We start from the raw sequence: 144,179 nt of genomic DNA, 5'->3' as shown, positions 1-144,179 counted from the left end.
ATAGACGTCCATTATAAGTTATATATTCAAGTTCTTTTAAATTAAAGCTTTAACGGTACAAACTAGGCCCTTTTTTCTAACTGGAGGGGTGCGTGTGATGTTTACTATTGTTTTGGTTTGTTGGTTGAATAGATAATCCGTCAAAGTTTGCATGGCTTGTAGCACAGATCTAGAGAGGCACTCGAGTCGGCGCTCGTGAAGCACTTAAGAGGCAATTATCCATCAATGTGCCCCGGTCCCCATCCGAGCCTGCTGCTCATCCTTTATTAATGCTGTTGAATGGAGCACGCGTTCTCCGTCGCAGCAGGGGGCTTCTGGGCAAGTCACGGAAGCCCTGACTTAGAGCGGTAAGGCTGTGCTCCCATGTCACACGCCACTCGCACGCACGCAACCACACACATACATAGACTCTCTTGCTCCAGTTCTGCTATAGCCTTATTTCACCGGCCCGATCTACTTTGGAGGACACACACAAATATAAACAGTTGGTTAGATCTATAGCCAATGTCCTGGAATGTTTTTGAATATTATTGTTCTTTGGAATTTAAGGCAAGATGAATTTAAAAATGACCGATTTTTGGCCCATCAAACACGGCACGGTCAGAAAAATGGTTTAAAATTGTACCCTTTCCGTCGCTGGGGTGGTACCTTTAAAGAGATACTTCCCCCAAATATGTATAAACAATTAAATAAACAGACTGAGTGAAATAAACTTGAAGTCTTTCAGTTGAGTTTACTCTAATGATTTACTAAACTAACACTTAAAAATAGATGTAAATTTCAACGTAAAGTAAATGAGTTTACAATACTCATATTTATTAGTTTTAATAATGGTTTAAGGCAATCGGTTGCCTCAAACGGTTTGAGTTACCGTAACTTGTCGGGTTTTACTGTGTTTTGGATTTTTTTACCATGGTAATACCATGCTTTTGGGTAATACTTTAGTAATGCGATGCTTTTTATGTAACATTTCATACCATGGAATATGACTATAAACAGTACATACTGTACTGTATATGTCGAAATGGTTTGTGTAAAAAATGCTGGGTTATTTGGTTGGGTCAAAAAAGGGATAAACCCAACCGTTGGGTTGAATTAACCCAGAAAATGTTCATATTTGACCCAATTATAGGTTGAAACAGCCCATTGGCCCGAAACAACCAGCACTAGTTCATTAATAACCCAACGGTTGGGTTCGTCTCTTTTGACCCCACCATGGGTTGAAAATAACCCAGCATTTTCTTGCTACCTACCATAAGACCGCAATGCTATATGAATCCATATGAAGTCAGGATTGCTTTTACGTCTCTGTGTTCCACAAAAAGCGAACCGTAGATATTTTTCATATCTTTCTCATGATTAGGTGCTGACTATGATATAATGATGAGGACGTACATCTTCCATGGAGCACACACACGTTCATCTTCCACAGCTTCTTCGGCTCCGCTGGGATTTGGCAGAACCCGCTGGGATTTTCTATACTCTCAGCACGCCTATTTGTGCTGCACCTTGTTAGAACAAGGCTAGAAGTGCAAGAAAAATGTACGGGGTTGAAAAAGGCACAGGAAGGTGTAAACTATAAAAAGAATGCTCGACTACTCCGTTCTGGCTGAGCTCAGGAATAGCTCTCAAGCTCTATTAGCAAACAACCTATTGGTTAAGGTTCAGGTCACTGGACTACTCGAGCGTCAGGCACGGAAATAACTCAAAACTAAATCATTCACTAATACGGCTCGTATCCAAAATTATCCATGAAGAAGAACGTGCAGATATATCAATGACAACACGGAACCAAACCACTGGTTGTTACTGCTATATGGTGTCAATGTCTTTTAGATGCTGACGGCTCGACTGAGATGCAGTTCTCAAAAATCATGCGAAAATGGAGGTATGTGTCATTCACACATTCATGCTGTCTGTCTCTCTCACCAGTCCTGTGGTTAAGCAGCAACCCATATGTTCAGGTCCATAGAGAGTCTAAAAGCATAAACAAATATGGCGTCTCGGTCCATGATGGTTTGCTAAAAATCTCTAGTTACTTTTCATTTTATGCATGCCTATACTTATACCCATAACATTACATTTACACACAGACATTGCTAGGCATTGCAAGTTTGTAACTGAATACAAAATATTTGTGCAGTGTGTACAAGGCCAAGTATACACTCAAAAAAATGAACTGTCGCTGTTGTTAGTTTTACTAAACCCATCCTTGTTCACAGTACATAAAGAATGCAAGTAACTACATTAACGTAAGTTAATTATGGTATTGTACTGTCGGCTTTACTTAACAAGTGTTTGACTGGTCAACTTAACATTGTTGAGTAAAAAGCAAAACCCTATAATATTGGACCTATTGTTGAGTTTACTTAATATAAACAAGTTAATTCAACACGACTGGTTGACACGACGCGACATGTTCTGTGCATACACATAAAGTTTTTTACTATTACTATATTTTTAAAACCAAAAATATGAAAGTAAACTTTCAGTCTACTTTTATGTGCTTCTTAGAAATTACAATTAAGTATACTTGATTTCCTGACGGAAAAGTCTTAAGTGTATGTGGCCCAAGTATTCTTGTATGTTTTGCTTGCAGTTGTGTTCACCCTTTTGATTGAGAAGCCCATTAGTGTTACACAGTGTCTAACAAACTTACATGTTCACGTTTATATAGTAACAAGTCTAATAAGCTTTGCTTATTGCATATCGTCACTGCCTTCTGAAACCAGCTCATATGTCCAAATTTGCTGTTTTTCAGGAAATGGAAAAAACTTTTTTTAATGATAGCATGCTGTGTTGTCAAAGCCAAGCACACTTTAATACATTTTATTGGTTACATATTGGTAAAACCCAATGACAAACATGAAGGGTGACTAATAATAATGAAAATCACAAAATATGGAGATTCAGAAGGACATGCGATATGCAAAATACTTATACGTGGTTTACAAACTACAAAACTAGTAGTATTGAACTAATGAACTATCAGGACACCTTCACTTGTAAAGTTGCATACAAATGAAAAACAGGTAGTTGTATACTCTACTTTTACTACTGTTACACTTAAGTATACTTACATACACTTGAAAGAGGGCCAATAGTCTCAAGTAGTTTTGAAATAGTACACTTACAAGTATACTAGTACATTGATTTCAGTATACTTATTTCATAAAGTAAATATACGTTAACTCTGTGGGGCGGTTTCTCGGACAGGGATTATCTTAAAACAGGACTAGGTCGTAGTTAAATTAGGATATTTAAGTCGTTTTTAAAAACAAACTTGACAAAAAATAACATTACTGGCGTGCATCTCGAGACATAACAATCACACTGATATATTTTAAGATATATCAGTGCAAGTTGTTTTCAATCAAGACACCTCTAACATTTAAATTAGTCTGGGACTAGTCTCAAGCCCTGTCCGGGAAACCGCCCCTATATTTAAAACATTTGCTCGAAGTATACAAAATTTTTGTGAGGGATAGCATGAATGTCTCAAAAACTGTAACCAAGCCACTTTTCTATTCTCAAAAAGGCTGTACATATATCGTTTTTGTTTCATTTTTAACTTTGCACAGCATGTGGGTCGCCTCCGGACCACAGAATTGATGAGCATCTCCATTTTTCCATCTTTGTCAGTTATCGGAGCCTCTCATGAATAAACACAACACATCCATGGTGCATGTGCAGTGGGAGCGCCTATCACATCATATAACCTGACAGGACTCCACTGTGGTTGCGTTCACACTGTACTGCTTTAGTAAAAATAGGTTTTTCTCTGCATACAGTATGTATTCGGCATATGTACAGTATATGCATACAGTATATATTCAGTTTGATGTCATTTGACTTCAACCCATGTAAAGACATGTAAAGTAACCTGCAATTTTCTATGTTTCAGACAGAGATGGCAATAGAGAGACAAAAGGTAAGGTTTGCTAGCTTTAATAATTAAACTGTGACTGTAACTGGACTGACAGCCGTATTCTGTTGCTGTAAGAATGTAGTGTGTGTTGTTGCTGTCGATTCAGTATTTAACATGTTTCCTTCATTTTTCTTCCCAGCAGAGACATCCTGATCATTTTTTATGGGACAACAATACATGGGACATCCTAACTTTAGAGAGCTGTTTCATACATAAAGTTACTAACAGGACAAGAGGGCTGTCAGGTTTAATTAAAAGCAAGATATCTCTACTCACACCCACTGTAACCCTGTGGCTTCCCTGGATAAGATGGCAAAGCATTATCAGATGAAATAAAGAGAGCTAGGTAGGCAAAAAAAATCTTGTGGAACTCTCCTTTAAGTGTTCATATAGTCACACAGTGCTGTCACGAACTGGCAGAAGAACCCAAGCACAGGCAGGCAGTGAAGGGGTTAACAGATAATAGTTATTATTATAAACACAAAACAAAAACACCCACAATGGGGAAAACGAAACTGAGATAAAAAACTGAAACAAAACACTTCCCACGGGGGGGCAAAAAACAAACTAACAAAACAAGGCACGATAAAACTAAAGCAAAAACACAAAACTCACAGCTCTCAAACAAGGCAGGACACAGGAACACGGGCGACAGCATGAACACATACACAACGTAGTACACGCAATACAAGAGCACAGGACAAAGAAACAAGAGGGTATAAATAGGGAAGACAAACGAGGGATAACGACATGGGGCAGGTGAGGGACATTAAACACTCAGGGAAAGATAACGAGGAAACGAGAGGAATGGGGTCAATGACAAGACACTGGAGAGAACGTATATTATTGTCAAACGGACAATAATATGTTTCTCTCCACACATAACCAAAGACTTTGCCATGGCTCTGCTACAGGACCAAGAAAAACATGACTAAGGAAGCAGAGCCATGACAGAAGCCCCCCCTTTAATGAGCACCTCCAGGTGCTCACCAAGGGGTAGACGGACAAGACAAGGCAGACCGAGACAAAGACAAAAACCAGACAAACATGGTGAACATGACAAGGGGTAGACAGGACAACAAGACTACAGGATGGGGTGGGATAACAAGAACAACAAACATGGGAGGGGGGGTGGGGCAAAACAAGAGTTCACGGGGGGAAAACCAAAAGGGTTGGGAACAGTCCCAGTCCCCGGCTGCGCTCGAGGGCGCTGAGTCCTGGGGGACTTAGGAGGAGTCCGGGGGAACAGTCTTTGCCCTGGGAGTCTCCCAGGGACCGGCTGGACAGGGCTTGACGCCGGCTGGAAGGCCGGCTGGACAGGGCTTGACGCCGGCTGGAAGGCCGGCTGGACAGGGCTTGACCCGGCTGGAAGGCGCGCTGGACAGGGCTTGACGCCGGCTGGAGCCGGCTGGACAGCGGATCTGGGGACGCCGGCTGGATCACCGGACTGGACGCCGGCTGGATCACCGGAATGGACGCCGGCTGGATCACCGGACCGGACGCCGGCTGGATCACCGGACCGGACGCCGGCTGGATCACCGGACTGGACGCCGGCTGCACCGGACGGACGCCGGCTGCACCGGACTGGACGCCGGCCGCACCTGACTGGACGCTCCTCCGCTGCGCCTCTCCCTCCTTCTGCGCACCACCGGATCCATAGCCGACCTTGGCGAATCCGTGGGGACCGGAGTGAGTTCCGCAGTGGAGGAATCAGCCGAAGTCATCCCCGGATCCCTCCCTCCAGCTCGCTACCGGCGCCACCAGAGTGAACGGGGACCGTGGAGCTCAAGCCGGAGGGTACCGAGTCCCCCCGGGCAGCGGCAGTCAGGTCGAGGCCCTCCGGCGTGATCGACCGCGAGGTGGAAGTCCCACGTGGAACCCCACCCCCAGGATCGTCCCGGTTGGCCACGAACCTGACCATTGCCGCGAACCCTAGGGGACCCAGCAGCCTCTTCTCAGACGGGGTGAGGCGCTGAGTGAGGCAGCAGTTGAAGATCGTCTTCAACTCTGCCTCGTTGAACTCGCCCTCTCAGCCACCGCTGAGAATGCCCCGGCGAACTCCCGATTCCCGTAGTTCCCCTGGCAGAAACCTAGCAGCAAGCGGGCTTGAGCGGACCGTGAGGACGACGCCGTGCCGTCCATCTTGCTGCCCGCTGGGTTCTGAATTTGGGCTCTTGTATTCTGTCACGAACTGGCAGAAGAACCCAAGCACAGGCAGGCAGTGAAGGGGTTAACAGATAATATTTATTATTATAAACACAAAACAAAAACACCCACAATGGGGAAAACGAAACTGAGATAAAAAACTGAAACAAAACACTTCCCACGGGGGGGCAAAAAACAAACTAACAAAACAAGGCACGATAAAACTAAAGCAAAACCACAAAACTCACAGCTCTCAAACAAGGCAGGACACAGGAACACGGGCGACAGCATGAACACATACACAATACACAACGTAGTACACGCAATACAAGAGCACAGGACAAAGAAACAAGAGGGTATAAATAGGGAAGACAAACGAGGGATAACGACATGGGGCAGGTGAGGGACATTAAACACTCAGGGAAAGATAACGAGGAAACGAGAGGAATGGGGTCAATGACAAGACACTGGAGAGAACGTATATTATTGTCAAACGGACAATAATATGTTTCTCTCCACACATAACCAAAGACTTTGTCATGGCTCTGCTACAGGACCAAGAAAAACATGACTAAGGAAGCAGAGCCATGACAAGTGCATTCAATTGCATTGAATTTGCTTTTTCTGTTTATCTGATATTAACAAATATTATTTATATGTAAAATATATAAAAATATTGTATTTAATTAAAATAATTTAATTAATTACATTTAATTCAATGTAAACTTATTTTAATTTAAAATAATATATTCAATAATATATTTGTTAATAATAATATAAAATATATACAGTATATATAATATAAATAATAATATTTAAAACAATATGTAAAAATATATATTAATAAAATATTTGATTTTCACTATAATCTGTCATGTTTTTACTTTTTAACCTTTATTGCAATGTCAGTTCACGCTTTTAAAAGTAATCAAAATATGGCTGGTATTGAAAAATACAATTTCAGACTTCACTTTGAAGTTTCATTTTGTAAACAAAGTTATGTACAGGAATGCAGGAATTACCTGTATAATTATGTAGCTATTCTAAAATATGTCTGTACACCAGTAAATGTTAATCACATTAATTGTGTAGCAATATTTTATTGAGAATTAAGTAGGTTTTAATTTTTTTAAGTACATCATCCTTGCTTCATATTATCCAACATTCAGAGGTGATGTGGTGCTTCAGCCATAACAAGATACTGAATTGTAGAACGATGATAAAAACGTATTTCATCTGCCATGTTGTGCTTGTAATAGAGTCCCACAATTATCATTTAGACTTTTAATTACAGTTCAGACATGATAATAAAATCTCACCAGCTTCCATTCACCCATCTGTCAGATGAGTAAGTTATGCATCCGAGCGTGACTCTCTCTCCACAGCAGACAGTCAGAGCGCAGGCTGAGCTCACAGTGCAGAGACATCTTAATGTTCCTGAGAGCTCCCCTCTCTCTCCCCCCGCCACTCAATCCACAGTTAAGATATCTTGTTAGTAGATAACAAGCGGCCTCTGTGGGGATTTCGATAGGCGCACTTTTATTCCACCAGTGGATGTCTTTCCAAGCCGCGAGAAGCAGGGAAGGAAAGAAAGGCAGTAAAAAATAAAAAGACCCTGCTGTCAATTATCTTCCCCGCGCTCGCTCCGGGAGGACACGAGCGGGTGATGTTGGGTCCTATGCTGCGGGCTGTCCATCACGGGCCTCCTCGCGCCCGGCCTGAACAATGGACGAGAGCTGAGGCGAGCAAAAGCTGTTGTGACTCACAGAGAAGTCGAGAGAAAAAAACAAGTCTGTTTTCTGACCGGCGGTAAAGTTCAGGTAAGACCACACTGGACTCAGTGAACGTTTGCGGCTCTCATTAGTGCTTCAGATTCGCTTTGATTTGCTTGGATGATGTTATGAACATCACATACCTTTAAAACCACCGTCTCACATTGTTTGTGCCACGAGTATATGAGATCAAATCAGACTGCTTTTTGGGGAGAGAGGCGTGCTTTTATTTTGGATTCAATATGCACCTTTAGTGCAAGTTTTTGCATTAAATTTGTCATCTGTTTAATTTAAATGAACATAAAAAATATCCCAAAAATGAGAGAGAGAGCAATGAATTGTGGGGAGGTGTCTTTGTCATATATTAACCTCACACGTGAGTGAGTCTTTAAAAAAAATTCTTTAAACACTTGAAGATGATCTGTTGTAGAAACGTTATAGGTAGTTTTACTACGAAAAGCAATTTCCATAAAAACAAACTTCAAAAGATGCTGGATTTTCTCCCTTCCATCGCCTCCGAGCGTTTCCTGGCCAATTATTATTCTGAAACAAATCCAGCAGTCCATCAGGTGCCAAATGACCGAAATCTGAACTCGATTCATTACTGATACTGCATCTGAAATTAAGCACATGCTTATAGGCTTTATAATACGAGATACTATGAACGTTTGCTTTGTGCATATGGGCTCCCGTGAGTCCCGCAGTATCAATGCTGTACAAACCAATTAATTCATACAGAATCTCTGCTAGAGTTTATGGATGACTTCATCATTGCTGATAATTACTTTCATAGCCTTTGGGTTACATCTAAATGGGCTCAAACCAGAGAAAATAAAGTACAGTGTGTCAGACCAAGACATGAAAGATGTACTGTCTAGTCTCCTTGGCTAGCTTTAAAGGTGCTGATGCAAAAATACATTTTCAGTAATGACTGGTTACTGATTTTCTCCACCTATACAGATAGCCGATTATTCAGAGTAATATCTGCTGGTGTCAATACCGATTCTAAAGATTAAATGAATATTTCTTAACTTTCTGTATGTTATTAGTTCATATAATGACTATTAATATATTGCACATCGAACTGGTGATGTTTGCATTTTCATGTCCTCTTTTGATTGAAGGGATTATCGGCCCTGATCATCGGCTGTTTTTAAACTATCAACCGATATGCGATAGTGTACAAATTGCTTTTATCGACCAATACCGATTATTGGCCGATATATCGGTGCATCTCTACTGGCTCCCTAACTAAGGAAGGTCTATTTAATTAAACTGTTTTAGGTTCCACTGACCCCGATCAGATAAACAGGAAGACTGACAATTTTGTAAATGCATGCAATTGAAAATGTATATATACAGTATTGATGAGTGAGTAGTATTTTCGTTAACCTTCACAGTTTTTAATGTTTTCCAGGTTGAAGATGTAACAAAAACTATCTATGGCTTTTATCATGTCAAAGACTTGTGCAAGTCTTTAAAAAACAAAGGGTTAAAAACAGATAATATGCATTTCGTTTTCCTAACTATACGCACATTTATAAAGTTACATTTTATTGGTTATATTTATTCCAAAATAAATGTTTGCGTTGTTATAATTAATGTGTGTGTGAGACGTGTATATTTATATGTATATTGTATGTATATAAGAAAGATTTATTTTTAAATTATACCTAAATATAAATTTATACGTATATTTATGTAAATACTATACAAGTACACTCTTTAAAAAAAGTTACTTCAAAAGGTTCTTTGATGCCACATAGAAGAACCTTTTGGTTCCATAAAGAACCTTTAACATCTGAAGAACCTTTTAAGCACCTTTATTTTTAAGAGTGTATTTGTGGGCATTTATGTATATAAATATGTTTACACACATATACATTCTTAAAAATAAAGGTGCTAAAAAGGTTCTTCACAGCGATGCCATAGAAGAGCCATTTTTGTTCCACAAAGAACCATCTCTTTCTTACGGTGGATTGCTTTATTATCTAAAGAACCTGTTTTCGCCACAAAGAACCTTTTGTGAAACAGAAAGGTTCTTGAGATGTTAAAGGTTCTTCCATGGCATCGAATATATTGTGTATAAACACAAACATTTATTATGCAATCGAATAATTGCGATTTGACAGCAATAGTTGAGACCCATCAGATGAAAACCCTGGATGTGAGAGCTGTGCCTCAAAACCAAACCACATGTAATGTTTTAGTCAAGTTTTGTGCGCTTTATACTGTATTTAATGTTTAGTTGATCTTGTCGGTTGTGTTAAAGCAAACCCGGCATATATCAGCACGTATGCATGTGTTTTCCCACCCCAGGGTCACTTCTCAAGATTCTCAGTCCGCTGGAAGAAAAGATTTCATTTAAAGATCTGCCTTTTAATTCATGTAGTGGAAAAAAGCTTTGCCCTCAAGACAACAAATAACACGGAATAAAACAAATGCCATGTCATCGACCTTAAAACACCGTCCTCTCTGACAAAATCACAAACTTTTGGCTTCTGGCTATAAAAAGATAATACAAACAAGCCTCTGTGTGGATCCATTGAGGTTGACACGAAACCTTTCTGTACTTCCCTCAAGGTTCAGACGACACATCGACAGGGAAAGCGAGCTCGTGGGTTAATGATTTCATCCAGCAGATGTTAAACCTTCGCGTTTTGGGTTTTACATCATTCTTTTTTATCTCACAAATCCCCGTAGTGTAATTACAGAGGTAAAGCCATTTACTCATTAGCATAGTTATGCAGTTTGAACTAATGAACTGTTGAGAATGGCGTTGAAAGTGAGAGTCGCACTTGAAATAATCTTGTGGGGCGTCACATGCCTCTAGGTTTGTGAGACATCACAGGCGATCACGTACCGGTGCAGAAGAAGACTGCAGAGTCATTAGCAGGTTATTCTCACCTTAAAGGAAGAGTTCATCCGCAAATAAATAATCTGTCATTATTTACACTTCACCTCAACAACAGTTCATCTGTCAAGTGCCAGAAAGGACTAAAAAGGAGATTAGCAATGAATAATGACTCGCACGACTCATTTATAGCTCCGAAGTTGAATCGGCTACTTTAATAGTGTTGATGGGGTGTTGTTTCACTTGCCTTTTTAGAACTCGAAAATGGTCACAATGAACCTCGGCCTGTATGAGATTCTGGAGAAATTCTTCTGCGCTTCACAGAGAAATTGACAGCACACCGATTTGGAAGGCCAAGGGTGAGTAATATTTCTTAATAATTTTATATCATAATATTTTTTATATGACTATATACATTTATGTTATAACACATTTCCAGAGTAATGTTATTTTTATTAGTATTTTTACCGTATACATTTTCACAATAATATTGTTGTAAACACTATAATTAATAATATCATCTTTTTATTCTTATCATTACCATGATTTAATATACAATTTATGTTCTAATAAATAATATACGATTTAAATATATTTTCATATTATTTAAAAAAAGTATGTAATATATTTATAATACATGCTTAACCTATAACCTGTAACATTTACAATATAGTCATTTATAATATTTACAATAATATTTAAGTTATTATGTACAATTATGTACATTTTAGATATATCATAGATAATAACGTCTAAAACACTCCAGAATAACAGATTTTTGAGTGACCTAAATTCAACGTTGAAATAGTTTTCTGTTTGAGAGATGAAAGGAAGAAAATATATGCTGAGATCTTTCAGGCATCCACACAGAAATTCCTGAAAGGTCGGTGGATTTCCTATGAATAGTTATCACGTGAAGAACATTTGCATGCGTGAATATGATGAGGTCACGTTTGTTTTAACTTCCTGTGCTCGTTTACTGACATCCGTCTGCCGTCTCAGCTCCTATGGAATCATCAAACAAACCCCAGAGGATTTTACACCATGAATATCCCCCGTCAGCTCGGAGCAAAACCACACGTCCATCACCGAACGCCTCTCTGGACCAGTCGATAGAGGCATAGAGAAATGCAGTGGCCTGTCATTGTCGTGTTGTGCTTCTGACAGTCCTAACCACTCACATGAACCCCGTCCACAATAAAGACCCGTGGCACACAGCACTGGTGTATCGCTGTCTGCCGCAGAGATCTGCTGGGTGTGGGGTCTCGTCAGGGATCTGACATAAGGGCACGTTTGCATAGAAGCTAACACTATCAATGAGATGCCTGAAGCCTGCAGCACACTCACGAAAACCGTCTTTCTACAACTTGTGTCCTGTGTTTAGGCTTCGCAATGAATTGTTTTTTGTCATTAATAACATCAATTAAGTAAATGCACGGGAGAGTTTGAGCTAAGCTGCTTGATAGTTCTGTAAAGCAGAATTTACTGTAACATCTAAAAAATACAGGAACTTGTACAAGGAGCATAGGTTTTTACAACACGGGTGTATTTTATTTTGAAAACTCACAGCGACTTCAAAAATATCCAAACTGAGGTGCATTGACTGCAAAAACGATGAAACAAAAACAAGATCAGCTTGAGCCAAATCAATGTTCACAGTATTTGTCTTCCGTGATCTTCTCTGAACCCAACTAAGCGTTAGAAAAATAAACAGAGAAGAACAAAATACAAAGTACGTCAATTATAAATCATCTAAAAATGTCAAAAAACTAAAAAGTTCCTTAATCCCAGCTGAAGATGTGCAAAACCTTTAATGCAACAAACATACTGTACAAAAAATATAAAAGATGTATATATAATATATCTAAAGATGTGTCATATAATACATGTTGTGTATTTTGTTTGGAATTCATTTTGTATTTTGATGAATATATTTGTTACCATACACTGAAGTGCCATTTGAGTCATTGAGTAAAGAACGAGAGAGAAAATATAGGGCGGGACTTGATTTCCCATGCCGGGAACTGATTGGATCGTTGATTGCTAACAAAATGTAGGCAGATTTGAATGCAACCCTGCGTCCCAAACCGCATACTATCTGTCCTAATAGTATTCGAAAGTAGAATTAGTACGTCCCAAATCGTAGTATGTTGAAAATAGTATTCCAAAGATTCCCGGATGGTACTACTTCCGGTAGAAATTCGAAGTGCAGAATGATGCACACTCTGACGGCTGATATTACCCACAACTCACCACGAGTAGGCGGAGTCTAGTGACGCTCCACTGCATGGCTGCGTCCGAAATCGCATACTGTGACAGTACGTACTGAATTTGAATAAGTACCTACCTATCGGCCGTTAAAACAGTACGTTCTGTATAGTATGAGTTCAATTCAATTCAATTCAATTTTATTTATATAGCGCTTTTCACAATGTGCATTGTTCCAAAGCAGCTTTACAGGAGCAAATAAGAAAAACACAGAAAGGTAAAACACAGCACAGTGCATGGTGTTTATAGACCAAGCAAGATCATTATAATAAATAATATCTAATAAATAAATGAATAAATAAATAAATGAGTGGGAGTAGTATGAATACATTTCGGACATACTGCGTCCGCCATGTTTTATGGTCATGTGACCCGTATGCTCTTTGACCTATGACGTATTAACAACAACCTACACGTGAGAGTTGATAAAAACATAAGTTAGTCACGAGAAATTCATTTATTGGCACTCACATTGAAAACGGACGTCCGCCTTAAAGTTTTCCGCTATATTTATTTGATTTACTTTGGAAATTTGACCGTTGCTCAGCTCCCGTGGCATCATGGGATAGAGAAGTGTCCATCCGATCCACACTCACAAATCTTGGCGGAAGTAGTAGACCATCCGAGTATCTCGCCTACTGTTTTTTGCACACTGAGGTTTCGGATGGTCATTTTCGCCTACTATATAGTATGGAAGTTGACGATTTCGGATGCAGCCCATGAATAAGTTATATAACTGATGCGTCACTAAATGAACAAATTAAGTATAACGTAAACATTACATACGAAATAATGAATGAATAAATACCTTAATGGAAAGAAGAGCTGTATTTTGATGTGTGTAACAGTCATTGGCCACAACGTTGTCTAGGCAACAACGGCCACTTCCGCTTCCTGTTAGTATGTCCCAGTTTGTGCAATCTATTTTTCCATGCACTCAAAAGTACCTACTATTCCAACACAAAAACAGTACCTACTATTAGGGCTAGTATAAGTAGGTGCATTGTAACCCAAGGCAAGTTTGCAGTCAATCGCGGAGCATGATTCCCCTCCGGACTCACAATCGGCACCAAGCTCCGCCCTCGTGACAGGAAGTGATGCGGAAGTCGTTTCGAGGGGAGAGGAGGTCAACGTTTTTGATTAAAGATTATGAGTGCGCATGAATAAAAAAAATAACGAAGTGAACTTATAAAAAACACTACAATATTCCATAAAAAAAAAGTTTTTTTTTCATTTTGATTTCATGCCGTAATGATGCTGAGCAGGCATTTTCAACGACAGTCTTGCACATTTCACAATGCAAAAACATACGACATGCAGCTTGTATACACATAATCAAGTTCACATACATAACGTTTGATGACATCACATTTCATTTCAGAGCTAGAGCAATTTTAAACATCGTAATGAAAAACAAACACATAACAACAAATCACACACAAAAAGAGCAGAATATGTTTGTTTGGAAAGTAAATAAGATCTGTTTTTATCTCTGTACATTGACTGTAAAGGTGTTTTGGTTAATTGTTAACAAAGTTGCATCTCAAACTCTTATTGCATCTATTCACAGCCTGTTTGTGCAGTCTCTAAGGTTTTGTGTTTATTCTCTTACAGTAGCCAAAGCTGCATGAGTCCTGTCTTCTGAAGCGCTGGAAACACAGATAAGCTTCTCTAAAACGGAGCGAGAGATCATCAGAGCAGTTCGCTGCTGTGAAAGATTAGGAAACACCTATCTTGGAGCCGAGCTTTCGTTTCTCCAGTGCCTCCCGACCAGAGCCCCTTCATCCCACTCGCAATTTCAACATTGAATTGAAGTTTGAACATTGAAGTTTGAATATATAGCTGCCCGTGGTCGCCCGTACCGCTTTGTTTTTGTAGCGTGGTATACGGCGGAGGAAAGGTCCAAATAATTTCAACATGGCTGTTTTAATTTCGCCGGAGCGTTTGGCAGAGGCACAGTCGAGAATTCATAACAGGCCCTGGTCTTTGCCTTTTCACAATTTGGAGGAAACCATTCCGAGAACCAACAAGCATTCCCATTTAATAGTTTTTCGGCACGCCCCGTCGGGAGCAGCGTATTTACAAGCGATTGGAATTCATTGTAGTGGCACGCCGTTTTAACCCCAAAACACACGGAGCTAAACTATGAATCATCTCAAGTTGTGTGCTTTTCAACCTCCAAAAATGTGACCCGCATAATCACGAGATGATGATTTTAACGTTCACACCTGCTACTCCACAATTACTCAACATGAATGCTGCGTCTAAGCTTCATTCGCCCCAACAGACCATAATCGAATGTTTCGTCTCCAACACCAACTTATGGGCCAGCAACAGCTGGTGAGATCACCTTGCCCCATCTGCCACATGATGCTGGCTACTGCTCTCCTGCCCACAAGACCTTGGCCTTTATTTCGTCTTCCTCCATTTATTTACATAATGGTATTTATGTGTACTTGGCCTTGTCGCAAATCAACAATTCTGTGCCTGCCTCCCAACCAAAACTCATTTAGCGAAGATGTTTGCGAGCTACTAACCTTCTTTAATATAAAAGTGCCTTCTGATATTTACAGGTGACCTTATTTTAGTCCTCATTTATTCATATGTTTTTCAAAAACTGCATATCACGCTGAAACACATGAAGATATTTTGAGAAATGTGTTCATACGATGGAAGTCAATGAAGGCGCATGTTGTTTGGTTACCAACGTTCTTCAGAATATTTTCTTTTGTGTTCTATACAGAAGAAAAAGTCATACAGGTTTGAAATGACTTGAGGGTGAATAAATAATGAAAGAAATTACATTTTTGGAGCTTTTCCTTTATACAACCAAATATTTTCATATACAATATACGTTATTATTAGTATTTGTATAACAGACTTAAGTAGTTTGCACTTGGGCTTTAAAATCTAAAATATTGCATTCGATTTATGTAAATATATTTATATTATAATTTACAGTGAATTATATTTTTAAGTTAAAAATAATTTACATTAGTTTATATAGGTTTCAGCGGCAACAACACAATCAAAGTTATGTGGCCCAAACGTCCGGTAAACATCTGCAAATAATCAAAACTGTTGAGTAGTTTTAATTTAATTTAACACACTTAATTAACATACAATAAAATATGAATATGAATTAATATGAATATAAATTAAATCTAGAATAAATGATTATATTATAGAAGATTTCAATTCAACAACATCAACAAACCTTACTGCGCGTGCATGCTTTTGTGGTCCAAACTTAAATTCCGGTACACAATCGCAAAGAATAGAGTCCCTGTAGATTATTTCTGACAACAAGCAAAAGAAATAAAGAGTGAATGACATTAGCTAGCAAGTTCAAAGTATGTCTAGCCAGTATTATTTTGGGTTACCAGTTGAAGAACCGTTACTCGGCTAAACTTAAATACGATAAAGTTACACGACCCATTCAACCAATTGTTTATTTAAAAAAATGAACATACAATAAAATTAAACAAATTGTTTAATTAATACAATTATTAAACAATAAAATATTAATGTAAATGACTATTTAAAAAAATGAACAAAATATAAATAGTTATATTATTTGCCACTCGCCAGACTGATCAACAAGCACAGAGCGAAAGTTAACTATGGGCCAGGCATGTGCGTCTGATGAAACCATCTGTAATATACTACGGTATGGGCTGTTTTTGTACATAAAATATACAATATTTTTGCATCTGTGCATTTGGCAGATGCGTTTATTCAAAGTGACTTACAGTGCATTCAATCCATACTTTTTTTTTTAATCCGTATGTGTTGAATCAAACCCATGACCTTTGCGTTGCTAACCCAATGCTTTTCCAGATCAGAAAGACACGCAGGACATGTACTATTACAAGTTTTAAATGTTTTCTTGCGTGACTTGCGATATGTTGTTTCTGTCAGGACTATCCTCATGGGGGTGCCTCAGGTTTCATGTCTTGAAACCCCTTCCGGGGTTTGAACCTTCATTATTTAACCACTAGCTAGGCCGCAACGGTACAAGACGTCCTTTAAAACTGAACATTTCAACAAGCCCAGCTGAGCGTAATGAATGATAACCACGACAATTCCAGTAATTAGAGAATGGTGGCACATCAAAGAATCGCTTCAAAGGCTTTCGTGAGAGATTTGGAGGATGGCGCTCTGGGCGCTCGAGATGGATATCACACGGATGAGTCTCACATCTGTCTCTGCAGCGCCAGCTGACGCAAGCCGTGTTTCTCAGAATAATCCTGACAGCTCGGCTCCATCCTGATATCGACGTGCCGCCGAGGACGAGAAAATGCGGAAACAGTGTTTCTGAACAAACAAATTGTTTTGGGCCCGCGTGAGTTGAGAAGTTTGAACTTGAAACGTCTATTATGTTGTCAAAAGCTTTGATTTAAAGATGTCACAAAATATTATGCTTCAGCGTTAACCTGTATTCATTTTCAGCCTGCCTTTAGCCAGGTCGTGCTCCGTCAGGCCTGTCATATGAAAGACTCCTCAAAGATTCCCACATCGAAAGGTTGTCTTATCGGTACAGAGGCTATCACACAGTTCATGGGGCGTTTGACACCGTGTCTAAGGTTCTCATTTCCCTTTCGCTTAAACACGGCAACAGTGATGTCCCAGGTGGGACTGGTCAGAGGAACGCTGTCTGCTCAGAGGGCAGGGTCGACCGGTCCTCCACACCACAGCTGCCAGAAGACAATAAAGAAATGGCAACCCAGACGCGTGCCCGACTGAATACACAATGAAGAGAACTCTGAGAAAGACACGTCGGGTGTTACATGACGTGTCAAAAACAAGATGCTGATGCGAGCAACAGTTTAATCAATGGTGACGGATCGGAAGTGACAGATTTACGTTTAAGTCATTTGAGTTGAGGGACTGACACGAAGGCTTGTTCCAGACATGATTGAAAAGTGCAGCTCTTAAGAGAGAAAGCATGAAATATGTCAGAAGTTAAGGAGATGAAAGTGGTTCTTTTAAAGTTCTTGACCCAAACAAAGACAAAGGGCCCTATTGTACACCCGGCGCAATGCGGCGCAGGGTGTTTTTGTTAGTTTCCGCCCGATGCAGTTCTCATTTTCCCGTCCTGCGCCGCGTTGTTTAAATAGCAAGTGCATTTGCGCTCATTTGTGCACCCATGGGCGTGCTGGTCTAAAAAAGAGGTGTGCTCAGGCGCATTGTTGGCGCGTTGCTATTTTGAGGAACTGAAAATAGATTGTGCCATAGACCAACTCAAACCTGGTCTAAAGTCTAAAGTAATTGGCGCAATATTTTAGTATTTTATTTTAGTTTAAATAAATTAAAAGCGCATTAGTAAAAAATTCCGCCGTGTAATGACAAACTCACACTACGTGACTTTTGGCTGGATTTTGCTGTCGCGGACAGATTTCCAAGGTCTGGGACAAAACCTCCGGATCGCGACCAAATCGGTGCTCGTTTCGGTCGCCGAAGCTCGTTAAGTATAAGCAGGTGTCCAACGTGATCTGGACCTGTCTCGAGCTATCCCAGACGCTACGATATTTTCAAACCTGTTTGATATTATCGCCTAGTGATCTCGTTGTGTGCGCGATTGAACGACCACGAGGAACTAATCCAGCCAATCACAGTGCAGATGATATAAACGGAGGAAGGAAGATGAAATTAAACATATTTTCGCTGATGGTCGGGACCGCCTCTTCACGGAATGTTTTGTGGTGTGTGCACCTCGTCAGCGGTGTGTTGTGTAGTATGCGCGCAGCTATAACAAGACGACGACAGATGAGAAGGAACTTTGTTGCGTAGTGTAAGCGCCATAGCAATTCAAGTTGTCTCACAGTCCCGTAGTGTCAGCTCAGCTTTAGCAAGCGACACACAGCGACAAGTCTCTGGCTGTTATTGTGAATTATATGATGATTTTTGTGTAACATTGGGCTCTGTTATACACCCCAGTTATAAGAAGTATTCATAGGAATGATAATACCATAGATTAATAATCTATGAATCACACTAAACCAAAGATGAGTGTATACAAGTGAATATATGATGATGATTTAATGATATAATCAATATACTTAAGCAATGATTGATTGTTGATTGATCACATAAATATATTTTTAATCATTTTTAACAAGTATAGAATACATTTGAGCAATACAAAAATCCAGTGATGTTTTTGAGGCCTGACCTAGATAAAGTTCACTTTGAGACCTGGGTTTTCCATTGGAAAGTAACTGGTACGAACAGGATCTAGCAATATTTCTAGCAAAATTGAATGTCAAACTTATTTTTAAAACCAAGTAAAAGTCAACATTCCTCCATTAGATACAAAATGTGTCAAAATCTTCTAAATATCCAAGATAAGTGAACATGGAACACTAACAAGTCCTTAACTTTACTGAAAAACACATAAAATAATCATATTTTAAAATTTACTCTCCTAATGCAGTCTGACGCAAAGCATGCTGGGAATTGGAAATCCTTCTCGACCAGTTGAATTAACGTCTTTAAATTACAGTTTTTCTCAGTCGCTTTGGAGCATTTCTCAGATCAGAAATGAAATTCTCAAAACTAGTTCTTCAACCTTCACATCATCTTGTCACTTGTGCACATCAGAAAAGTAGTTTCTTATTATTTTGAACAAGTTGCAATTGCTTGAATACATTCATGCAATTGATTATGTACAATTGTCTGTTGTTTCCTACATTATCAGGTGATACTGTCATGTTGCTCAAAATGTATCATAAAGGTCTCTGTGCAATTGTCTTACCCCTCTAAACATCTAGTCATTTGTTCATCGTCTTAGTCATTCAATGCAAAATGGTTAGACCAGTTGTCATAATCTGTCAGGCATATTCAGTTTTCTTACACTTACAGGGTTATTGATCCAAACTGTGACTAGATCTACTGCTCACTTCATTCATGCAGCACGCACACGCACACACACACACACACACACACACACACACACACACACACACACACACACACACACACACACACACACACACACACACACACACACACACACACTGTACAGAGATTTTCCACAAGGATCTCGTCTCTGATGAGGAGAGGGCTCTGTTTCAAGATGATTTACAAAAGCATGTGGTCATTTCGGATATCGTTGCATTTGACTGCTGCGTTGCAAGAGTAAGACATCCCAAAGCCAAAGGGGAGTAGAAAATATGTAGTTTGATTCCTCAAACAGCACTGCATACAGTTCTGCCTGAGGGGTCTCTCCTAGGTTGATCTTTTTTTTGCAATTTTTCCCATTGTGCTGTAAAATAATGTTGCATTTTCTTCATCACAGTTACTTTTTTCCAGCTTGATGTGTAATTTGTTGACGGACCAACAGAACAAGTGTAAAGTGAATCCTGTTCAATCTTTTGCTATCAGTGTCGCACATACAGTTACGTATAACTTTGTACTATTGAAAGTGAAATAAGTCAGTCTTGTGCATTATCAATGAGTGTCATTACGAACTGAAGCCATAATTTACATCCGAAAATGCTAAAAAAAAGAATAAATAAAGCACCCGTTATATTGACAACATGGCTAAACATTTTGACTGTCTTGTTCACGAACAATGACACAAGGACTTGCCATTTTCATGGGACTGACATGTTCACTGATGTAAAAATGTCATTTTGAGAGATGATCTAAGGATTTTGAACAAGTTACGCGTTTGCAGGAAATCCATGATGTTGTGCAGTTTGTACAAATTGTTCTGAGAAATGCACATATTATTTAGCTAATTTTAAGAATGATTCGAGAAATGCTAAAGCGACTGAGAAAAACTTGTAAGTAAATTGAACAAGGATTTATTTATTTTTAATTTTTCAAAACACTTCAAGTTAATTGAAATTGTTAAAAATAATCATTATACATTACTCAAAGTAAAAATGTGTTTCAGGAACTTGAAATATTGAAGTGGTAAGTAGAACTTTTTCCTATAAAATTAAGTTTAAATTACTTGATCTGTTTGATTATTTGGAGCATTTTGGGTTTGTGAGACATACAGGTATTTTTAGCCAAGTTTTATTTTGTAGATACGTATATAGTATATGTATACATAATTATCAGCCAGTCCAACCTTGTAGTTTCTTATCTTTACCAATGTAAAATTTTGGATGTTTGAGAGCTATTCATAAGTATTCATATTGCAAACAGAAATTATTTTTCTGTAAGACTATCTAAACATCCTTCAAGCGAAGTAAATATACTTCAGAACTGTGTAAGATTAAGACTGTCTCAATTGACGTTTTTTTTTCAGTTCTTCCCATTGGCAAATAGTTTTTTAATGTAAAATAAGCTTTTAAAACAAGACAATTGCCAAAGAAGTTAAAGAGAAGTCTCTTTATGCCATGTGTTTGCAGCTGAATGATCCTCCCAGTTTTTTTGTGTGAGATGGAACTCAATCAATGAAGGTGATGCTGAAAACATTTTGCCGCTGGTTGCCATGGCACCGTGCCTTCTGTCTTAAGCTGACATGAAAATCAATGAAAAAAGTTGCTTCTCTCGCTCTCTTGTACCTGACAGCGCATCATATTATGGCCTCTATAAATAGTTGTTTTCATTTACTGCCGGCGAGATGAAGAAATGAATCAAAAAAGTATGCCGCCAACTCTTCAATCCAGTACTGCGGTCGGCATTCTCCAGCATTTATCACAGCAGATGCCAATATGAAGAGATTTCAACGAATCCCTCTTTGTCACGCGTCCCATAATGCTGAATTATACCTGACATATGTTACGTCCTTGCATCTACATCCCGGAATCCCCTTTTATTCAACAGCTCGGCCAGTTTTTTGCATCAATTTCCCCACCCTCCTTTTATATATATTTCCCCATCTTTCCCCCGCGTTAATAGCCTTTAACATAGTACAGTGCTGCCCTGGTAACAAAGAGAGGCTTCCTTAGCCATTAATCACGATGACAAGTTCTTTGTTGTCATTTAGCAGCTGTGCGCAGAGGAACATTAGTCTTCTATTCTGGCCCGCGGTGCCGAGTCGGTCCTCGCCGGTCTGCGCTGCTCCCCTTTTCATGAGAAATCGGAAACTGGAGGGTCCAACCCCTGCTCGCTTATCAGCTGCTAATTGAACTCCCAGCTGTTAAGAAAATGGTCCCTGTGTGTATTTTCAGCCATGTTTTGGCAGATATTGCAGCCCGGAGTGAACTTGGGAATGTCTGCCAGAGCTGTAGTTTCTAAAGGTTAATCATTTGTTTTTGATGAAGGATGATGGCAAACTTTACGTCACGTGAAACCGTATTCTCAGGTGGGATTTTAAATGACCGGCCCTCTGGGAATTCCCTGCGTGTCAATGTCTTGCTTCAAGCGGAATGTGAACTTCATTTTTTTGCTCTGGGATTGTTTCGGCCTGCTTGCGTAAACCTCTCTGCAGTGTTAACTATAACTATAACTGTAGGCAATGTGAAATTATGACTAGCCTAATGCAAGTAAACACTGCTTTTGACCTACCGGATAGTATATTACATTGGAAGAATTCCTAATCAGTGTTTTATTTTTGTCTTATTTCATAGATAGATAGATATACAGATAGATAGACTGACTGACAGATAGACAATATTTACAAGGACAGACAGACAGTTCCATTTCGAAGGGCTCATCCCTATGCCCTAAGGCCTTGAAGAGTTAAAGGGTGTAGGGGACCAAACAACTGTTTCTTGAAATGCCCTTCTGCGTCATCATCCCGTGCCCATAAGGAGGCGGCATCACCATGCAAAGAATCTGCGCAAAGAATCATGGGAGCCATCAGTTGTACCCTTCGAAATCCTTCATTCTGAAGGGCCCTTTAAAATGGCCAGTTATGAGCACTTCGGTTTGGAACGACCCTTCAGTATGGCGGCCATGATTGTTGTCACTCTGAAATGCTAGATAGATATATGGAGAGAGCGAGAGAGAGAGAGAGAGAGAGAGAGAGAAGAGAGAGAGAGAGAGAGAGAGAGAAGAGAGCGAGAGAGAGAAGAGAGAGAGAGAGAGAGAGAGAGAAGAGAGAGAGAGAGAGAGAGAGAGAGAGAGAGAGAGAGAGAGAGACAGAGAGAGACAGAGAGAGACAGAGAGAGAGCGATAGGTAGACAGAAAATAAATAGACAGGCAAGATAGATAGACAAGACAGATAGACAATATTGATAGGCAGACAGACATACAAGATAAGACATACAGATCATTTAATTCCCAGGAAGACGGGTATTTTGCCAGATTTGCACCTCCCATCGTCATGTGTAGCAATAAGTTCACTTTGAATCTTAGCTGTAGGCGACTTGTGTTTTAAAAAGCAAGTTTCTAGCGAGTTTAGCTGAACTCTGATTGACCGCCAACTATCTCAACACCCAAAAGAGCCGCGCTCTAATTGGCTGTGAAAAGACGCTTAGCTCTCCAGATTTTCTCCCGGCCCACCACAAACCCAAACACGAAATGAAATAGCCCGTAACAGGCATGAAGAAACAGAAGCGCTTCAGCGATGTATAAACATGACTCATTTCAGAGCTGTTGTTGTTGTCGTGTAGAATAGGGCCGGTGCGGTATTAGCATCACTGCTTGTCGTCGTGCCAAACGCCCGGAGTCGATGGGTTTCTCTGGAGCTCAGCGCCTCCAGTTGAACTCTAGCTCACCTCACCTCGCCTCCCTCAACCACTGCGACTGCCCCCGGCTCGCTTACAGGCCTGCTCTGAAAGTGACAAAAAGCCTCGACTGTGTAGTGACGGGCCTGGTTCTGTCTCGCTCCTCGTCCACCCCCGTTCGCTACCCACTGTTTCCCTCGCAAGAGCGGGAGGCATAAATGTGTGCGTGTTTGAAGATGGCGAGAGAATGAGAAAGTCAGAGTGTCTCTGTCAAGCTCAGCAGAAATCCCTCCCTAATGAAGTCTTTCCTGTCACCTATAGAGTCTGTTTACTTTGTACTCCCTTTATTTTGCATAATATATGTGCATATGGGCTTGTTTGAGCGTGAATTGGCTCCAGCCATATGTGACTGAGATAACAAGATCCACAAATTAATGAATCCGGTATAAACATATACTGTAGCAGACACCAGAAAATGTAATACAGCACATTAGTGAACATGACTTTCAATTCTAATCAATAAATAAATGTATGATCCTAAATATTATTACGGGCAGATTCAGTCCTGGCTGTTTTTATTCCCTCATTAGTGTTGTTTGCTTATATTTGTGGTTAGGGAGTTGAACAAAGAACAAAACCGTAAGTATTAGTGAAACCTGCCTCACGTTGTTTGTGTCCATAAATGACACCTCAATTCATTTTTAATGTCATTGGCTTGTTTACCAAATGCAAGAAGCAACTTCTTTTTAATAAGAATAAACAAAACTCACACACACAGATAGGTAAAGTAACCTGCAGTTTTATGTTTCAAACAGAGATGGTGATAGAGAGCCAAAACTTACAGCTTTAGAAAAATGTACAAATCTTAAGATCTAAAAAGTTGTGTCTGTTTTGTGTGACGGAGTCATTTCTCTCAGACAACAGAAACATGACTTCTCATCTGTTTAATTATCGTGAGTCATCACAGAAGAGTTGTCTTATTTTATTTCCTCTCATTTTCTTTTAAAAGACACAATCAATAAAGAATCACCACAGATAACCTTGCATGCCTGAATGTTGAACTTGCTGCTATACAGTGTTCTGAACGTCCAAACCTGAATACACACCAGCTTATGGGGACTCATGTCACTGTGGGGACCAAAATTGAGGTCCCCGTGTGCAAAAAAGCGTTAAAATCGTATAGAACGATATTTTTTGAAAACGTAAAAAAGTTTTCTATGATCTTTAGGTTTAGGGGTAAGGGATAAAATATACATTTTGTACAGTATAATATCATTACGCCTATATGGACTGTCCCCACAGAGATAATAAACCAGACATGTGTGTGTGTTTACCTGTGTTATTTGTGTGTTTAACTTTTGACTTTAACTGTGGGTGTGCGTTTACCTGTATTTGTGTGTGTGTTTGTATGTGTTTACCTAGCCTATACTGTATGTGTGTTTGTGTTTTTAGCTGGGTTTGTGTGTGTACGTGTGCGTGTGTGCAACAATATTTTGGGGACAAATTCGTAACAAAACATGATGAAAACCTGAAAAACCTTTTGGGTACAACTTAATTTGTAAAAACACAACAAAAATATATTTGAAAAAAAAGGTTTTTAATTGTAATTAATGTTCAAATCGATATAACCAAAGTCTATGAGCAGTCCTAACAGTGATCCTTGCCTTACCAAAACCATGTATTCTCCAATGAGTGTGACACATGGTGATAAAGCCATTAAAGAAGGTAAAAAAATGTGCAGAAAAATAATTAGCTCGGTCTTCTTTAACCTCGATGAATGAATAGAAAGCCTAAGTGTCGCCTCAATGTCATTAATCATAATTAGAAAGGAGTTTAGTGCTCATAATTCAAAGCAAAACGTCACTTTCAGCGCTGATGAAGTGATAATTAACCTCTAATGATAAACTCTCTCTCCAGGTGTATAACCTTTATGATGACAAACAGAAGGGATATGCTGGACGTCTAGGCACTAAATTAGTGGTACTGTGAAATGATCTTTGCCACACAACACCAATTTACACTTGATCTGAAAACATTTACCAGCCATAAAACTGCATTATCTTTTTATGAAAGCATCAAATGTGTGTTGGCTGTGAAACAGGTCTCATTTTGTTGCTCATATTTTTCTTGTGGTGGCAATGCCAGCGATGATCCACACGGAGCTGCGGAGGAAAAACTGTCGCATCAGAAGTCACATCATCTGAGGTCAGACTGTAGTATCTACAAATTAATATAAATCCGGTTTTATCTTGCACTTATGAAGTTATCTGGCAACCGGCGAGTTTTACTGACTCGTCTTATCCAATGTTTTCTCGAGTTTGGCCCGTTGTGGGTGTTAATTTGGACCCTGTCTGAAAGTCTGCAAATTCTTTTTTAAATTCCCACGTTGATCAGCTAAATCCATCAGGGAGGAGGTGTTAACACACCAATGGCCGTGCCGTATTTACAGTTTGTAAAAATCCCCCCCAGCGCTGTGTCACGTTCAATAGAGCCGGCAGCTAATTTTCACAGTCTATGAGGAAGAAGACCACATTAATCACTACTTTGAATTTTGAGTCCTGGCACTTTCACGCAAGGCGGCTTCCCGTGCCTTTGAGGGAGATAAGGCAATCTTTCAGCATCGCTAGTAGAATGAAAATAGAGATAGGATGAAGACGACTGAAAATGAAGGTGAGGGTGAGGGTGGGCGAGGAGTTTGTCCACCCTTGATTTGATCCAATCGAGCTAGTGGACCATTAATTTACCGACTAGTTAACACAGCACTCGCAAACGCAAACTTAAGGGCTTACAAAATAGACTCGCATGGGTTTGGTTTTTAGTCATGGAGATGCAAAACAATGAGATAAGAGTGAAATAAATAAAGGCTTTAAAAAAGATGAACTGGACCGTGAGGTTCATTCGTTGTGACGCGTCTTCACATTTCAACAATCTCTCTTTTAAAACTGTAATGAAGCACCTAAGCGCACGTTAATGTGGATCAAAGAGAAAACTTAATAAAGCCACTGAATTCAGTTTCTTTTATAGACTGCTACGAACTGACCGGATTAAGATTAAAGCAACACGTATTAAAAGAATGTTCCAGGTTCAATACAAGTTAAGCTCTATTGACAATATTTGTGGCATAATGTCGATCAACACAGAAACTAATTTGGACATGTCTCATTTATTTATTTTAGGCAATAATTATTGTCACCTACAGTAAAACACATACTCTAAAAGTCAACAGAGTCAGTGTTTCAGAAGTATGTAAAGCATTAATGTTATGCGTGCAATTTATTTCAACATTTTCAATGTAAATAATTTAAAAAATAATAATAATAATAATTGAATGGCTCTTATCATGTCATGGTTAGTTTCAAGTGTATAAATGTTGCCCGACATGTTGTACCGTGAAAATTACAGGTATACTTGCAGTATACAAACTACACTAATAGTTTACTGAGAGTATAAAAGTGTACTTTTAAAAACTAATAAAAGTATTTAACTATCAGCATATATCTATAAATTTACCTGTAGTATAGTTGCAGTATAAATGAAAAAAGTAGTTGTAAACCAGTTGTGTACTATGGTTATGTTTACTACACTACTAAAACGTGAGCCAATTTAGTCTCAAGTACAGTAGTATTGACATAATACTTAACACAAGTATACTAGTAGCCTACATTGATATTAATATACTAACATTACATAAAGTACACTTAAAAATAACTTGAACTTGAGTTTACTTAAGTAAAATGAACCTGAAAGATACTTATTTTTTGAAGTGTAATTTTTTTGTTTTAGTGCAGTCACAGATATCCTGAAAAAATTTGACATATCATCATCATCAGTACATTAGAGCTGTGCAACACTTCAATAACCTTTTTTCACCACAATCACTTCGTCTGGCTTACTTCTCTTCATGTATAGAAAATAATCTAATATCGACCAAATACTGAATACTTTTTGAATCTTGTTGTTCATCTTGTTATTGAATAAGACCAGACCAGACCAGACGTTTTGTCGTATCCCTGTATCAAAGCGACTGAAAGGTCATTCAAGGTATACATTTATCAGTCTGTACATATCCTGGATGGTGATGGTTAACCTTGGTGTCATTCACACTAGATACAGCGTATAATAATAAAACAGTCTCAGTACAGTGATCTAAAAAGCATTAGACAGGCGACACACACACAAATGAATGAATGTCTTATTATTATTTGAAAAACCAACCCAATGGCACTTATTTGAAAGAAATGTTTCACAAGGACACTAAAGTCAAGTTTAACACTTGTATGAACTTCAGTGTGACATCATACATCAATGTAACGACGACCTGGTTAAACTCACTACATTTTTAGCTGATGGACTATTTAGACATTTTAAATATAGAAATATACATTGTATTATTATATAGTTACGGTTTTATATAGTATATTGTAAATCTTAAATCACTGATTTTCTTCTTAATATCTTAACGTATTTGCTTTGCTTTTTATATCATTTTACTATTTATATTAATATTTTTATTATTTAAAATGTATATTGCTTAACATCATACTTATTTATAGATTATTTAGATGATAAGTTATATTGTTACAACATTTAACTCGATCAAAAAAAAGCCAAGTAATATTTAATTATACTTAAACAAAATGAGTACAATTATAGTGCAAATTTCCCTAGACTTTTCTGTCAGTTTTAAGTCAAGTGTACTTATGTGTAAAAGTGTCTGAAAAGCACATAAATAGAAGACTGAAAGTATACTTAATGCTTAAAGAAGTATACTAATAGCACACTTGAATAAACCTGTTTGTTGGCCTCAGAAATACTTCACATTTCATACTTTGATTTGCACAGGCCATTGATGAAGTTCTCTCGCTGTCATTTAAGAGTTGAGGAACCCGTAATAAGATCACCTGATGGTGAGTGTCATGGCGATCTAGAGTTCACTTCTGACCTGTAATGTGAGATTCTGATGATTGATTTTAGCGCAGGGCTTAACTTTGAATGTCACATTGATCACGGTCGCCAATTCAACTGTCGAGACTGGAATTAATGCAGGATTTGGATCTTCTCCGACTGTCATCTGTGATAAGAGCAGCACACGAGATGTGACTTATGATGTGTATTAAGCACATTTAAATCTGCATTTTTATTTTTAAAAGGGTGTATCGGCTGTCATATTAGCAATTTACCTCCTGTCCTTGATTGATAATTATGAGTTATGAGAAGCAGAAAATGAGTCTTCACAGAGATGGCAGATTAAAATCATTTTGGTGAAAACATGTTTGTGATGCGTGTGAAACATGTCCAGTTGACTCGAAGAGGTCTATAAGAGCTGGAGAGGAGCCATATGTTAGCATTCCTATTCACCTGAACGTCAATTCTTAAAGCAACACCAGAATGCTGCAGTTCTAAATTCAATTTTTGAGCCAATCAGCATATACCGTAAATGTCATGTGACTCTGCATGTGCAGGAAGTGATGTTCTGGACAGTGTTGGGTGTAACTAGTTACTAAGTAATTAGTTACTGTAATTTAATTACTTTTCCCTTGAAAAAGTAAAGTAAGGGATTACTCTTATTTTTTCTGTAATTTAATTAGTTACTTTTGATGTAATTAAACTAAAATACTTTGTGTAATGTGTGTGCAATAGTGGAATTGACATCAAAATTCAAAGTCTAACTTTAAAATCTGTGCTTTAATGTATAATTCTCACATTTGTAATACTTTGGTCAGTTAATAAGATTACTTTATGTAGTTTAATATTATGTATTTAAATGAATTAAAAGAGCCCTTTCATATCCTTGAATCACTTAACTCATCAAGGTTGATGTAGGATATAGAAAGTAATTAGTAATAAGTAACTAAATACTTTTTGGAGAGAGACATTTGTACAGTAATCTAATTACACTATTGAATATGTAATTAGTAACTAGTAATTAATTATTTTTTGAGAGTAACTTACCCAACGCTGGTTCTGGAAGCGCTGATGATCTCACGATCTCCTTGTAAAATAACTTTGCACATGCAGGTAAAATATTGACTTTAATATAATGAAATATTTGTGATTTGTAAGGTTTGTTAAATTGTTATTTACGTACAGAATACACATTTACTTTTAAATAGCCATTAATGAAAAAAGATTCTAGTTCACCCAAAAATAAAAATTCCGTCATTATTTATACGTCCTCATTTCATTCAAAAACTGTATGTGACTCTTTCTTGTGGAACCCAAAAGAGGATATTTTGAGAAATGTCTCTGGTTTTGTGTCCATGCAATGGAAGTCAATGGGGTGGTTTGGTTGCCAACATTCTTCAAAACATCTTTTTTTGTGTTCTACAGAAGAAATAAAGTCATACAGGTTTGGAATGACATGAGGTTGAATAAATAATGAAAGAATTAGCTTATTTATATCTCTGTTAATGCCATTTGTGTTTCCCCCCAATAACTCATGTTAAGCTCTGTCTTGTTTTCTCTGAATTCTGGTGATTTTGTATCTTCGTCATGGTTAGCAGAGCTGCAGGGCTTCCCAATGTGATTAGCTTAAATTGGCATCGAATCCCGCCATGGAGAAAGTGATTTGCTGGTGCGTTTGAAGTTGGCGGTAATTTCGGGAAGCCTTTGAGTGCCTGTTTGAACTCTATTTGACCTGGCCATTTTCATCCTTCCAGTGTTTGGTCTGCTCTACGGACAGCGTTTGATTAAAACTTCACATTAGCCTTTGATGAGAACAGTCTTCTCCCGTGTAGCGGACGCTCCATCTGGACGACCGGCCACCATAAGGTTGGTATCTTCATTGTGACATGTTCCATGCCCTCTTGCCGCTGTTAACATTTCTAAACACCTGGAGGAAGTTTAAAGCTGAAGTACGCGAGGGACAGCCTACAGTGTGCGTGACGCAAATTTCGCATTCATAATAGTATGCGCGTACTGTACGCGCACCGCCGGAATTTTGGCTGCGTCCAAATACCCCCACTTGCGGTCTTTGCACTTGACCACTTGACTACTTTTTTATGATGTATTTCCTGTTTTTGGCCCAAGTGTTCTAGTGGGCGTGAAGATCTCAAGTGCTTTTTATCAAAGCAGCTGTACACAAAAAAAAACAAAAGAAAAACACGTGTTAGCCAAACATAGCATAAATAAAAATAGCCTAACCTTAAAAAGAAGTTGTATAACTTCGCTGGAAAGAGCAAAAAGTCTCACGATTTATATCCAGAACGTGATGCATGATGGGATACACTTAGCCCCGAATACCATTCAGAAGTGGTATTCAAGATAGCGTGGGTTTAGTATGCGTTAAGTGCACTGCACTTTGGCATCTTTAAGACATTGGACAGACATGCACTCTAACTTCCTGTCGCGTGCACGCGCTCTTAAGTGGCCGACCGCAAGTGGGGGTATTTGGACGCAGCCTTTGTTATCGCACATGCGCATTCTATTACTTGGAGTAAATATTTAGGTGGCAACCGTGTCATGGGAGCATCGATTCAAGGTAGCAGAAGAAAACCTGACCCCTGTAGGCCCGGAGAGGTATTGCAATATGTCGCAATGCGCATGCGTCAATACCCGTGTGTACGCTAATGCTACGAGTCGAAAGCAGTATGCTTTGCTCGCTCGTGTACACGTACAAAAAGAAGCCTCTCTTGTTTAAGTGTTTCTTAAAGGGATAGTTCACCCAAAAAAGAAATTTCTGTTATCATTTACTCCCTCAAGTTGTTCTTGTTAAACTGTGTAAAATTCTTTGTTCTGTTGAACACAAAGGAAAATATTTAGAAGAATGTGGGAAACTAAACAGTTCTGGGGCACCATTAACTACCATAGTAATTTTTTCCCTACTATGAAAGTCTATAGTGCCCCAGAACTGTATGGATACAAACATTCTTCTAAATATCCTTTTTGTGTCCAGCGGAACAACACATTTTAGACCAACTAGAGGTTGAGTTAATGATCACACAATTTTCTTTTTTGGGTGAACTCTGCCTTTAAAGGGATGAAAATAATAATGTTGTGTGTGGCTCTTTTAATGGAAATGAATGGAAACTGGTTCTTAAAAGCTCCAAAGACGAACCAAAGGCACTATAAAAGTAATGAAATTAGTCTACATTTGTTCCTTTATATAGGCTTCATAAGTTTCTATGTACCATTTGTACATGTACCATAGTCTATATATAAGGTTAGGAACATGATGACAGAATTTTCATTTTTGGTTGAACTGTTCCTTTAAATAAAATTAAGTTGCACATGGCGATGATGTAATGGCAACAAAAGAACAACACGTCCTGCCAGAAATTCCTGACATGATGCAATCATGCAAAAAAAATGCTTTGTTAAAATAAAATTCACAAAAAACAATTTATTGTATTCTAGTAATAATGTGAATCATTAAAACATTTACAAGGTTACTTGACAAATCCATTAAACTACACGAGCGTGTCACTGCTAGTTTATATATAGAAGTCACTCGGCGTCCGAGACCCGAGTAGTGACCCGGACCATCTGCTGCCCAGTGCCACAAAATGGCAGGCCGTGGGGTAGCCGGGCAGGTAATTCAGGATTGCCTCGTGCCGTCCGCCGTGCCCGAGTGCCCGTCAAGCACACGTGCACATCAGGTCACCAATAATGCTCCATTGTGCTGGAGTTTATTAAACACCTGGAGGAAGACGCACGCCTGACTGGTGTGAAGCGTATGCCGCATGATAACACATGAGGACGAGTGGATGTTGGGTTGGTTGTCATTTGAAGGATACCGCCACCAAGTTTATGTGTTAAATCCAGCTCGGGGCGCGTCGACGCTGTAGTGATGGTGTTGACAGAAAACACATCTGGCCAACTCAATCCGTCAACGTGTGGTGTCGGTTCTGTCGCTTTGTTTGACAAAAGCACAGTTTCTTCCCCTGAAATAGTTGCAGGCTTGTAATTTTGATTGTGCTTAAATAGTAATTTAATAATAGCATTGACAGATTGCCAAAACAAGAGGTCCACTCAAAGAGAAATGAAATATTCTTGATTTTAATGAAGAGTTTGTGAATGAGAGGTATGAGACACGTGGTTTACAGGGATCACACATTTTATCACATGATCGCTCTTTCTTTCTCTCTCAACCGGTTTTATGTATATTTTTTGTCTTCTGAAACAAAACAGTGTTTATTTTCAGTATTTCAGAATGGACCACAACAGTAATATTAATAATCATCATGATTTATATTGTGTTCATTTTGCCGTAAAGGGAAACTCCGTATGCATTCATTCTCTTTTAGTAGACGGTAGTTTTTCCCTTATTTGATGAATATACATTTTATTGCAATTCCACATTTTCCTAAAATATTTTCTTCAAAATCATTATCATTAATTTGACTAAACTGGACTAAATGTCATTCATTGCCATTTTTTGTGATAAGATTCTATAAATCTTTTCCCCTGAGGAAAAGATAACAGCATATGGGTTTGGTATCCACAAGCATAATATTTTATATATCAAATGAGACATTCTTCATGTCATATACCCTAAGCAGAATGGATGTTAATATGTAGTATGTTGTGAGGGATATAATCATTTGGTCTCATGGCACTACTCACCAAATTAAAATCAAATTTACAGTGTCTATGTTGAGATTTCATTCACATTAGACGGGAGATGTCGGGCTGCTCTGCGGTGCTTCTGAGGAATAATAACCATAAAGCTAAAGAAGCTCATTCATGATCAGAGCGGTTATAAAACACTGAGGATTAACACATTTACCAATCCGGGAAAAAAGCGTAGCAATATAACATAACAGCAATAATAATGCTTGCAATAGAGCAGCATTAAAACAGCATCTTATCTGATGTGAATTCCTAAACAGACACTCATCCAAACGTCTTGTACCTCTTGCACGTAGACATGTTGTTGGACGGAGGGGTGAACAGTGATAGCTGTGACCCAGCACAACATCTCCCCTGTATTCTCAGACAGCGCAGGAAACACATTGGCAGGCGAGATGCAACGTCGCTTTGGCTCTGAATCCTCTTCGCTATCTCTCTTCTCTCCTTCCTCTTGTCTTTTCTATCAGATTCTCGTGTCCAGCTGCAACACTGAGATGATAGAAGACCAGCATCTCTCTACAGCAGAGCCAAGATACTACACTCTGGCCGGGTAATTTTCTGACCGTTGAGTTAAATGAACCCAGAAATTGTCTAGATGTGCCCACAATGGGTTAAAACAACTCGGCATAAGTTGATTTATAAAAAAACAGTAATAATGTGTAAAAAACTGGAAAAACAGTAATATACTGTAAAATATTTTTTCCCCTGTAAAATTATAGGATATAAGGATATATATTACATTGTTTTCTCCATTTTTCTTGTAAATGTGTTGTCTTTTTATGTAATTTTATAGTTTTTGAACATATTTAAAGAAATACATAAAAATCTGTAAAAACAAACAGTAAAATTCCACAAAATACATTACAAAATACAAATAGATTTTATGTGGAAAATCTGTAAAAAAACAGGAAAATTCTGTAAAATTACAGTATTTTACAGTGTACCCAACATTCTGACAACACTTAATAATTTTTAAATTAGTCGATTCCCCTTGAAGAAAATGCGTTGGGTCAAAAAGGGACAAACACAGACATCGAGTTAAATTAGCCCAGAATTATATATATATATTTGATATATATATTTATAGTTTATATTTGAACCAAAAATATATTAAAACAACCCAGCATTGGTTAATTTTTCAACCCCACAGCTGGGTTGGTCCCTTTTTGACCCAGCATTTTTTTTTAACGTTCACACGTCCAATGGATCCACAGCATTATTCACATTAAAATTGATGTAAAAATACACTCTACACTAAAAAATGTTGGGTAATTTTCAACCCAGCATTCGGTCAAAAAAGGCCAAACCCAACCGTTAGGTTAAATTAACACAGATAATGGTTTATATTTGATCTAACAGTGCATTAAAACAACTCGGCATTGGTTCATTTACAACCCATCCGTTGGGTTTGTCCCTTTTTGACCCAACACATAAAAATAACCCAGCATTTTTTTGAGTGAATGTGGACAGCATACATTGTTTGTATTTGTGGTAAAGGTTGGGTGGTTGATTTGGAATGGTGCTAACTAGCCTGCTAGCACTGAAATTATAATCCCACCCTCTATGCGATTCGCCGTCCAAAGCCACGCTTCCTCCAAACACATGAATGTATTTCGTAAATCCACGTAACGAATTACAAACTAAATCCATTAAATTCTTCTGGAAGCAACCATGGTATGATTTTGGTGAAAACAGACATATTTATGATGAATAAATATAAATGTTTGAGGTTGAAAAAACAATGACATTTTCAGTAAACATGTAAAAAAGGTCCCACAGATCCAAACATGACACATATTATAAAATTGATAAATTACTATTACTAACTACAGTATTTGAAGCTATAGTAAATAGCTAATGTAATGTGAGATATATACATTTACCTGCAAAACTTGGGAGTGCATAAGAATTCTACACCTCAAAAATAAAGGTTGTATAAAGGGTCTTTGCAGTGACCATTTTAGTCAACGGTTCTTAAAGGAACCATATCTTAATCATTCTCCACTACAAAGAACCTCATGTGCATCAGAAAGGTTTTGTGGATGTTAAAGGATTTTTATTGAACCATACAGAGAACGACTGTTTCCTTTAAGAGTATACAGTATATATTTTATATTGCAGAAGATAAAGACACAGTTCACCAAAAAATGAAAATTTGTCATTATTGTCTCACCAGCGGATGAGAATAACCTGCCGTGAGCGATGGAGATTTCGTATGGATTAAGTTGAATCAATGTCAGAAACGCAAACACTGATTCAAGTTTAGGGAGATGTAACTGAATCAGATATCGCCACGAGAAACACTCTCAGCAGAGATGGACTACAACCCGATATGCAAACATCATTTTATCTCTGCCTGAAGCTTTTATTTAGAAAATCCATCAGAAGACGGCAACCGAGGTGCCCTTTTGTTCATAAATAATAACACACTGATCTCACATTGAACGCGTTTCTTGTTTTATTCGCTAGAATGAGGACGGAGGGTTATTTGATAAACATGTCTAATGCACAATGTTCTGTTTGGATGATTGAAAGAATTCTTGTAAAAAGCTAGAATTGTACAATATTATCATTTGGTGATACAATATTGTTGAGCATTGCATTTAGAGCCACAGCGCTTATGGAATTTACTTTCATCGTATGAAATAAAGATGCGGCGAAAGTAAATGGAGGCTGTCAGTCAATGGCATTCTGCCAAACACCTGCTTCTATGTTACATAGAAAGAATAAAGTCATATGGATTTGGAACAACATCAGGATCAACAAATAATGACAAAAAATATTTTTTTATTTTTGGGTCAACTGTTCCTTTAATAAAACTTAATAAAACAAACAATTCACTTAATTGATTTTTAAAACAAAAATTCTATACAAATGTAAATATCAAAACACTATTTTTCAAGTCATTCCCATAAATACATGCATAGGAATGTGTCCGAGACGAGAGGTGTAGTGCATGCAAAACCAGCGTCGTGCATATTCCAAATCCTGCCTCCTGATTGGCTGCTCTCTCTGACAGGCAGTGCTGACCACGCCCCCACGCTGCGCCTGGTGGTGTTACATGTGCCCGAGTGCAGGCAGGCAGTTTTGAAAGCAGTTCCTGATAGAGACCACAGCTCCGATTCTACACTGGCAGAGAGCGCGAGAGAGGGAGCGAGCGAGGGAGAGGGAGTGAGACAGAGGGAGAGAGAGAGATTCTCCTCCTGCGCCGGGTCCACATTTGCACGATGGCATCAGACCCGGGGCTGCTGCCCCTCTTAGTGTGGACTATATCGATACAGGTCCTGGGCTCCAGAGGAACAACCAGCAATGAAGGTAAGCGTGCATGTGCCTCAGAACGATGATGGGAAGCTTTGCTGTCTTGCATAGAGTTGACACTCCAAAGGGCAATACGATTAGACTTCAAAATGTGTGTCGAATCTGGAACACTGTGAAATGAAGAGTAGGAATGAGAAAACTTGCTTGGGGAGTGAGTGAGTGTGTGTGTCAAAGTGCCTTCGGGGCGACTGGAACTTATGGGAGATGTTGCACTTCAGTTTTATTTGTGCATCAGTTTTGTACAGTAGTCATTTAGTGAATCTATGTGCATTACATTGGCAAAAAGCACAATGTGGCCGTGTTATAATAAGTTTAGTCGATTTAAACCCGGGGATTTCAACCAGGGGCTGCGGAGCCTTTGGGGTCCGTGATGGTACCCTACGAGGGAGAAAATATCATGTATAGAATTTTCTTCCTTTTTTAAAATATGCATTTGCATGAACACTCGTAAGAGCTATAATGTGATGTCATATAGAATGTAGTAACGTTAAGTTTTCTTCGTAATAAAATCGAATGTTTTGATATTGGGGGTCCCTGGTTTGGCTATGTGTTGGGGTCCTGGGGTCTGGTAGTGCTAAAAAAACCCTGGTTTTAGCACTAGATGATTGTCTTTTCGTAGCCTTGCATGTGTATTGTTTCTGATATACATCTGCCGTACATATAACAGACCAGAAACAAGTACCCTGCAATGCTGTGTTTTTAGGTTTGCAGTATTCATAATGTTCTGTATTGATAGTTCTGAAAGGTTTTATTATTTTCAGAATGAAGTCATCGCTTGTGTTGTGTGTAAAGCAAGTGCTGGTCTGCTTCTCCTGACCCAGCGACACGACCACACTTGTTAATATAAAAATAAAAAATAAAAATGAATACTTTATACTGTATTTAAAAACTTGCATTAATAACTTTATCAAGTGCTAATATATGATATATCAACTGATACTGACAAAGTTTTATAATTTTCCTCTATTTATCTACTTCTGTAATTATCTGTCCTGGGATAATAGCTTCAATTCACACTCATTTGATGGTTTTTACAAGTTAAAACATTTGTTTTGATGGTACAGTATGTTAAAACATTACTTTTTACAAAAAATCTGAATATGAAATGTGGAATCTGCATATGTATCTGTGGAAGAGTGATCTCATTTGTATTCCAATGTATCCCATGTACAGCATGGTTAGAGAGAGTAAAACATACATTATCAACATATTGAGAGCATCTTCATTTAATCGCATTGCACATTTTTATAATTAATCTCCTTTATTAAAAATAGACACAAATAAAACCTTTGAATTTGATATTCTGTGAACCTCTTAGGATTTGTAGTCTAAAGCTGTTTTCACCTCAAAGTGTTTGGATGCTGTCAGTACATATGTTTCAGTGTCTAGCGTACAAAACCATATGTGTGCACCAATCACACGTTTTATATGAATGACAATGAGCTCACGTTGATAAAATTGGCTTCTATCAAAAAGGTGTAGAACTAATTACTATATTTAGAAAAAATGTATAATTTTAAATTATGTATTTTTTTAACTATAGAACATATTTACCAATTTAGAAATACATTTAATACAATATATGAAACATTTTTATGTACATATGATATGCTTACTTATTACACGGCTCATTTGAATGCTTGATTCTGATTGGCCAGTCGCGACATTCCAAGGGTTGTAACCCGGATAACCCTGTAACCCGGATGCTGCAAATCATTTTGAGAGGGGCAGTTTAATATTACACAAAAATGAATTATAAATATGTCTATTAATAACATATATGACATTATATTTACGAATGATTAAACCAATTTGCCTGTTCGTGAAGTTTGAACGTCTTTCTTACTTTAAAACCGAAACTAAACGGGTTTTCCTCGCAGAAGGTCTGCATTCGGTAAAAATGAGCTAATAAAATATTTCAAATTCACATTTTATGTCCAGTTTTTTTTCTCATGTGGCAAGCAGCCGTGTAATAAGCGGAATAATGTACAAGCAGCCGGCGGTTATCGCGAAATAAGCCCCTTCAGTGTGATCCAAGACCCTCCGCTTCGCGTCCTGATCACACTGTCGGGGCTTATTTCTGCGATAACAACCGGCTGCCTGTACATTATCCCTTACATATCAGTCCATGAACCCCCTACATTATTTTCATGGACCCCCAATCCCACATGAAAAAATACTGTAGTATTTACTATAGTAAAATGTGGTAAATTGTAGTATGTTATAGTAATTAATACACTTTGAAAATGTACAGTATCCTTTAGTATAAACTAAAGTAACTTAATAAACTTTAGTAAATACTATACCAGGTCAAACTTAATATTACCTTAATATTTCTATGGTAGTTAAGGATCATTAATACCGTTTACTATAGTAAATATTGAAGTATACTCTAGTATTTTTTCACGGGGGAAGAGCTGACACTATTTGCAAACCCTGGTACTAATAAAATGGCAGTTGTGTTGTCATATCATGTATGTTTACTATGAGGATCAGAAAATAGTCTTGACCTCTTGACCTTCTGCAGGCACTCTTCAGCCATGCCATGTTTTCATCTCAGTGCATCTGAGAGGGTTTGCGTGCAGCCTGACACGGATGTTGCGCTCACACACACTAAGTGAACACACGGCTCGCGTGTAATTTCTGCCTCTCCGCTCTCTGTCACAAACTGTTCAATACAGCGTAAAGACCGCCGAGGTGAGGGGGGGAGAGACGCTCTAAAAAACCCCACAGACAAGCATGTTGGCCAGACAAGAGGTAAACAAGAGAATATTTACTATGTAAGAAAAATAAACCTTTCAAATTCACCTTCAATTTAACACCCGGCACATTCGAAAACATCTTGGCAGAAATTTGGCTCGCGAGGACAAAGGAAAACAAGAAACATTGGAGCTGTCGCTCGGCGAGACCAGTAAATGCATGTTTGAAATCCAAAATAACTCCATGTTCTTTAATCCGTTCGCGCGTTTGGTGTTTTGCTGAATTGTTCCATTAACCTGCATGAAAGTGTTTTAGAAAATCACCGTCGAAAAGCGCTTTTTGTCTGCCCTAAAAACAGCTTTTGTGCAAGTGTGATGTTAAGCAGGGTTTGCCGTGATGTCTCTCTGCAGCTTTCTTACGTAAAGGATGAATCATGTTGCCAGAAACAATGAAGATCAACGTGCCTTTATTTTAATCTTGATTAAAAAGCATTTTAAAGAACCCATCAGACCGAATGAGACCTAAAGAGAGTGATTATGAGATCAGGGAGAGGATAATAATAATCTTAACACATCTTTTGTTTTGTCATCAGGCATCCGTTCAGAAATGCTTTGTGTGCACAGACACCACAAATGAAAGAATTATAGAAAATCATTCTCAGATTTTTGTTTGAATCATGTACAAATACTGTTTAGAGTATGCGATCTATACTTTTTCTTTTGTTTCATTTAAATATACTGTCTTTTTCTTCGTTTCAAGACACCAAATTAATTTCTCATCTGACTTGCTTTTGACTGCGACAAATACCACAAAGGCAGAATACACATTATTCAGCTAGAAATATACCCATTTCTTTCCTTTTATAGATTTAAAGTCCATTTTCATCTACTTCACTGTGTAATTTTCTAGATTGCCTCTTAATCCAAAGCACTATTAGAATTCTTATCAGTGGATCTGTAGAAGAGCCTATACAAACACGTTTCATTTCGCTCATATGCTTTCACAAACTTTCATTGCATTCTCTTAAATGAAGTTTTGCTGGCGGGCTGATTTTAACTTGCGAACTACACGACTGGCACCTTTTTAATATTAATGTGGTTTTATGAAATGATGATTTGTGGCACAAAATCATTTAACAATGAACTTTGTGAGAAATCTGAATTTGCAAACATGCATCACAGATTGAAAGCTCTTACTGTGTGTTTCTTCTTTTCTTATGCCACTTTACATTTATGTCAAGATGTGTTTCAGAAGTGTTGAAATAAAAGATGAATATTTCTTTCATATTTTTTATGGTTGTTTACCATCTTTTTGGCGGGGTTACGAATTTCGCTTAAATTAAGTTGCGACTCAAAAGAACCAAATGTGGGTTTGAAGTGATTAAACGTATATTTCGTATATTTGTTTGATCATTTTTAACAATAATAAAATTATGTCTAATGCAAAGTTAAACCCTCTTAAAGTGCCATAATAGAAATCACAGACTTTCCATTATCCTTGCACACTCAACTCCACTTTTAATCTTTTACAGCACAAGATGCATCAAACCCTGACACATTTCTGCATGTAGTGGCAGGTTACACCAAAACAGCAATGCTTCTAAAATAAGAGAAAAATATGAGTAACTCTTGAAGTGTGATGGTATTAAAAAAAATCTAATTCTTATCTTCCCCGGGGAAAAAAAACAATGATTCCCAAAACAGGACTGTCAAATCTCTTTTTAACGCCGTGCACGTGGGAGGCGGAGGAAAGAGACGGTAGTCCTGCTCTGTTATCGGAAGCCCAGCGTGTCAGAGTTCATGCACGGTTTCAGCAGGTCACAAACAATTTCCCAGACTTTTACCACCTTCTGTCTGCGGGACGTATCTGTTTATCTCTGGTTCATGAGTCTTAGGAATGATTTTGTTGATAAAATCATAGAAATGCAGTATGTGTCACGTATGGTGAAAGTGCATTACGATTTCTTACGGTAGAATAGTTTATTGTGCATCCGCGCTGTGGAGAACAGCCAAAAGCTGCATGCGGCTCTTATCGTCTGGGGAATTTAATATTGATTGTGGTGCGTTTGTAACTTTGATGAGTGGCAGTTTGTGAATGTGAGGCACGAGGCACCAGAACCTTCGAGGGAGGAGGTAGCGGTTAAGGATCTGGGTTACAACCCAAAAGGTTGTGGGGTTCAGTTCCCAGAAGATCTTTGAAAAAGAAAGTTGCTGAGATTTCAGAACATCCTGGTGTCTCTGCAGCAGTACTGCTGTACCTGTGATAAGTGAACTGTGCAATGTTGCATATGAAAAGAGAAGGTGAGATGGTGATCGAGTTCACATCGGCACCTTTAAAATGCAGATAAAATGCACTACCAGCCAAAAGTTTGCACACACCCTCTCATTATAATTGTAACTTTATTTCACAATCAATTGTAAAGTCATTCAAATATAACAAAAATATAAATGTATGAAATATTTGTGACCCCATCTGTGGAATTCGGGCTAAAGTTGAATCATCTATTCTATTTTAAAAACAAAATACAAAAATAGGTGATGTGTGTTTATCGTTGTAAACAATTAAATACAGATATGGATGGATGATAGCTTTGGAGATGATAGATTTAGAGATACAGTGCTCAAATTTTCATTTCTAATATGTCTAATAAATACTGAAACCAATGATTTTATTGACATTAAGTTTTATTTTGCTCAAAAAAAAAAACGCAGATTGTATCTAAACATACATATTCATATGAGCTAGCCACTTGTACAATTGTAGAATTGCCATGAGATTGTGTTGAAAATAATAACACAAATGTAAGTATGGGAATTATGTTCTTCAAAGTAGCCACCATTTGCATACAGACAGCCACAGAAAAAATGAAGAGACCATTTTAAATTATTTTCAGTTTTTCTGAATGTACTATTTATGTGTTTAGGTTAAATGATTATTTTTGATTCAGTCCGTGAAGTACTAATAATATTTCTCCCAAATTTCAAATATTGTTTCTATTTGCATTTATTTGCAGAAAATGAAAACTAGAGAAACAGGTGAAAATAACAGAAAAGATGCTCTGTATTTTTTAAGACCTCAAACTAAGAAAACAAGTTCATATTCACTTTTAAACAATACAACAGTTATATTTGTACATGCATTTAGAAAAAGGTTTAAAATAATTTTCTGATGTGATAACCTTGATTTTTATTCGTTTTCGTGCGTCTTGTCATGCTGTCAGTCGTTCACATTGCTGTTGGATGACTTTGTCTCTCCTGAGGTTTGATTTTGTTTAAATTCAACAGACACTGGACTGAACTGACCACAACACATCTAGAAATGCTGATTAAATGAAAATGGAATGGTCTCTTCATTTTTTCGGCGGCTGTAGAATACAGCTTTGTACATTTTATACATTCTCTCAACCAACTTCATTTTAATAACAGTATTAAAAAAGTTTCAATATGCTTGGCAATTTTGTTTGCATTTCCTTTGCGATCCAGTTCAAATAATTCATTAAAAAATTAATCCGTATTCATATTTATTTAAGCGTAGCATTCAGTCAAGTGTGTCCATACATTTGACTGGTAGTGTAACTTGGTTGTTATCAGTAAAACGCAGTGTTCTTTCACCTCGACCTGTGTTTACAGAGCAGTATCCATGTTTGCAGCAGTGCACTTGGAGGAACAGGGGATTCTGAATCAATACAGGCGGTTTGGTACTTCCGTTTGCTGATAGTCAGAGGTTCAGAAGGCCAAACATATAGAGAAGCACACTTCAGCAAACACTTGTGCTCGGTTTGACCTTAGTTGTTACCCAAACTAACCATTAATATTGTGGCCAAAAGAATAGCTATAAGTAATAGTGCATAGGTTAAGATTTTAATGAGCTTAAACAGTAAGAATATCTTTGTCAATATCTTTGTACATGACTTGTTGCTGTAGAATTAGGCCAAATTTTGGTATCTTCAATGGAGTAGTTCACTGACATATGAATATGTTTTCATCATTTACTCTCTCATGTCATTCCAAACCTGTGTGAGTTTCTTTCTTCTGCAGAACACAAAAGAAGATATTTTGAAGAACGCTGGTGACCAAACAACACTGAACCCCATTGACTTCCACTGTATGGTCCACCGCAACATTTCTTAACATATCTTCTGTTGTGTTCCACGGAAGAAAGAGTCATATACAGGTTTTGAACTACACCAGGGTGAATAGAGACATTTTTGGGTGAACTATCACTTTGGCAGAGCTAGTTTGTATCTTAAAAGGACAGAAACTATGTACATTACATTAAATGTGTCTTGTTAAATGCATTCTCCATTGCTGTTCTCGACATCATAACAAAACGATCAGTCAGTCCGTATAATTTTCTCTCTGGCAGCTGTAAAACAGCCAAGAGGTGAAGACCCGCTGCATGACAGTATGAAGAAAGAGCTACTTGATGCTGCATTTCAGCACGACAGAAAGGCCAAAGAGAGAGATAGAGAGAGGACGGAGGACGATAGATGACATTCCGGCATATTCCAAAATGAAGTGGCCCCACAGCGCACATTAAAGAATGTCCGTGTTGAACTTTATGGCTGTGACAATCTACAGCTCCAGCCATGGGGCTATTTCTGTCACGCCGGCCAGATGCACCTCGGCATCCCTGCATGATGGAGAGCGCAGCAGAACTCCACTGCCGCAGGAGACTCACCGCAGAGACCGTTCGTGAAACCAGAACTCAAACCGGTTTCGAATGATCGGGATCGACATAGCAGGATTAGGTCGAGAAATTATTTTGAAGTGAAAGTCACTATTTAAAGAAATAGTTCACCCAAAAATTACATTTTTGTCGTCATTTGCTCGCCCTACAGTTGTTACAAACCTGTAAACAATTCTGAAAACAAATGCAGATATTTTAATGAAAGTTTATAACTAAGCCGTTTTGGGTCACCATTGACTCCCATAGCAAACAAACCTGTAAACAAAGATATTTTGACAGGTTTGTAACAACTGGAGGGTGAGCAAAATATGACAAAATTTTCATTTTTGGGTAAGACTCAGGAAGCCTGTGCATGTCATATTTTACTTTACTTTCAAAAGATGTGTTTTGCATACTCTTTAATGTCCGTTTTTCTTGCCTTGCAACATTATTTTCATGACTATTAAACACATCTTACAAATGATCATTTATGAAAAAGCATCATTTTTGCAATGCAAAAAAAAAAAATCTGGAAATGCGTTTACTTTGGCACAGTGGTATGCAAAATATAATTGTATTGTTACATATTATAGTTTGTCTTTTGTGAACTGTCTAAGTTACAGAAAGAACCTGCCCTCGACTCAAAAAAATTCGGACGTCTTTGAAACAAAAATTGCTCCCGTATTCCCATCTGCCCATGCGTCACAGAAACGTGATACAGTAAACCACAAAGCCATGCGGGTCCTCGCTGATGGATTTCCCCTTTGCTTTCCATGGAGAAATGATGTATTTTACACCCCGTAATCTGCACATGAATCAAAGGTTTAACCCAATTTAGTGATGGGTTGAAAGTGGTGGTAGTCTACAGCAGGGTCTTCACAGCAAACCCAATGCGCACATCACATTAAAAAAAGACGAAGGAATTCCTCATTTAAGCAGGCGCAGATGCTCGGAAAGGTAGAAATTAATAAAGCTTATTTGAAGAAGAGCGGCGGAGGAATGGAAGCTCATTCGGAGGCAAAATATTTATTTAATATCTCTTTCAGGCCGTTGCGTCAGCGTAAAACGCGCTTTAAAGCATTATTGAAGGAATTATGCGACGCCTGCTCTAATAGAGGTCTGAGCACCGGCCCAAGTACATTAAATAATTACATGCGAAAACTCTGTTTATATCAACACAGCGGCCTGAGACTTCAAACCACTGCGGTGATGAAAGAAATAATCTCCTTTTCCGAGCTGTGGCATTGTTTATTTAATGCATTTGTGTTGCATATTTTTTTTTATTGAGGGAAAGTAATAAGAGCACAGTGTCATAACGTCATAAGCGAGGCTCTGAAATGCATCGCTTGCATGTCCCGTCATTCCACGGGAACGGCTGTCATTGTCACCCGCGCCTCGCAATCATTTAGTATCTATTCTATTGTACCGGACCTCTTTCCATTAAACACTATCGGAGTGTATAGATCCACCTCAGCGGTTCTGCTGAATGACAGGCCAACACTAAAACCATTTATATGGATTAAAATGTATCTAACTGTCAACGAAAGACTTGTCGCCGTTCATCTCAGAAGACTAGCGCAGCACCGTCTTACCCTGACATAAAGCTATATGAGAAATCATACGTTACTTCCAAGGATTAACTGATTTACTCAAATGATTCTGTCTGACATCTGTTGAATATGAACGCAAGCTTATGTTTGTCGTTTAATACAGACGTGACCAGGGAGGACGTGACATCGAATGAAATGAAATAGACGCTTTATGATTTGACAGCGAGTATTGTGAATATGTTCTTTTTGTACTAATGCCATCTTTGAAATGCGTAGACACGCACATTGTGTATCAGAGATCCCAAGATATTTAGAAGAATGTCGGTAACCAAACAACATTGCACTGCAAAAAATGACATTCTTACTAAGCATTTTTGTTTTGTTTTTAGTAAAAATATCTTAAATCAATATACAATTACTTGACAAGAAAAGTCACCTAAGATATTTAGTCTCTTTTTATGGAGAAAAATATAAGAATTATGTAAATTTAGGGTAAAAACAAGCAAAAAAAATCTGCCAATGGGGTGAAAAAAATAAACTTGAATTTAGTTCAAGTTTTTTCATTTTTCTCAAGTAAATAATTGAAGTTTATTTTTCTCACCCCATTGGCAGATTATTATTGTTTGCTTGTTTTTACCATAAACTTCCTTAATTCTTATATGTTTCTCCTTGAAAAGAGACTTAGGTCACTTTTCTTGTCAAGAAAGTGCATCTCGATTTAAAAATGTTTAGATATTTGTACTACAAAACAAGACAAAACACTTAGTAAGAATGTCCTTTTTTGCAGTGTGGCCCTCATTGACACAAAACCACTGAGACATTTCTCAAAATATCTTCTTTTGTGTCCCACAGCGGCATACAGATTTTCAACAATGCTCTTAAAAATAAAGGCGCTTAAAAGGTTCTTCACAGCGATGCCACAGAAGAACCATTTTTGGTTCCACAAAGAAGCATTTCGTCGAAGGCTCTTTAAAGAACCATCTCTTTCTTACCTTTTTATAATCTGAATGTCAGATGTTAAAGGTTCTTTGTGGAACCATTTTGACAAGCATTTTGAAGCAAGCACCTTTATTTTTAAGAGTGAATATGAGGACGGGGACAGAATTATTTTCTTTTTTGGGTGAACTATTGCTAAAACTAGTTTCAGTGGTGCTGCTGTATGTTCCACATAGCAGTTTACCTCCGCTTTCTCCAGTCCCAAAATAACTTTATACATCTATACATCCCTACAACAAACAAGTGGAAAAACGCTCCCCAGGGACCCCCGGCTTTGCCGCCGCGTGACCATTTGTGCCCACTGAATCCTCCAGAGAAAGACGAGGCTTCCAGGTCTCCGTTTACCTGAATCCGGCGAGAACATTAAGCATCAGACAAGAACGTCTCCATCAGACAACCGCACTGCCTCTGCTGGAATAATTGAAGTGCGAGCTGTGGAGAGAACACACAAAATGTCACGTACATCAGGGAATTTATATACAGCATCAACAATTCATTACCGTTCATTGAAGTAGTCCTTCAAGCAAAAGCAGACTGATATTCAACACGGACAAACAGTGTCCATCTAATGACCCATTCCTGCGAGCGCGGTGTGTTTTCTGAAGAGGATCTCTCCAGAGCTTTGAGGATAGACCTTCATGAGATGAATCCTCAAGGATTTCTTTGCTTAGATGATGAATGTTGTTTTAAACGCTCGCTCGCTCGCTCACGCACAGGCTCCTTGCTGCAGATCGAGTGTTTAGACGTTCTAGCTTTGTTGTTGAAAGGACGAGTCGTTTCAAAGCGAGACGGCCGATGACTGCTTTTCCGCATGATAAAAGAAGCACGGACTTAGTCGCTGTGTGAAATCTGAAGTCAATTTAGTTTTAATGGAAAAACAATATGACAGATCGGCTTCCTGCTTAAGAATGTGGAATAGATTTGTCTTAAACAGTTACATCATGCTGAGAGAAAACATACAGACAACTTAACCGGCTGAAGAGCACATTTCACACCAGATGAAATATATATGCTTTGCTACACCGGCCAAGCAATCAATTGAGAACATTTAAATGTAATTCTTAAATCGAGGTGAATAGCAAAATATCGGACCAGAACTAAACATGATAAACAGATCTGTAAAAAATCAGATCATCATTTTCTGAATTTACTATTATGTATGTGTTAACATGTAAAATTAACATTTTTGTTTCATTTTGTGAAGTAATATTACTCATTTCACATTTCTCCGAATTTCAAAATAAAAATATTTCATTTGCATTTATTTGCACAAAATGAAAACTGGACAACATGGTCAAAATAACAAAAATGTGCATTGTTTTTAGACCTTGAATAGTATACTGTAAAGAACACTTTTTTACAGAACCTGATTTTTCATGACAGCTTTCATGCATCTTTCGCATTGTTGTTGCATGATTTTATGACACTCCTGGGGTTTGTTCCTGAAGTTCAACAAACACTGGAGTGGAATTGGCACCGTAGGCTACATGTAAAAATGCTGATGTGATTAATTTTTTATTAAATGAAGCATTTTCTTTCATATAATTTTTTATCAATTTGTTATCATATGAACTCTTTATCAGAAAGAAAGAAAGAAAGAAAGAATAAAAGGAGACATTTTCTGGAAAGGAATTAAATTATGTTTTTTTATGTTTGAGTTTTCAGTGTGTGTGTGTGTGTGTGCGTGTGCGTGTGTGTGTGCGTGTGGGTTGAAGATACAGTCGAGTGATTTGAGTGATCAGTAAAGAGTGAGTCGGGTGTAGAATTAAGGCCATATGGATGTCCTGCCTATCAAAAGTCTTACAACCCTCATCAGTACTTTCCAAAAACTGCATCTGTTCTCAAGTGTTCCATCTGGAACTGACAAAAAAGATACAGATGCTGATTTGACATTAAATTTAGACAGATTTAACTTTGCAGACCAAGGATTCGTTTAATAACTCGTACTTAAGAATTGATTGGAAGACTCTGTATTTTGACGTTATAAGACCAAAACTAAGAAATGACCAGATTTGTACATTTTCTGAAAAGTGTACATTATCTTTATGTGAAAAGCACGTTTAAAAAAACTTGCAACCAAGATGCCATTAAGCATGGTTGCTAGCGAGCAACCACTAAGGTGGTTGCTAGGGTGTATTATGGTTACCCTTAGAAAAATTATCCATGGTTTTATTACAGGAAAAGTGCAGTAACCTTGTTTTTTGGCAGATGGATTACTGTTTGTATTACCATAGTTTTACTATAAATACTATGATTAAACTATGGTACTATGGGGTTAGTATGGTTGCTATGAATCAAAAGCAAAAACTGGTTACTACAGTTAAGCCATGGTTCATTTTCATGAGGGTATTTACAAAACTTTCCCCAAATCTGGCCCATTTTTATCATCAGCCAGACAAAAGTTGCAGATTTCTTTGCAGACAAAAGTTCAGAAAACAACAGCTTAAAGTATCATTCATGTCCATAGAAGAAACATTGTGGGAGCAGTTATACACTGTATTATAATACTCGGAGTTAACGGTTTGTTGAAACTCAAATGATAGTAATAGTAATACTTGCCTTGTAAGCACCACTAATAAAAGTACCAGCATGCATCTGAAAATGTGCTGTTCATAATCAGAAGTAAAAACAAACAGGTATATTTAGTGCCCTTGCGGTTTCCTCCCCAGCTTGCATTATTCACACATCTATTCATTAAAAATACATTCCAAACTAATGGTGATAAACATTACGCTCCCATCCCCATTAGGACGGTGCACGTATTCCTCTCTCCAAAGGAAAAACTTTACAGTTCGTACCCATAATGCATTGTGCTAATGAGGCTGTTGGCGGTACGCTTTCTCCATTCACCAAGAGTTCACCCTGTGGCGCTTCAGACGCCGCAATCTCTCCGCCGGTGACCCGGGCGGCTGGAGCACCGCAGCTCTCCATCAATCCAAACGTTTCAAACATGCTTCCACATGAACAGGCAGAAAAACTGAAAACAGAGAAGAGTTTTGGGAGGGTATATGAAAACATGTTGCCTCAGGGACATCTCGGTTTCTGAAGGAACACAAGAGACTTATTTCACAACAGGTCGGGACTTTTCTGTTTTGATGGATAGACTCTTAAAAACGATATTTTCTGAGGGGGGGCGAACGATTAAAAATTGTTTAAGAAACAGCTGAAGTGTACACCTAATTCCCTCAAGATATCCCTGCGTTGTGGAAAGCCATCCGTCACCGTTGACAGGCGACAGGCATCTCCATGTGTAATTGTAACATGGGCTTGTGAAATTGACTGCGCTACGAGGTCATTGGCTGATTCGCTCGCAAAAACAGGAAGTTGAGAGCAGTGTTTAAAGGTGCTTTCAGTCAATTTCAGTAGCATGGAGACAGATTCATGTGGCCAAAAGTGATGTCCAAGTCTTTGCTGTTTATTTGAATGTATCATTAAAATGCATAGTTCACCCAAAATGGAATTTCTTTCATAAGAAATTATTAGATATTATTTACTAGAATGATCTTGCTTGTTCTATAAACACCATGCACTGTGCTGTGTTTTACATTTTCTGTTTTTTTTCTGTTTTTCTCCTGTAAAGCTGCTTTGGAACAATCCACATTGTGAAAAGCTCTATATAAATAAAATTGAATTGAATTAAATTAAATTGAATAATATATTCAGTAACATGTCATTTTAAACCTGTATGACTTTCTTTATTTTGCAGAACACAAAAGAAGATATTATGAAAAATGTTGGTAACCAAATAACATTGCCCCCTACTGACTTCCATTGTATGAACACGAAACCACTGAGACTTCCACAGAAGAAAGAGTCACATACAGGAATGACATGAGGGTGAATAAACGATGACAGAATTTTTAGGTTTGGGTGATTTGGTCACTTTAAGGAGTCTGTATGCATATTGCAAGGTTGTGATTGTAGTGTATACTGAAGCTCGGCTTTGGTAAGAATTTCAGTAGGCTTGGCAGAACAATACACACAACACAAAGTTTACAGAGTCAAGAGAGAGAATCAACAAATAATGATAATAACTGATAAAATTGTAAACAATATACGCTTTATTTTCTGTGAGCTTTTTGTTTTTCTATGCAATTTTTAAATATATTTGAATAAAACCCATATTCCCTGATATGCATTAGTTTGCTTTTTGGCCAAATAAATTTGTCCAATAAATAATAAACGTTTTCTGTTAGGGTTGCACTTACAGAAAAGCCACATGAATTTCACATGTGCAAAAACATGTGGTCTCACGTGAAATATATTTTATTGGAAAAAATGTCTCAGTCAGTGTAAAGAGTAGCCAATATTTGATTGAATCCTGAAATTAAAATTTTCAGATTTATCTAATTTTGAAAATGGGAATGTTTTTTCTTTGAATGGTAGTCAGAATGGTGTGGCATCTACCAGCAGGGGCAAACTGCTAAAACTCACCATCCTTTTTGACTTGCTAGATGAGACCAAGGAGCCAAAGAGTGAGAGGCAAAGAAACAAAGTGAGAGAGAGAAAGGGAGAGCGAAAGAAAGAGAGAGAGAGAGCGAGAGAGAGGCCATCTGTTCTTACTTTCTGACCCAGTGCCCTAATCAGCCGCAGCCTTTCCAAATGAGGAGTCCAATCACCAAGCGCACTAATACCGCTGATTACAACATGTGCGAGAGAGAGAGAGAGAAATAAAAAATATCTTGACGCGAGTCAGAAGAAACTGAACCAAAGTGATGACATTTAAAAGAAGGGAACAAAACCCTACAGACAACCTGTTAATGAAGGGAGAGATGAGATGAGGAGCGCTGCACCATTTTTACTGCGATAATACAGGAAGACATCTGCTCTGAGCTCAGCTGGGCCTCATGCAATAATGATACTCAAAAAGTGTGCACATAATTTTCCACGTGCACATCAGGACTGTAAAACCAAAACCATATTTCCCATTTTAAGGGAAAGCTCATCCAAAAATGATTGGTGAACCAAACAACGGTGGTAGATATTCACTTCTATTGTATTGATACAAACTAATGCAAGTCAACGAGTACCGGAGCTGTTCGGTTACCAACATTCTTCAAAATATCTTCTTTTGTGTTCTGCGGAAGAAAGAAAGTCATAAAGGTTTGAAATGACAAGAGGGTGAGTAAATGATGACAGAATTTTCATTTTGGGTGAACTGTCCCTTTAAATGACAGTGAGGATCTCAGTTCTAAGCCCATGTTCTTATTGAAGTTTTTATTTCACATTTATGCATTTGGCAGACGCTTTTATCCAAAGTGACTTACAATGTATTTAAGCTATACATTTTTTTTTATCAATTTGTCTTTCCTAGGGATCGAACCTTTAATCACTGCATTGCTATCTAAATGCTTTGCCAAAGAATCCACTGTAAAAAATATCAGAGCTCAACATTTTTACATTTTTCTACATTTTTCAATTCACAAACTGTTGCCACAAGTGATACATTTCTGAAACCTTACGTATCATTTTTGGCAACAGTTTGTGAAATTTACAAAACTTTAAAGGGAAAGTTCACTCAATAATGAAAATTCTGTCATGAATTACTCAACCTCACGTCCAAACCTGTGTAAATGTCTTTGTTCTGTTAAACACAAACAAATATATTTAGAAACATGTTAGCAACTGGGATTTCTGGGGCACCATTGACTACCACAGTAGAAACTATTTAAATGGTAGTCAAAGGTGCCCAAGAACTGTGTTTTCCTAAATTCTTGTTCAACTGAGCAAAACAATTACATAATATTTTTTTCTACAAGCCACTGGTGCCTCAGAAATCTCAGTTGCTAACATTCTGCCAGATATCTTTCTTTGTGTTCAACCAAACAAAGACATTCATACAGGTTTGGAACAACTCGAGGGTATGTAAACTATGACATCATTTTCATTTTTGTGTGAACTAACCCTTTAACTAAGCCAATTAAACAGTTTAGATGCAACAAGTCAATGGAAAATTTTGACTTGGGGAGGACTGATTTTTTTACAGTGAACAACCATTGCATTCTGAATTAAAAGAAACCTTTTAATCTAAATATTGTAACCCACATTTGCTGTACCAATACAGAATGCATTAGTTTAATATACCTGCTGTCTGTCAATGAGAACTGCAATGGCCCATGCAGATGTTTTGTGGTTGCATGTGTGGCATTGCGCAACACTGCACACTAAAATAAAGCTCTGACCCAGAGGGCAGTGTTGAAGATGTCCACGGCCTTCCAACACTGAAAAACCATCATTGCATCGTAAAAGTGTCGAATGTGAAGGTAACAGTAAGCTTGATGTGTTTGTGTGATACTTGTGGGAGGTCGAAGTTGGTGCGCTGTTATCCGTTACTGCGGTACGCGACACACATCCATGAGGCATCTGGCATATTTTCAAATTGAAGGTGACTCTTTGTTTACCCATTTCCAACTAATAGGGTGTGCTGCATGTAAAGCAGGTCTCTGGGATTTAGGGGGTAAAACTGGGTCAGGTGAACGTCTCTCACCGGCTCCTCCTCCTGCACAGATGAGCACATCTGTCACAGCTTCCCACATCAAGTGTCACGCGAGCAGCTCAGGGCCAAACACGCAGCTCCCTTCCCGTTTCCCAGATGGATTGGTCCAGGAAGACACAGTTTACCGTGTGCATTCGTGAGAGAAATTTAGCATGATATGGCCCTTAGCTGCAGTCAGGAAAAAAAAGGCTTGTTCCTCCGTGACCTTGAATTGTACTAAAAACAGGCTAGGTGTCTGGTCATCAGTAAAGTCAGGCGGACGACCCGCTGGATGAAACCACAAACCCCATTACAGTGATTTTACCACATTTAAAGTGATAGGTCAGTCAAAAATGAAGATTCTTTCATCATTTATTGACTCTCGTCAAACCTGTATGACCTTCTTTATTCTCCAGACCACAAAAGAAGATATTTTCAGGGATGTTGGTAACTAAACAACATTGAACACAATTGATTTCAATTGTATGGACACAAAACCCCTAAAAAGAAACCAAACAAAATCGTTTTTTTGTTGTTGTTGCATTCCACAGAAATATAGTCAAATTGCTGCTGTCCTTCTGAAACCTTGTATCTCCATATTTTGTGTTTTTTATTTTTCGCCATAAATCACTAGTCATATGTTTGTCACTGGGCTTTGAAAATATCTAACCAATAGAAAGTAGTAAAAAGTGCTAATCATCTTAATCATTTTTCCCATTTCCTGAAAAACAGCAAATTAGAAAAATCCAAGGATATGGAAGGACAACGACTATAAAAAGATTTTGAATGACATGAGGGTAAATGGTCACAGAATTTTTAACAGTTACATTTTTTTTATTTACAGTAATAGCAATATCACAAAAAACATTTTTTTAAATTTATTCAATTCAATGTTTTGTTTATATTTAATAATTCATTTTTTAAAGTTCAAGTTAAAATAGTTTCTACTGTACCATCTTAATATGCAGAGACATATTATAATGTTTTTTTGTATTGATATTATAAAAATACAGTACTGATATTACAAAAAATATATATATATATATTTCAGTTATAAAATAACAATTCTTTACGTACAGTTTATTAGCTTTAATGTCCTGTAGACTGTACTGCATGTAACTCTCTGTAAGGTTATGAATTGTATTACATGGTGAAAAATATTTATTGGTTATTGTGATTATAATTAGAAAAAATGATGTTGTTCTTTAACATGGCTCACATTTTAGCTTGTGCATTTCTTATTCAATAGATGTTAATGTTGAACTCTGGGTTAAACTGCTGTATCGATCTAACCGTTAAGTAGTTGGAACTCATTTGGGGTCCATTAACCAAACATTTAGGAAACGATCTGTAATAGCTTTGGCACTTGCCTTAGGAAGACAGTGTATCTTTGTTCCAAACACTTGATGATAATGGCATCACATGTCAGGTTTGGGAGGGTTGGAGATCATGTCCTTTGAGGTGAGAGGTCTATGAATGATGGAACTTCTCTATTAGTTTTTAAATAAGACATTGCTAGAATCTAGAAAAAAACAGGTTATGCATTCTCATTTTACGTCACTTGGCATCATACATTTTAATTCAATGAGTTGTTATCATTTTAACTGTACTATAGCACAAAAGGCTCATTTTGAAAACTACTGTAACGTGCGTTTATGTTTCATTTACAGTGAACCTCCTGGACACAACCAAAGTATCAGGAGACTGGGGGTGGCTCACGTACCCGTCACATGGGGTAAGAATGGTCTTAGTATCTTTATTAATGTTTAATATTAATACAACTTTCAGGTGTTGTAGAGTTGATGTGTGTCACTTATGTGCACTTGAGACTGTGCCGTATTATAGGCACGGCTGAAAGGGTTTACATTGTGCTTGCAACCCGACTTTAATTTGGAAACCGCACAGAAATTACACACAGCACTTTTAAGCTTTATTTGCTTATACTGTTTGAACTTCTGAAATTGAAAGGTCACATTTTTCCAATTTGAAATAATAATAATTCTTGGCTATTTACACTTGAAAAACTACGGAGCCCGTTTAGGGACATGGTGGTGGGAAAAAATGAGAGGGAAGAGAAAAATATTTTTTAAAGCTTTTGCGTTATCTCGCAAAACGTTTGCGTTCCCCGAGATACATTGCGTTCCCTCGCAAAGATATTTGCGTTATCTCGCAAAACTTTTGCGTTCTCTCGCAAACATATTGTTATCTCGCAAAACATTTTGCGAGTTCGGACGAACACTGAAATGTTTACCGCTCCATTGTTAATGTACGGAGCGGGACAACATGCCGTTTAAATGTTTTACGAGATAATGCAAATATCTTTGCGAGAAAATGCAAAGGTTTTGCAAGGGAACGCAAAAGTTTTGCTAGATAACGCAAATATTTTTCTCTTCCCTCTCATATTTTTCCCATCACCATGTCCCTAAAAGGGCTCCATAAAAAACACACTTCATGTGCATTTACTCATTCAAAAGTTACATGAAGTGTAAATGCATTCCAAGAAAAATTTAAGAGGAATATCAATCTGATTATCTCTGGACATGATAAACACACTTGGCCAAGTTTAATGCCACAAATGTGAACTCACAAAAAGGCTAATTCCCATATTGGCCGAACAACAGTTATTCTATCAGTAAAAATGCAAGAAGTGACCAAGTGTAAATAGCCTTAAACAAACCGTGATTGCCGCCATATGCTTTGTTTGCACGCATACACATACTCTCTAATCCCAAGCTCTGTCTCACTTGTCACTGTGACACGATTTAACCACTCTCAGCCTGAAAGAGAAAGAGAGAGAGCAAGAGAGAGCGAGAGAAAGAGATGTGTGGGTGAAGGGAGGACATGACGAGGGCGAACGAGACTGGAGAAAAAGGAAGACGATGTCGGTTTGGGGGCTGTTGTCTGTTTTCAAGTCAAGGGCATTTGCATATTCTAATGGGGAAAATAATGCATGGGGTGTTAAATTAGCGCCGCACAAAGTGATCTAAGCGTTGAACTGTCACAATTAGCGCGGGCGGCTGTCAGAGGCTGACGGTGCGGTGATGTCCCTCAGAGTAAAACGCCTCCCCACCAGGTGACAATTACCAAACCCGACAACACAGCGCAGTCACTGATGTAACAATACTTTCATTATCAGTTCATGTGTTTAACAGTGACACAATACAAGCAAACGACTCGAATCCAAGAGAGCGAGTCTTTAAAAGAGATTTAATAGATTCTACTTAATGCAGGTGCAAAAGATGACACAAAGCCAGGGTGTTGCTAAGCTGTTGCTAAGGTGTTCACAGTGGTTCCTAGCTCTTTGCTATGCAGCTGCTATGTAGTTGCTTCCATAGATACATACATTAGAGGCCACATTCAACAGCTCCAGACATGTCCACGCGTCGCCATCTTGGAAAGGTCAACATTTCAGTTGCTGTCAATCACTCACAATAAGAACCAATCAGATTTCCAAGGCATTTCTTAGCTTCTGGTTGTAAAAACCGCAGGGATTTAAATTCCAGAAGAAATAAAATAAGATGATGTAATGTTAGTCTGTGTTCTTATGTTTTAACTCAATATTTCTTTTTCTTTGTGTAAGCTAACGCCTTCGTCTTGTTGTATTGTGTTTGTTTAGCAATTATAAAACTTGGGTCTACACAACAGTGCAAAGCATTTGATATTCATGCATTTGTATAACTACAGTTGCATATCTGTCCTTCTGAATCCTCACATGTCCAACTTCATTATTTTTCAGGAAATGGAAAAAAACACTGTACCTTTTAAATGATTAAATATTGTGTTGTCAAAGTTGACAAGCACTTTTTAATGCTTTCTATTGGTTAGCTATTTGCAAAACCCAGTGACAAACATAAAGGGTGACTAATAATAATGATTTATTGCAAAAAATAAAAATCTCGAAATATGGAGATACGAGGTTTCAGAAGGACAGCAGCGATATGCACAGTCAACTTGTTCTTGATTGTCTATTGGATATTTTGAGCCGTGTGATCAAACCCCTGACCATAACATAAATGTTGCCACTTATAAATTACAATTATATGTTTTAAAGGTTTGAAGATAATTATTGGGACAAATAAGAGTCGGATTTAAACCACAGTACAGTGTAAAATTACTTTCCCTCTTCACAGGGAGCACATTTACCTACAACCTGAAAGGTGAAAATGTGACACGATTTACTGAAGCACACTTTCAATGCGAGTCAACAAGCTTTTACACAGTGAAAGCAGCACATACATCCGCATGAGCGTTTACCCTCTAATTATTGTTTCTTAAATGAGTCCCTTTGCGAATAATAAAGCTATTTACTTGATCCTTACCTCATTTTTACATTCTCATCCACTCAGTTACGAAAACACAGGAGCCCGGCTATAAAAACGTTGTCTCGTGGGAAGCAGGCGGTTATTTCTTTTCTCAACAGTAAAGATAATTTCCACAAATAGATTATGTTAGCGTGCATTCACACTGACACAGCAAGTGCCTCCTCCCCAATTATTACTTGACAGCTAGATAAAATTAGTCGCGTACTTTAACAGCTCGGCATTAGTTAGTGTACCTGTCTGCTGCGGCGTTCCCAACTGAAATGAGCCACGACAAATGCATCTCATTTACACGCTCTGTTTGATGCAAAAACTTGGCCATGTTTCACTAATAGCAGTACTTTATGTAACTTCACGCAGGCTCTCAATACAAAAACAAATTGGAAAGTAAAACCATAAATGAGATTTTGTTAATATCTCGATTGTTTCTCCAAGACAGCAATAAAAGTTAATTAAATAAATTTGATTTTGCTTCCAATTCGTCTTCAGATAAAATACGCTAATTTCAGATGTTCCAAATGATTTCAGATAATGTTCAGAAAATTACACAATGTTTCAAAATGTACTCATATTCGCCAAAATAAAAGTGATTGCAGATTCAATTAAGAGTTAAATCGTACATGCAATTATAATTTGTAAATTACAAATGAGATCTCCTTAAAGCGATATTTCACCAGCAAATAAAAAAACTCACCCTCAAGATATCCTGATTGAATATGATTTTCCTCTTGAAGAATAATGCAGTCGAAGTTATAATACCACGTATCATTTTATTTCCAAGCGGTAGAATGGGAGTGAATGGGCGTCGACTTTTTGAAGCTACAAAAAGTTCATCCATCGATCAAAGAACTGCTCGACTTGGCACTGTGGTCTTATCAAAGGTCTTCTGAAGCGAATCGATGCCTTTGGCCGGCAAATGACGGTGACGAAAGCTCCCCCATAGAGGAGGCGGCATCCTATTGGAACAAAACGAAAAATGCCGCATTCGTCACCGGAACTTACGACACGCCTGCGTCATTTGCTGGAAAAACAAGCCTTGGGTTCCCGTGCAGTCGAGGGACAATGGAAGCTAGACATCAAAGTCAATAGCGCTGTCAATATGGACATTTCTCTTAAACAAACGCATCGATTAACTTCAGAAGACCTTTGTTAAAGCAGCCATTCTTTTGCTGATTTTGAAGCTTTGATTATGTTTTTTGGGTGTTTAACAATGGATGTTCATGTTTCTAGTTTCAAAAAACGCTTTATATTTCACATATTTCAAGTCTATTGGAAGACTCGCCCCTTTTTTGGCGTATTCCGTTGGGCAGAGGTTTTTCAAAAAATGGGAATAGTGACATCATTTACCCGGGAAGTATAGGGCTGTAGTCCGATTCCAGCCGTTTTCTGTAGTCCTTGAAAAGCGAATTCTGTTAAAGACAATATCTTGGCATTGAACTTTGAGCTTTATCATTTTGCAGATATTGTTTATGCTCTAACAGCAACATTACACACTAACTAATGTTTGAAAATTGGCATCACGGGGAATGGCCGCTTTAAGACCACAGAGCCGCGTCGAGCAGTTCTTTGATCAATGGATGCACTATTTGGAGCTTCAAAAAGTCGACGCCCATTCACTCCCATTCTACCGCTTGGAAGTAAAATGATACGTGGTATTATTGTCATGAACGTGGGTGGTGAGGACAAGGACAGAGGACCCAGGTGCAGACAGCGGGTAAGGGGTTAACAAGACATTTAATAAAATATAAATACAAAACAAACACCCACGGGGGGGGGGTAACATAACAAAACACAAGGGTATAAAACATGACACCAAGGACTAACTACACCTAACCAGACTAAGACAACACTTGAATTAAATACAAAATAACAAAACTGCACGCACGCACGCACGACAGTACAATGATTCAGCCCAGGACAGAAAACACAGGGACCTTATAAAGGGGACAAATCAAGAGGAAGCAGGTGCGGGGCATGAACTAATTAACAAACAATAACGAGGAGACGAAAGGGCGGGAACAGAGACGCCACACCGGAGAGTGGAAGACCAACAGGGACAAAACGTCACTCTCCACATAAAACAAGAGGTTCTATCATGGTTCTGCCACTAGGTCAAGAGAAGCAAGACAAGGTGGGGCAGAACCATGACAGAAGCCCCTCCTTAACTCTCCACATAAAACAAGAGGTTCTATCATGGTTCTGCCACTAGGTCAAGAGAAGCAAGACAAGGTGGGGCAGAACCATGACAATTATATCTTCGACTGCATTATTCTTCAAGAAGAAAGTCATATTCAGCCAGGATGCCTTGAGGGTGAGTAAAACATGGGGTAGGCCTAAATTTGCCACTGAAATATCACTTTAATATCTCAGTTAAGATGTTTGTTCAAGTCTTGTGTTGATTTTTTTCATCTTGAGCATTAACATGTCTTCTCTAGAATTTTAGAAAAGATCTCAAAAATGTCTCATACTGTATTCAGATTAACCAAAATACCAACACCTGCATTGAAAGTTCAGAGATCTCATTCTCAACGTGAACTCGAATCTATACAGAACCAGATTATAGGCAATCGTTTGGAAAATTCATGTTAAATCTTCTTAATAACTTCTTGTCTTAGACTTTCCTAAGCATGAGAATAAATTACACTTATAAATAAATAAATACATTTCTCCTGAGAAAAAGACCCCAGTGAAAAATCTCTACAACGTGAGAACATCTGATACAACGTTAACACCTCTCCTGAGACATAAATGCACCTCTGGGCAGCCCCAGATTCCAAACACAGCTTTAGTTGTTGGTCCAAACGATCGCACATCATGCCGATCACGTAGAAGGTAAATACAGTTTGTTTGGTTGTCACAAGCCTGACCCTCATGTTAAAGCACTAGCGCTGTCTACACAGCCGGTGGAATCGGCATTGATGGATTAAATACTTCAGCCCTCTTTGTGCCCCATGATTCCCTTTTACAAAAGGATTTGCTGCATGGACACTTTCGTCTGAATCCATCTGTCTTTTTCAAGGATTCGGCAATTCCATTTCCTTAAAATTCCATCTCCTTCTAAATGCAACGTGACTTCAGCCGAGTGCGCCATGTGCCACACAATGCACGAGACGTTCGGGAACAAAAACAGCCCAACACAAAGAAATTACAGTTTCTTTTCTAACATTTCTTTATGGCGTGTACTTATAACGTATACCCTGTCATGGCAGAGGCGCCGTCTCGCCTCGTAGGTCCCGCGGGTTTGATGATGGCAGATTGTGTCACGCGAGGAAGGCGTCTGCAGCTCCAGGTTGCTTTACACAGTCATCGAGCACAGCTACAAGAAAATGTGCCGTACGGTTGAAGCAAAATCTGTCGTCGGCTTTATCATGTGTTGGGATTGATGCTTGTTTGGTCTGGGTGAGAAAGATGTTTTAGGCATTATGGGATGACATATTTAGCATCTGCATAATTTAGATTTCATAATGCATCTAATTTATCTGATTTAACCAGCCAACTTGAACTAATTTAATGTTATGCATTATATTAAAAAAATATTGCAGATTGTCATCATAATAGATTTTATTGTACTATATTCACATTCTTGTTCTGTTAAAATATACAGTACAGTATCCTACGTTTCATGGAGGAAACGTACATTTTAAATACGTAAATGAAATGTTAATTCTTTGAACAACTGCTAATCCTTTCATCATGTAGAAACAGGTGTTTGGCTAGCATGCACTGGAAGTTTTACCTCACTCATGATTGTGACAAATACCATATTGTGCGGTCTCTGACAGCTACTCAACACATTTCATTCCTGTCTCAGTCTCGGGTCCTGAGAGGCCTGGAAGCCTGTCATATCTCGCTTTATCGGCCCATATTTTAAACGGGGTTTAGTGGAAACCTGGAGTTTGATGGTGCAGGAATTAACCAACGTAGACATTGTGATTGAGCACATCATTTCCTCCAGTGAATGCCATAATGGACATGCAATGATATAAAGCTGTATCCAGTCAGATAAAATGTAAACCGCTTTTCCTTCGATTTCCTATGAGATGCATATAGATCTCATAGGAAATAATATATATCTCACAGGAAATAATACTAAACAATACTAGTCTGAATGTAATACTAAAACTGATCATTGTGTAGGGATCCCCATTCAGTCGGTAAACATAATATTGGTCAATTATACTATTTATTTGACATTTTACATGGGTTGTTTTGCACGATTTCTAGACGATTTCACGAACAAACACTGTCGGTTCTCTAGATTCAAACTTATTTACAAATCTGTCTAAATGAGTCATTCACTCAAATGTGACTCTCTAGTGAATCACGTGCGGATATCTTAAGCAAGATTCGATGAGCATAAACGAACGCGCTTGAGTTGTCAAAGCAGGTAACAGCACATGACAAGCGTTTTTATTCAATCCCACCCAAAATATACAGAATGCATTTTTATTGCGATGCTTTTCAGTAACTATGTGAACATCCGCTAGCTAGACCGACGTCTCTAACCTCTGCGCCGCCGCCGTGTCTCGCGCATGCGTGCTACGTTTTAAACTCCCTGAGGTAAAATTAGACACAAAACTTAACCGTCTAAAGACATGATTTGATCAACTCACCGCGCGCTTTTGATGCCCCGCGCTGTAACTCCGGGCCACCGACAGTTCCGCGTACCACCACCGCGACACCTTCCGTAGAAAAGAACTGGAAACGACACGCCAAACTCGACTGTGGAAACGTGCTACTAATACGTAACGCGCCCACCTTGTTATGACTGCTCCAAGATAACTTTAAGTTTGTACTGGTTTGTCCGTAAAATAATCCTTAAGTGTGTAATTTAGGTAAGTGTCGGGAGATGCGATTAATACCTTGAATTACCTTTAATGTCAATCTTTATAGCTATTGCAAGTTTAGGCTGAAATATGACATGAAATATGATTCGAACTTTGTCACCATAAAGCACATTATTATTAAACGTAGCATTATTGCTTTAACGAATTAAAAAGTATTATTATTATTAATTAGTTTGCTTGTTGCTAATGTTATGTGTTGTTTATGCCATGCACAGTAATCTCTGTGAAAAATGAAATGGTGATTTCATTACGACATTTATCATTTTGTATGTACTCATTTTTGTGCGCATAAAAGAAAATAGAGAATGAGATGCGTTCTCTGTAGGAACCTGACAAAAGGGAATAAAAACCCATCTCAAACTCGGGCCCAGAAAGATGGATTAAAATTGGATTAAAGCAGCACCTTGACTATGAAATCCATCACATCCTCTCATGCAAGTAGGAGGCTTATGGAAGATTGTGAGCATATAGCTGAAAGGAGCGATGAAGAACTGACATGGTCCGAAAAGTGAGAAAGATGGAAATGGTGCACTTTGTCAACCCCGTCCTGTTGTAGTTCAGCACCCCTGTTACCTGTGCATGCGCTCAGAGGATCTGGAATGTCAAGGTGAGCTGATGCTTGAACTTGATTGTGGATGTTGGAAAAGCAAAGATTGGCCAGTCATGAGAGGATTTACTTTTGTATTTATCTGTTTATTTATGTCATATATTTTTATTATTTTCATCTAGTTATATGCAGTGATGACCTGTAGCATATTTGTATTTCGCATTTAAACGGCATTGTGCATAAAGTGGAAGTATTGCATTTATTGCATTTTTATTTTAGATTTTAAAATGAATAAATACTGTTGATGTATTTAGGGTTAGTTCATGTTAGCTAATGCATAAACTAATGTTAAAGGTACAGTTTGTAACAATCTTGTAGTAAAATATCCAAAAAACACTAGGCCAGTGTTATATAATTTTTTCAGTTGAGTTCTTACAATATCTCAAATGTTTCCAACTACTTGTAAATCGTGAGAAAATGGCTATTTTAAACAGTGACATGGGGCCTGGCAGTCGCCTGTCAATGGCGTCATATCCGCGTTACCCTTTGTTACCACCTTTACTGACGTAGAAACTTGATTAACATGATTTCTCGTTCCCGTCTGATTGATGGCCATCAGCGGTGGAGTTGAAGACAACAGATCCAATCATTCTCAACTCAACTCAACTTTATTTATATAGCGCTTTTACAATTTTGATTGTTACAAAGCAGCTGTACATGAGACACATTGACTACAAGCAAAACAATCAAAGTTGTACCTGCAAAAACAAGAAAAGGTTGAAAACACAGAAGACAGACACACCCACACACAAAACACTCCACACACACAACACGCACACACACCAACACACACAGACACACACACACACGTACGTACACAGACAAGTACGCACACACACACACGCTCAGTGAGAGCACACATTTAGGATAAAGGAGAGAGAAGCACAGGTCAAATATAGCAGATAATAAATTCCTATATGCAATATTAATTAAGTAAAACTTTAAACATTCCACGCTCCTTCACAGTGTCATCAAGCTACGCCATTGTTGTTGTTTTGAATGTGCGCCCTCTAGCGGTGGATTTTACGAACTGTGGCTTTAACAAATACAACTTTATCGCAAAGTGTTACCGAACCGAAGTATTGGAAAGATCTCAAAACAGTGTGCAAATTGCAGAATGAAGTATTGTGTTCTTGGCACTAGAACTTGGCTCCCTCACTACTCTAATGTCTAAAGCTGTCTATATTTGTCTTGTACTTTTGAAGTAACCCCAGTCACCACATGGGTTATGGACACCTCTGGTCCATGAGAAATAACAGCGCTTTGATTAGTTGTGTTGTACTGCTAGCTGCTACATCAAATTCCTGCAAAGCCAGAGGAAAAGAATGACAATGCATTCTGCGCCTTCATGACAGATTTTCAGGCATTCTGTTCTCTGCAAAGTTTGTGGCACGGCTCTGCCTTTACAACATCAACTCCAACGTGGAGTGAATTTTTCCGAAGAACCACAGAAACGCGTGCAGCTGTTAGCCAGATACTCAAATCTCAAGCACGTTCCTGATGTGTCGAGTGATTAAATGATAGCTGTAATTGCTAATTTTACAGCCCACCAGTTTGTCAAAGTTTCAGAAGATGCAACGGTGAGCAAATCTAAAACTTGCTTTTACCAGCTTATGATAAGTTTTTCATCGAGACAAGCCAATTTACGTCTTATTTTAATCAGTTTTGACATCCAGGGGTCACAGGCAAGGGTATGAAATGCATTTTCAAAGAAAATTATTAAAGTGTTTTCTTTCCAAAACTGTGCTGGTGCCGCTATATAAGGGTTTTCAGATGGATGCCAGGACTTTGCTATGATCGTTGCTATGATGTTTTTAGGGATGCACCGATATATCATTTTTTGCCGATAACCGATAATTCTTAAACTTTGGAAGCAGATAACCGATATATTGGCCGATATACACTATCTAAATTTTAATATAACATTTTCTGAGACTGAAAATTCTTTTTTCCCCTGAAAATCAAGTACCAAGCCTACTTTACACTAATTAAAGAGTCTTTAACGGTTAAACTTTTGTGGTATAATGTTTATTTTAATAAATTAATTAAATATGTTCTTCCAGAGCAACCCAGAAAGGTGTTCTCAATAGCCACAAGTAGGGATGTAACGATTCACCGTGAGCCGGTTGAAAATCGGTAATAATGAGTGACGATTCAAATCGGTTGAGGTGTGAACTGATCGCAATACATTTTTTGAACAGCAGGGGCCGCTATTTTCACTGCAAATCTAAACGTGGACATGCTGATGTTTCTTAAATGCAAAAAAATTCAAGAAAAGCTCAGACAGTATTAGTTTGTTTATATTAAAGAGACTTTTTCTATTATTAATTTGTTATAAAATTGCAGTTTAGTTTTGTTATTTGAAATAAAACATTATTTAATTATACAAAGAAACGTGAAGCATTTAAGAAATAATGCAAGAGAAGTTGTTCATTTCTAATTTGTTTCAACTCATTTTGTAAAAATAAAACGTGAGTAAATCATGAATAAATCGCATCTTGAGATCAGAATCGTGACTCGCATCGCATCGTGAGCTGAGTGAATCGTTACATCCCTAGCACAAGTCTAACAGGTCTCGAGACAGAAAGCATTCAAACAGCAGTCGGCTTCAAACAATATACTTTTGTTCCTATAATTTACACATTCATACTAAATCAACAATGTTTTTCTAATAGCAGTTAATGTGAATGATCATGACAGAAAGACAGAACTAGATTTTAACTGTGAGTAACGTGTAGGAAATGATTCAGAATTTCTCGGCTATAATATATCAGCCTAAATTTTATTATCGGGCGATACCGATAACATTAAAAATGCCCATTTATCGACCGATACCGATATGGCCGATAATTTATCGTGCATCCCTAGTCATGTTTTAGGCAGTTCTTAGTGCATTGCTATGGGGTTGTTCTGGTGTGGTTGTTGTCACATTTTTTTGCAGTTGTTAAAATAAAATAAAAACCTTGCAAGGGTATTGTAGGTGGTTGACAGAGCATCCCCATGTTTTTTTCAGGATGTTCAGGGTGGTTGTTTTGGTGGCCCAGGCCGACAGAGCTCACAGATCGCTTTGACATTCTGGCTTTTTTCAGTGTCTATGGGATTGTTTTGAGTGACTCATTTTTATTGTCCATCAGGTGAAACTTGTAATTCTGATCGCTCAATATGGAGATAAATAATAACACCCTCTTCTCAAGCCATGTGATTTTGACATACCATTAAAGGAATAGTTCACCCAGAAATTAAAATATTTGTATCATTTACTCATCATACTCTTCAGAACACAAAAAGTAGTTATTATTAGAAAAGTCTCAGTAGTTTTGTGTCCACACAATGGAAGTAAATAGGGTCTATTGTTTTTTAGTCACCAACGTTCTTCGAAATATCCTCTTTGTGTTCTTCAAAAGAAAAGAGTCATACAGGTTTGAAATGATATGAGGATGAGTAAATGATGAAAGAGTGTACATTTTTAGGTGAACTATCCCTTTAATGTTCAAATGGTGAAGAACAAGATGTTTTAAATAGACCAACTCTTAAAGAACATCTATACAAGTAGTAGTAGCACAACATCTAACTTTATTTAATAGTTACATATCATTTTGCAATATTTAAGACGGCTTATATAAACTATACTGCTAATGACAGATGCCAGCAGACCGAGCCAGGAATCTGGAAAATTGTTATGGATCCTCAACCAGCCTGCACGACCTGAATAATTTATTCCCTCTTCATGAAATCATAGTGAAATGCCTTTTACTGTCCAATTCAAGCTGGCAGGCAGAGGAGTGACCCCAGGCCGACCCCTGGCAGATATCGCATGCCTTCTGTACATTCCTGCAGGGCTGCAGTCGCCATCGGCTGTCACTCAGCCAAATCAGTCAGGACCTGACAGCCGCTGTCCGACGACTTCATTATGTTCCTATCTGGCTCATGTTTGCCTTGACATGACTATTGACACCCACCTCCTTTCCACCCCCTGACACCCACCCACCCACCCACCCACCGCAATCGATAGTGGCGATAAGACAGACGGAGACGTTGACAAATGAACTTTGAGAGAGAGATGATTTGACTGCATCCAGATGTCCGCCCACCCTCCCGTTACCACCAAACGTGTCTCGAGACGTTGACACGCCGGGCTTCGCGAGTGACTGCCGCATGTAAATGCGGTCTGTAAAAAAGTCGTGAGCATTTCACGGACGTGCAGAGATTGCATCATATCGCATTTGTGTCAGGACCGTTAGCGAAGGGCCGGGAGATCACCCCGGGGTGTGGAGCAGTAAACTGTAAAACGCATTAAAACGAAATAACTGTGGGTAAAAATAAGACTTAATTGAGGTTGAGATGTTAATAAGTTGTAGAATAGTCTAATAATAATAAATGTACATTTTTTAGAAGATACTTATGTTTAAACTCGCACAATTCGTTGCTTTATGACTCAAGTTATGCAAATATTATTTAGGCCACAAATGTTTGTAGACTTATAGTGTTTCGATAATCGTATTGCATTAAAAAAAACAACCGGGGAAAAAATTATATTCAAACTACATTTAAACCACATTTGAAAATGACAAACGCTAATGTTTTGCTGAAGATATGAGATTGTAAAAGTATTGCTCTACAAGTAATTGCCGTTCTGCTGTAAACAAAATGATATGATGCAAGAATAGCATAATTCATCGCATACATTTTAGTTACGACGCCACGGTTCGGTTCTTTCTATAGTGTATCATTATAACACACGTGTCTGTGGAGTTCAGATAGGTGCCGTTTAATAGTGCTTCTCAGTAACTTTTGGAGTAATTACATCTCAAGTACTTCAGGATAAAACCTTCTACTTATCTACCTGGAACAGCCTCTCCTTATTAAGAAAAGCTGGATGTGCTCGCCTCTCTTCAGGACCACAGGCACTTGAATAAATACTGATGTTTCATCACCTCTCACAAGTGAAGAAACGGCACAGGTCTTAAGCAGATATTTTGTAGGGCCCAAAAGGTTTGTAAAGATTTACTGTCACGATAATCTGTTTGTACAGCAGCAATATATCAGTGGATAGCGAAGGTGTGTCCCCGGAGGAATATTTCCTATATGTTGCTCTTTAATAGCTCAGGAGACCTAATGGAGTTGTTTTATTTGAGCTTGGACATTGTCTCTGATGAGATGTTTGAGGTCATATTGAAATTGAAAAAATAGACATTTTGAGAAATGTCTTGGTGGTTTTGTGTTCATTCATTGGAAGTCAGTGAGGTTCAGTGTTGTTTTACTTCAAAATATCTTTCGTGTTCTGCAGAAGAAAAAAGTCAGACTTGGAATGAGGGTGAATGAATGATGACACAATTCTCATTTTTGGGTGAACTATTACTTGATTCTGGAGCTGAGCGATGGGTAATGACTCAAATCTAAGCAAAATGTTCCACCTGCTCTCCATTTCATCCCGTTGCTGTATGTATTAAAGAGATCTCGTATGTGATATCTCTGTCCTGTGAGTGAGAAAAATGGGACAGCCTAAAGCAAGAGATTGAGTAACGGACAGTAAAAATTACAGAACAGCTCAGTCCATCTTACATTCAGCCAGGCGATCAAGAGCCGTCCCAAAACCCACAGCTGAATCTGTAAAGAAGTGCCCACTGAATGATATAAATATTCGATCGTGACGGCTTCTAGGCATATTGCATAAGCTAAAATAGAAGAACTTCGTTTTTGTGTGCTCGTGAAACGTTGCTGTCACTCTTTATACTTTCAAAGCCTTTGAAGATTTCAAGATTCAGTGCTGTGAGACACTAAGCACATGTCAGGAATAGATGAAGATTTTAGAAGATGTTTGTAATCTCACAGGTTTCGGGTTCAGCGTACCGAAGGAAACATTTACTAGAGACAGACCTACAGAATTAACAGACATGCTTCACAAAGGTTATCGCTGTGGAAGTCTGTATTCCAATCAGCTGGCAGAGGATTCAATTCACATCAAGATTTCTCACACTTGAGTGAAACAGGGTCGGGTGAGGTGGGGAGGGTGATTGTGTCCCTATAAGTACCACCCCGGGATGGCCAGTTGTTCTGCAGCTTTTGTCAATCCAGATTCAAAGGATTTTCTCATCCCAGTCACTAATCTGAATTTGGATCACCAAGAGCAGAGACGAGACTTTTTTTATCATGTCAGAATCTTTTTTGGTCTCTGTAATGATTATTTGTGTGTTTACAGCTGTTTTGTGGCACGAGGGCTCATTCCAGGAACAACAGCAGAGATTAAGAATAGATGTGTTCATGAGAAAGTCATCCCTCGGTTGACAGAAGTTTGATGTTCCCCATTAAAAAATGCATAAAATGACTGAATATTCGGGGTTTTATTGCGGACTAAGACACTAGATCAGGGGTGCCCAATGTCGGTCCTGGAGGGCCACTGTCCTGCAGAGTTTAGCTCCAACTAGGCTCAACACACCTGTTTGAAAGTTTCTAGTCTGCTTTGTGAGACCTTGATTAGCTGTTCAGGTGTGTTTGATTAGGGTTGAAGCTAAGCTTTGCAGGACACCGGCCCTCCAGGACTGACTTTGGACACCCCTGCACTAGATGATTCCCTCAATGTAACAGAATGAAAGTGTGGCGCTTGCAGACGGTATTGATGTCCTGCACTTATCTTGATGTACTGTGGTCCAAAAAAGTACATGGACACGTTTGCTCTTGAGTCACACTTAAAAATGCATGAATGTCATTGCATTAGACTCACACATCTCGAACCATGGGGTTTTCAAAACTTTACCTCGAGTTGTTTTTACTTTTAACCAGCTGGTGTCAAGGTCATTTTTAGTAGACGTTTCCCTTAAGTCAGATCCTCTTAAATTGTGTAAACTAGCATCACATTGAAGTACTGTGTGCATGTCACACTAACGTTTTAAGTAAATATCAACACTAAATATTAAGCAAGCATGCAAAATGACTTTAAAAAAATGCTGTAGTATACTTTAGTTTTCTAGATACTATAGTGTTTTTGAACATTACCATAGTAAATAATAAAGTTTATGAATTCAGTATAGTCAATATGACAGAATACTCCATTTCTATAATATACTACAGTTTACAACCTTTTTTAAATTAATTTTTATTTGACCGTAATGAAATTAAATATGTTTCGATAATCGAAATTCGATAAATATGTTCAAATTAATAATACTTCAATTTATATTTTAATGAAAACTTTCAATACAGTTCATAGCTTTAGTAAGGCTGTGTTAGTAGCCGTATCAATTAATTGGCTGTAAAAATCTTTTCACGTTTGTAGTTTAAAGGCACAAGGTACTGAAATGAACAGAACGTTACAAATCTCCATACAAAAAGAATAATGCATTTTTGGACACCGAGATTATGTAGCTCGATTTACACATAAAAGTGTTTCAATTAGATAAAAGCTGAAAATCTGAACAGAAGGATTTCCATTGTTCTTCCCTGAAATATCATCGCTTTGATTGATTTCAAACGTCTCATATGTGACGGAGCTAAAACAAAAAACAGACATTTTATCATACACCTCATAAAAGCGCTAATCTAATCGCTCACACCCCTCGAGTCAACCTGAATAAACTTCAAAAGCACCAATAAAAGGTATTACTGTGGATGTGTTCGGCGCGTTAGATTTTCTCACATCTAATCATTAGTCCAAGGACAAATTCAATTTAGGTCTTAGTTTGAGGCCGGTGATGGAATAAAAACATTTTAATTACCGCAGCAGGATTTTTGTGGTCCCTGTGGGAAGCGAGAGGCGAGGATGAGGCCAGGGAAACAGGGAAATCTGCCGCTTTGGAAGAACTACTCGTGAACAGAGGCCAAGTTCACTGTGGTCAGGCTGGTGCTCCTCTGAGGTTAGCGTTTTCCCTTTCAATTAGACTGGACAGATTCGTAATGTATTCAGAGGAGGTTATTCACACAAGGCCAGTGGAGCTGAATACTGTTTTAGATTGGCTTAGATGGGTATAAACGTGTCCTCTTTTGATTACTGTTCATACATTTGTGTTTTACCTTCTCGTGATGGCTGATCCATAGATTTCATTTTTTGATTATTGTCATGCAAGTAATTATTTCCAGTGCAGTGGTGCAATAGTGTGGTGGGTGGTTGACAAGGGGTTGCTATGTGGTTGCTAGGATGTTCTTGATGGTTGCTAGGTGGTTCTTTCCCGTCTCTTTGGTCCACCCTGGAGTCTCTGTGATATTCTGGTCAGCAGATATGGCTTAGATCCTCTGTCATGTACTTGTAGCTCAATTGGTAGAACATTGCATTGCATTGCAAAATGTATTTTAAAAAATGAATAAAAGCGTCTGCCAAGTGCATAAATCAGTGTAGGGTAGATGTAGATCACAGTTTAGATTGTTTAGAAAAGCGATAACGCACCTCTCCTCAAGAAGCCACGCATCATTTGTTTTGTGTAAGAAGATACTGTATACAATCCACTGTTTACTGGTTTGTTTTAATCTCAAGTGTGATAGCAAGCACAGCTAGTAAGATTTTCGTTTGAGTTTCTGCAACAAGTCCTCCAACTCATACGACCACATTGGTCGTTTTCAATGTTCCCAGCCAGCAGGTTAGACCCGTTGTAGGTCACAGTACAGAAATCTCTGCCCTGTGATGCTTCAGTACTCGTAATATCTGTTCAATCAAAAACCTTCTGGCCTTGTGGTCACGGCTGCTTGTTGTTAGTCTGCGCCTGTATCGTGTAATAATATTCAGTGATATCCATCCAGACAGCAGAAAGCAGATGTAAGAACAGCCTTGAGAAACTGCAGGTCAATGCTGACACACTCCACATTAACCAACAGCCTTGAAATATATTGTTCACATATATACTGTATATATAATAATGCTAGTTTTATGTTTTGGCAGCACACGTGTGTATATATGTACATGTGTACATTTACATTATACATAAAAATATTATTAATGTACATCCTGGGGCTGTTATATGATTCATCGGGATTAATTGCATCCAGAATTGACATTTGTGTTTACATAATATCTATGTGCATATTAATTTTGTATTTATAAAACATAAATATACATATATATTGTAACGAGGAAGGTGGGACGAGAGCCGTGAGGGAACGGTGCGAAGCCGGTGACGCGAGTGATAATGAGTGTCAGCTGCATGTTGCACCGGTCTCGCATCTCTCACGGAGGAGCTACGGAAGCATAAAAGGACGAGCATAAAATGTATTACATTCCAAGAATAGGAGGAAAGGAGGCGGGAACCGGCGAACGTTAAACAAACTTTTAATAAAATAAACAAACAACAAAACGAAAGTAAAGGGCCGACAGCTACCTCACGGTCAACTGCCGGCCACACAAACATAAATAAAACTTAAATAATGTCCAGGCCTGGTCCTGCCGCTCATCCTTTTATGCTTCCGTAGCTCCTCCGTGAGAGATGCGAGACCGGTGCAATGCGCAGCTGACACGCATTATCACTCGCGTCACCGGCCTCGCACCGTTCCTTCACGGCTCTCGTCCCGCCTTCCTCGTTACATATATATTTAAGAAAAATACTTTATATATGTAGGGATGCACCAATATGTAAATTTTGGCCGATAATGGTAACCGGTAATTCTTTAACACTGGAAGCCGATAACCGATATATTGGCCGATATACAGTATCTAAATATTAATATAACATTTCCTAAGACTGAAACAAAAGGCAAAAAGTGGACAACTGCTTTTATTTGAAAACATTCACTACAGAAAACAAGGTAACCATCAGTTCTCTTTTTCCCCCCGAAAATCATGTACCAAGCCTATACTTTACACTAGTTAAAGATTCTTTAACCTTCAAACTTTTCTGGTATATTTTTTATTCAATAAACAAATTATAGATGTTCTTCTAGAGCAACCCAGAAAAATGTTCTTAATAGCCACATGTCTAACAGGTCTCAAGACAGAAAGCATTCAGACAGCAGTCTGATTCAAACAATATGCTTTAGTACCTATAATTTACACATTCATAAATACTGTACCTACATCAACAATGTTTTGCTAATAGCAGTAAGTGAATGATCATGACAGAAAGACAGTACTGTAATGTATTTTAACTTTGAGCAGCGTTCAGCTGAAGAAGTTTAACCAAAGGAAATGATTTATCGGCTACAATACATCGGCCTAAATTTTATTATCGGCTGATACGATAACATAAAAAAACACCATTTATCGGCCGATACCAATATGGCCGATCATTTAGCGTGCATCCCTATATATATACAGTATATATGTAATATAAAAATCAATAAATGTTTATAAATTATTTAAATTATATATAAATAGAAATATACATGCAGATATTTCCTAAATATATAAATGTATGTGTTTTTTTAATACAAAATAAACATGCATAGCACACAGACATATTATGTAAACACAATGTTTTATTCTGGATGCGTTTAATCGCGATTAATCATTTAACAGCCCTAGTACATACAACGTGTCCAAAAATGTGCTTTGTATAAAAGTGTGATTGCCAAATGCTTAAATAAAAATGCCGCATATTTTGTCCATAGGACATTCAATTTTAATGCAATGATTTCATTCACTTATTGGGTGTCAATCTGTTTGTAGGATTGTTTTATGTTTAGACCTGCTTGTATGTAATGTTTTTTTAAGCACATTCAAACATTTTTGTCCACTCTCCTCTCTGCCAACTGCTTTCCGCGGCAAAGATTCCCCCTGAGTTTCATGCGTCCATTTCTCTTATCCTGCAGTCCCCTGCTTTTAATTACAGCGGAATATTCAGCGCTCGCTCGCGGCTCTGTGTGTGTGCCATCCGTAAGGCTTGGTGTGAGCTGAAGAGATGAAAGACCTGCTGTGTGGCAGCACGTAGCAGCCCCTTCTCCAGAGGCTTTACCATACTCAGCCTCGAGGTCTTTCAAAGTGCAGCTAGCCTCCGACTCGCCAGTTTCAGTATTTCATGAGCAAGCCAAAAGAGAAGAGTTAATTGCCCACAGACAGCTTGGCCGAGACCATCAGAGCCGTCAGATCGAGCCACGAGACAGTCGTTGATACGTATCTCAATCCGCTTAAAGGAAGAACAGAAGATGCTCTTAAATTAAACTTGAGTGTTTAACGATTAATCGCATCCAGAATAAAAGTTTGTGTTAACATAATATGTCTATATACTGTGCATATTAATTTTGTATTAATAAACTCAAAAATATAAATAAAGTATAAAAATGATTAAATGTTTATATATAATTTAAACTATAAATAAATATTAATATGTACATGCAAATATTTCTTAAATATATACATGAATGTGTACGTGTAGGCCTATGTGTTTATAAATACAAGTGCACAGACATTATTATGTAAAAAACACAAACTTTTATTCTGGATGCGATTAATCGTTGAACGGACATCAAAATATGGTACATGTATGGTACAAAATGGACAGTATAGCAAATTTTGAAGGTATTTATTGCATAACTTTATTGTATAACTATTTGGCAAATGGCAAACTACAGCATATGAAGGAAGATGGGTTTTATTCAAATGCATATAGAAAAAGTTTACTAACTAGAAAGCAAACCTTGACTACAGTTATTAATACTTTCTTGTTGATTCTGTCTTGTTGTAATATTTTGTCGCCATAGTGCTGGCTCAATTCAATAATCTTTTCACATGTGTTGTAATTTTTTGCCAAGCTTTCTTTAAATTCTTCCTTTAACTTTACACTCCTATATAAACATGCAACATGCACTCAAATGTTTCAGTACATCTTTAAATATAGTTGAATAAAGAGATGTCAATTTTCCAAAGACATCACGTGTGGCCAGAAGTGTACAATGAAAAGGGATTGGGAAACACCATAACAAGTATTAACAATATATTTGCAGTTTTATGAACGCATACGAAACATTTGTATGAGGAACAGACTAAAATGTAACTTGTTAATGTCGCTTGACAGCTGTGGTCGCTGTTCTCTTTCATTGTATGCAAAAGAGCAGTTTGGATGTTGTGCTATAAATAACTGCCTTGGTGTTCCACAGAAGGAGTTGCAAAAGACATGAGGGTGAGTAAATGATGAAATATTATGTTAAACTATTTATTCCTGTCTGATTATTTGCATTGCATAAGAAACTGCTTAAATTGCACAAAAAGCGTCCAAGGATAACAATGTATTCGTAATGTTATTTGGGAAACGTGGGCCACATTCATCACGATGTGAAATTAATCTTATGCACGGAAACGCAACGCAAGATATAATTGTTTTAAAGAAACGCTCAAGCACATTCGTAATGTTCCATTGATACAATAACGCACTGATTTAAAAAAATCTTCACACTGCAAATATGTAAATCACCCCGGTGTAGATGGTGGACCATATTGGTTATGTTCGTGACCCCGAGTCTCAGCAGGGTCCAAAAAATACGATCTCTTTTGCATTGAAGTGTGTAGCAGAACTTTTCGGGTGGGCAGACTCTCACACTGTCAAAACCTGACACATTCATTTGTGATTTTACACTCTCTCTCGTCTGTCTTTGCCAGTGGGATGCAATCAACGAGATGGACGAGTATTTCAGCCCCATCCACACGTACCAGGTGTGCAACGTCATGAGCCCGAGCCAAAACAACTGGCTCAGGACCAACTGGATCCAGCGAGACGGCGCCCGGCGCATTTACATCGAAATAAAGTTCACGCTGCGAGACTGCAACAGCATGCCAGGTGTGCTCGGCACCTGCAAGGAGACGTTTAACCTCTACTACTGCGAGACCGACCGCGACATTGGGTCGACCATCTGGGAGAGTCAGTTTTCCAAGATCGACACCATCGCGGCCGACGAGAGCTTCACGAACGTGGATCTAGGCGTGCGGAGACTTAAGCTCAACACCGAAATACGCGGCGTGGGACCACTCAGCAAACGCGGGTTCTACTTGGCGTTCCAGGATATAGGCGCGTGCATCGCAGTTGTGTCGGTGCGGGTTTACTACAAACGCTGCGCAGGCATGGCTCGCAATCTGGCCATCTTCACGGACGTGGTGACGGGGGCAGACTCGTCCTCGCTCGTGGAGGTCAGAGGTCAGTGTGTGGACCATGCGGAAGAAAGAGACACCCCCAAGATGTACTGCAGCGCCGAGGGGGAGTGGCTTGTTCCTATTGGGCGGTGCGTGTGCAGCGCTGGGTTTGAGGAGCACAGGGACAACTGTATTGGTGAGTGGCAAAGTTTGGCTTATTTAAGATGCACTCTTTATTTCTAAGGGTTAAACATAAACGAGGTTCCCAGCTTTCTCATTACCTTTGCAACGTTGAGTTTAAAAAATGTTTTTTACAACGTGAACCATCACGTATAAAATGTGATGTCTGTTTGACGGCTGTTTGATGTCAGCTTAAAGTAATTTGACTTTAACCCACACAAAAGAAAAGTAGTTCATTTCACCTGTGATTTTAGGTTTAAAACAGAGATGATATACGTATAGAGGCAAAGTTACAGATTGCATCTTTAAATATTTTATTCATTGACTTGCTTATAAATGTACGTGTTACCCTTTTAGGCATATATAAATAGATAATGCAACAAAATCGACATTTTGCAGAGATAAGTAGCCAAGAAAATACAGCTGAAATCTCTTTAAGATCTTTTCCAAGACAGCTGTGAGATTAAATGGAGAGCATATTGAGCCTAGACGTCTTCTGCTTCTCCAGTGTTTCTCCTGAAAGTTCACAATACATTGTTTAATATGAACTTAGATTCATTTAGGTCCCAGTGAGCTATGCAATTCACATCTGTTTTTAAGGCTCTTTTTACATGTTTTTATCCGCCCCAAAATCTGATTACAGTCTCAGTCTAAATTTTGCTTGCTCACCCATTTGTTAAGAATAATTCTGGGTTTGTATTGAACTCTTTGAACAAAGGTCTCATTGTCAGGCTATGAACAGCTGTTATGGATGTTTCAACAGATTCATGACTAAATGCTGTGCGTTTCTTATTAATTCAATTTCCCTCTTGTTGCCGATACTAAAGCGTTCTGTTTTGAACATATTACTCAAACCATCACAAACTCATACTCTGTCAGGTAATTTTCTGCTCGATCTGTGGCTAAAAGCACTCCCGGCAATCCATTTCTCTCTGCCCGCGTGTCAGTAAAGGTTAAATGTCTGAGCTACAGAGTCTGCCTTTTGCCGACTAAACTGGGTCGCTGTGCTAATTCTCTCTGAGCGCGCCTTCCTCTAGTCACGCACATCTCTGTGAAATACCAACCGGGCTACTCGCGGACGTTTACAATCCATGCAAACCAAACCACTCTAAAAGCCCTGGGCGCTGGCCACGTGAAAGGGGTTGCATGTCGTAGCGATAGAAAATGTCAAAAGGTTCTTCGTTTCCTTTCAGCGAGATCTCGGCGACGAGCCCCCGCTAATGTTTTAAGTGCCGATCAAAACAGAGTCAGCTCTGGTTTGGGTCTTTCAGTTTTGGCGGTGGCTTCGGGCCTTTCGGTCCTGTGTGAAGATGTAGAGAAAATTTCCATTTCAGAGGAGATAGGAGGAAGTCTTGTCAAATGCACTCTGTTTGGCAACTTGTTTAAACCTACTTGCATTCAAGGGAGAACGTCTTTCTCACAGGTCCAGCTGCCACTGTGTCTTAACTTATTCATGAGAAGTTGTAAACTGACTTCCCTCAGAATAAAAATGTCATTCCACAGGGTACAATACAATTAAGTGTCCTCCTTATGGTGCAAATAAAATTGAATTAAAGGAGTCAAGATAAACATAAATATGAGAGAGTATAAATATTAACATCGATCGTTAGCAGTGATCTTATATTATGAAATAGTAAAGCAGCTAAAAGATTGTTAATATGGAAAAATTTACAGTTTGAGGGCGATAATGATTTTGTGTTGTGTTTTTTTTAAGAATAGGAAAGTATGATTAGAAGTGCTAAATTATGATGTGTTTAAGCTTAACACGAGCTCAAATTATCATAGTGAAAATATCATTTGTAATGCATTACTTTTTCTTTAATTGTTGCTTAAAGATTTTACGGGTTTCCTAAGTGTGTTTAAAGGTTCACCTTAGTCTCCGCTGTTTCTCTTAAAATTGCTTGTTAGAAATAAAAATAGACACAAATGAGAGTGTAATTGTTGAAACACATGAAAAGTACGGAGGTGTAAAATGAATGTATATTGTAGAGGTAAAATAATCAGAATTTGGGTAAATTTGATGAGAAATGTTTCAGTTCATGAGATCTTCAATAATATTGACTTAAGACTGAGCTCAGTTTGAGACATTACCGAGATCTCTTCTGAAACTCTAATGAAGACATTTGTGAGATTTCTGCCTGTTTTTCTCAAGTAAAATGTCTGAGACACAGGAGACTAAAGCACAAGTTTCTATTTGCTCTCCATTTAATCTCATTGATGTCTTGGAGAAATAATTGACATATTACAGAGGTCCCATCTATCATCTTTGTTGTTTTTTTTAGAAAAATGTTTGTCGTTTTGTATAGATCCCAAATTGTTAAAGCTTCAAAAGCCCATACAAATCTCACATGAGGGTAATTTATAGCAGAATTTTAATTCCTCTTTTTATTGTTGACATTTCTCTAATTATGAGCCAATGCTGTTTTGTTATGTTTACTTGGTTAGCAAAGACCTATTACGAAAGTATGTTGATATTGGAATTTTGAAACCGTCAAATAAAACCAGTGTTAGAGAAATAACTCTACTAAGATGTGCGTGTCGTAGCTGTAGCCTATAAATAATTATACCAATGCTAAGAATGGCTATAGTAGCATTATCTGTCTCTCCTTTGCTTGCGGAGAACAGCCTATTTTAATGGTAGCTGCAAGTGCATCATTCTGAAGTTCTTGCACACGTGTTGTCTTGTCCAGTGTTTATAAAAAGCAAAGACACAAAGCGAAGTTGCTGCACATTGTCCCATATTTGCCTTGACAAAATAATGTTTCTTGTGAAAAGTGCAGAGGGTTCAGAGTTGTTTATTCAAGTCTTTTGTTAGTCGTGGAGTTTGTTCTGACATTAGATGGTTTCAAAGGCAGTCAAAAGCTACATTGTTTAAGGGGCTAGTTTTTCACAATCCCAGCCACCAATTTTCACATTTCATATTCTCACAGATTATAATTATGAACTCCTCCGTTCAATCTAGTGTCTGCTTGTGATTGTTAGACGTCTCGCTCGCCCCCACCACGCGGGGAATGAGAGAATCTCACAGCCCTTTAGTCTGTCACTCTCAGATAATGATATTTATTTCCCCACAGCACACAAAAAGAAAAGATGGAGAACTGAAAGAGTTTTAATATGTACATCTTACATTAGATCATAGCCCTGACATCAGCCAATCAGACCTCAAAAGACTCAGTCTCATCATGTAGACACCTAACAGACTTTCTCAACACCTGTCAGCCTAAATGATGTTTTGATTGAATTTTTTGCCTAATATATTCTATGTGTAGTTCAACTGTCATGTTTTATTTATGTCTATTTATCTATCTATTTTTTGATTTCTTAAAAAATACTGCCCCTAATATGGCGCTAGCAACACCAATCTCAAGAGTTCACATTTCTAAAGTTATGGGCAGAGTGTTGATTTTGTATTTCTAGAAAGTCATACTCTTTGCTGCCTTTGAATGGATGAGGGCACCATCTGTGCCTATACTGTATAATCAGGCGTATAAATGTATTACCAAGAAAATTTGTTGTCACAACATGAAAACACCCCTTTACTAAAGACAGAGGTGGACAGTAACGAAGTAAATTTACATGAGTACTGTACTTAAGTACACTTTTTGAGTATCCGTACTTTGAGTATTTGTACTTTAACTTCACTACATTTGAAAGACAAATATCATACTTTGTACTCCACTACATTTATAAAAAGGTCCAAAAGTAGAAAGTGGTTTCTATGCAGCGGGGTTTCCTGTGTGCGCAATTTATCTAGCTTGCAATCTGCCAGGACCTTTTACTGTTGCCAAGTATTTCAGTTTTTCTAAGCTCGCGGTTTTCCCACAAGCTTTGAATGGCCATTTGGCAGATTTTGTAACGCAAATCTGGCAACTCTGGGATCTTCCCCGCAAAACTAATGTAAATGTAGGCGCTGCTACACCGTTGATAGCGCTCTAAAAAGGCAAATAGAAGAATAAAAGACGAAAAAGGCACATGTTAAAGTGTGGTGTAATCATGTGTGGGTTACGATCAGTCAAAGATCGTAGAAACATTGTCATGAAAATGATCTGCATAGCGGCTAAACGGTAAATAAACATCACATACACCTTGAGTTACGCGTGCGTGTTAACTTCTGATCTGCTGCTGTATCATTTAAAGTAACTATAGTTGAAGTATTCCTGTTGAAATAAAAACAATAGAACCCTGCCCAAAATACAACAGAAAATGTAATGGATGTAATGGTTATAATGGGAATTGTACTATGGATACTTGTTGTCTACTTGTATGTGATGGATTCTATTGGTGGGATGGTAAATCCTATTGGAATAAAACCCAAAACGCACTACAAAGAGGAATTTAATTAATTTAAAAATCTCATTCTAATTAAAAAATGTATTGTTTTTTTTCAGCATGGATGGTATTTGCAGTAAAACCACTGTATCCACAAATTTACCATTTTCTATATATAGGAACCATACTCCAATTAATAATCTTTAGTAAAACCACAGCAACTAAAAATACCATAGTTTCATTATACTAGCTATAGTTTGTTTGTTGTTAAATTATGGTAATACAAATGGTAATAAATCCAACAAACACATGCCTTCTACACTTTACTATTTACAAGAACCTTACTACTTACTGGTAAATTGCTGCTAAAACTGGTAAAGGGAATATACAAAATAAAAGAACACTGCTCACAAATACATAGGCCTGGGGGGCTAATGAGGATAATTACTGATCATACAGGATTATATCTAAACTAAACACATACAGTATGTGCTAAACATATAAAGCTCTTAATGGCAAAATTTGCCCCCATTGACTTTCCATAGTAGGAATAAACATTACTGTGTATAAAAAGGTTCTTCTATAGCATCGTGAAGTATTATAATATCACCCTTTATGTTTGTAACTTTCAAATATCAAACCAATACAAAGTATTAAAAAGTGCTTGTCAACTTGAAAAGCAAGTTTTTTTCCATTTCCTGAAAAACAGTGAATTTGGACATCCGTGGTTTTGGAAGGACAGCGTCGATGTGTTGTGTTCCAGCTATAACATACATTGCCAGTCTGCTAGTGACTGTTCATATGGCCTCATCACAACAAGAAACAATCCGACATACAAATAATAATTCATTGTTTCACATTAGCAACAATGTATGACGAACAAAACAATGCTAGCCAAAAACACATTGTTGGCCCACGATAACACAACCAGATATTGTGTTTGCGAATGCAGAGAATGAGGATTTGCGCAGTGGGCGGAGAGGTTGGGTGGGCGACTAATTAGCCTTTTTTGTGTCTTAGCTGGGTGTGCATTGTGTACAGCGTGAGGGTTCCTGGCCAACATATCACACAGGGATTAAATGAGCAAACGGCAGAGATATTAAAGCCCCTCACGCAACTATGCCATTGTGGTGACGGCGGTTTAATCTGTCAGCCCACCGCGCAGGCAGACGGACGGACGAATAGGTTTGCGGAAGGGAGGTGGGGGGCTTTACGCGACAAAGGAGCAAATTTTATCTCGGTGAGACATGTCAGTCAAAATCTCGCTCCCCTCCCCGACAATCAGCATTGGCGCTTGTGTCAGAAACGGTCTGAACAATTATGACCGGACAAACAATAGCTACATTCATCTATTCCAGTCGAGCGGTATTCATATTTTATATGCTAATACGGGCGAGTCTGTGGAATCTGTGTGTTTGTCCATGCAGATTAAATGACACTGGCAGGATTGACAAAGAAGATATTATAATACGGACAAATTATGAAAAACATTATGCAGTCTGATTTTTAGATGATAACTTTATCAACTGTGACTTCACTTTCTCACATCCTTTTCATCACTTAATTTAAACCACACTTTGAATGTGAAAATCCAGGCCCACAACAGAAAACAGAGCATCTTATCAGCTCATTTGCATTGTCATTGTTCTCATGAAACAAACGTGCCGTGTGATAAAATCCACAAAGCCGCAGCATCAAAACAACTTCATAAGCCTTTTCCTGTAAAGACGACAGAATAAAACGAGCACGTTCGGCTTTTCTCTTGTAATTGCTGCACACGAAACATCACAATTTTCTTTCAGATGGCTGCGTGTCGTCAGCGGCGGTGTAAATATCTCGGCACACTTCAATTAGACACGCTTAGGTGACAGCAATTCAATCAAACAATTAACAGGCGTTTAATGCTCATTAACCGACATACGTTTGTCTCATTTGATGCGTGCTGCTTACACAGTCTTTTCTAAAGAAAACACTGTCAGATCATTGCTCGCTGGCCTTTAAATGATAGGAGCGGTTACAACATGAGACCAAACTTTACATACACACAACACATCTTAACAATATAAACAGATGTTGATTGTTCAGGTAAGATCACACTGTATTAATAATTAAAGGGATACTTCACCCAAAAATGAATATTTTGTCATCATTGACTCACGTTCGAGTTGTTTCAAATCTGTATTAACTTCTTTGTTCTGATGAACACAGAGAAATATATTTGGAAGAATGCTTATAACCAGACAGATTTTGCCCCCCCATTGACTCCCATAGTAGGAAAAAATACAATGGTAGTCAGAAGTGCCTCAGAACTGTTTGCTGTCCTACATTCTTCAAAATGTCTTCTTTTGTGTTCAACAAAATGATGTCCTACTGTGGTAGTCAATGATGTCCCAGAAATCTCAGTTGCTAACATTTTTCCAAATATCTTTCTTCGTGTTCAACCAAACAAAGACATTTAGACAGGTTTGAAACAACTAGATGATGACTAAATGATGAGAATTTCCATTTTTGGGTGGAGTATCCCTTTAATATACTTTTTAAAATATTTTATTACATTATGGGGTATGTAAACTTATGAGCAGAACTGTAAATTCTGTAAGTTTGTTTCATTCTGCTGTTCTGTAAGTCGATCACCAAGGTGAACTCCATTTTGGAGTTTCATAAGCAATCCAGCTTCATTGTCATAAACACAGCGGGGTCCAAAGGTATGTATATGAAAAATGTTTTTATTTTCAGTTTTCAGTTTAAGAAAAGATTGAAAGTAGAATTATTATAAAAAATAATTCATATTTCTTCAACGTCAGGTATGAAAGATCAGATTTTGAAGCACACAAGATGCTATTTGGATCCTTCTCAGATTATAATAATGACATACTTATTTCATCTAGTGCCTTTCTGCAAACTCAAAGTTGCTTTACAAAAATCACAGAAAAACATACAAACAGGCCTAACTGTATAGAGCATAGATAAAAAAAAACATAACATACATTAAACTAAGAATTAGAAAGACAAGGTTAAAAGGTGTTTTAAGATGATGCTGGGGGAACATGGAGAATCATGTTTTGCTTGTGAAGTCCAAGCCAGCCCGAAGAGAAAACTTAAAAGTTCATGAGAACATTAAAAAGTGTCGGTTTTCACTTCACTCCAGTTATTCTGGAATTGCTTAAAACAATTAGTTACAAACAGAAAATAGATGAAAACAGATGCATTTCACTAGTGGTCTCAGAATTGTTGACCCCATTTTAGAATGAGGAAATATATTCAAGGCTGTTGAGTGACCAGTTTTTTAAAGTCTGTTGCTTCAGAAATCAAGATAAATGCATTGAATGCTCTGTGCTAACTGGAGCGGCATCTAATCACGACCTCGCTTTACTGCCACGCATACACGCGCTCTTGTGTGGGCTAAAATGAATGCCAGCGTGTGAAGTTTTTAATATCCCCGCTCGGGTCCCTTCTTCCGCTAGGATTTCCTAACATGGTGCCATGTTTCATTTCTACCTATTAGCGCATGTGAGAGACGTTTAGGAACGTAATTAAAGTGCTTGGCCCCTGTGGGAGTGTTCAGGTAGATTAAATGACTTCATTAGCGTTACGCTACAGCAAGTGCACAGCGTTACCACCGGACACAGGCACCGGTCTGAAGTACAGGGCTTTCCCTGCTGGGAGTCCACTGCCAGAGATCATACAGAACGTGTGCGTGCATCTCATTAGACAGAAGCTTTGGTTTCGATGGCTTGGTTAAAATTATTGCCTTGATACTGCCTTGTTTCGATATTTTTGAGAATCAAACTTTTTTGGAGTTATCACATAGGCGTATAGAAAGCACCTCATGTCATTTCAAACCTGTATGACTTTCTATCTTCTGCAGAACACAAATGAACGTTGGTAACCAAACAACATTGGACCCCATTGACTTCCATTGCATGGACACAAAACCACATACACATTTCTCAAATCTCTTCTTTTGTGTTCTGCAGAATTCATATAGGCGTGAATAGATGATGGAAAAAATGTGTTTTGGGAAACTAAGTTTATTGTTTTGAAGTATTGAATTATTAACTGTCTATTTGCTAGTCAAGTTTTCATCTGATTGGTTGAGTCTGCAGGATTTCTGGGTGGCATATCGGCTTTACATTTTTACACCCCTAATCCAGACACCCAAAAACACTAAATGTGAGTGTGCTGGGTGGTCCTGAAAGATGCTAAATAGTCCAGACCTTTTGCCATCAGACCGGGTTCGCAAGACAAGGTTTGATGGTTTCCGAGTCGCTTTTCAACCGAGGCACCAGTATAAACCAGCAAAGACCAGCAAATGATCCTAGACTGTTGTAAGGGTTTTCTTAAGCAGGGGTTTTGTCTGGATGTTGATGGAAGCTGTCCAGCCAAAACCTACTGGTTATTTCTGTAATCATAGCCGGTCACCAAGTGTATCAGATGAACTCATCCTGGCTTTTTTCAACAGGAAGATGTTAGAACCGCATTATGACCTTCATAAGGAAGCGACAACTAATCGTTGAAATAGAATTCAGTCATTTCTTCATTCGTTTTCCATATCAAGGAGCAGCCGAGCCTATCTGTGCGCTCGCAAGGATGCTCCAAATCAATAAAGTCACCGGCTGCTTCTCCCCGTCTGTTGTTAATGATTCTTCAAGGTCGCCCCCAATTTAGACAAGTTGGTCTCCATCTATCAGGCACTTAGAAGCCGGCAGCACTTTTCTTGAGTAAATTGATCTGATAGCAATTACCCTCCTGCGCTTAGAAAGTTTAAGATGAGATCTTTGGAGGACACAGCCTAACCGCAACTACACACAATAAGATTAAAGGGCGAAACAAGCAAAATTGCGTCCACACACACACACACACACAAATATGTATATGTGTTTAAGTACCTGAGAATGAGAATAAACTGAATAATGGACTCTCACGCCCCTGTGCTCATAGCGAACTTAATATCAGATTGCCATCAACTCCTTACGGTCCTCTTATATATCCATTAAAAGCCTCCCTCTGGGATAAACAGACATTTTTACACATGGCCTGTTTCAAATGAGCCCGCTTTCTTCAGGCCAACACAAGCCATTTGCACAAATTAGGATACGCTCGCATGTCAAAGGTATATGGTTATTTTGTGCATGGGGGGTTGTGTTTGTGGGTTTAGTGACCCTTGCATTTTTTCTTGTGTAGTCTTGGGATCAATTAAAGGAACAGTTCATTGAAATTGTTTTCATTTACTCGTAGTGTTTTCTTCGGTGAAACACAAAAGGAGATGTTAAACAGACCCAGAGGAAAATGTTTTTTTTTCTCTCAGAGGTCGCTCTTTCGTAGCTCAGGAGGTTTGATGGAGTTTGCAGTTGCGTTTCATTTAGGTATCGACTTAGTCTCAGATGTTTCTCCTCAAATTTGCTTTGGAGGAATAAAAATAGACGATTGTTGAAATGCATGAAGAGTATGGAGGTGTTAAATAAATGGAGATTGTAAAATCGGTACATTTGGGGAGAAATGTTTGAGTTCATATTGAGATCTTCAATAATATTTATTTACTTTTGCAGATTTGACAAATCTGAGCTCGGTTTGAGATGTTGAGATCTCTTCTGAAACTCTAATGCTGACGTTTGTAAGATTTCTGCCTCTTTTTCTCTTACCAGATGACAATACATGTAAGTAAATGATGACAAAAAACATTTTATTTCAGTGAACTGTTTCTTAAAAATCTATTGAGAAAGCAATGAGAAGTATTTCGCCACGCATGCTGGTTGGATATCTATTAAATACAGACGTTATTATGACTGAGGACTAAGTTTAATATGCAGGTAAATCCCGGCATTGTAATGCGGAATATTCTCTGTGCTGTTTGAAATCAAAGGCCCGTCGGTTTAATGACAATAAAAAGGTCATGTCTGTGTGCGTGTGTTATTGTGCTCTCCGTTCATCTTGAATTTCATGCATGAATTGGCATTTTGATAGTCGAAGCTCGAAGGCCCGATCGTTCGCGAGCAATTCATCATCTCCCCTTCTTATCCGTTTTTATTTCTTTCTTTCTTTATTTGTACCCTCTGGATGTTCGATCTCGAGACGCTCTCCCTCGCGGGTTGAGGCTCAGTCGGCATTAGGTCTTATCGTGCCCGCGCGGCTTTGGGAATCTGGATGGTGCCAGTCACGGCCGGTATCGCTGCTGCCGGGATTTTTACCTGAGGACGGATTGGCCGGCTCCAAATGTCACTAACCTTGATTAATGTCACCCCTAAAAGTGCTGCTTCTGCCCTCTGTTTTGTCCAAAATACAGTGGAGACTTGGACAGAAGAACCTTTGGATTCTTGATGGCCTTGTGAGGATTAAAGAGGTTTATAATATCTACATCTTAAAGAGACAGTAACAGCTAGGGTAATTTGGTAAAGGGGTGGAAAACTAGCCATGTTACCTCACCTTGGCAATTCTACAAAACTTTTAGACGATGGAGATGAGGTAGAGATACTACCATAGAAATCTTTGTGAGCTGCTCGGATTTTCATACAAAAATCACAAAGGTCTTGCATCATGCCACATAAGAGGTTTATCCATTATGTAATATACAAACAATAGGACTGAAATGTTTACATTGTTTATTTTAGGCTGAATGGGAACATCTGTTGGGGTTTACAGTCATTTCCGGAACATTTTAGCCTTGGATATATTGAAATGTGGTATTGTGGTGGCGTGTACAAAATGAATGACATGTTCCAGTAAAATGATTCGTATAATGTTTACACAATGATGCCAGAACATGAGCTGCTGTTGTTTGTTTATGTAAAAGTTTTCGAAGGGTTTGTGAGTATTAAGGATGTTTTCTTTACAGATCTGTTCAGATCAGAGTCTGAACGTTTTTAATTCTTTAGTTGTTTTACGTTTGTTTTTGTTACCATCTTTTTAAAAAAACGAATTATTTATTGTATTTAACAAAAGTGTGACTGCAGGAAAATACATCAACATTTAAACATTATTATTTATGTATGTAGTTATTTTCTGACAGTGGTTATATTACCAATGTATGTGACTGTTGTGATGTGTTAAGTAACACCACAAACATTTAATTTGGACAAAACATTTACAGTTTATATAAATAATAAAGATAATAGTTTAACAATGCTTTCATGTAGATGTTTTTATTATTTTATTTTACTATTTGAAATGTGTTTATTGTTATTTGTTTGTATAAAAAATGTATCTACTTTTGTACTGTATATATATATTTTAAATCTCTGGTAAAAGATGTGATATGTTAGGTAACACCCCAAAACATTGGATTTTTGGACAAAGCATTAAGATATTAGCTTAACACTGGTTTCAATAGATGGTTTTTATTATTTTAGTTTGCTAAGAACTTTCAGTTTTTGTTTTGCTTTGCAAAACTTCCAACAGAACTCCAGCATGCAAAGTTCAAGGTCAATAAAAAGGAACATAAAAACTTTTCATCAGTAAACTTGCTGAAATCTCTGTGTTCTCCTACAAGACCTCGTTCTGCTTGCATAGTCCGGTCATGAAGAACATCTCGCTAGTTATTCCTCAACCATATTTATTTAACTATCTATACAGAGAGTAAAAATCAAGGTCAGCATACAATTGGTTGTAAATATTCATTAAAATTCATTATAATGCAAATTTGGCTGCGAGGGGCGCTGCGTTCTGACAGGCGCTGACAAACCAAACAATGTGCCAATGTGCAAAAAAAAAACCCCGACACAGCAGCCCTAATGTACTGTATGTAACACCCCTGGATAAAGAGCTTTGTAGTCTTTGGCTTTTTTACTGTGGTATTTACTCTTATCCACTTTGAGACGAGTGGTACCAAAAGAGCCATTTCAAGGCGAATGGAAAAAGTCACGGAGGTTCATCGTGATTAACTCGTCACAATCCTCAAAGGCGTGGCCGTCCGCAGGTGTACACGTCGAATTTTTGTTTCTGATTGTGTTGCCGCGGGTAGTCTGTCAAAAACTTCAAAGCGTGTAGACGCCACTGTACTCGACGAGCATACAGGCCTGATGTTTATCGTGACCCGCTTTTCAACTCGGGAGCTTTTCAAAAAAACATCAAGGGAGGGAGGATTAATCGGAAAGCTGAAAGAGAAAACAGACGAGGATAAATACTGCAGTAGGAATGCTTTCTGGACTCCCTGGGGTTTCTGGTGGTGGAGATAAAGAACTTGCTATCGCTCTGTGTTAATTCTCAGCTTCTCATTTTCCCTGAAGCTCTGAATCTTCGGCCATATAGTCGCCGTCCTCACTTGAGCATCTTCTTTTACAAACTCGGAACTGTTCGCAACTTGTCACGTTTCCTTTGTTTGATCATTTTCTGTTCAACATAGTTTGACGTAACATGAAACACAAAAGTTGTACAATCATTTCTAGACACCTGCTAGATGAGACAGTCGAGCGTAGAAGTTTTGTCAATGTTTAAACCTGTATGAAATTAGATGGTGTTGATAATGTTAATTAAAGTGATGTCCCAGACATACGCCGTTGGTTGTTGTGCCTGCGACCAAGCAAAGTTTAGCATCGTTAGAAAATCACCTTGTTTTTAGTTGTTCGTCCACAATAAGCGAGAATAGAAGGTGAACCTGATCTTGCGAGAAAACGTAACCACAATGTGGCCAATTTGTATGCATTTGTGAGATTCTTTAAATAAGAAAAGAATGGTTCCACTCTTAAACCTCTGGGGCAAAAGAACATGCAATTATGTACAAAAACGTACTAAATCATATGAATTTTTACAAATTAGCCACCTCGTGAAATAGTTGCAAACTGCCGTGAGATTGTGTTGGAGAACGTATTACACACATTATTCAACTTTCCTCTTGATCTGTTTCACCTGTCAGCCTGTGAGGTGGGTTTCTACAAGCCGGTGGCGGGTGATCAGCGCTGTGGGAAATGTCCACTCCACAGTCACTCGGAGACGAGAGCGGCTGTAACCTGCCCGTGTGATACAAACTTCTATCGCTCGTCTACAGACCCGCCTGCTTCTCCCTGCACACGTAAGTGTATGTTCACATATCAAACGGTCTGATAATGTCTCGCTGAATGAACGTCCGAAATACAGGGTCCCAAAAAGGAGGTATTGCATGAAGTTTGTTGCATTAAATAGCAAAATTTCAAACCACTTTTTTACACACAGGCTAATTTGAATATGTTCAAATGATGTGATTTGTACAAAAAAAATGTGATTTGTTTGGAGCATCTGCTGTTCTGTTATTTTAACCTATCCTATCATACTAAGTGATCTTGCACTTTCTAGGCAAAAGGTTTTAAGTAAGGCTGTCAAACGATTATTTGCGATTAATCGTATCTACAATAAAAGTTTGTGTTTACATAACATATGTCTGTGTACTGTGCGCATTCATTTTGTACTTATAAAAACTTACACATACATGCATATATTTAAAAATATAAAAAATTAACTTTTTATATCATATTCAAATTATTGGTAGATATAAATAAATACCTGTAAATATTTCCTAAATATTTCTACATGTGTGTGTATGCGTTTATAAATACAAAATGAATATGCACAGTACACAGACATACCGTATATTTTGTAAACACAAACTTTTATTCTAGATGCAATTAATCGTTTGACAGCTTTGCAATAAAAGTAAAACTACAATATTAAAATGAAAACTATACAAATATGCTTTAAAATATAATTTTAAGAGCAACTTAAAGGGATAGTTCATCCAAAAATAAAAGAAGATATTTAGAGAAATGATGGTTCAGTGGTTTTGTGTTCGTACAATGGAAGTCAATGGTGGCCAATGTTATATTCTTCAAAATATCTTCTGTAGAAGAAAGAAAGTCAGGTTTGAAATGACAAAAGGCTGTGTAAATGATGATTGATTTTTTTCATTTTTGGGTGAACTTCTAAAAAATGTTGGGTTATTTCAACCCATCGTTGGGTCAAAAATGGACGGACCCAACATTGGGTTGAAAATGTTTTCACACAACCCAACATAGTTTAATTTATAACCCAACAGTTGGGTTTTTCCATTTTTTGACCCAATGCTGGGTTGGGATAACCCATTTTTTTGAGTGCAACCATTTAGTTATTTGAATAAATCTTTTGTCTTTTACTAAACGAAAAAACTCATGTCACGATTATCGGTTGAACTAGCGTCAGGTGGGCACTGAAGAGCAAATTCAATCTTCCCCTTTAATCATCAGCCCTGATAACCATAAACACCCTCAATCTAATTAACCTGTAATTAACAACTGTCTGACTCCCGACCGTCCCGCAGGACCTCCGTCAGCTCCTGTAAATGTCATATCGTCTGTGAACGGCACCTCCGTCAATTTGGAGTGGGGTTCTCCTCTGGACACAGGAGGCCGCAGGGATGTCGTCTACGATGTGATGTGTCTAAAATGTGACAAAGAGGGGACGCAGTGCGAGGACTGCAAGAGGGTGGGCGCGGGGAGCAATGGGGTGAGCAACATCCACGGGGCTCCTGGAGATGCCAGCGCACCAGCTGTGGGAATGAATGGAGGAACCGTGAATGGGGTCGTGGTGGCCCGGACGGGCGTGCTACCTTTGCGCTTTATCCCTCAGCAGACGGGGCTGACAGAACCGTGGGTCACGGTGTTGAACCTAGCAGCACACACCAACTACACCTTTCGTATTGTGGCGCTAAATGGAGTTACACACCTGAGCAACGAGCTGCCCCAGTCTGTGATGGTCAACATCACCACAAATCAGGCAGGTAGGAGACACTGTTAAAAGTTCATCAATGGTAATCAAATAAATCAAAATGGCCTTTTTAATAGAGATCTACCAATGCCAGTGTTATTTGTCCTTTCATAATCCTTTAAACGTCCTGGCTGGAAGATTCTGGGGCTGAATTCACAAACATTCTTAAGCAGAAAATGTTATGAATGTCTTATATACTCAAAGAGAACTTAATTCTCTGAATAAAAGCTGTCGTAAATAACATCTTACAGATGTCTTGAATCTCAAACGATAACATTTTTTTATGTTAATACTATATTTCAGATGGAAATACTATGGCAGTTAACAGTTATAGAGATTGATTTTTAGTATGTATTTCTTTGTCAAATTGCCAGCAAAAACAATCTTCTATAGTGTTTCACAGTATTCATGTATATAAATGTATATATAAAAAATGACCATTACTGTAAAAAAAGGGTTAATGGATATATACATTTATTGTTACCTCATAAAGAGACTAGAATATTTACTGTCAAAGTTTTATTTTTCTGAAAAATTACCTGTAAGCTTTTTCTTTTCTAAAGATTTCCCTATATTAAATATGAAAATGTTTGTGAACGTTGGAGAACTGCACTTATGAAAGTTCTTAAGAACTTCTTGTCATTTATATTAAAAATATTTTAGAAACAATAGTTTGTGATATTCCTGGGTGCAATTCTTTCAAATTGAACACTAAATATGCTATGTATTTAGTATTCTAATATTACCATTTTTATAAAAAAAATGTTATTGTATATAAAATATATTAAAATTGTATATATTAAAATAAATTATATATATTATAATTTAATATATAAATATATTTGTTTATTAAAATTGTTATTTTATATCAAATGTTTATTTTATTTATTTATGTTTTGTTAAATGTTTGTGACCCCCTTCAATGTTTCGAGTTGCTGACTCAGAACAAAGAGTAAATGTTTAGAATTGTTCAAAAATGTTTAATCTTAAAGTCCCAGTGAAATTAAAAATGTCAATTTTTATTCTTTCATGAAATATTGCAGCGTTTACAGTAAATAGCTGATCAATGTGGGTAATTTTCTTTTTAAATTCATGTACCCTCATAATCTTCAGTTAAAATCTGAAAATGCACTTCCGCCCTGAAATGACGATCCATCTGAAATGACGTAAATGAGACGGCTTGTCCGGAGCATCCGTTAACTCCTCCCCTTCAACTGCCAGTCTGCTGCCAGTTCCATTTCAAATCAATGCAACAGCTGTTTTTACTCATCCAATCCATTCGCAGTGAAAAACGCAAGCCACACCCACTAATTGTCTCCTTTGAAATTCCTTTTCACTCGGAAATGTGTCAGAATACGGAAGTTTAAACAATCGCAACTTCCGGTTCACGGGGACTTTAAACCTTGAATATTGTGATTTCTGACTCAACATGATCGTGCCACCTAATAAACAGATATTATTAGTTATGTTTCTGAGATTGAAGACAACTGAAAGGTTATCCTAACTTTAGGATGTTAGTTATGACAGTTCCCAAAATATTTTTCTTAAGAACTTTCTTAAAAAGGGTTTTCAGGAAGACAAAAAATGCGTAACTTTTATCTTCGATTTGAAATAAAAATGACAAATTCATTATCTTTTTAAGAATGTTTTGTGAATCCAGCCACTAGATCATCTCCGTCAGCATTTCAATTGTAAAATGTTTCTCATTATATGACCGAATGGATTTTGTTTGTTTTGTTTCCACAGCTCCATCTCAAGTGATGGCTATACGACAAGAGAACGCCAGTCAAAACAGCGTTTCTCTCTTCTGGCACGAACCGGACCAGCCCAACGGAGTTATTTTAGAATATGATATCAAGTATTATGAAAAGGTAGGACAATAACTTCATCCGAGCGTCTGAAAGGTTTCGATATTTATTGATTAAGCGAGAAGGTCCGATCAACATTACAAACGAATTGCCATTCAATCACGGGTCACATTTGATAGACTACCCTGGAGTCAGCTATCTCCATTTAACCTCCCGCCTTTATCGGCAGCCCGGGCTAAATGAAAGGAAATTACCAACCAATAAGCACGTTCTGACTGATTTGGCGAGATTACTTCAAGTGACATTGACAGTGAGCTTTGCCAAGTGCCGATGGGAACTTAATTGTCGCGTGAGCCGGGAGCTTTGCTGCCTAATGGTGCAAAAAAGTCTCAGCTGTGATGAGGAATTAGAATACAGTGGCTCTTCAACAATGACACTGTGTAAATATGATTTACACGCAAGCCTTGTTTGTCGAGCCGCTGTCCCCGCTGCCGATTCGAGGGGGAATGGAGCTTAAAGACCACGCGTTGGTTTTCGACCGATACGCGACGCCTGCGGTCTCCTCGGGGGACCGGGCGGCATCAAAGGCGTTCTAACGAAAAATACTTTCAGACCGGACGGAGTTCACGAAGGCCGTGGGGCGGCATGGGGAACGCTTATAGATTAGAGAGCTGTGCGATTGTTGGCGCTGGGGTTTAATCTCTTCGATCCCGGGTTAACAGAAGATTTCAGTGCTTTGTTTTGAAGTCACGCTGGACTGTCTGTCCGCTGTCCTTATTTATGGGTTGTATTTACATAAATCACCTTAAATAGATGCTTTACTGATTCGAATTGTCCGTAAGGACACTGTAACCTCTCACGGTTTTATTTGTCCCTCCGGGACGTTTTCACAGGACAATGAGCAGAACAGTTATGCCACGCTGAAGTCAAAGAACACCAGCGCTAAAGTGTCAGGGCTGAAGCCCGGCACCAGCTACATCTTCCAGATACGAGCCAGAACCTCGGCCGGCTGTGGCCGGTTCAGTCAGTCGGTGGAGATGCAGACGGGCAAAGCAAGTAAGTGTTCAGTTAGAAGTGCTAATGTCCATGATTCATCTACAAACATCAATTGTGTCTGTGCAGTGTGTCAGGTGGGAAAAGGGAGAGTTCACCAAAAAATATCAATTCTGTCATGTTGTATTCACCCTCATGTCATTCAAAACCTGTATATATTTTGTGGAACGCAAAAGAAGATATTTTGAGAACTGTCTGAGTGGTTTTGTGGCCACACAATGGAAGTCAATGGGGTCCAATGTGCAACATGCTAACATCCGCTCTCAACACTGAACGGTGGAGAGTTTTTCAAAGGCACCACACTATTTAAGAAAAAAGGAAAAATCATGTTTATCAAAAATCATGTAAAAAAATGACATTCATTTACATAGAAGATCCGCTACATGTTCATCTGACATTTTGCAAATCTCTATAACATATTTTAAAATGTGTATCTTTATAACTCTAACTGCTAAATGTATAATAAATTGGTAACACTTTACAATAAGGTGCTATTAGTTAATGCATTAGCTAACTTGAACTAACAATGAACAATACTTCTACAGCATTTATTAATATTAATTCATGTTAATTTCAGCATTTACTAATACAATTTTAAAATCAAACGTTGTCAATGTTGACATTAGTTAATGCACCATGAACTAACATGAATAACTGTATTAACATGAACTAACATTTACAAGGATTAATAAATGGTGAAAACGAAATTGTTCATTGTTAGCTAATGTTAGCTGATGCATTTATCAATGTTAACTAATAGCACCTTATTGTAACACCTTATTTTCTTACTGCTATGTTTTTCGATATAGCTTTGTTGCTGATATGTCGCTAAAATGTAAAATGAATGTAATTTTTTTATTTAGCAAGTGTTATATGTAATGCATTATTGATCTTAAAAATGTTACACGATTATTAAACTTTTACTGTACAAAATTTGATCTACTTCTTGCTTTATACACTCTTAAACGTGAAGTTGCTACACGATGACACACAGTAGAAGAACTATTTTTTCTTTCGGTTTCACAAAAGGTTCTTTATTGTGGTCTAAGGTTCTACAGACTATAGACGGTTTCATCTTAACAACATAAACAAACGTTACTGCGCATGCGCACTTTTGTGACCCCAACTGAACTTCTGGTACACATTCACAAACAATAGAGTGCCTGTAGATTATTTCTGATAACAATCAAAAGAAATCGAGAAGAACCGTTACTTGGCTAAACTCGTCTCTCCGTTATTTTTAATTTAGACTGCAATACCAAGCTCAACCGCTAGATGTCAGTGTACCATACGGTTTCTTTAAATGCGTCAAAACTACAGGACCCATTCACAGTAAAATAATCATACAAATTAATATGAATAAAATAAAATATAAATAGTTATATTATTAGACACTAGCCAAACACAAACCGGAAGGTAACTGGGGGTCATGTGCGCGTGTGTCCGATGAAACGGTCTATAAAAAGGTGAGAACGTTTGACTGAACGGTACTTTGGGGAGCCAAAAACAGTTCTTCTAGGGCATTGCTGTAAAGAACCTTTTGTAATATCTCTATTTTAACAAGTATATATGAAGAGTTAATTTGCAAAAGCAAAGAACTCAAAAAACAAATCATGTTTTTTATTGTGCATTTCAAGTAATATCAGTCAAGCTGCACTTGGGTTGTTTTGATTAAGTCATAATAACTCAAACTAACTAACAGCTAACATATGTTGACAGCTAACTAACATAGTAAAACAACAAAGACATCACAATACAAAACAAAACATGATTTTTAACTTTTTTTAAAACTGAGTAATCTGTTTTTGCAAATTTACTCTTCGTAGGCTATAGTTCAGCAAAAATCTCATTTGTGTTTCTTGTTTTGTTTTAGGTTTTTCTTTTTAAAGTCATTTATATCACTACATGCTTAAAACCTGTCTGTCTTGAATGATTGATGGCTGAATGATTTTAATGAATGTGTTCCTGACATTCACACTGACGATGATTAAATGTCATTCAATTTCTGTTCTGTCTATGACTATTAGAAGTCCGATCATGTGAGCGCCGCTGTCTTCACTCCCATTGGTAGTCGCTGCATCATCTCTCCGCTCATTTGCATAAAGTCGAGCCCTGCCAGCGGTCGCTGTCGCTCATGTCACTGCGCTTCAGATCATGAACCCTCATCGAAAATGGACTTTTGATCTCATTCTGTCTGTAAAACGCTGTCAGTGAGAAAACTGCTTTAGGTTCAGTCGCCTGATTTGTTTTTACAAACAGCACGCTTTCACTTTACGCATTATACATGATATCATTTGAAAATGATTTAAAGCGCCAATAATCTATACCTTAAATATAGACTTCAAGGTATAGACTGAATGTCTTTAACATTCAGATGCGACCAAATATAAAAAACAACATATGTATTTGCACAGCATTCTCTTTACGGTCCAGTTTCCTCGCTGCGGCGAATCTGATTGTGATTCAGAGAGTTTAATGATGCGTTCGTGTTGATTCACGCTTTCTGTTTTCCTCTCCAGTTCCCCGCCGATACACCAACACGACGATCTTGTGGATCTGCATGGTGTCAATAACAGGACTGCTGACATTTCTGGCGGTTGTCATCTGCAGAAAACGGCAAGAGGAGAACTTTGAATTGTGTGCCTTCACATTCCCCTGCTTTATTCTGTAATATATGTTAAGAGATACTCATGCCAGCTTTCTGCCCTGATGTATTCACATTATGTCCATGATTCACGCTGTACTTGTCTGATATTTGAGGAAATGAGAAATTCCACTTAATGTGGGAAGCGCTATATTCAGGTAGTGGAACTCGTGCCAAATTTACATTTTATTGATGCGAATTCGACACTGCAGATGTTCTCAGTCGTGCTTTCAAAAGTTCGCTGTAAATATTACATTTGATGGCTTTCTTATCACTTGCTTCAAACGTTTTCAGTTTGTTTGATATATAAAGCCAGCGGTTTGTTTTCCCTGCGTGAAGCAGAAATCTTAAGATGTATTGACGTGCTTCATTAATTGGTTGTTTGTTGAATATAATTCCTTACTATCATAAACGTCAGGGATGCATATGATAAATGATGTGTTTAAAGCAGTGGTTCTCAAACTGGGGGCCTTGGCCCCCTGGGGGGGCCCCAAGATGGATCCAGGGGGGGCCACAGATTTTGTGGCATTTTATGAAATATAGAAATTTATCATAGATTTTATGCAATCAAACATCAGAAAAATGACACCACCAACCAAAATAATTGAGGTTCCAGCATTGTATAACTGAATATTTTTGGTTTAATTGGTAAAATTAATGAAAAGTTTAAGATTATATGTCTTTATATGGTGGGCCGCAAAGCGATGCACTTAACACAAAGGGGGCCTTACAACAAAAAAGTTTGAGAACCACTGGTTTAAAGAACGATGTTTCTGGTTTGCATTACAGACGCTGTGGATACAGTAAAGCTTTCCAAGACTCCGACGAGGAGAAGATGCACTATCAAAACGGCCACGGTAAGAGACGCGCCGTTCCCCGATGATTCCACTTTTAATGAATTTTAGGCAGGAAGCGATTGCTGTTTTTGGGCCGACATCACGCTGTAGCTGCTGTCTGAGATCGTGGCTGTGACAGAAAATTGCTTTCATGCCGCAATATGTGACCAAATGCTAATTCTGTTTATTCTAGTATCATTTCCAGAAGCCAGATTTTATATTGATCCCCACACATATGAGGACCCCTGCCAGGCCGTCCACGAGTTCGCCAGAGAAATCGAAGCGTCCAGGATCAAAATAGAGAAAATCATTGGTTCAGGTACAGTCGGGTAAAATACTTTCTGTGGGAAGATATCAGACATTCATAATTGTGTCTGAATTGATATATACAGTATATATATATATATGTCATTTTAATGTTAATGTCTTCTCTCTGGCTGACTGTAGGAGAGTTTGGTGAAGTGTGCTACGGCCGGATGAAGCTGCCGGGTAAACGTGATGTTCCGGTGGCCCTGAAGACGCTTAAAGCCGGTTACACTGAAAAACAGAGGAGAGATTTTCTCAGCGAGGCCAGCATCATGGCACAGTTCGACCATCCTAACGTCATCCATCTGGAGGGGGTTGTTACTCGCAGTGAGCGCGACATATTCTTCTATTGATCTAGTGTGCTTATGATTGCAAAAATAGCTTGTTTTAGGTTCACTTCAATAAAAGAACGAATAGAAGAATATTGAACTGATTTTCATTACAACTGTCTCAATTCTATTTCATACTGTATCTTAAGTATGGCATGAACCCAACTTCATTTTAAACGATTTATCTTTTATTTTTATAGGTTAAACTTCTTCCTGATTTTTTTTGCTTGAAACGCAGTATTTATTTAAAATAACCTTTACTAAAAGATAATTAAGTTCATTTTCTAAAAGTACACTTATTGTCCAAGTTTTTTTTGGCATACTTTTGTTGTAAGTATACTTATATTAATGTACCAGTAGTAAAGTAATAAGTGTATTGAAGTATTTAAATACTGGCCCACAAGTGTTGAACAGTGCTACTCAATCAAGAGTAGACGCTACTAAAGGCCAAGTATACTTAGAATACTTCATTGTGGGTTTAAGTATGTCAAAAAAAGGTTCAGTACAAGTATAGACCAAATAGTACAAGTCAAAGATACTTAAGTGTAATTTTAAGAATATTTCTGAGGACTACAAAAAAGTAGTGTGAGCACTATCATTTTTAGTATACGAATAGCACACTTGAATAAAGCCAGTTGGTTTGATATTTAGTCATCTCATGCATTGACATTTTTGTGGGATCATGTACAATCTAATCTCGTGGAAATTCGTAACTATTTTACGAGGTGGCTTATTCGTATGAATTCGTATGTTGTGAACCGTACAAAAACGTACGGTTACTAGAAAAAGCAATACTGAAGCCCCGCCCCTAACCCTAATGTCACTGGCACGAAAGCAAATCGTACTGAAATGTACAAATGAGATCGTACGAATTCATATGCGTTAGCCACATCGTAACATAGTTACGTTTTTGCCGTGAGATTGTGTTGCACAGTCAACCAAAATGAACACCTTTTGGGTTATGTCATGTATTTAACAATACAAATTATTCATGACTGCTCTTCAACTAACCACTAGCTTTCACATCACACAGACAACTAACTTTCTCTCGTTTGTCTCATTCTACCAAGGCAAACCGGTAATGATCATCACAGAGTACATGGAGAACGGCTCTCTGGACTCTTTCTTGAGGGTGTGTAAACACGTGTGTGCTTGTGTTTCACCTTGCCGCTTGCCTTCACAGCTTCATCATCCTCGGCTTGTTTTCTTTCCCGCGTACAGAGACACGACGGTCAGTTCACTATTATTCAGCTGGTGGGGATTCTCCGTGGCATCGCGGCTGGCATGACGTACCTGTCTGATCTGGGGTACGTCCATCGGGACCTGGCTGCCAGGAATGTTTTGGTCAACAGTAATCTAGTGTGCAAGATCTCCGATTTCGGTTTGTCACGCGTTTTAGAAGACGACCCGGATGCTGCCTACACTACGAGTGTGAGTGTCTGCTTTATGTCTAAGTTGAAACTTATTTTCATCTCGGTTATTCTAGGCCGCAGATTAGCGTTATTTCAGTTTTTTTGTTTTATTAATATTTTCAATTGGCTTTTATTTTTATATTTTTAGTTATGTTAATTTGAGTTTAATTCTGTTGCGCGTTTGTCGGGTTATTATTAATATTTTTAAATATTGCTATATATGTTTAATTTTTTTAAATCATTTTATTTCATTTGTTTTATTTTTTAATTTTGTTTTTTATTTATTTGATGTTAGTTTTTGTTTAATTCGATTGAATAATTTTAGCACCAGAACTCAAACTTATTTCAGTTTAGATTTCAAATTTTCATTTAGTGTCATTTTTTCAAGTAAAAATGTTTTATTTGATTTCCATTAACAGAAATGTTTCAATAGTTGTATTTAACTTATTTAACTCTGATGCAAGTGCTCGTATGCTCGGCCATTTTGTTGCAAGCACACAGTCGTCCTGTATGCATATCTGACAGACCTCAGTATTCAGAAGGAGGATAGAGTTATCTTCAGATGTCTGTGCCATTAAAGCACATGTTATTATTCAGACATACAGTATGTTGACAGTTTAACTAACTGACAGTACAGGAAGACAGGCTAATGCTAGCTTTTCTCAGCTATAAGCAAAGCTAAGAAGGATTGACACATTTCAGAGCACAGCAAAACATGAGAATGACCTTGGAAGATGTTAAAGACATTTTACGATTTAGAATCATATTAAACCCTTCTTATGTTTAATTATAATTATGGGAATTATCCCCCAAAACCCCCAAATGAATCAAAACTTATATTTCATCAAGATTATTACAGTATAGCATGTTTGTTTGTTTCATATGACATAAATGTTGGGTGTTTTAACTTTTTTATGTGTATGCACGGTAATATTTCTATCATTTTTCTTATTGAATTTTAGGGGGGAAAGATTCCCATCCGCTGGACGGCCCCGGAGGCCATCGCCTATCGAAAGTTCTCCTCCTCCAGTGACGTGTGGAGTTATGGAGTGGTGATGTGGGAAGTGATGTCATATGGAGAACGGCCATATTGGAACTTGACCAACAGAGATGTGCGTCACATGACATCACATGAGCTTTGTTCTTGAAATTTACTCCACGTTTCTTCATTTTGATTGATTTATTTCATAAATCATTAATTTTGGTCACCCTTAATGTTTGTCTATGGGGTATGCAAACAACGGAAAGTAATCAAAAGAGCTTGTCAACTTGACAACGCTATCATCTTAAAATTTCATTTTTTGAAATGAATCCTATTTGAAAATAGACAAATGAATGCAAGTGTTGTGTTTTCGCAGGTGATTAAGTCCGTAGAGGAAGGATACAGACTTCCTGCCCCCATGGCCTGCCCGGGTGCCCTTCATACGCTCATGCTGGACTGCTGGCAGAAAGATCGCAACGAAAGACCCAGATTCTGCCAGATCGTCACAGTCCTGGACAAGCTGATCCGGAACCCCGAGAACCTCAAGTCAATGGACACATTGTGCAGGTGAGGGTAACGCTGCCTTTAAAGGCGTTTACGCGACAGATGTACTTTGCCGTCGTCAGATATGATCCTTTTGAAAAGTCTCGCAAAGTTGATGAAGAAGTTTGGTCCGAGCGCCCGGGAATACGACGGGTCGCTTTAAGACGCGAGCGTGCGTTTTCCAATAAACCCATCTCAAATAGATGTGTTCTCTGTTAAATAAAAAGGCCTCTGTGCTATATTGACATTGATCCCGGTGAACCGAAAAAGAACGCTTCTGCTTTCACAATTGGACTTGTATAAATTGCTCGGCTCGGAGCGCGAGTCCCATCGAGCCTCTGGTGCATAGCGAGATTTTATCCCGGTATTAATCTAGCCAAACCGGTCAGATCTACAGCCCCTCTCACACCTTCTCTATCATTTTAACTTGTATTGATTTTCTGCCTGCGCTTAGCGCATTTCAAGGTACATCTCGTCGGCGCTTTCTCACTCCTCCCGCTCTCATTTCAGACTAAACAGTCCTTTGATGAACAGAAGTATTCCTGATTTCACCAGCTGCCGGTCGGTGAATGAGTGGTTGGACACCATTAAGATGGGCCGTTATAAGGACCGCTTCGCCGCGGGGGGGTACCTGACTTTGGGCCATGTGATGAGCATGAATCAACAGTGAGTTGATTGAGTTCTTACTCCAGAAAATGACAGAGTGCTTGTAATGGCAGAACGAAGCCCTTCAGATTCGGCGTTTAAGTGTAAAATAAACCGACTCTTAACGTGAAGATGGATGAGATTGGAGGAAGCTTTATTGCTCGATTGATTAACTCCTCAAGTCGGCTGGTGAATTGACTACAAAATGCAGTTCACTGGATTTAAAACGACTGCAGCAATAAAACCACGTTCACATTTTACTACGTTCACTTTTACTACCCTTACAAAAAAAGATGGTTATTGAAATGTGCTATTAGTATACTGTTTAAACTCAAAAATGTATACGTTCAGTGTACTTTATGTATTTCATAGAAATAGACCTTTCTGTCAAGCATGTCATTTGAAGTATATCTGATCTATTTGAAGAGTTTTAAAACAGATAACAGATTTTTTTTATTGTGCATTCCAAGTAATATCAATCATACTGCGGCTGGGTTGTTTTGATCAAGTAGTAACTCATAAAATACAGCTAACCAACACCGTAAAACAAAATAAAAATCATAATAAAAAACATGATTTTTGAACATTAAAAAACTCTTCGTTTGTACTTTTAATAGAGTATTCTAAGTATGCTTGGCGTGCAGTTATGTTTGAGTGGCTTTTCTTATAGTTTTACATACTTTCTTTTAAACATACGTGTTTAAGTTTGTATTGTAACAAAATGATATTAAAAATATTGAAATAGTAAAGTGTGTGATGCTAAGTTTACATAAAGAATACTTACAAGTACACTTGCAGTATAAGTCGGTTCCTGATCACACTGCCGGGGCTTATTTCTGCGATAACAGCCGGCTGCTTGTACATTATCCCGCGTATTAAAACTGGACATGAAATGTGAATTTGAAATCTTTTATTAGCTCATTTTTACCGAATGCAGATCTTCCATGAGGAAAAGCCGTATACTTTAGGTTTTAAGGTAAGAAACGACGTTCAAATGTCACGAACAGGCAATTTGGTTTAATAATTTGTCAATATAATGTCATACATGTTATTAATTTGTGATAAACAAAAATTGTCAAAAAGATTTGATGTATCCCGGTTACCGTGTGTTATTAGTTTTGAGCGGTTGTTATCTGGGAATAACGAACCTGCAAATGTCGCGACTGGCCAATCAGAATCAAGCATTCCAACGAGCCGTGCAATACTAAACTAGTAGTTTACTAAGAGCAGACCTTCAATGTACTTACAACTAAAAATGTGCTACAAGTATTAAATTTGTCAACTGTCAGTGTACTGTAATATAGCTGAAGTACATAGTTGTAAACTATTTGTGTACTCAATGTTTACTATTGTTACTCTTAAATGTATACAGTACTTTCATAAACTATATACTGTAGGGCCAATTTAGTCGCATCCAGTGTGGACAAATGTTTTAATTATAATGGGTTCTAATGCATTTATAGACACGGTGTAAAAAGTATATTACTGGTACATTGATATTAGTATACTTACTACATAAAGTACACCCAAAAACTGAAATATACTTGGGTATACTTATAATGACCTTGAAGTATACTTATTTTTTTGTAAGGGTTGCTTGGTGGAAAGTTTCAACAGATGATTTCCCGGCCATATCAACTTTTGTAGTTTATGTGAGAGACATTTCCAAACAGTTGCAAACTGGTTTGTCTCATTCATTTTAAAGAAATCGTCCTCCCAAAAATGAAAATTCTGTCACCGTTTACTCGCCCTCGTGTCATTTCAAACCAATATAACTTCTGTGAAATACATTGCAGAAGAAATATTCTACAAGTGCTCTTTCCCGTAATGAGGGCTTGTGGCCAAAAATGAAAAGGCATCATAAAAGTAGTTTTATAGGAAATGTGTGCTGTATGTCTGGACTTCTGAGGTCATACGATGTTGTGATGTGTGATCTTTACAGAGCAAGTGTTTTTAACTGAAAAAAATAATATTTAAATCCAAATTATATTCAATTGATAAATGTGGTTACAGTTTTTTTTTATCACTGTTTGAAATGTTTTGTGTCAGTGACATGCAGAGGTTGGGTGTGACATTAATGGGTCATCAGAAGAAGATCATGACCAGTGTCCAGGTGATGAGAGTCCAGATACTCAACCAGAGCATCCCGTCGGTGCACATATAATCACGGACCATTCCAAAATATAAAGACATATTGATCTGATATGTGTTTGAGTCTTGTGTGTGAACTTCAAGAGACTCTTACTGAAGCGGAACCATGCGTGGACTATATACTGAGAAACACGGCCGGTTTTGTTCTTCGACGAGACGTTCTCTCGCAATTTTCTCTTCTACCTTCTTTTGTAAATGTATGGACTGCCTTAAATGACACAATTTATTTAAATATTGTTGTACATGGATACAGATTTTATGAATAATAGAGTCATGAGTATGTCAGAAACTGGACCTAATGAATATTAAAGAGTTGGAAAATGAATATGAATAGTGTAAATGTTTTGCCACACACACAACAGCACCTCAATGGCATGGATGAAACGAGTGCCTCAAACGCAAAAAAAAAAAAAAAACATGACACAAAGATTAAATTAATGAAGAACACAATGAGAACAGCATTACAAAAGTGATGACAAACCAAGACGCTCAAGAGGAATGTTTGGGCTCTTGACAACAGCTGCGTTATGCACACAAATATGGACGAACACTGAATTAGTCTCTGTTTGTACGAAGGGATAAAGATAATTATGTATGTCATGTGTTTGATTAAACGGCCCAAAACTCAACCTGCTGTTATTTATTGCTTACGAACAGCATTTTTCTTGTGGATCCCTCTGGAAAAGAGAGAAGTAGACGCGTGTAAATGCTGGTCTATGGAAAATAACCAACACTTGAGATCTGTCGCAAATGAAATCTGTGTTTTTTCTGCTACAGCTTGGCAGGTTTTTAAATATTCAGTTTTGCCCTGAGAAAATGTTAAGCTCTTATCATGAACTTGGGAGTCTTGAGGTATGTAAATGCGCCTGTAAAGGTGGGAATGACAAATCTGAACATGAAAAACTCACCTCGTTTAGTTTCCTATCGTGCTCAATTCATCCGTTTCTTTACAACCAATCACTGCCTTCAAAGCACTTGTCTGTCAATAAATTCACCCAATCACAGCGAAGGGATTTTATTTGAGTTATTATCACTGATCTACACTCACCTAAAGGATTATTAGGAACACCTGTTCAATTTCTCATTAATGCAATTATCTAATCAACCAATCACATGGCAGTTGCTTCAATGCATTTAGGGGTGTGGTCCTGGTCAAGACAATCTCCTGAACTCCAAACTGAATGTCAGAATGGGAAAGAAAGGTGATTTAAGCAATTTTGAGCGTGGCATGGTTGTTGGTGCCAGACGGGCCGGTCTGAGTATTTCACAATCTGCTCAGTTACTGGGATTTTCACGCACAACCATTTCTAGGGTTTACAAAGAATGGTGTGAAAAGGGAAAAACATCCAGTATGCGGCAGTCCTGTGGGCGAAAATGCCTTGTTGATGCTAGAGGTCAGAGGAGAATGGGCCGACTGATTCAAGCTGATAGAAGAGCAACTTTGACTGAAATAACCACTCGTTACAACCGAGGTATGCAGCAAAGCATTTGTGAAGCCACAACACGCACAACCTTGAGGCAGATGGGCTACAACAGCAGAAGACCCCACCGGGTACCACTCATCTCCACTACAAATAGGAAAAAGAGGCTACAATTTGCACGAGCTCACCAAAATTGGACAGTTGAAGACTGGAAAAATGTTGCCTGGTCTGATGAGTCTCGATTTCTGTTGAGACATTCAAATGGTAGAGTCAGAATTTGGCGTAAACAGAATGAGAACATGGATCCATCATGCCTTGTTACCACTGTGCAGGCTGGTGGTGGTGGTGTAATGGTGTGGGGGATGTTTTCTTGGCACACTTTAGGCCCCTTAGTGCCAATTGGGCATCGTTTAAATGCCACGGCCTACCTGAGCATTGTTTCTGACCATGTCCATCCCTTTATGACCACCATGTACCCATCCTCTAATGGCTACTTCCAGCAGGATAATGCACCATGTCACAAAGCTCGAATCATTTCAAATTGGTTTCTTGAACATGACAATGAGTTCACTGTACTAGAATGGCCCCCACAGTCACCAGATCTCAACCCGATAGAACATCTTTGGGATGTGGTGGAACGGGAGCTTCGTGCCCTGGATGTGCATCCCACAAATCTCCATCAACTGCAAGATGCTATCCTATCAATATGGGCCAACATTTCTAAAGAATGCTTTCAGCACCTTGTTGAATCAATGCCACGTAGAATTAAGGCAGTTCTGAAGGCGAAAGGGGGTCAAACACCGTATTAGTATGGTGTTCCTAATAATCCTTTAGGTGAGTGTATATACACGACTGGATTGCTCATGGCGTCATTACACTGAAGCTACCGCGCCGCCATGTTGGTGTGCCCAAACGTTGTATTAAATCAATAGGGAGTTATCACGTATGAATGATAAAACAGTTATTTACTAGTCCCCGTTTTTATATCTAAAGTCTCACAGTACATTCTTACAACGCAAATGTCTTAAGCATGTAAATGGTTAATTATTTAAAGTCGGGTATTTTCCCGTCTTATTAGATATAGAGTGAGTTACGTTCATTTTCATGACAGTAGCGTACACATCAGATCAGCAAACGAACGAGACACCTCGACTTATGACAAATAATAATTCACTAATTCACTAATAAGTGAATTCATATTATCTTGAAACTGATTTCATTTATTAACATCATAATTGTGCTCATCCCTAAAGTTATTATTTTCATGTCGACAAAATATTCTCTGGTTTTAAAAAAGGAAATGGAAATGAGTATTTTCATGAGTAAAATAAACTTTTTTTTACCATGATACACTATTGTACACTTTTCACAAAAATGGGAATGAAATCTTTATTTGGTATATATCATGATAGTATTTATTATACTGCCTTTAATTTATGCAAATTAAAAAAAAGCTTATGGATGATATGATATGATTTTTTTACTTGTATGAAATGTCCATTTCTTAACAGTTGAGATTTGTCTGTAAAAGCTCATGTTTCTATGATGTGATACCCGAGTATTCCATCCCATCTCTCTGTTTGTGAACGCCCCACTCGCTTCCATCCAAACCGTGAACCATTGACAGCCCAGCAATTGCTTTTACATCCGCTGGGCTTTAACGCTCTCCTCCGAGAGGATTCCTCATTACTTTAACATTAAAGCGTGAATTTAATGTCTTAAAACGTATTCATGACTACGTTGCATATGCTATATCAAGAGACTGTCCGCTTTCATCGCCACTTCATGAAAGTTGTCATCTATCAGGAGATAAAATGTTTGGAAGTGTTTTGTTTCTGTTTGCCTTTGCCAAAAATATAACGTGCCCATTTGGGTGGTTCTCTGCATGACAAGAGAAAGCCATTCATGCACAAATGTCACCTTGAAGCGGATTATACCCAGAATTCATTGCAAGGGAATGTACAGTACACCCAGAATCCGTATGTGCACAACATTGACGGCCTGTATATGACTCTTTCTTCTGTGGAAGACCAAAGAAGATATTTTGAGAAATGTCTCGGTTTGTTTGTGTTCATGCAACGGAAGTCAATTGTTTGGTTACCAACGTTCTTCGAAATATCTTCTTTTGTGTTCTGCAGAAAAAAAGACAGTCATACAGGTTAAAATGGAAAGAATTTTAATTTTGGGGTGAAATGCATCTATGTGAACTTTAAGGGGTAGTTCACACCAAAATGTCAAATCTTTCTTCATCATTGCCAACATTGCTTTGCATATCCTACCAGACATACAGACAGAAGTACTATATATTCTCCCGTCACATATCAAAGATTCAGTCTGTCCCGCACACCTTAAAAACAAGCAGCGTTAAATTCAGACTCGCCCTTCAAGGCTTCAGTCTGTTGGAGATAAGAGTTTCAGTCATGTGTACTGTAGTTGTGTTCAGATGCTCGTCCAGCATCACTCTCTCATTCACCGTTGAGTGAACACGGTCAGATGGGACGCCGTGAGGTCACGCGACACACTTTACAACAGCGTGCTGTCTTACTACACTACAAAATACAAGATATTATGAGAGGATTGCGCAACGGATGTGTTTTGACTCTGAGGTAAAGTTTCACAGGTCTGAGGGTTCTTCTTAAAGAGACGGAGTCTTTCATCATTTATTCGCCCTCAATGGCGTACTTTCTTCTGCAGAACACAAAAGAAGATATTTTGAGAAATATCTGTGGTTTCGTGTTCAGACAATGGAAGTCAATGGGGGCTGATGTTGTTTGGTTACCGACATTCTTCAAAATATCTTCTTTTGTGTTCTGTGGAGGAATGTCAGTCATACAACTGTGGAATGACATGAGAGCGAGTCATCTAATGTAATTTCTACAATACTCGATACAGCATGGAGAGTTCGTAGGGTTTTTGCACATTTTAAAAAACATTCCGGTTGTTAAAGTGTAAGACAATACGTTTCAATGTGAGTGTCCATAGTTTTCTGAACATTTGTGAGACGTGTGATTAATACAAACCCTGCAAGATGAAACATTAACGAGTGTTTATGTGCATGTTTTAATGTGTCGGCATAGAAAAGTAAATCAAATTGGGTTCATATGACTCGATTCGAGCGTGCAATATATTTCTGTGGCAACAATAAATGCTTTAGGCTAATGTTCCAGAAGTGATTTCAAGCCAGGAAGATGAAAACGAAACATTTATGAGCTGCAGCAATATCTTTATAAACTTTTACTGTATGTAAAGCAGGTTTTAGTTCCCCTAATGAATCTCGTGGCCGTAATATGAATCATAACACACTCATACATAAAGAATGAAAGAGAACCGCCGTGACTGACCTAATTACTTGAACAAGTCGAATAAGGATTTCCCTCAAATCCACCAGCTTCTAATAAATTGTAATAGTGCCCTCATTACCATATATGCAAATCGGTGTGATTTCAATGCAGAACCTTTGGCGCTGTGGCCTGCGCGTGCACCCGCGCCGCTCCAACTTTCCCTTTGATGTTAAAAGCAGTCTGTCACCGATGATCCTTATTTGCATGGATCTGATACAATCCTGCTCTGCAAATTATCACGCCTCTGGAGATATCAAGCAGACAGAGAAGAAATGAAGCCCTAATTCTGAAGATAAGATGTTTTAAGGGCCGGAAAATGCAAATGAAATGAAGTAAGTGCTGAATGAGAGGCTTCCATGCTGTTGCTGGCCTGGATTAAACCCTGTTAGTCACAGTAAAGCCTGACCGACGATTCAACTTTGGGGTTTATTGCCGAAAAGAGATTCACATAATGAGGCTGAAAATGTTTCGGGGTTCTCTGCATTTGGGCCTGAACTTTGAAAAGGAGCGATTTAATAAGTGATGTGCAATACCTGTGAAATCCTGTAGGGGGCATTTGCCAAAGAATGATTTGTGCTTGCCAATTGTGTTGTTTATTTGCATTATGTTTGGAGATTTGAACATTATAAATTGTGTCATTATTTATTATTATGGGATGCTTTGTCTATGCAAGCAAAACAAATAGCATGGACTCGGTAGGCCTAGCTGATGGCAGTAATTCAACAGATAGCACAACAACAGCCTTAACAATTATTGTATTGATCCCATGGGCAGTTTCTCGGCATCAGCAAACAGTCTGAGATACGATTCCTTATGAAGAAGAGTAAAAGTTATTGCTTGTCTGCAGTTAGACGTAAACCCCTTCCAATAAAACTCTACACATCATACCTGCTGATACAAGACAAAATATAATGCAGGGAGTGAGCTGTGCCACTTATTTATGTCTGTGTTCAAGTCAAGAAGAAAAGCAATGAAATTAAAAGTAAAATATACCTAGTTATATGTTATGCTTCGTACATGCACATTTATTTTAATAGTTTTTTTAGAGCTTTAACCATTTCGCGTTGTTGCAAAGCAGCCGTAAATACTTTAAATACACATACATATATAAGTAACAAAAGTAAAATTAGGAAATTAGGAAATATCCATAATACATTAAATAAATGATATTATTGCAAATTTTTTCAATATAAAGTACATTTAAGAAAGTAAGTGAAAATTGTTGTACCTTATATTAATAGCACTATTAATCTAGTGTGTTTATCAAATTTTTCATCAAATATATGACTATCATTGTACTAACTGTACAAAAATTGTCTGTAAGAAATCTATAAATGTGCTTTCACATAAGTATAAATAATAATGTTTATTTATTCATTTATCTATCGATCATTAATTAATTTATAAATATTTATTAAATATAATAAATTATAATATAACACCTAATATAATAATAATACAATACAATAATTTATGTTTATAAGAATAAAAATTGTAAAAATATATTATTATTAATAATAATAATAATAATATAATTTATATTTCCTATATAAATTATAATAAGATAGATTTATAAAATAAATAAAAATAACAAATATTTATCTTTATTCATCATCTCATGCAAAAATAGTTTTTGACAGCACAAACATATGCTTGCCAATATTCTCATGTTGCCATCTCTTAGTCATCATATGGCATCAGTATGATGGTCGTTTTCTTAAAATATAGTAATATAATAATAACATTTTGCACCATTTGCAAGAGGCTGACACAGTTTACTCACTGACATCTTCCTCCACCCTCACCATAACTCAGTCCATATATACAGTATTTACACACCCTGCCGAGATGCGATGTCTCTTTCAGATCAGCGTGTTCTCCTTCGAGGCTGTATGTTTAGAAAGCAACGTGGATATTTGAAAAGCTCACAACTGTCCTAGTTAACGCCTTGATCTCGCCCATGGTTTGTTTACCCAGCATGCCGTCGCTCCCCACTGGTGTTGTAGGGGCAGCAGCGTGTGTTCAGACACAGTGATGGGTACTTTACCCCAGACACAATGTTCCTCTCCTCCTTCCAACACTTCTGTGATTCAGATGAATGGATGCGGGAGACTCTGAGGGGAATCCTACAAGTTTCCAATTTTCGAAATCAAACCGAAAATATGATTTTTAGATTTTTAAAGCAGAGGGGTGCATGAGGCCAGAGCTATTGCTATGTTGTTATATGTGTTCTGGGTATCTGTTTGTGAGGGAGTTGGTTGAATACACCCTCCGATGTTTGATATTGTGATCTTCAGATGTGACTTGGGTGCCTACTTTAATGTAAATCTATAAAAAGTTCACCTGTTTATACACAAAATGTGTCTGCCATTTTAAAAAGTATACTTCCGGTTCATTTTATTAAGACTCGTAAGTAAATTTAAAATTGACTTTATGTTGTAATATAACATCAATATACTAGGATCAATGTATTAGTACTTCCACTCGTTCAATACTACTGAGTACTCAATACTACTAAATTGCCCCATTTTTTAGTTTATACAGTAAAAGCATACTTTAAGTGTAACACACTTTGAGTGCACAACTAGTTTTTATGTCGGCCTATTCTGCATCTATACTACAAGTGAACGTATTTTTTGATTGATTTTTTGAGTATATCTCGATGAATCGAACAAGGACATGTAAAGGCCAAATATACTTTTCTTACAGTATGCTGTCAAGTATCACAGTTCACCCAACAAGAAAAGTCAGACAGGTTTGAAATGACAAGAGGGAGAATAAATGATGACAGAATTTTCATTTTTGGGTGAACTGTCGCTTTAAGTGTTTTACGTATTTCTGAGAAGTGCCCCAAAAGACTCCAGATGCATATTCTCATACTGCAACAAATATGATTTGTCAACTAAATTTCACGTGCACTTCGCCACCTGTACTGTCATGCTTGCGTGGACAACATCCAAGCAAGACTGATTACCGGTCTGATTACTCTATGCAAATGAATGGCCATGCCAAAAATAAATCGCAGGGATTCAGCACATTTCAATCCGGCTCTCATTAAGCACCCCGATGAGGAAGAGGGAAAACACGTCTGGAAATAGAGCACAGAATTTATGTGCATTGATCTCCAAACCCCCGGAGCCTGTGTTATGCCCTAGCCTGGTTTTCTCCTCCTGCCCGTCCTCTGGGCGCACGTGTTCGCTGCTTGAACTTCTCACACTTTCCTGTGAGTAACCTACAGACCAGCCTCATTCCTCCCGGGTGTTTAGCATCAGAGCTTTACGTCTGATAACATCTTCCGCTTTCTGAAGGCAAATAAAAGTTCAACAACTCGGTGGATGCATGCGAAATGCTTTACGTCAACACGGTTTGTAATCTAAGCTGTGAGCCTTAAAACTTTCTCACCTTGAAAACCCCAAAACGTCCTCAAGATAGACGACCACAGCGGGCAAATAAATTAGGCTGCATATTTGTACAAGTAGCCTACTGAAGTAGCTGCTCCATTACTGTGAAATGCAAATTTAGATCACTAAATTTAGTAAAACAAATCGTATTTATATTTACTTTTAGAGTGCTTTTTAATAAATATAATAAACTGTTACCATGGGTTTGCTTTGGATGTCAATGCATTGTGACTGTTATGACCAAGTTATTGTTAAAGGGGTCATATGACACGGCTAAAACAAAGATTATCGTTTGTTTTATATGTAACGCAATGTGTATATACACGATTTAAGGTTGAAAAACGCTGTATTTTCCACATACCGTGAATGTTTGTATCTCCTCTTTGCCCCGCCTCTCTGAAACGCATGGATTTTTTAACAAAGCTTGTCACTCTGAAAAGCGAGGTGTGCTGTGATTGGCCAGTTAACCAGTGTGTAGTGATTGGTCAAATACTGCAAGCGTGTGAGGGAAATGTAACGCCTCTGACCATATTTGGAACATCAGGTTCCTCTTCAATTGTACTGACAGGTACGCCCACCTTACTTGCGTATACATTTGGGTGGTCTTAGTCAAATCACACCTCGAACTGACGTAGATTTGTGGGGGTGTGGTTACACGAGGCGTTTCAGACAGGTCTGGGTGAATTCGCTTTTGGATTGAATGCATCTTTTGTTCTGACACTTGCAATTTTACGTGTCTAATACATGCATGGGCAACTTATAACACACCAAAGACACAGAAAAACACGCCATATGACCCCTTTAAAATGGACAGTAGTAGGTGGATACCAGAGCGTTTTGTGTAGCTGGTCCAGGTTTGACCTCTAGATGGCGCTGGTCTCTCCTTCAGTTGTAATTTGGTTGCTTGTTTTTTCCCCACTGGGCGAAATCGTCATTCTGATCACTTACAAATGGAATAGCACACATCTCCTCTTTAACCCACGTAATTTGAGGCATTATTTATTTCAAGAGTTACGCGCTGAAGTAGGCCTATACCCCTTGAGATTTCAAGTAATGCTCAAACCCAAACACTTCAGTAAATATAATGAATGAGATCGTGAATGACCTTTCTTTTCAGCAAACACGCTTATCTCGCCGGTGTGTGTGCGCGCATGCGTTTCTGTGCAGTTTTATTTTTTACGTTTTATTTTTTAGTAGGCTATAATATACAAAACTGTTATATATTATGATTTACTATTTATGTTTGCATTTTCATTGCTTTATACATTTAATATACAGTATAAATAATATAATATAAAAAGGTTTTGAAGATATAAATGTCACTGCGAACCATCAGATGTTCACCATTAAAACCATTCCTTTATGTTCCTTAAGTGTGTTTTTGGTCTTATTCCAGTAGGATGGTGTTCTATTAGTTTCCATCCGTCATAACATCCCACCAACAGAACCCAACACACCAGAAGAAACCCACAGAGATCATAATAGTTTCCACGAAAACCAATACAATTCCCATTTAACCATTAACCCATTATAATCCATAAGAATTTATCTGATGGTTTGTTTTTGTTCAACAGCTGAATCAGAACCTAAAACTAAATTGTTAATCAATAGACCCACATATATTTTCTTTTGTCTTAATTCAGAAAGTTCAAGTTTGCTCGGAGGTTGTTTTTAAGTAGTCGAATGTCTTCTTTTGGTCTCAATGTTTTGTTAAAGCCCAGTCACGCAGGCTGAGGCACGGCATCATGGCCTCATGGGCCGCCCGGAGCTGCACGCACATCATCCCGTGCCGTTTCATGCACGGAAACCACCCGACGCCGTCACTTCATCAACTGGTCTTATCATTCAGCCTCCCTGCTTCTAAACGCAGTCCCTCCTCGCTCACAACACAAAATCTGCTACTGTATTCAGCATCAAATATAGATGGATATATATATATATATATATGTCGTGCGAGAAGCGTGTTTGTGTCCGTGTGAGCCAGCTGAAGTAGAGCGCTTCGATTCATTAGGCTCAATGTTTCATTCATAAGACAGCTTTCTCCTCAGCCTTCACCATTCAAGTGGTCACGGAAGCAAACAGCCATGAATTTAGACGCCCGATACGGTGATTCATGCCAGCTTTCTGTTGGTGACGTTCACAGTGCTGATCGACCAGAAGATGAAGAGCATTCATCCATTGTATTAGAACAAAAATCCAATCTTTCGCATTTCTGTAAACATTCAACTCTTGTATAAAAAAACTTTGCAGTCAAAAGTGGATTAACCTTTCTTTCATCTCAACTGGTTGATCTTGGCAGTTCCAGGATCATGGGTCCCAGGAAATGCACATACTGTAACAAGCACAAATGTACTGCAATTTATTTTGGAGACTATATATCTGCAGACTGTATAAACACATTTTTTGTAAACCCTCGCTTTTGGATGTATTTAAAAAAAGGCAACATGACCTGCTTTTCTTCTAACAATCTAAGTTTCAGATTGTTCTCCAGTTCCTTCCTTCAAGCAGAGAGTTAAACGAATGAGAACGTCAACAAGAGGGAAAACAGAAACGATTTCTGCATATAGTACGGCTAAATTGAAGAACCGACGTGAATGCGGTGCTTGATTTGATTGCTTATGTAGATAGAGGCAGAAGAGGAGACGCGTGAGTGTGAGGTAGAAGTGCTCAGAGGGAGATTGAAACGCATCACGAGCTGCACCTTTATCAGCAAAGAAAGTTTAACCAATTGTGTGCCGATCCTTTACTTTAAGGGATGTTCACCTAATTCCTTTAGCATTTCTTCAACCCCAAACCTGTATGACTTTCTTCTGTGAAACACAAAAGAAGATATTTTGAGAAATGTCTAAGTGGTTTTGTGTTCATACAATGGAAGTCAATGGCGGGCAGTGTTGTTTGGTTGCCAACGTTCTTTAAAATATCTTTTGTGTTCTGCAGAAGAAAGAAAGCCATGCAGGATGAATAAATGATGAAAGCATTTTCATGACACAACGTTGAAAAGTAACAGAAGTGTTTTATGGTAAGACACATACCTGGCAGATATTAGCATGCGGTGAGGAAGGCACGCGGGCTCAAGCCTGCTGCTGGGACCACCAGATGTCCCTGCTGGAATGTCCTTGAAATGACTCCGGGACTACAAAATTAATTTGCTCACATTTGCCCTAGATCCAATTAGCAGCACATAATTATTTAAAACACAACTTACTGACTTCTGACCTGTTGCACTTTGACCCTGAATGTCCATCATTAGGTTTATGCTGCCATCAGCAATAGAATATAATCCATTCGTTGTTTGACCGTTTAATTTATTTATTTGAGGTATTTTAGGCGAATCGTATGATTTCGAAGGCGCTGTGATACGAGCAGCTTCATGTTTTGTATGAAAGTGCTGTGACACTTTTTACAGGTTTGTCATACGCCTTACCATTTAGAATAGAACTTTATTGTCACTGTTTAAAGGTGAACAATGATAAAAAACACAATTATAAAGTTAATAGAAATAGAAATAAAATATATACAGTTAAATGTAAAAGCAGCCAAAGACCTATATTCATAGACAAAGGCGTAAATACACACAAAAACAGAAATCCTCTGAGGGAGTGCAGTGACAGTGCAAGTAAAGCCGAGTAATATAGTAGGAAAGGGTTTTTGCACTCTTGTAGTTTAGTTTGGTTGGGAGTGATCATGTATTTAAGCATCTCAGTGGCTTACATATGTTTAAAGTGGTTATTCTTTGAGGTCTGATCGACCTGTGCCCTTGAAGACACCACGAAATGGCATCCAAAGCTTTTTTACTACTGAATGTGATGTACTTCAGTCCTTTAAGTTGACAAAATTGAAACAAAAAATATTTGGATGATTTGTGCATAGTAAATGATAACTACATTATATACATTATTCAACTGTTTTATATATACTGTAGTATATGCAGCCACAGAAGAAACTAAGAGAACAATCCAAATGTTCATTTAATCATCATTTCTAGATGTATTGTGGTCATTCCAGTCCAGTGTCTGTTGAATTTCAACAAAATGACATATGAGTGACATAAAGTCATCCAACAGCAATGTGAACGACTGACAAGACACATGACAACTGTGATAAAAATCCAGGTTATCACACAAAACATTTTTTTTTAGCAGTATTTGAGGACAGAAAAGTACAGAGCATCGTTTCTGTTATTTTGACCTGTTTCTCCAGTTTTCATTTTCTGCAAATAAATGCAAACAGAAACAATCGTTTTATTTGAAATTTGGGAGAAATGTTGTTAGCAGTTCACAGAATGAAACAAAAAGGATCATTTTATCCAACCGCATAGTAAATTCAGAAAACTGGTTTTCTTCATTTGTTTTTACTAAATCGTGTTTTTCACTTACATCAACTTACAATATACTGTGGTGCTGATGCAAGAAACAAACGCTCCAACCCAGCAATCCATCCGATTTCCCTCCAATCATTTCTTGTTTTCTTTCCATTATGAAAAAGTGACAAAATCCTTAAAAAAGACATCCGCTTGCCTAAACTGTCTCTTCCAAAGGTACGCAAGAGTTGAGTAACACAATGTTACCTGGCCTCATTTGCATCTTTTTCAGTGCACCAGTGTGCCACTTCTGCGACTGGCATACGCTCAGCTCGGCAAAACTCTGGAGCTCTTCCAGCGTCTCCGTATGCCGGGCCCGTGGGAGTCAGATCGTGTGATAACACTTTGAAATGATAGTTTAGCCCAGGAGAGCACTCGACACGCAATCTACTCCCCCCTCAGATCGACAGGCAAAGCAAGCTCGGAGCAGGGTAAACATCAGCTCGGGACGCAGAGAGATCCTGAGGAAAGAGTGCCCATCACACGCCAGGATGAAGGAAGGCATCCGGCCAGCGCACAATTACCACTCTGTCCATCACGGCTCTCATCACCGGAGGCCTTTCTCACTCAGCGCAGACGCATTTATTCTCCGCTTGCCCTGTCTTGTGTATTCAGACCTGACGGCTGTAAATAGACAACGGGTAATGTATTGACAGTATAATAAAGAGTGTTGGCACTGGATATAAATCAAGCGGCGCTGGATGTTTGTTGGTTGTGGGCGACTCTCACCTCTCTGTCATATTAATAGTTTTCCAAATGAGACGGTGAAGGTGCCAGAGGAAGGACGTCTGGTGTTCCTACACGCATATAGAAAACAAAAGTGAGCTTCTGTTCTTTGATCCGCTCGAGCGGAGTAACGGTACGGTATGCAATGCTCTCTTCAAAGGAGGAGTTTACTCCATAACGAGATGTCTGAGATTACTCACCCGCAAGATATTTCAGATTCTCCTTTCTGGGTGAAAATTGAGGAATGATACGAGTATGAATGAATCATGACGGTACTTTCGTTTTTTGGCGAACTATCGCTTTAAACTTTCAGCGTGCTTTTTCACAGATGTTTTTATTCAAGAAGGGTCTGTCTGAGACATCGGTTGACCTTCACAACAGAGAAACAAGCGCAGCAGCGGTGAGGGTGGACGGAGAATGCTTGACAGCTTACATTTAAGGAGATCACAGCAACCTTGGATGTGTGCAGGCATCACACCAAGGACGTTACAGATCCAGCATCCATATGTTTACAACAACTCCTAGAGGAGACTGAATGTTTGTTAGACTATTGCAATACATGGGAATATATTAGCTGCATTGGCTTTTCATTTTGGTAATGTGTGCTAATACGCAATATCGCTATTGAAAATATGTGTGACTTTTACGGTTGATCATATTACACAAACCTGCAACCAAACTACAATATGCAACAATACACAACTTTTACAATAGATTTGTTGTTATTATTTATGAAATCTCAACCATTTCTCATAATGAGATTCAATGGTGAGCAAATGGAACTGTGTCTTTTCGGCTACAAAAAACTGACGCAGAAATCTCACAAATGTGTCCATTAGAGTTCCAGAATAGGTCTCAAACTGAGCTCAGATTTTTCAAGTCTGCAATCAAAAGTCAATATTATTGAAGATCTCAATATGAATTTAGTCAAATTTACCCCAATCCAGATTATTTTACCTCTACAATCAACATTTTACACCTTCGTACTCTTCATGTGTTTGAACAATTCATCTCATTTGTTTCTGTTTTTAAGTCTCCTAAACAATTTTAGGGAAAACTGATACTTTAACTCACGTCTTCGAAGCATTCAAAAGCAATCGGAGTTTTTTCTCTATCTGTTTCTATTCAATGTTCTTTTAACACTTCAGATTGCTGTTTCCCTTTGGTTCTGTTTTACAGCTGTACTGTTTTTTTGCGTCTGTGTACTGGGGAGTTATGTATTATGAATGATATTCACAGACTTTCCTCTTCTATTTGTATGATTCCTTTAAAGTGTATCTAAGCAACCCATTATTTTGAAAAGTCCGGCGCATAACAGCTTTGTTGGCACCCCCGACAGCTTATTAGCGCCATAACCATGATTTGGAGTATATTGGAAGCGGATTCACCATAATTACATCGTCTCGCTCTTTCAGCCCCCTGTTGTTTTATCTGAGTGAAAGATAGGCTTACACATTTTTCACTTGTTCCTCTTCAATCCATAAATATGTTATTAAAGAGATTTTTCCACGGAGTGTCTTAATGTGATAAACGGCTGAATATTTGCCAAACAAGTTACTGCCAGAAACACTACAGCAGCCAGATGGCTGGCCTTTTTTAAATGAAAAAGGAAAATGGATTGAGATGTAACAACATGACAAGGAACCAAAATATGTGTGTGTGTGTGTGTTTTATTATTTAATATGGGCTGTTAATTGAGCGAGTGTTTGTGGTACGTACCTGATTTTATAATATTATGGCCTAATGTTGTGGCCTAATGGTTAGAGAGTCGGACTCGTGACCAGAAGGTTGCCGGTTCGATTCCCAGGGCCGGCGGCTAACAACTGAGGTGCCCTTGAGCAAGGCACCTTACCCCTACTTGCTCCCCGGGCGCTGCAGTGATAGCTGCCCACTGCTCCGGGGGTACGTGTGTTCACTACTCTCTGGATGGGTTAAATGCAGAGGTCACATTTCGTTGCCTTGTACCTTCGTACATGTGCAATGACAATAAATTGAATCTAAATCTAAAAAAAAAAAAATCTAATGTTGTAACCTGTGATAACATCTTTGAGTTTTGACATCTGTCCGCCTTTAGAATCTAACAACACTGTGTGATGTAGGTTTGTTGTCATGTCAGTTTTATGTTTGTTTTGAACTTTGTAATGTATTATTTTAACACTTGGGTAGTTGACAAATATACCGTGCACGTGTGGTGTGACATAGTAACAATTCAGAAAACAAGCTATTATTTTACATCATTTAACAATATAAGAGATTTAACTTAATTGTTGGCTTTTTTAAAAAATTTCACCCTAGGACGCACTTACTGTTGTCCATCCCTGCGTACAAAACTGCCTATTTCCATACATAGTAACTAGTATGCAAGAAATACCCAGATGGTCTGTTGCGTCCACTGAGATTCTTCAGCATCCATCGGATGGACGTCTTTTCGTCCCATTAGGCCACATGTTAAACCGCCAAATTCAAAAGTAAATCAATTAAAATTCTGTAACTGTAACCCAGGTACCAAGAAATGACCAAGAAACCCAAAACGATCAGGTTATTTGGAAATAAAGTGTGTTTCTGAGACACTAACGTTATTTGGATAGACAAAACAAAATCTATAAAACACAAGTCATTAGATTTCTTTCCTGTGTTGATGTATTTACTTGAGGCGAAGTTTTCTTTAAACAGGTGTTTAGTTCTTTAAACAGGTGTTTAGTTTACGACGCGCTATTTCCTATTGGTATTTAGCAGTATGTGACATTTGAGGAAAATGACATGTCATTATAGAGCATTATATAACACAAAAATAGACACGAGCTTTGCTTCACGTCGTCCTTAAGCAGCTCTCGTTCTCCCAAGCTATTTCCACACTCTTGTGAGTATCCTCCAGCTGCATAATTTGTTTTCTTCTCCTTCCAGTTTTAGAGGACTCCAAGCTGCGTTCCTCGCATCCACAAGGCAGCTGTCCCGAGATGGCGCTAAACTTTCCAGCGCTTCAGTTCAACCCATTTACAAATGACACGTGGCTGGCTTTAAGCGTACGCGCTGAGCTATGTAATGAGAGGCGGCTGTACGAACGACTGATTGTCTCCCACAGTCAATGTATTCCATGGGGAGGCCAGAGGGTTAAGATCTCCGTAGCGCAACACCTGAGGCAGCTGGTTGAACCCTCTCGGCTGTGGAAGTTGCGACAGGAGTTCGCTCCTGATTGAGCTGAGCTTTCGTGCTCCGTCATTATCGTTAAGCAAACTGCTGTCTCCCGGCATAATGAAGATCGAAATCGTTCGAGCGGGACATTATGAATGAGGCAATCAAAATTGAAGTGTCGCCCTCTTTAAACTGATTTCACGAACGGGTCACATTTATTTATGGTTATGAATGTGGCAAATTAACACGCGCGTACCTTCGTTCCGTCGCGTAATTGTCCTTTTATCGCAAGTTGTTGTAGCAACTCGAAGCTTTGCTGTTTTTGGCCTAACGCTATATGCAATTTATCAGATCCACTCTGAAGACGTCTTAACGTTGATTAATAATTGTTGGAAGCATATTTTCACATTCCATGACATTCTCTTGTTTTGTCTGCTATGTGTTTACAATTACGATGTATCCTATGCCAATAATATACTCGTCAGCGCTCGGAATAAAACCGATACTTCAGATACTCAGAAGCACCTGCTGACCACAGATCGACAATCTGGAGATGGGTTTGGGGATATGGCTACTCGAGTTAGTATTGTACGGTTTAAACCCACATTCACATTGAAGTGCCACATCTAATGTTTAGCTTTTTGTGCGAATTTCTCACGAGGCCTTAATGTGGCACGTAGTGTTAGTTAAACAGGCACGTGTAGAACTGGCAAGCTGAATAATGGCACCAGTTTAATAGCACAGACATTTCTAAGGTAACTCTATTGCCCACTTGAGTACTGATGTCTGTTATCGCCGCGTAACACAATGATGCATGATGAATATTTACAGCGTGACTGTCCGCTTGCAAAAGCCCGGCCTGCACAAACCTGCATATATATATATATATATATATATATATATATATATATTTCCACATCCTCATTTTTAAAAAATGAATAAAGATGAATAGAGATTCGATTCAATTAAGCTTGAATAGTGGTCATCATAGATGCTACAAATGGCTTTTCCCAGGTGTCGGTCGATAAAAGAACACGTTCATAAAAACATATTTTCAAAGACATGCTAATGATTTGGACCCTAGAGGTTTTTGCTGTGTAACTCTCTCAATGTCATAATAAAAGAAGCTCTGGCTCCCTGCTTGGTTTGAGCGAGAGTCAGAGGTCAAGTGTTTGAAGTAAAAAGCTGCGTGAAAATCTCTATTGCACGGAGAAGGGCAAGGCAGACTGTCACTCTTTAACGGTTAGCAGAGGTGGTTCAAGGTCGCTCCTTGACATCTCAAAAGCCGACTGTCTTTTTTTCATCCAAACCAGGTGAGGAATAGCATTCCAGACTGTGTTGGTACATAAAATATTTGCTTCTTTTAAGATGTGCTGAAATGTGTCTTGGTTATTATAATGTCGTTAAAGGGCGAGTTTAAAGACCTAAAACAGAAGCATAGTTATTCATTTAATTATATATTATTTTATATCATTTAACAATATAAGAGATTTAATATTTTATATTCTATAATTTAATAGGAAGGGAAGGTTTAAATGACATGCCTGACTTGAAATGTGACTAATGTCAATTAAATGACATGTGACTAATGTCACACCCTTCAAATAAAAGTTAGCAGAAATAATATCCCTATCCGTTTGTGTTCTATCTTATCTACGTTATTTAACGCACTCACACTGACAATCATAAAATTGACATTTTAAGCAATGCAAAAAAACTAACCTTAAAATGCAGATAAGATTACACTCAAAACAAACAAAATCATGTAATTTATATAGTTTGGCTTTTATCTTTAGTGAAATTTACCTGAATAAACGAGAATTTAAAATAAAGAATCACCTTCTGTATATCACACTCCGAGCATGCGCATTGCGCAACCGAGCCAATTCTTCCGCATCACGTGAACAACATACAACGTCTGACAAAAATGAAACGAATTTAATCATAACACAATTTTAGAGTAACATTATTTTAATCTTTTAGACATTCAAATATCGACATTTTTAACGAAACGTTTAAAATAAATATTTTTAAAATAATCATGTGAAGGCAACAGGTTGTCAAGGCAACGGCCCGGTTAGGTGAGGACTGAGGAGAGCTTCTGGCGTGCAGGTGTTTCTGTCTCCGTATATTTTAAGCATTCAGCCGTTCGTAAAGGTCTTTAAGTCACCGTAAATCAGCAAAATCACACATTTATGAGGTAAGTTGCTTTGAAACATTTGTATTCGTATTTGCATTTAATGTTTTTGAACTTTTTTGCTAATTTACGTCAACGTGGCACTGACGTGACGCGTGAAGGTTAATACAGATTTAGGTTAAATGTAAACTAAACGACTGGATGTGTATTCTGAAGTAACACCGTCTCCAAATCTAGTTTGTTTTTAATCACGTTTTGTCAGTGACGTAGGGTGTTTTGAATGAGGGGAGTGTTCTGTTGGGGAAGTGACGTCAAAAAAACATTTTTTTCTGTGACAAATGTCATTTGCATAGAAGCACTATGCCCAGAAAAAGGTGCAATGGGCATGCTTTACGAAACTTTAACAAACATTATATTGTACGTGCATTTGATTTGGTTCCAAAGTGAGATTTTTTTTTTTACATTTTAAGATTTTTTATTGTGCATTCCAATTAATATCAATCAAACTGCAGTTGGTTTGTTTTGATTTAAGCCATAATAACAGAAAATACAGCTAACTAACACAATAAAACATAACAAAAACATGACAACACAATAGAAAACATGATTTTTGAAAAATTGTAAAAGTTATCTCATTTTGGAACCAAACTCTTCATATATAATGCTACAGTAAGTACTGCATACAAGATAGCGTCTTCAGAAGGTTTAGAAATACAAAATGTCTAGATTCTTTTGTCACGTTTATGGCATGAGAAACCAGCTTAACCCCTGAAATGAAGGGGACTGCCTCAGAGATTTTCAGTGGTGTTTATAATGTTCCTCATGTGCAGTGAAGCTCGCGTCCCTGGAATTGACTCCTCAAAAACAGATTAGTGTGGGTTGACCGCTTTGGAAAATGGCTGACCTTTACCACCTTGTAGCGACTAGCACGGTAACATCTGAAGTGGCCAATGAAGTTTAATTGTCCAAACATTCATTCTTCCATTAACAAAGTGCAGAGACGCCTCTAATGGAGCGAGGGTCAGGAGGACTCTGTCCGTCTCTTTATGCAGGAGCTCTCTTCAATGCAGCGACACACGTATTCAGATAAACACTTTGTACACTTACATAGATCTGATGTAAAGTCTGATCAGATGTGTGCAATGTTCAGAGCTGTTATAAAGCAGATAAAGAGAGCGTTTGTTCGTTAGTGACTTGGGTATGGGTAATGGTTGTTCTGCTTTCATTGACAAGCAACATAGATTCTTCTAAAATAAAATATGAAATAAACTCTTTTATTGTTATGCAGAAATGGCCGTCCTTAAATGGCCTTTTTATGTGGTGATGAACATGACACAAAGCATGTAAAAGACTTGGCAAGTCAGGCAATTTTTTTGACATGCTTTAACAAAACATGTTTGATGGTAAAGCTCTTTCTCAATATTTATAGCGCTTCTCTCTCTCTCTTTTCTCTTTCTTTCTCTCGTGCGTAATCAGTGTGCTGTTCAACCATCCATCTGCTGGTCTGAGGTTGTGTTAAGCTGGCCACAGCCAGCCGGGGCTGCGATGGAAACGGTGATTATCACAGTTGGACGCCCTCTTAGATCAAGTCATACGGGACCTTTGGTGACCTAGCAGTTTGTCTTTCTCTCGCTTTTTCTGTCTTTTCTCTGTTTATCTGAGCCGAGAGGAAGGGCAGCTGAAGTCAGTCTCCATTCGAGGATGAGCGAAATTATGGCTTACTGAAGACCGCTCCTTGACTAACCTCAAATTTACTCACGTTCGCCAGGGGTTCGTCTTTCCATCCATTCTTTTCTTTAGAGGGCAGGTTGAGTCAAAAGAGAATAAACTTGTTTTGTTAAACCTGGTTGAAATGCTGGTCGGTTTTTCGGTGCTTTTGGAGGTGAGAAAAACTCACACGGATGAGTTTGGCTTTGGCAGGCTGCCTTCAGGGCAGAACCGTGATCAAAGACTGGACCACAGGTCAGGAGCAAAAACAAAGCTTGGCGCATTGAAGTCAAAACTGCGGTTAGCGGAATAGACAGACAGAGATGTTAAGAGAACAGGGTCACGTGGAGGCCATGGATATCAGGTGCAGTTTAATACATGGTCCATTTGCTGTTTATTTTATATATTGCAGAAATTGTGCTCTAATCTTAAATCTTGGCAAACATTGCAATACATTTTTAGCAGGTTATCTATAAACCAAGCTGAGTTTAAATAAGGTAGAAAGTTTTACAGTGAGCACCTTTGAAGAAGAACTGTTCAGTAGATTTGCAAAGTTAGTAGTATCATATCTTTGACAGACGTACAGACACTTATGCAGGGATAATGCGATGATGTATTGTGTGCTCAAGCTTTAATTTCCCCCAACTGCACGCTAGTGTTGTCACGGTACCAAAACGTAAGTAGTCGGTAAATCTCCACGGTTCTCGGTACCAGTTTTGGTACCAAAGCAAAACACAATATAAATGTAAATGTATATATAACAATACAACAATATAAATGTATAAAAAGCAATGCCATTTTGTATACATGAAGTATACAAGTTAATTGTTGCTTATACTGTTGTGTGCTCACTGGGATCTTTCATGCTGATGAACATCTTCCTCAGTCTGCTGCTGTAAAGACAAGGCAACTAAACATGCATTTACACAAGATTCCTTACATTAAGGTAACTGTATATTAAAATAATAAATGCAACAGATAGATTTTTCTTTGGTTTAAATTTGGCTTTTAATAGGTTTAAAAAGCCATAGGTTTTTTCAAATCTATCCAAGAATATATATTTTTCTGACTTAATGATGTTAACAGCATACACATACATCGATTTTTTTCAAGCACATAGATTTCTGATGTATAAAATAAGTAGGCCTACTGTAAGTCCTCCCATTTATTTGACCCCATTACAGTTATAAAAGCATTAAATGGTTAATAAGGACACTTGACTCGATTAGCGTTGGCGCTAAGAAATTAACACGCAAACAGGGACGTTTACTTTAATGTACAACATTCATAATGCAACCGCTAACAGAATTTGAAACTTACCACTTGAACTCGTTCAAATAAATCCGGATGTTTCCTCCTTTCACCACAAAACTTTGTTTTCTTCGTGATATGGCTTAAATCTAACTAAATACTCTTCAAAGATATGAAGTATGCAGTACTACTCTATAGATACTCAAGATTAATAGCAGATGGCAGAAACTGCGTGTGTTACTTCCGCTTTAACCAGCACCCATTCACTTGCATTGGATTTGTGTCCATACAATAGAAGTGAATGGGTGTCGGGTGCTGTTCCCAACATTGGTCAGTTCTTCGAAATTTCTTCTTGAAATGACAAGATGGTGAGTAAATGATGACAGAATTTCCATTTTTGGGTGAGCTATCACTTTAAGTACCAACAACTATCAATATCAACCTTTAAGTTACCAGCCCAGATCCCTGCCCACCAATCCACATACTGGATCATGGATTCGGTGATCCAAGTGTCCTGTAAAAATGTTTTCAAGTTTTTACAGTCTTTTCTTTCGTACCCCAGTGTGTGACAGAACTGTCCTTTTTCAAGTAAGTGCCTTGCAGTGCAGCCATCTGCTACAAAGACCTCATCATTCCGAGACGCAGTGGGTTGTTTGTTAAAGCTAGATTTTGCGAGGCGAATTATCGTATAATATATTCAAAACACCCGCAGTGTTATGAAATAACCAGATAATTGAGGGCAAAGAACAAAACTACATCCTGTGGTCTGGAAAAAAACACATTGTCACCTACTGCATCGCTTTGAATTAATAACACGTATAAGACGGCTAATATGATATTCAGAGCAGTGTTGTCTAATTTAAGGCTTATAATGTTTTTCACTGGCACATTCTTACAGATAGATAGATGCGTTCCTCCTTTTGTTCACTAATTTCATGCTTTGAGAAACAAAGGTACACCTACATCAAAGAGACAGTCAGGTGGGTTGGTCCTGGGGTGACGGGGGGAGTGTTTTGGGGGTATGGATAATGTGATTGCTGCTTTCTGTGATGACTCTAAAACAATACTGTACAATGAAAAATCTGCAATCAAACAATGACCATTGTTCATATTGATATGTAAATATCACTTCCTTGTGTTTTCCAACAAAAAAGTCACATTTTCGACCCAAACCCGGCTATTCCGCTGCTCTCTTCTGTGATGGGTATTTGAATACCATATTGTCTTTGCGTTTCTGTCTGTGTACATCCTTGTCAACGGAGCTGGAACTAGCCGGGTCACGTAGACGCGCCTGCGCTCGAACCAGCTGTCAGCTGTGGGGTTTGGCTCCAGCTGCCGCGAGCCGCTCTGGGCCTGAGCTGCCGAGGTTTTTCTGTCGATAGTGCCTGGAAGCCGCAGTTATTCTCACAGATGCATAACTAGCATCTCGTGCTGCATTGTCTTTCTCACATTTGGGCGACGTCTGCGCTGCTTGTTAATTACAAATGTTTATTTTCATCACAGGGCGATGTATAATTATGTTTTTTTTCCTGTTTGCATTGCGCTCGCCGTTGTAGACAAGATGCTTGACTTGAAATGATTGACAAATAATTTTAGTGTAAAGCCCCGCGATGAATGTGGCAGATGTTTCAGGCTACAGCCCTGTCTACACTACAAATCTAAAAGCTTGTGTTTTATTAAATAAGGGTGAATCTGGTGAGAACATGTCTGGGACATATTATACCTTAAAAAGAGGGAATACTTAAAGGTCCAATGTGTAATTTTTTGAGGATCTATTAACAAAAATGCAATGTAATACACATAACTATGTGTTCAGAGGTGTGTAAGACCTTGCATATTGAAGCTTTATGTTTTCATTACCTAAGAATGAGCTATTTCTATCTACATACACCGTGGGTCCCCTTACATGAAATTTGCCATGTTGTTTCTACAGTAGCCCTAAACGGACAAACTGCTCTACAGAACACGTTTCGTAAATACCTTATTTTCTTCGACAAAGAAGCGAAAATGTGACGACATCTTAGTTTTGTGTCAGCCACCGCAGTGCTTCGAAAGGGAAGGGGAGCAGTGGAGTGAGCCATTGGTTGCAATTCTCAACCTCACCACTAGATGCCACTAAATTTCATACACTGGACCTTTAAACCTGTTTTCAGACTAGTATTTTGGATAGTTTAGCTCATTGTCCTCTAAAATTCCCTAATTCATCAGGGCATCATACATTTCTTTTTTTTATGGGTGTATTTCTTTTGTATTCTCAATGATGATCCTCATTAGTTTCTCGTTCCTGTAATACAGTATGATTGTAAATTCAGCATAAATTTAATAAAGCACAATAAATACTACTATACCTTTTTCACATTACATTAATGTGACTTGAATATCACAAAGCAAAATATCTTAATGGTCTTGGGTAAAATATGACCCAGACATGTTCTTAACATGTTTTGGGAGATTCACCTGTATATGACTTCATGTACATAATTATATGGATATATGATTGCATTTTTAGCACACCTACTGTACTGTTTCTTGGACATAAAGTTTAACTTGGTGCAAAACGACAGCTCACACATCGCACAGGTGCCACAAAGAAATTATTTGCAAATTTGTTTAAAACTATGAGACAGGTGTGTTGATACAAAGAGGAATATATATGTAGGAACAGTCCTGAGAACCTGGCCCTGTTTTGTTTACACCGGTTCCAGGTTTTAAACACAGCTTGACAGGCATCCCGCCAGGAAATTAGCTAAAGATAAACGCCTCGGCAAGCAGGTGAGCAGTTTCTCTCCGGACTTCTTGATTAATGAAGCCCGCACCGAGATCAAGCACAAAACCTACAGCTCTGAAAAATGGCACACAATAATACAGCAAACGTCATTAAATGCCAGATTCGTTCAAACTGGGCTGAAATATGGTTCCTGGTTTTAGATGCCGGTCGGGAAAAATATGTCAAAAATAAAGACAGTTATATATAAACAGTATAAGATTTTCTAAATAAGTTTAGCTGTTATGGGATTTCCATCCAAATGGTAATTTAATGGAAATGTCAGATGTTGGTCAAGTGATGTCCTATTGACTTCATTTTAATTTCTATTTTAAACAGAACAAAAAAATTTATGGGAGTCAATGGGGGACAAGATATGTCTGGTTATAAGCATTCTTCCAAATATCTTTCTCTCTGTTCATCAGAACAAATACATTTATACATATTTGGAACAACTCGAAGGTGGGTAAATGATGACAGCATTTTCATTTTTGGGTGAAGTATCCCTTTAACAGGGTTGTTAAAGTCAGAAAATGTATATTTAGTGTTTTTTAATACTGCATTTGTATCCTTGCTTGTTTTCTGAATACAGCAAGTAAACATTCAAAACACATCCGTAACACTCATGTATTCAGGCATTAGGGATTATGGAAAAAATCCCAGCGATATTTCAGTCTAAATCCAGCCAACAGCAATCAAATTTCCAACTGCCTTTGGTAGCGAGCGCGCTCCTCTCCAGTGAGTTTTGAGTTAGCCGTTCACAGCTGTTTACTGTACGATTACTGTGGGCCGCCACAGATGTTCTTTCCAACCTGTGTTTTGTCAGTGTGTATGCTATGTCAGTGTTCAGCGAACATGAGCAGTGAGAAAAGCTTTGATATTCTTGGATAATCAATACGGCTTCCCTGCAGATTAATATGCAAGTGATGTGACCCTCTTTCGCCTTTAGCTTGCAGTCAGGCGTCCTGTGCTCTTTTCCCATGCTCATTTGCTCGCATACCATAAGCTTTAAATCTTGAAAGGAGGGAAGTAATTAATTAAATACAACTGAAAGTAGGAGTTGAAGGTGCTAGTTAGGCACACTTTGATGTTTTTAGTATTCCAGGTACTGAATTTTACTTGCTTAAATTCATGAATTTAAAGGCAATAAGTGCATTGGACAAACACCCTGACAGTTTGTTCAAATGCATTCAGTTATTGTTAACTACAGCAGAAGCAACGTTGTTTTTTAATTATGGCAAATTGGCATTGTCACATCCAAGTCAACATGCTTTATTTATTTGATAATTTACTAGTAGGTAGTTGACAAGTATACCGTACATGTGTCCTATAGTGTGACAGCAAAAAACAAAACTTTCTTATACTATTTTATGTTATGAATTTAAATATTAATAATAAAAAATAATATATTAATAACAGTTTGTTTCTACACTTTTGCTGTCGGACCCTAGGACACATGGTGTGTGGTGTCAGCCATGGTGTTACACAAGATGACTAAGGTGTTATTAAAAAAAAAAATATATATATACAGTATATATATATACTGTATATATATATATATATGTTTGTTATTTAAAGGAGCAATGTGGAGATTTTAGAGGCATCTAGTGGTGAGGTTGCGAAATGCAACCACGGCTCTATCGACATCTCCCCCTTCCTTTCTAAGGACAGACATGTTGGCATGTTTTCACTTCTTTGCCGAAGGAGATAACATGTTATGTGGAGACGTTTGTCCGTTTAGGGCTACTGTTGAAATAACATGTCGAGTTCCATGTAAGGGGACCCGCGGTGTATGGAGATGGAAAAAGCTCATTCTATGGTAATAAAACATAACGCTTCATTACGTCTTTATCTCATAAGTCTTTATACACCTCTGATGACATAGTTTTATATATTAAATTGCATTTCTATCAATAGAGAATGTGAAGCTGACATCACGCCCTATGTTGCATGTTGCGGTGGCACCGCCATCTTGGGAGGATAATACGCCACTGCTATTACTGTTTTGATATGTACCGTTACTTGTTTTGTTTGATATATGGAGAAATCGTAAGTGAAAGAACCACAGGCTTTTTCTGAATGACTACGTAATGCTATTGCAGTTTTTAACACAGCTTAATAAATTATATAATTAAGTCCTATAATCCTATAATATAAACAAAACACTGCTTTGAACGCACTAGCAGCCATCCTCCCAAGATGGCGCAACATTCAACGTGGCATGACGTCGATTAACAAACTCTAGAGATCCTCCAAAAAATCACATACTGTACCTTTAAATAAAATATCGTAATAGATTATTTCAACCAACATATCTTTGTGTTTAGCTGTTGAATTAGATGCTTAGTTTTGTCTTAGAAACATGTAGCTGTTATTTTAGAGTGTTCCAAATTAGGCATCATGAATGTTTCGTTCACTTATTAGTCCACGCCTGTATAAACTGGAGAGAGCACTTAAGAACAAACCTATTGTTTAATGCTGTATCATTTTAATTATGAGATGACTTGGAGATGCCACAAAGAAGCTGTTCGTTGTCAAGGCAATGTCAGAATAGATCCATGTGCAGGTTTGTTGTTCATGGAAATGTTTTATTAATAGTATACATTCATTCACCTCCATACAGTATGCAAAAAAGTGCATCAGGCAACAACTAAAAGAAAACAGTATGGTGGATTGAAATATGTGTAGAGGAACCCATACATCTGGTACGGTATGACTGATCGCAGCATTTGTTTTACTTTAGTACAGAATTTTGGGTGTAACATGCTAGAACAATACACTTTTAATATTCATAAGTCGGCAATGATTTTTAAGTGAGCAAAGAACGCCTGCGATGCTGGTTTATCTCCGCAGCAGACGCTCTGTGACCCATTTCTGCCTCAACCAAGTGGCACGATGCCTCTCTTGACTGGCACCGGCTCAGAAGTGCCTCCTACCCACTCATGAGTCACACAGGATGAGAGGAGGCAGAAGTCTGACAACCTCATTTCAACCTCACCTGCTTAAGAGTTAGCACGGTCTCTTTATACCGATGTGAGACAGAGTTCATGACTCCCGCTGTAACGCCTCGGGTTGCGATTTACACGCGGGAGCCTCCAGACCACAGCTTGGTTTTTAAGTGTGACGAAACAAACCCCACCGGATAGAAACTTGGGGTATCGGGACTGTCTGTGGATGCCGTAGGGGCAAATTTCTTTACGTTTCACGCTGTTGTCCAAGCACAAACAGGTTAACGATGCAACCGGGGTCGTGCGGGGGTCACAGACATGCTATCAGCACTAAACTCAGACGAGTCTCAGAACGGGAAGAGGAGATTTAAGGGTATGAGCGCTAATAGGATTTCAACTTCTTTTCATTCAGTGTAAAGAGTTCTGTTTTGAGAGTGTGGGTGAGCGTGTGAGGCCAGACACACAGAAGGCGTATTGTGGAAGATTTTCTGTAGGTTTTGCTGGCTTTGAATAACATTTCAAAATCAAGTTTATGAAACATGCGCCTTAAAGACAAGTGAGCTGATGTGCTGTTTTCTGCTCACATTGACAGCTGCTTTTTAAAGGAAACATACGATTTGAAATAGAACCTCGCGGGTAATTGTATGTTAATAGTATTTTCTCTTCTCATGAGCTTCCGTTCATGTCCGGAACGGTAAGTTGAATATGAGCAATTTGTGAGGGTTGATCATATAGACATGAATATGGCAGACATATAAAACTTTGTAAATGCATGTCATTTTAGAAACAACTAACTTTTATGTTATTCATATTTTATCGGATAACAGACAGCAATTATCGAAACATCTCTACATCATCGACTACGGCCCATATTTCGTAAGCATTTTCTCATTTCTGAGAGCACAGTAATGAAATGCTTAATTAAACTCTCGTCTCTCTCATTTGTCAAAATGAGCAGCTGCCGACTGTCTGACTGCCGTTCGCCTTAAATTATTGTGATCTGCAAAAGCCGTCTTGCTTCTCAGCTCTGGGAAATGGGGCATTTTAAAGGTTAACCTCCACAGACTGTGCAAACTTTATCCCAAGCCAATTCTAAAAATGACTACTGTCATTTTATACAGACTTGATGTCTTTCTTTCTGTCTCTTTTTATGCCATGAATAATCCACACACTGTGCTGAAGAAGTAGGAAAGTGCTGCCCCCTAGAGACTATTGCAGGAACTTATTTAAATTTAGAATTTAAGAGATTGCAATTTATCAACCTTCTAGTTTATTAAGTTGAATTATTGGGAAACGGTTCAATATTTTAACAGTATCAGTGAGGTTTTAAATATGAACCAATGCAGCAGTAATGAAAATTGTGTGAGAATTATGATCCAATTAAATCTACTAATTGTTACCACTGTTACTAAACATCACTAATGTCATCTATTAGCCACATAATGGAACGCTTCTGGGTGTTCATTCGTTCATTTTATTCGTAGGAAGTTGACTCTTAAAGTTCTGCCCCACAAAACACGGCAGTAATGGAACCGCGTTACGCTGCCGACCGGCTCCGGGCGACAGAAAGCCAAACACTCATTCAGTCATTACTCTTAACAGGAGGGGGTGCTCACACAGATGGATTGGCAACAACACAAACCAAAGGAAAAGAAGAAAAAAACAAAGCAGAGTTCAAGCATGGCTAATGTGTTTGGTGCACACGCTATACTTTCAAGCCAGACTCCCTGCCGATGCCATAATTTAAGATCCATTTTCAAGAGACAAGAAAACACTTGAATGTCAAATATTAAAATGGATTATGGACCGCCGGTTATCGTTGGCTGTTGACAAGGCTGTTGTTTACTGAAAGAAGTGAAGTGTGTGCACACGCCACCTTAATGCACTAAACATTATGTTTAAAATCGCTTGTTTGTGATTCTGAATGTGATTTTAATGACCCATCACTGGCCTTATTATTATTTCAACAAAGAATTGTTATTAGTATTGTCAGATCAATTTGAAAAAGGATAAGTCAAATGTACAGTATACAGGCTAATAAATAAATGATAGTAATATCATACTTAGCTTAATTGCATTCTTATTAAAAAAAAAGTAAGCACTTAAGTTTAATTTGGCATAAAATGTGTGTCTTTCTTTTTATTGGACGATCTGTAACGTTTTCTTCTTCACCACCATCTCTGTTTAAAACATGAAACTGCAAGTTACTTCATGTGCTTATCTTACGTAAATTGAAGTCAAATTACATCAAACTGACAATTCTGCCCAAATTATACCCGGGAGCTCAAATTATAAATAATATTTATAGAATGGAGCAAGGTAGGATTGTACTCGCACAACAAATATTTTTAACCAAAGGTTGAAACTATATTTAAAGAAGACAGTCACAAGCAATAATACTGTCATCTGTTAATGACCACTAGGGTGCAGCGCAGACCCAACCTCATCTGCAAGGCTCATGTACAGTAAGCTCATTCTGTCCTAATGGCGTGTTTAAATAGGTACCTTGCTCCTTATCTGGAGCAAATAGTTTTAGTAGTAACTCCCCTTCTCACCAGAATAGTTCCAGAATAGTTGAGGTTTCACCCCTTTTCTCCTCGACATCCATCATCATGTGCTGAAATTTACCCCATCGTCTTGTTTGTTGACGGGGTCTTTCAAAATTCCGACTCATCAGCTATAATTAAACATGCTGGATCAGCAATCCACCAACTGCTGCGGAAAGTTGTGAGAATTGAATTCACACGTGTGCAGAGTAGACTAGTGATGATCCAGATACGATGTCGTGCAGTGGTCAGCGCGCACGAGTCAGTCACAGAGGCTAACAGACCTCATGACCCATGACAGTTTGGTACTATCCTTAATGAGACTGACATGCAAACAGGAGTCTGCAGAAACACAATAATGACTCTGAATTCACGCCAAGCCCATCCAAACGAAATGGACGATCCGCCTTGGCTATAATTGAGCAGCATCGGGGGTCCAGACGCCTGGTCAAGCACAGCATCCACGAGGAAGAAATCATCCAGGTGTAAAGAAGAGGTCTGAATCACGTTGAGATTTCTCGTCTGGATGGTTAACTTGGTTTCACGTGGCTTGATTCGTCTGTGACATCAAGCCTGTGAGGTGGGCTTGAATTTGCTATTTGGCCCTTTGTTTTAAGTATTAGAATGACACACAGAGGAAAGCACATCTTATGATATGGACGTGCATCCCCTGCTGAAATGGCTCCAACGAGATGTTTTCCTACTTTTGCAACTAACACAGATTGCATGCAAACATCACGTTTCTAATTTACACACAGGAAACGTGGAGTCTTCTGTATAGTTTATTTTATTTGAAAACTTAAACAGAAAGGTCATGAGATGATACATAGTCGAATATTAGGTAACATAACCAGTGGAACATGAACTAAAATATTTCTAATAATAACACCCTAGCGACTGGCCATTAGCTCTGTAACCACTTTTAAAACAATATTTGTGATACAGTGCCTTTCAATGCATGCTGAATACAATTCACCAAGACAAATCATAGTGCACTAAAGAGTTGAACTGCTTCACGTGTGGGTCTCTTTCTACTAGTGTTTCCTCAAAGCAAAATTAGAAGCCAAAATCCGTCACGATTTCTATACGGTTTACAAACCAAAATATGAAAAGAGGAAAAAAGAGAATTGGATTTTACAAGAGGCTTTTGTTTACAATGATATTCATTTCACATACGGAAAGGTAAAATATGCTTTTAACTTCTATTAGCAAACTAAATGACATGAGTGAGTCAAAACACAGTTATAGCTCAACGTATACTACACTGCAAATGTTGAAGATTTGCATAATTATTTAAACGCATTTATAACGTACCCTGAATCAATGCTTTACAGATGAGTGAAACCATTTTTGGCAAGAATAATAAACTCCAACATCAACAAAAAAGGAACGGTATTCGACAAAACTGTTGTGGCTCACTGGACCTCATCAAATTTCTGACATGTATTTTCTGAAGGTTATTTACTACAGTACAAAGTCATGTTGCTTGGCTTCATGGATCTCTTAACATTGTCTGTTTTATAGAGAAACATTTCAGCTGGCCGTCATAGGTGATTCATTTGACTAAATGTCATTTTCTTTACTGCGTTTTTACCTAAAGAGAGTGTCTTGTCTGTTGCCAAAATCTAACAGCTCGTGACCCACGAAGTCGCCCAATCCCAAACTACAAGTACTGCTCCCCTTTGTCTGGTGGAGAACTTTTAACATTTGCTCTGCAATTTAAAAGAAAAACAAAACAGGTTTGAGTTAAACGGGAACTGAAAAGAGAGAAGCACCGTGTCGACTGACTTTGTACAGGCCGGGGGTGATTTATGGGGTCACAGACATAGGTCAAGCACACAACAGATATTGGGTGACAACACATTTATTGATCAGACGTTGAAAAACAGACACAGATTTTAAGAATGTAGGGTGTAGAGACATTTGTCCGATCAGAGAGACAAGTGTCCGAATTTGGATTCTAGGTGGGAGTGAAGGACATAGATACAGAGGGCGGAGCTTGAACAGTCCTCGAGTAAAGGCAGGGAGGAGGGTTGGTCAGTCAGGGAAACTAGTCTCACTCAACAACTCATCCCTGAATTAGAGAGAGAAGAAGACAGTCAGAGGACAGAGACAATTCACAAGAGGTTTTTGCGTCGTGCGGTTCTTGTGCATGTTAGGTGACATGGAAATGAATTAAAAGGGTTTCGATATTACGTGATACGAGTAATATCAAATGTGTTTGAAAGGAAACGTACAAAAGATGAGTCTTGAGTTACGTTTTCCATGCATGCACAATAAAGCGATTGTTAGTTTGTGTTAAAACGATGAACATTTCAGCTGAATGAGGAACGTTTTGGAGACCGGAGATGAATCTTTCAAGGTCCACCAGTTCAGAACAAGCGGGGCGTACGATGCACGTCACGTGTTTTAGTCTAAAGCCAGTGTCGGACTTTCCCTCGAAGGTGTTTAAATAACATGTTTACAGCTCGATCTAAAAATATTTGTTGAAGTCAGCCAATGGCCACATTGGTCAAGATGGTTTTAAATACAGTTCTCTGTGGTTTTTTAGGGGAATTCTTTGTATTCCGGTGGACGGTGGACGTCTCATAACTCATGGTCTCCTCGATGCGATGTTAGTACGGCCACAGCGGTCAGGAACACACAAAGCTGGCAAACAGAGCTCCCACCATGCAGAACGGTCCAGCCAATCAGGTGAGCCGTACCAGAGTTCTGACCTATAGGCTGTGTTCAGAATGGGATACTAGCTTACCACTGAATTCTGTGTAGTTTATGTTTTTTTATAGATTGTGTAACAGTGTATCATAAAGTTGACAAGTCAAAGGCCCGGTTTCACAGACACGGCTTACTGGTGTGCATCTTGTGACAAAACAATGGCACTGATATATTTTAAGATATTTCAGGGCAAAACATTCATTTTAGTCTGGGACTAGCCTTAAAGGAAAAGTTCACCTCAAATTCACCTCGAATGACGAAAAACTGTCTTGTCAGTCTATGGTGCGCATTCACGAGAGCACTTCGGCGCATGCGCATTCGGTTTGAGAATATATCGATTAAAGTTGTTATTTTGGTTTGTTTTTTCGGACATAAAGTATTGTCGTCGCTTCAGAATAATTCAATTGAGCCACTATGAGCGGATGGACCAATTTAACGATGGCTTTAGTACTTTTCTGGACCTTGACGACAACTATAACCATGATGTCTATGAGGAGGCCTGGAAATCTCTCGGGTGTCACCTAAATATCCTTATTTGTGTTCCGAACACGCCGCGAGGTCTTAAAACATGTAAAAAATAACACAATTTTGATTTTGAGGTGAACTTTTCCTTTAAGGCTTGTCTGTGAAACCGGGCCAGTTGCATGCTACAGTGCTGTCACATGACTGCGTCACATCGCATATTTAAATCAACAAATGGCATTCTTTTTTTAAATTGAATATGTCAAATGAAAGTCAAGTGCATTGCATTATGGGAAATGATATTCCAGTCAGCGTGCTCTTTGTGTACATTGCACATTTTCTGTGCAAGAAACCTGCATACTTTGCGCAGTATACATGCTTTATACTGCAGAAATACTAGTATGGAAGTTTGTTATTCTGAACACAGCCAGTGTCTACCACATTAAATCTTTCTATTTTTGTTGCTTTTGCCTTTCTGTTTGATTGTACAGTATCACAAAATCAAAAAGTCCAGTGTAAATGCTCTTGATAGCTGTCGATTTGTTGAAAGATTATTATGGCATGTCGGAAAAAAACATACACATTTTCCACGTTCTCGATGAAAACACAAGCTTGCTTCTCTCAAAATGATGAAAAACTCATTTTTATAAGCATAGAAAATGTAAGCATTTGTCCATGTTTAGTTTTTGTTTGTTTGCCCTTGATAATCGGTCAGTGCGAGTGAGGTGTACTCATGGTGGGATGTGCTCTGTCTCTCGTGTTTGCTGTTCTTTACAGTTACAGTCTTCACATCTGCTGTGCTGTTATTGTTTGTATTTAGACGTACTCCCTGGCTGTAGAGGGTTGAGATTGCCGGTAGAACTGTTGTCCTCTTCTTTCATCGTTCACGCAGGAGCAACAGAGGAATGACCCGCCCAGCATCATCAAGATGGCTGCCGCCCATCCTATAAACAGGGCGGGGCCAAACTCATATCTAAAAGAGAAGCCACACCTTCTTTATACTGTTTCAGAAGACAGTGGGAAATTCCACAAAGACATGTTCAGATCACGCTTCTTCCCAAATGAAAAATAAAGCCTCTTTGACAAACCATTTAGATCTTTAATTGACATCGAAGCACATTTCCTCTACAGATGCTCATTGCTATAATGTGTCTAGACATTTGAGGGTATCACATCATTCAATCATTTGAATCAGCATCAGTTATACGATGAGTTGGTGATGAAACTGGTGAAAATGTTTCTAGTTTTTGTCATGCGTTTATCGTCCTACCTGGCGTTAAGTGGCGTATTTGGGTCGAAGAAATGGGAGGACACCTGCGTGGCGTACCACGACACAGACACCAGCGTGCACAAACCTGAAGATTATAAAGATCACACGGTCCAGGTAAAAACCTTTCAGCTTGTTTATCAGGACAAAGGAAATAGCCATTTCATGTTTACTCCTGCACGTTTAAATGGGTCAGAAGAAGAAGAATGTGGAGACTAATGAAAGACGGTGAATGTTATTTACCAAATTTAATTTACACGAAATGATTTACAGTGCTGAGGTTTGGCAAGTTCGACCTAGACACCATTATGTGCTTATTCTTTGCTCAATGACAGTAATCTAGATAAATGAGATCAGCTACAGCGCTAAAGTTGCACGTTGACTGGTGAGAAATTCACAATACAATACCTAACAAACTGTAACTTTCTTCGGCATACAGGACTGTAATAGGGCGTTTTTAGTGTTTGTGTTGGATCTGGTCGCACAGGACTCACCTGAGAGCAGGAAGAGGCTTCCACCAGAGATGGCGATCTTGCTCTTGGTAGATGGGTTGTTGTCACCCACTTTCGTGCACTTCATCCCGACGACACTCACAATGATCGCGATGAATCCCATCAGCACCGAGATGATCATCAGAGCTCGACACGTCTGAATGTGCACTGAGAAAACACACATGAAGGTGCTGGGTTTACAACTCATTCAGCTCTTGTTTTCTGTGTGATTTGAGAACAGTCAAAACTGATGGTGTTGACTTTCACCCCCAAATTAAAATGTTTGGGTTTTAGTTTGATTGTAAAATTATTTTATGACAGTCAAGCATATTTCCATCCTGATTAATATGTGAACGGAATAATGTCCGCTTGAACCGTAAAACATTGATAGACCATGATAATAGTTTTGTCTTAAAGAAATACTGTATCAGCAATACAGCAAACTTTAATTTTAGGGTGAAATGTGACCTAGACGTGTTTTCATCCGATTCATCCTCATATCTTCAGGACATCTAGAATAATTTGCATTGTTTTAGCATCACTTGGTGTTGATTTGGAGCGGCTCTACTACATCAGAATTCCAAAGATAACCCACACAATGTTCACTTCATGCATAATGCTGTAGGAGGGACAGTTGTACATGTTCCATACAGAAGGAATCAGTGTGGCTTTATCCACAAAGAAGAATTGTTTTCAATGCCTGTCTTTGCTTTTGTGTAATGGCAACATGCTAATATGCTAACTGTTACATGCTAGTTTTGGTCAATAGAATGACAAAAACTTGTGCTCAAATTCACACTTCAGAGACAGCGACAGACCACCAACTTTGTTTTAAACTCTCCATGCACTCTTCTGCCCACCTCCTTAAGGTTCAACATGCGATATTTACAAAAGGTAATTCACGTTTTCCGCATGAATCACCTTTTGTACACCGATTTTCTGCTTCTCTTCAAACACCAAAGTACAATCCACACTATTTCAACCAGAGCTTTGAAACCGTGTGGCATCAAACATGAATCAAAGCCATAAAATACATTTAACAGCGAATCAAAGCAGGCGAGAACCAAGAAGAGATTATCTAATGACTTTTGATGTATGATTTATGTGCGAAGGAGTCGGCTTTGAAGAGTTTTTATGGCTTTATAAGAGAGGTCTTATTTTCTCGTCTTTCATCCTTGTTTTGCTTTATTTCTTGATTTACGAGGCGAGCGAATAGAAGCGCTTACGGAGGTCCGCTGTGAACCCCAGGTCATGAGTGAATGAGGGTAGTTAGACTCGGGGTGGAGCGGTGTCCTCCTACAGTCCTTTACCCAGAGCCAAGGTTGGCAGTGCCTGGCACGACGGAAGAGAAAGCGAGCGTGTGCACAGTGGTGGAGGACATTTTCAAACGAGGCTGCATGTGAGGCACGGCCATTGTCTATTGTTTGCACGCTTGTGGGATGTTTCGCGCGTCATTGAAAACATCTCTCAATGCATTCCTCACACAGATTAGTTATTTATGACGTCATAATCGTTTTTGACGCCCTCAATGATTTTTCGAGGAATTTTCTTTTTCTGAAACCCTTATCAGCCATAGTATGTTCAAATCATGCAGTGCAATGTTTTAAAACGAGGTACAGAGATGGCCATACGTTAAAAATTTGAGCTTATAAAATATATATATACAGTATATTTTTTATTATTATATATTTTATATACAGTATTATTATTATATAATAGAAAATGAGTCAATAATTTTGGCTATAATTTACAATAGTTACAGGGTTGTTTTTTGTTGGAATAATACCATGTATCTTTTATAATATTCCTGTTTCTTTTTATATATTTTTGTCTTGTGTCTTTACTGCATTGCAACAGTGCAGAATTAAAAAACTAACTTAACTTAACTAACTTAATGTTGTGGTCTTAAAGGGATAGTTCACCCAAACATAAAAATTCTTCATTTATTCACCCTGATGTCATTTAAAACCTGTACTTGACTCTTTCTTCTGTGAAACACAAAAGAAGATATTTTAAGAAAAGTGACCAGTGTTGTTTGGTCACCGACATTCTTCAAAATATCTTCTAGAAGAATGTCATACGAGTTTGGAAAGAAGTGTAAATAATGTTTCATTTTTGGGTGAACTGTTTCTTTAATTGGTTTGTTGACCGTGTTTAGCACATAATCTAATAACAGTTATTCAGCCAAAGACATCAGAGCCACTGCAGAAACAGCAAACAATGCGAGCTTGTGGGAGGCCGTCTGTACATACATAAGCTAGAACATTGCGGTCACTATCCGAGCAGATGACCTAAGACTGAGGGGGGTGGGGGACAGTGGAATCAGATGGTACCGTCACCCGTTGTGGGCAGAGGGTTACAGATTCCTCCATGTGCAGTACAGTTCTCTCAGAGCCGTCTTTGTACGAGACATGGACACGCTACTGGACGAAAGCCAAATGATATTCGGCAAAACTCACAGTGATGAAGCGTGAAGTGGGAGCTGAGGTTAAGCATGTTTTCTGCATAAATCTATCTTAAATCTGCCGTCAGAGGGTAGTCTGGTGAACTTTACTTTCAGCACTCGGCTAGGACGCTCTGTCAAAGTTACTAAGACACATAGGAGCACATGTCTGTAAAACAATATTTCACGGTACGTTGCTTGTTCTTGGTGATTGAACAGAGCCTGTGTAGACACGATGGATGCTTTTAAATGAGAAATGCCTGTGGTAACTTAGGTTGAGCCTTGTGTGTTAGATATATATTGCATAAGAGGTTCATAAACATTTTGATATTATATTGTCAATTCCTCAGTTTAGTTGATCGGTTTTGAGTGTTTAAAGCAACAGTAAATTGTTTTATGAAGAGGTATAGGATAGTGAGTCAACTCAGATATTCGCCTGTAACAAATAAGAAAGTAAATGTATTTGTCTTTAAATGCACTCATGACAGCTATAAGCAAAAATTTGCTTTTCTGATCTCCACTAACCAGCGTTAAGAGTTGTGTTTTGTGTGGGGATGTGCATTCTGAACATTTCTCTAGTGTTTGTCCAAACACTGGCCTTTTATTCTCAACACAACTGCCATTCATCACCTCAACACAATACACTGTTATTAGAGATATAAAAACTCTGAAAACTCCTTTCACTTATGACGTACAGTATATTACTATGATCTATATTATGATTGTGGGTGGCATTGTTATTTTGAAAACCGTTTTTTGTTTTTGCATGCAGTGTTGGGAGTTCTGACCACAAATCATTGACAGATGTGGATGCGTTGCCAAAAAAAAGAAATGAATTAAACCGAACGCACAATCATCACGCGGCATTCATCATTTTAAGGATGTCTCAGCAGACAGAAATAAACCAGAAGTGACTGCCTGTCATTAGACGTAACAAGAAACCACAAAATCGACAGTGACAGTGGTGCTAAATGTTGATTAAACGCTATGTGACAGCATTCCACAGCATTGGAATCAGTCCGATACGCTCCGCGCCTCCACGTGGTTTGTGTCACATAAGACTTTAATTACCATGTCAAAACTCACATATTTTAATTTGATCGATTAAACCCGTTGATTAAATCCATATGTACACAGCAGCTCGTGCAGTCGAGTGCGTCGTTTTGCGCCCAACTTCTAGCCAGAGAATCTAAGTCGTTTTTAATTTGAGTCATAGATCAAACTTTGGAAGCTTTAATGGTTGAAATTAAGCCTTGTTAATATTGCGGATCCATACAATGGCTATTACACTCTGCTGTTAAGGATCCCGACAAGAGTTGTGGACCTGTTTTGTGTGAAGTGTTTTGCGGTTTGGTACTTACTATCCAGGGAAAGCAAGGAGTCAAAGATCTTGCACTGCACCTGGCCTGTACTTTGAGACGCACAGGACATCCAGAGGCCCTCGTACAAACCCACGGCCATGATGATGGCGTCCCCGGCGTACGACGACTGCTTCCATTGGGGAAGCACCGTGGTGGAGATGATACCAATCCATCCACCCAAAGCAAGAAAGTAGCCAAGCAGCTGAAACCCAGAGTTAGCCATCGTTTTCAAATGTTTGCTTTAGTCTAGAATTAGGAGTTAAATGAAAGTTCTCCAATCAGGATGCAAACTTGGGTTGGGGTTCAAAACCACCTGTTGCAATTCCCTCAAGAAGAAATCCTCCCGGTGCAAACTTTCCACCCTGCCAAAACGGTCCTCAACGTTCTTCAGAATGAATCTAACAAGTAATCAGTCAATAAAGTCTCTCTGTTTCTCACTTGCTGTATCCTCTTATTGCTCACGGCTACTTCAGCGTCTTTCATTTGGAGGCTTCCAGTGACATCCCTCGATCCTGTCCGAAATTACGCAGACCTTGGTTTTCCCAGATTCGTGATCAGCAACAGTTCTTCAGTCTTCTTCAGCTTCTGGAGGTGGAAGGAGATCTTGGAATGGATGTTAGGATGTGGCTGAGGGCTGTTTAACGGACCGCATAGCTGTTCTTGTCACACACCAGTGCGTCTGGACGGTGCTCGGGGGGCAGAGCAGAGGGAAAGGGTGAAAAGAGGAGAATACTTCAGAGACAAAAAAGCCTTGACATGCTGAACAGAGTGGGAGGGTGGAGTTTCAGGCCTGTGATTACTCTCCGATTGGTGCTTGAGCTGAGAGCGACGCCCCCTCCTGAAAACATTGCGGGAGGGACTAATTAAGCCCAGATGTCACTTTTGGAGTTGACCTGCAAACTGAGACGTGCAATGTGCCACAAACCCCAAATTCTATCAAATTCTCAACTATGAGTGTCTGAACATCCGCACGTCTCGTGGAGTCATTGAAAGGTAAGGCAACCGCAGGCACAGACGTTTGAAGTCATTGCACTGTGTCGGCGGTGTGGCATCTGCTGTTGGGTAAAATTGTTTTTCTCGTTTGAATGTGTTTCTAGATCCACCCTTTTGAAGATGCTTGGAAGCAGTAGAGAGGCACATAAATCAGCGTTTAAACTGTGCTCATCTGAAAGGAGGTGTCACCCTCACACAAAAAACTTTTACTTCTGGTGGAGATTTAGGGGTCGGCTGGTGACAGCTTGAAGGATCTCCATGGGAACCTGCTCAGTTTAATCACTCACAGCGAGTCTTACTGCGTCGAATGGAGGCGCCTTTCGGGTTTGGTCTCATGAAGGACCAACCGTAGTGAAACTAGTAGCAAATGAAACTATGCAAATAAAACACATTTATTTATTCATTGGATAGATACTTATCCAAAAAATTGTGGAATTGAGTTATGCATGGGCCAAAAAATATAAATATAAAACTCATTTAGCATACATGTTGATATTAAAGTATTTCTTAAATGCCCCATGGTTGGGACAATTTGGTTTAATTTTATCTAGAAAGTGTCCATATTTGTCCCAGCATAGATACATTTACACCGAATGATTGGGTTTGTCCATTTACTCAACCACGGGTTGAAAAAAGTGCATTTAGGAAATATATTTAAATCAACATGTATGATCTTGTATGAGTAGCAGGTTTATATTTTTTATTTGATAATATTTTTTATTTGTTTGTTTTTTCCCATGCATAACACAATTCCACAACGCTGGGGTGTATCTCAGAAGGCTGTTATTCGGTCGATAATATTTTGGCTAATTGAAAGGGCGAATTACAACAAAGGCGAACTACAAAAAAATCTGTAATCAACTTTTTTAATTAGGTAATTAATCTGGCGTCTTAAAAAGCTTGTTGCAAGGCTGTGAACAGGGACTTATGAGAAACAAGTCATTATTTCATTGACCTCAGAGAGGTGGAGCACTTCTGTGTTTTCCAAAACGTCTCATTAGGTTTTTCTTTGAAGCAACCTCTCAAAACAGGATTAGCCCCCACGGTCCATCCTCGCGTTGAGTCAGGGGTCGAACACGCACTCGGGAGCCCCAGGGATTGGTGTTTTTACAGGGAGAGGGGTTAATTATGTAGATATCATTGAACCTTCCGGGTTTTTTTGAGACCACAAGACCATTCCATTCATGCACAATTTATCCTGTAATACACAGTAAACGCACATAACGATGAATTTATAATCCGAGCCCCGTGTCTGTAACGCAGAGCGCCACAGGGGTGCTG

At 38.4% G+C, this 144,179-nt stretch overlaps 2 protein-coding genes across 6 annotated transcripts; one reads left to right on the top strand and one right to left on the bottom strand.

Moving 5' to 3' along the window:
• The first annotated feature begins 36,200 nt into the window (after positions 1-36,200).
• epha8 (eph receptor A8) lies at positions 36,201-137,163 on the top strand. 4 transcript variants are annotated; one of them, XM_057361327.1, is made up of 17 exons: positions 36,201-36,423; positions 54,486-54,550; positions 75,100-75,763; positions 88,865-89,020; positions 90,278-90,736; positions 92,470-92,594; positions 93,425-93,587; positions 96,104-96,200; positions 97,018-97,085; positions 97,258-97,383; positions 97,512-97,697; positions 98,770-98,831; positions 98,921-99,130; positions 100,074-100,223; positions 100,470-100,660; positions 101,147-101,302; positions 135,718-137,163. In XM_057361327.1, the coding sequence occupies exons 1-17, from the start codon at positions 36,336-36,338 to the stop codon at positions 135,887-135,889; spliced, it is 3,138 nt and encodes a 1,045-aa protein (XP_057217310.1). In that variant the 5' UTR covers positions 36,201-36,335; the 3' UTR covers positions 135,890-137,163. The 4 variants fall into 4 exon arrangements, with proteins under 4 accessions (XP_057217310.1, XP_057217309.1, XP_057217312.1 ...); XM_057361326.1 differs by having other exon boundaries at positions 96,104-96,221; XM_057361329.1 differs by lacking the exon at positions 135,718-137,163 and adding an exon at positions 103,331-104,077.
• Positions 133,941-142,623, bottom strand: cldn19 (claudin 19). 2 transcript variants are annotated; one of them, XM_057361330.1, is made up of 5 exons: positions 141,906-142,623; positions 138,105-138,269; positions 137,614-137,698; positions 137,170-137,316; positions 133,941-134,878 (listed from the first exon to the last, which is right to left on the bottom strand). In XM_057361330.1, exons 1-5 carry the CDS (start codon positions 142,126-142,128, stop codon positions 134,830-134,832), a joined length of 669 nt encoding a protein of 222 aa, XP_057217313.1. In that variant the 5' UTR covers positions 142,129-142,623; the 3' UTR covers positions 133,941-134,829. The 2 variants fall into 2 exon arrangements, with proteins under 2 accessions (XP_057217313.1, XP_057217314.1); XM_057361331.1 differs by having other exon boundaries at positions 133,941-135,240; positions 141,906-142,620.
• Positions 142,624-144,179: the final 1,556 nt, after the last annotated feature.

Source organism: Triplophysa rosa, linkage group LG20, assembly GCF_024868665.1.
Source record: "Triplophysa rosa linkage group LG20, Trosa_1v2, whole genome shotgun sequence".
NCBI classification, from domain to species: domain Eukaryota; kingdom Metazoa; phylum Chordata; class Actinopteri; order Cypriniformes; family Nemacheilidae; genus Triplophysa; species Triplophysa rosa.
This window is presented reverse-complemented; position numbering and strand designations above follow the sequence as displayed.

What these genes read in the sequence shown, in the direction of transcription:
- epha8 (XM_057361326.1), top strand. Translation starts at nt 36,336, where the DNA reads ATGGCATCAGACCCGGGGCTGCTGCCCCTCTTAGTGTGGACTATATCG. An exon ending in AGAGAAAATCATTGGTTCAG is followed by an intron (nt 97,384 to 97,511) that starts GTACAGTCGGGT and finishes GGCTGACTGTAG; the next exon opens with GAGAGTTTGGTGAAGTGTGC. An exon ending in GGAGGGGGTTGTTACTCGCA is followed by an intron (nt 97,698 to 98,769) that starts GTGAGCGCGACA and finishes CATTCTACCAAG; the next exon opens with GCAAACCGGTAATGATCATC.
- cldn19 (XM_057361330.1), bottom strand. Translation starts at nt 142,128, where the DNA reads ATGGCTAACTCTGGGTTTCAGCTGCTTGGCTACTTTCTTGCTTTGGGT. An exon ending in AATACGCCACTTAACGCCAG is followed by an intron (nt 137,317 to 137,613) that starts GTAGGACGATAA and finishes CTTCTCTTTTAG; the next exon opens with ATATGAGTTTGGCCCCGCCC. An exon ending in CAACCCTCTACAGCCAGGGA is followed by an intron (nt 134,879 to 137,169) that starts GTACGTCTAAAT and finishes TTTAAATTGCAG; the next exon opens with AGCAAATGTTAAAAGTTCTC.